At 35.3% G+C, this 144179-nt stretch overlaps 11 protein-coding genes and 2 pseudogenes across 13 annotated transcripts; 7 read left to right on the forward strand and 6 right to left on the reverse strand.

Annotated features, from left to right (window-relative positions):
* Positions 1 to 12636: 12636 nt before the first annotated feature.
* Positions 12637 to 22983, reverse strand: LOC145570391 (pectinesterase-like). Its single transcript, XM_081629450.1, has 2 exons — positions 21884 to 22983; positions 12637 to 13592 (listed from the first exon to the last, which is right to left on the reverse strand). The coding sequence occupies exons 1-2, from the start codon at positions 22905 to 22907 to the stop codon at positions 12892 to 12894; spliced, it is 1725 nt and encodes a 574-aa protein (XP_081485576.1). The 5' UTR covers positions 22908 to 22983; the 3' UTR covers positions 12637 to 12891.
* Positions 22984 to 44257: 21274 nt separating this feature from the next.
* LOC145572102 (putative pectinesterase/pectinesterase inhibitor 41) lies at positions 44258 to 48162 on the forward strand. The gene is made up of 2 exons (XM_081631127.1): positions 44258 to 45347; positions 47302 to 48162. The coding sequence occupies exons 1-2, from the start codon at positions 44264 to 44266 to the stop codon at positions 47991 to 47993; spliced, it is 1776 nt and encodes a 591-aa protein (XP_081487253.1). The 5' UTR covers positions 44258 to 44263; the 3' UTR covers positions 47994 to 48162.
* Positions 48163 to 49930: 1768 nt separating this feature from the next.
* LOC145570943 (putative invertase inhibitor) lies at positions 49931 to 50455 on the reverse strand. The gene has a single exon (XM_081630059.1). It carries the CDS (start codon positions 50453 to 50455, stop codon positions 49931 to 49933), a length of 525 nt encoding a protein of 174 aa, XP_081486185.1.
* A 16154-nt stretch (positions 50456 to 66609) lies between these two features.
* LOC145572103 (U3 small nucleolar RNA-associated protein 18 homolog pseudogene) lies at positions 66610 to 69919 on the reverse strand (annotated as a pseudogene). The gene is made up of 2 exons (XR_014096685.1): positions 69814 to 69919; positions 66610 to 68543 (listed from the first exon to the last, which is right to left on the reverse strand). The product of XR_014096685.1 is annotated as a U3 small nucleolar RNA-associated protein 18 homolog pseudogene (transcript).
* Positions 69920 to 73810: 3891 nt separating this feature from the next.
* On the forward strand, positions 73811 to 76991 carry LOC145572104 (epoxide hydrolase 1-like). Its single transcript, XM_081631128.1, has 3 exons — positions 73811 to 74419; positions 75516 to 75754; positions 76427 to 76991. The coding sequence occupies exons 1-3, from the start codon at positions 73949 to 73951 to the stop codon at positions 76671 to 76673; spliced, it is 957 nt and encodes a 318-aa protein (XP_081487254.1). The 5' UTR covers positions 73811 to 73948; the 3' UTR covers positions 76674 to 76991.
* Positions 76992 to 85288: 8297 nt separating this feature from the next.
* On the reverse strand, positions 85289 to 87499 carry LOC145572105 (large ribosomal subunit protein eL18x-like). The gene is made up of 5 exons (XM_081631129.1): positions 87391 to 87499; positions 87207 to 87296; positions 86964 to 87092; positions 86652 to 86834; positions 85289 to 85636 (listed from the first exon to the last, which is right to left on the reverse strand). The coding sequence occupies exons 1-5, from the start codon at positions 87391 to 87393 to the stop codon at positions 85478 to 85480; spliced, it is 564 nt and encodes a 187-aa protein (XP_081487255.1). The 5' UTR covers positions 87394 to 87499; the 3' UTR covers positions 85289 to 85477.
* Positions 87500 to 89369: 1870 nt separating this feature from the next.
* Positions 89370 to 91263, forward strand: LOC145570944 (protein MAINTENANCE OF MERISTEMS-like). Its single transcript, XM_081630060.1, has 4 exons — positions 89370 to 89699; positions 89782 to 90561; positions 90651 to 91016; positions 91141 to 91263. Exons 1-4 carry the CDS (start codon positions 89370 to 89372, stop codon positions 91261 to 91263), a joined length of 1599 nt encoding a protein of 532 aa, XP_081486186.1.
* A 2046-nt stretch (positions 91264 to 93309) lies between these two features.
* On the reverse strand, positions 93310 to 94512 carry LOC145570945 (uncharacterized). The gene is made up of 2 exons (XM_081630061.1): positions 94459 to 94512; positions 93310 to 93969 (listed from the first exon to the last, which is right to left on the reverse strand). Exons 1-2 carry the CDS (start codon positions 94510 to 94512, stop codon positions 93310 to 93312), a joined length of 714 nt encoding a protein of 237 aa, XP_081486187.1.
* Positions 94513 to 99138: 4626 nt separating this feature from the next.
* On the forward strand, positions 99139 to 101881 carry LOC145570392 (exocyst complex component SEC15B pseudogene; annotated as a pseudogene).
* Positions 101882 to 104232: 2351 nt separating this feature from the next.
* On the forward strand, positions 104233 to 104688 carry LOC145570946 (uncharacterized protein At5g01610-like). The gene has a single exon (XM_081630062.1). The coding sequence runs from the start codon at positions 104233 to 104235 to the stop codon at positions 104686 to 104688; it is 456 nt and encodes a 151-aa protein (XP_081486188.1).
* Positions 104689 to 106906: 2218 nt separating this feature from the next.
* Positions 106907 to 107413, forward strand: LOC145570947 (uncharacterized protein At5g01610-like). Its single transcript, XM_081630063.1, has one exon. It carries the CDS (start codon positions 106907 to 106909, stop codon positions 107411 to 107413), a length of 507 nt encoding a protein of 168 aa, XP_081486189.1.
* A 23775-nt stretch (positions 107414 to 131188) lies between these two features.
* LOC145570393 (late embryogenesis abundant protein Lea5-like) lies at positions 131189 to 132067 on the reverse strand. Its single transcript, XM_081629452.1, has 2 exons — positions 131821 to 132067; positions 131189 to 131661 (listed from the first exon to the last, which is right to left on the reverse strand). The coding sequence occupies exons 1-2, from the start codon at positions 131892 to 131894 to the stop codon at positions 131454 to 131456; spliced, it is 282 nt and encodes a 93-aa protein (XP_081485578.1). The 5' UTR covers positions 131895 to 132067; the 3' UTR covers positions 131189 to 131453.
* Positions 132068 to 136105: 4038 nt separating this feature from the next.
* Positions 136106 to 144014, forward strand: LOC145572106 (U1 small nuclear ribonucleoprotein A-like). 2 transcript variants are annotated; one of them, XM_081631130.1, is made up of 5 exons: positions 136106 to 136285; positions 136379 to 136551; positions 138233 to 138326; positions 141421 to 141506; positions 143468 to 144014. In XM_081631130.1, exons 1-5 carry the CDS (start codon positions 136198 to 136200, stop codon positions 143753 to 143755), a joined length of 729 nt encoding a protein of 242 aa, XP_081487256.1. In that variant the 5' UTR covers positions 136106 to 136197; the 3' UTR covers positions 143756 to 144014. The 2 variants fall into 2 exon arrangements, with proteins under 2 accessions (XP_081487256.1, XP_081487257.1); XM_081631131.1 differs by having other exon boundaries at positions 136107 to 136285; positions 141424 to 141506.
* The last annotated feature ends 165 nt before the right edge of the window (positions 144015 to 144179 follow it).

A 144179-nucleotide genomic window follows, 5' to 3' on the forward strand; every position in this document is an offset into this window, starting at 1 on the left:
CGGGCCGCGTGATGTGCTATGGGCCGTGCCATGGGCCAAGTGATCGTGCCACCCGCCGGGTTCGTGTCGTGCCTGTTTTTCAAAAATTTGTTCACGGCACGGCCCACGACCCACAAGTGGGCCACCGTGCTGGGCCGTGCCTTTGGCGGGCTCGTGCTGGGCCGTTTCGGTTTCGTGCTGGCACCGCCCATGCCCACCTCTAAGAGCAGAGCAGGGGTCAGCAAGTTAGAGCAGATCAATTTCAGTGTAGCATATCAATTTCAACATAGCAAAGCTTTGCAACACTGCAGAGCAAAGCAGATTTTAACAGAATAGAGTAGATCAAATTTTAGCAAAGCACAACGGGACTCTGCAGAATAGAACAACTCAAAGAACAAGGCCTATGTCATGTACATAATATTTTACTTTGTTCAATCAAATCAAATACTTTTGAGTAATTTAATTTGATTCATAACAAAGATGATGGAAAATGTAATAAATTGAACGAACTCATTAGTCTTTTCTTTCAATTGTATGATTTTAAATGACAACTGTTGCCAACTGCAGGTGATGCTTAAAAAATAATACAATACTTGGGAATGGATGACAAAATTACACGATCAGTATAATTAATATACCAATTATTTGATTAATAATTTTCTCTTTTAATAGGTTACCCTATTAAATTTTCATGTTTCGAATGCTAAACCTCAGGGATATAAGATCATATTTTTTTAGTATCTCAACCAATAGTAATTTAGGATTTTTATATACACTTAAAAAAATACGAAGTATATCTTTAACTAAGCATAGTTTGGAAAAATGATTAAAAATCGAGGAATAACCTCAACAATTCCAAGACAATACTGAATTATTTTCTTTAAATCCTTTTTTTTTTAACTAATGTCATGTCTCAAAATAGCAACCTAATATAATGCTCGGGTTATACACTACTTCAGTGATTAAAAAAATGTACAACTTTGCCATTAATAAGGAAAATTTTGACTTTTACCACTACAAAAAAATACAAAATTGTTTTTTACTACCAAAACTTCTAAAAGTTCTATTTTACTACCAATTAAAAATTTAAAAATTGTTTTTCACTACATTTCGTTAAAATAACAATTAAATCTAACGAAATTAAAAAAATTATTCGATTTTCATGCAAAAAACATGCTTTTAATGGTTTTAGAGGTCATTTTTGTTTTTCGAAACCGATTTATTAGTATAGAGTACTACAATATATGAATACGAATAACAGGTCACTATTAGTATAGAAATTATTGATTGAGATAATTTTTTTAGGCGTAATTTATTTCCTTATATAAAAGATCATGTGAGATAACATACCATAAATATTACATCAAATTTTAGCCTGTTAAATGATTTTATCCTATAAATTGTAAGTAAAACATACATTATTGATTATTCATATGCTCCTCCTCTAGCAATTACATTAGCATTTGGTCCCAATCAAATTCCTCCCCCCAAAAATGAGGTCACTCCTATTTTCAATTGCCTTATTTTTTACCATAACATTCTTATTCAAACATTGTTCATCCCAAATCAAACCTGGTGACAATAAAACCTTCCTAGATGGCCATAACGCTGCTCGTCGTGAAGTCGGGGTTGATCCATATACATGGGACAAAAAGCTTGAAGCCTATGCACAAGACTTTGCTAACAAGAGGAAATCAAGTTGTTCAACAGACTTGAGTTCAAAGATTCCATATGGTATAAACCTAGGTTTAGGTTATGGTTCCTTGAGTAGTTTTCAAACGATTGATAGATGGGTTAGTCAAAAGTCCGATTATAACTACACATCAAATTCTTGTGCCAAAGGTAAAGACTGTTCGGCTTATACACAAGTTGTTTGGCGTAAATCGGTTCGCCTCGGGTGTGGTAGTGTTGCTTGTGGCGTTGGATGGCCTTTCTTTGTATGTGTTTATGATCCTAACTTCCTAAGGGAAACATCCCTGGTGAAAAACCTTATTAATAAGCCATTATGTAGTTCTATATCATATTATCATGTACTCACGTACTATCTTGCTTCGTTAAATTAAATAAAATGCTTTTGAGTTCTTTAATTTGATTGATAACAAAGATGATAATAAATGTCAAAAAAAAAAAAATTATCAAAGATGATAAGAGGTGTAATATCTAAATATCATATCATATCATCACTAATAAATAAAGCCGATTTCGCAGCCAGGTCACGAGACAGCGACACTTGACATTCTAGTTTTTCGCTGAGTGTCGAGCTACCTAGGCGACAAATAGATATTATTGTGACACATATAATGCTAAATAAGCGAAGTTTGAATAGATTTTTGTAGATAAAAATGTTGTATATAGAATTTTATTATCGATATATTTCTAATATTTCATAAATACAAAATTATTAATAACTTTTTAATAAATTTCTTATAACTCTTACTTTTTCCATCATAAAATTAGTTTTAAAAAGTTCTTTAAAATAAAATTCATTTATAATATATTTAATTTATTTACAAAAATAATGGAGAATCAGTGAAAAATAAGTTTTAATCAAGAAAATTAATTTTAGTTTTGGTAAAAATACTTTTAATTTAGTAAAAATAATATCAGTTCAATAAAATATAATTTCCGTTCAATATGTCTAAATATTTATCATTATCAAAAGGGATTATATGTCTGTATTTAAAATTCAATCCAAAAAGTGTATTTTAAAATTTTATCAACCATTTGGGCATCGTCCGGGCACAAAACTAGTCTAATATATAAAGTGAGAAGGGATTTAGGATGATAAATTTCACTTTTCTAAATTACCCTTCTCAACTTGTTTTTTTTAATTTTTTTTAATTTTAATACTATGGAAAAATTAGTAAAAATAATCTCAAATTTCACGTATTCACTTTAAATAATCCCAACTAACGATGATTTTTAAATAATCCAAACTTTGGGGATCATTCGCTTTAGTTGGTCCCAACCTGTTTCCCAACATATTATAATAGGTTACCAGACACATGTCATCACGTGATTGAATAAAAAAATTTAAAAAGTAAAAATAAAAATAAATGCCAAATAACCAAATACCTAGCCCCTGTCACCTCCGGTAGGCGGCAACCCAACCCTTCGTACCCTCACCCATACCCCTAAAGTAGTCGAATTCAGTTGCTGCTTAATTTTCCCTAAGCCCAAATTGTCGGACCACCACCAACCCAGCGAACCCCACCCTAGCAAATGACCCTTTTCCCCCACTCTTGCCGGCGATCCTCACTCAACCGCCCAACCACTGAGTTTCACACAAAATTGACGACCCCGAACCTGCCCGATGAATCCGACCTAGCCCACCCCTGCCGGCGATCAACCCTTCTCCCTTTATTTCCGTCTCCCCATCCTCGCAAAATCCACGAAAACACAACCTGTTAGTTTTAGAGGGTGGGAAGGAAACGGGGGCGGAGGAGGGAGGGGGCCGGAAACATGACTGGGGAAAGGGAGCAGGGAGGGGGAAAGGGGATGGCGGTGGTTTTCGGGAGGTGAGGTTGGGGAGGGTGAGATTGCAGGAGATGGGGGTGGGGAAGTGGCGTACGTCACTGGAGTTTTAAATTTTTTTGACCATTCACATGCTAACACGTGTCTATTAAACTCTAGTTTTTCTTTTTACCTATTTAACAGGTTACCGATCACTTGTGACCAATTGAAGCGAATGACCCCCAAGTTTCGGTTTTTTGTAAAAATAATTGATAGTTGGGATTATTTAAAGTGAATATGTGAAAGTTGGGATTATTTTTACCAATTTTTCGTTATACATACTACTCTGTTCCATCGTAAAAAAAAAAAAAAAAAAAAAATCATCAACGGTTTTTTTTTTCAACAACAATTTTTTATTTTTATAATTTTTTTTACTAATAACAATTTTTTTTTATAGGTTTTTTTTACTAATAACACTTTTGATTTTTTTTATAACAACTTTTTTTATCACCATTTTTTAAATTTGGCTCACTAATATTTTTTTTTATTATAGATATTAAATAAAGAGAAGAATAGAGCATAATATTTTTTTTATATTGCACGCACTTACACGCATTGCGTGTATTTCTTAGCTTGTATTAATATAGCATGGACTTATAAGTTTTTTCGTTACATTTCATGACTTTTTATGAGTTTGATGTTGTCACATTCGGGTCAATTTTAAAGAGTATCAGTTATTTTCGTTCTTTTTGTTTGTCTTGTTTATCTTTTTGTACAATTTTTATTTTTTCTTTGCTAAATTCTACAACTTTTAGATGGACTTGGTTCACATTAATTTATTATGGACCACTACTATTATGCTCATTATGTTTAAATGTTGATATCTTAAAATAAATCCCTATATTAATAAAAATATTGGTATTTTAAAAAAATGTTGTTATTATGTTGAAATAAAGTTCATCATGTTATAATAAAGGACATAAGAAGTTGAATATTTAATAATGAGAGTTTTAATATATATCGGTTAATATGAATAATAAAGGCAAGTATGTTGAAATTAGGGATTTATAATATAACGTTAAGTTGCGTGTGAAACTAATATAAAGGTCTACAAAAATATTTTTGTGAATTAAGTCCACACGACCACACAAGTATTAATAAAGAGCATTATATTAAAATTAGAATTATTATGATAAAATTAGGGTCATTGTGTTCAAACATGCCACAGGTAGATCATAAGTCCACAATAATAATACAGGTGTGACACAAGTTTTTGGTTAACCCCTAGCGCATAGCTGCTGCTATTTGTTAGATAACTAAATATATAAGATGGAAAAATGCACCACTACATGCATAAAAGGTGACATGTAGTAAGTATTTTGGGGGAAAATATTTAACCTATAGGATGGTAAAAAGTACCATTACATGCAAAATAGTACACAAAAAGTAATATTAACACAACTTATACTTTAATGGTACATTATACATGTATAATGATACATTATAATGTACTATTATAGAGTTAGCTTTTTTCTAGAAGTGTGCCAAATTTACATTTTTGTCCTCTTATATGCTTGTAAATGCATAGCAACTATGCGCTAAGAGCCTGAGATGCCCTCCAAATTTTTTGCTGCAAAATTTGGTTTCAAAAATGTTTTGTTCCATAACTCAATCCCATTCCATGTTGCAATCAACCCTGTTGGTCCAAATCATCTCATTCAAACTATATTCATTTTAGCTTATTTTCACAAATGATGATATGATCAAATTGGACACAATTTTTTTAACTTCTTTTTATCCAAAAAAAAAAAAAAAGAAGAAACAGTCTTTGTTTCTGTATGTAAAATAATATGAAATTTTAATATTATTTTACATATTTTCAAGTGTGCAGCAGAAATTAACCCAAATCGAAGTTTATTCGTGGTTCAATTTAGCTCAAATTTTAATAGCTTGTCCGGGACATTCAAAGGCTTTATTATTTTCAACGGTGTTACTGTAATTTGCTACTACAGTGTGTGATTTGTATGGCTATTGGACTAACACTCTTTTTCTGATAATATTTCTCATTTTCATTCTTCATTGTTTAGCTTTTATGTTTGTTGTTAAATTGAGTACCCACTTTTGAGATCGACTTGGAATAGTTGTGTTTCTGTAACATTCCTTTATCATAACAAGAACAATTTGGGTGAACTCCCTAATTGTCATGTGGTTTTTACTCTTCTTTTTGAAGGGGTGTTCCACGTAAATAACATGTGTTCCTTGTTTGGTTGATTATGCTTGTTTATATGCTTTATGTTGCAGAATTATATGTGTTGATATTGCTGGATTGGAGTTGTGTTGACCTCCGAGAACATATTATATTGCTTTGGGTTAGTGTGACTTTGAACAAAGTAGTATGTATCTAGAACATACTTTATGGTTTGTTTAATCAGTTGGTTATTCCGCAGGAGGTTTGTTTACCTCAACAGATTGTCGTATATGGTTTATGTATAAAACATAATCATACATGAGATTTTGTTTTTGAAAGGTATTAAGCACATTAGATTTTATGTACTACTTTTGTTTTTTATTATGGTGCAACAAAGGGGTATCATTTGTGAGACATACGAAGTATAAAATTACTTTCTGTTAAAAGGCCAACTCATCCAAGCTTATGGTTGAGGCCCATAATATGTTTTATAATATACGTACTCTATCACGCCTCTCACATGAGAGCCCTTTAAGCTTGAAATGTGGATGCAGTATAAGCCCTCTGCATACTCTGTGTGAAATATTCCACTTTGAAAGGAGAGATGAATGAGATTCGAATCCACAACCTTTGTCATGTTGACTTTGATACCATTTTAAAGGATCACCTCAACTAAAAGCTTAAGTTTATGGTTAAGGCCCATTAATATGTTTTATTCTCTATCACTTTGTTGCACATAATTAAAAACGGAGGTATTAATTAAGACGGGCTAATTGTATTTGTGTATCTTTCTTTCCAACAAAAAAAAAAAAAAAAGGTGTAATTACTGACATTACAACGTAGCAAAAACAAGGTGTGTATCAATAATTACTCCATGGCCCTTTATATTTGATCTGGTACGTTGTAGCATATGAGCCTCTTAAGTCTTGAGTCTTGACTATAATAGTATAATGGATAGCTTTCGTCAAGTCATTTGGTTTAGCTTCGTTTCTATTAGTGCCTTGTGCGAATACACAATTCTTTGAGATAACATGCATAGCTCCAAAGAATAATTTTGGTAGCTAGCTATAATTTTGGTAGTGATAATGGCTTGCGATGCTACAAGGAGCTTGACTTAGATATCGAATTAAACAATTGATAATAGAGCTAATCATACTTTAATAACACCAATAACAATTATAATCAAGCTCAAATGGCTCAAAAAATAATAAAAATCATATACGGAGTATTAGTTAGTCAAATTGAGATAGAAGGGAATTCCAAAAGATGATGAAATTATGCAAATCACCTCTTTAACCTGGCCATGTAATTCTTACACAAGTATCAGCCTTTGGACCTCTAATATCATTGATACAAATTATATTTTGTAAAATAAAAAATATTTTACAAATGCTCCTAAAAGCTGTTAGAGATTCTTATATACATCGGGTGTGGCCAGTGTATGGTGTTCCTAAGAATATTATTCATTTTTTTTTAATATTATTGCTCATTTACTCATCAAATGAGCAAAATATACTCTTTGGATACAAACTACGCAGTTTTGGGATAGTACAAACTATTATGTATATTATAACATTAATTAATTTTGATCGTGATCTTTACTGTTTAACAATTACTCGTTTAAACAATAACGTTTAGTGGTTTATTCAATACCTCTCATGGGTTCAACCCTTTCTTACTCTTGCTAGTAGTACCGCATGTGGGCATTTCCATACTCTCCAAACTCCGTATCCCTTACCTTTTTTATAATTTGTATCTGAAAACTAAAATTACTCATAATTCAATACTCCGTAATGAAAAAAAAAGTACGATTTTCTCCAATTAAGTACTTCTTGCTTTGTTCAATCAATTAAAGTGCTTTTGAGTTCTTTAATTTGATTGATAACAAAGATATATATATATATATATATATATATATATATATATATATATATATATATATATATATATATATATATATATATATATATATATGTATGTATGAAATGAACTTATAATTAGTTGTCTTGTTTCTTTTTATTTGTCTCGTTTATCTATTTGTACAATTTCATTCTAATATTTCGTTGTAAAATTTGGGTTTGAATCTTTTGTTCCATAGTAACATTCAATGTTGCGCAGTCAATCATATTGGTCCAATTCATCACATTCAATAATTAAACTATTTTCATTTCAGCTTATTTTCAGAAATAAATGAAATGATATGATCAAATTTATTTACTTGTATTTTTAATTCCATTTTTAATAAAATATGAAATTTTCTAATTTGGGAAATAATACACATTAATACAAATCAAATGACATTCATATGATATTATTCATCAATTGATATACAACATAATGCATAAATAATGTCAAAGTCTAGTCATATATGGAGATTATATGAGAGTGAGGGATAGTTCAAGTGGTTAGAGCTTCCTTCCCGATTACAGAAGATCCTGGGATCAATTCTCACCCCCGCCCTTGTGGCTCTCTAAACACCAAAAATATATGGAGATTATATCAGATTAGAAATTCATATCTAATCATGTGAAATAAACATGTACAAGATGCCTAACAAAACAATTCAAATTATTTCTTTATTTTAATTTAGATGAAACATTTCAGTGCATATATTCAACTATTAACATCTTCAAATATCAGTATGTAAACATTATTTAAAAAGAAAGGGGAAAATTATTATTAATAATTCAACCTTTGAGCAGTTAAGCGAGATAATATTTTTATTATTCTTGAATATTACAACAACGTTTGGGGTGTCAATTTTAAATAATTCAAACCCAAATGTAACCTAGTAAACAAGTTAACAATGCCATGTGTTCTATTATTGGCTTAAAATTTTTTTTAACTTTTTTCTTATCTTTTTCCTCCCCTCAAACACCACCACTGCTCCACCTACATCAACCCCTTCTCTCGTCCCCATCCCCACCGCCACTGCACCACTTCGATAGCCCCCCTCTCCCAAATCTGGCCTTCTCGCCCACACCCCTACCCACCCCCACAATCAACCAACCAATAAATCCAGCACTACCCAATCACCAGCCCGGAACTCCCACCCAACCACCCTTCACCAGTCCCAAATCCCTCGCTACACCCCTTCACCCACCTTGAATCCCTCGCCCCAGTCTTTACCACTAGCCTTTGAAACCCCACCCGTCCATAAGCCATGAAACTCCATTGAAATAAGGTAAGTTTTATACCTTGCATTTACTAGTATACCCCTCACTTGCTTTATCATTCTCTCTCCTTTCTTTAATATATATTCTTAAATTGAATGCGTCAACTAAATAGAAACGAAGGAAGTATATATATTGGAGTTACTCTTATGGGCAAAACAAGGTTTCTACATGAAATGAAATGGATTACTGTGTAGAACTTTTTTGTACCTGTGAAATGAACTCTCTATCTTGATGACATGGGTGGCCTAAGCGGCTAAGCCCATATATAAAGAACACCAATCATAAATCATCAATAACTTTATGCTGAAAGACACACCAGCAATGACACGTGTCATCTCCTGGTGGTGTCGTTAATTTTTTTTTTCTTTTACTTTTTTTTTGGAGAAAAAATCTGCTTTTTTTTTTTAAAAATGTAATTTAAAGTTTTAATGAGGTAAAAGTAGTTGACTAAACTGTAAATAACCTTAATTATAGAAAATTTATTTTTACCTAATTAAATTTTTATTTTAGAAAGAATAAAAAAAAACAATCACGTCATTAGGATACTCCCTCCATCCGTCCCATAATACTTGACACATTTCCCATCTTTGGCCATCCTACAATACTTGATACATTACCAATTTTGAAAAGAGATCACTATTATAAAATTATATTTTTGTACACTCTATGGGCCCACTGCTTTTTAGGAAATGATAAAAAATTTAAATCCCCCCTTATCCCCTTCCTAACAGCTAGCCCTACTTAGTTTTTTTAGCAATAAAGTAATATAAAATAATATCTTTTCTACAATAAACAAATATATTAAAAGGACCCATTTACATTTTTATTACATGCTCCCTCCAACTTTTCAAGTATTATATAATGGAGGGAGTAGAATACACTACAAGTCTACAATCCATAATAATAATAAAATAATATATTTATTATTTTTTTTCCAGGCAAATTACTTTGATAATCAATAACCGCGTAATAAATATCAATCAATCAATTATCAATAACTACATAATTTATTGATTGATAACTATTGATTATTATATAAAAATATAATTTAAAATATATTATATTTAATTAGAGTGCATACATAACAGGAGAAAAGTTGAATAAAAAAAATACGTTGTCGAAAAGATATGGAATTTTAGGTTGCATGATCTGATTTTGGATAAAATAATAGAGTGATTTTAGTAGTGTGTGAATAAGAACTTATTCACGGGATTAGATACATAGCTTTAAAATTTTCATTTAATTAACTAGAAAAATAACACTATAACATACAGTACTACACAAAAAATATATGATCAAATACATAATTTTTCAGTACATTTGTAACTAATCGGCTTTTTCATGATTATGTTTCATTTTAGTATATTTTTGTAGTTTACTTCACATTATTTTAAGACAATTATTTTACACCAATTAAAAATAGTGTTAAATTGATAATAATACTAAAAATTATTGTGTGCTAATTAATCTAATTATTACTCCCTCCATTTTTAAATACTTGCTCCATTTCTAGCTCTATGCGGGGTGTTTCAGGAGAAATTAGAAAAAGTAATAAAATATAGAGGTGGTGGGGTAGGGGGAAGAATAAAAAATTATAAAAAGCAAAAGTAGTTGAGAGAATTAGTGGAGAAAGAATATAAAAATAATAAAATATGAGTTATAGTGGGTCTACTAGATGAGAGAAATGGAGCAAGTATTTAAAAACGGCCGGAAAAAAAAGTGGAGCAAGTATTTAAAAACGGAGGGAGTACTATATTTGTCACTATATAATTGACATAGTCAAACTTGATATGCATGTTAATGCACTACATTAACTTTACACAAAGCTTCATATGTGGTTAGCTACACAGTGTGGCCGAGGTTACTCGGTCAGTTAGGGGTTACTCGGTCGGTCATGGGTTACTCGATCAGTCAGGGGTTACTTGGTCGGTCAAGTTATACCCGTTCAGTGTTTTAGTGTATGTCAGCCGGCCACATAAAGAACGAGCTATTAACCTTATGTTTATATAATTAAATAATAGTAAAAAAAATCTTTAAAAAATTGATATTTCATGATAGAATTTATATTTAATACGTTTGTACGAAAACTATAGTCAAAATTAGTATATGAATAATGATTGAAGTCAAGTGTATCAAATAATCTGAGACGGATGGTGTATAGATAATTATTATAGAAAATATTGATTATGACTTTATTTAAATAGAATATCCTGTGAGATATTAAAAAAAAAAAAAAAAGTGAGATAAGTATAAAAAAAATATGAATATGAATTGAGATATAAGAAAAAAAAATAAAAAATCACGTGAGATACTAGTATAAAAATATTGAATATCAATTGAGATATTAAAAAAAAAAAAGATGTGAGACACTAGTATTAAAAAAATATATGAATATCAATTAAAATATATATATTCATTTACTGTGAGATACTAGAATTAAAAAATATGAATATCAGTTGAGATATTTAAAAGGAAAAAAAAATCATGTGAGATACTAGAATAAAAAAAGTATGAATATCAATTGAGATATTAAAAAAAAAAAAAAAAAAAAAAAAAAAAAAAAAAATTAAAATCATGTGAGATAGAGTAATATTCAAACTAGTACTTCAAAATATCAATCAAATATTACAAGCTCTAAATTGTGGCCTATATAAATAGATATTAGCTACTTAGCTTAGTCTATGTCATTATATTTTCATTGGCATTTGAATTTGTTAAAATCAAAATCCCAAAAAAAAAAAAAAAAAAAAAAATGAAATCACCCCTACTTTCAATTGCCTTACTCTTTACCATAACATTCTTATTCAAATGTCATCCATGCCAAGCAGACGACCAAGCTGGTGACATGAAAGTATTCCTAGATGGCCATAACTTGGCTCGAAGCCAAGTCGGTGTTGGTCCATTTACATGGGACCAAACGCTTGAAGCCTTTGCTCAAGACTATGCTAACAAGGCGAAATTAGGTGATTGTAACACATACAAGGGTTCAAAGGGTTCGTACGGGTTGAACCGTGGGATTGGCTATGATTCCTTGAGTAGTTCGCGAGCGATGAATACATGGGCTAACCAAAAGAAAAATTATAACTATACTTCAAATTCGTGTGCACAAGGTCAAGATTGCTCGGCTTATACCCAAGTTGTTTGGCGTAAGTCGGTCCGCCTTGGTTGTGCTAGTGTTATGTGTAGCGCTGAATGGCCTTTATGTGTTTGTGTTTATGATCCTGCAGGAAATATCCCAGGCGAACGACCGTATTGATCATGTAGTATTGTCGATCTCTTGCTTTGTTCAATCATTCAAATACGTTGAGTTATTTGATTGATAACAAATATGATGATCCATGCATGTAACAAATAATATACTTCGTAATAGCATTGATGTTTACTTTCAATTTAATGATGATTGTTAAACATATATTATTGCCACATTTATTTTATGTTTATGATGATTGTTAAACATATATAGTTATGCTTCAATATTCCCCCTAACAAGTAAAATCTCTTTTAATTCAAGGACATGTGATGTTTCACGAGGTTAGAGTGCATTTTTATGCACCTCCTCACATAATCCAATCCAATTTGGCCTGGATTAAATTAAAGGTATCAAATATGGGTCTAACTCTTATACCATATTAAACATGTGTTTGGGCCACACTTGTCATTGAGAAAGAAACTCCGCTTTACTATATATGTCCAAGAAGTTTTCATCTCAAAACCACATTACAATTGATGCAATAACCTGTTAATCTTATAAATTGGAGTAACCTTCTCTACCTTTATTAATGTAAACACTTACATATGCTGTTTGGAAAGGTTATGATTCAACATTACTACTTCCGGATCAAGTATGCACAACAAATATTATTTGAGGAGCTTAATCGATGTATATAATACAACATTATTCCCTTGCGTAGCTATAATTTGGTAGTACGTGCCAATGGCTTGCTACAAGGAACTAAACTTAGAACTCAAATTAAACAATTGATCATCTAGCTAATTATACTTTAATACCACCTATAGCAATTGTAATTAAGCTCAAATGGCTCAAACAATAATAACAATACCTTGGTTTGGCAATGTACCAACTCAATTATGCTATCAATTACCACTCAAACCGGAATAGTATGGAATTCCATAAGATGGAAGCCAATCACCACCTTCAATGAAATTTCCAACGGTAAAGTTGCTTGCATCATTGGTGCTGATCTCTCCTCTGTAACCCGGCCAAGTAACCCTTGAACTTATATCCGCCCCTGGTCCTCTATTTTTGTACTCGCCGTAATAGAGTGTGCTTAACGCAAAATCACCCGACCACTCCAACCAACCAGCAGGATCGACGACATCCTCAATATTCGAGAGCATAAAGACCGTCCTAGAGTATTCCTTCCATGGTCGTCCTAGGAATGTTCTGTAGGCTGACTTGTTAGCTGCCAAATCAGCTGCTGCCGCAACTTTGCAGTTTAAGATGGAAATACCGGTGTTTTGGTTAGGGTCCTCTCGGCCTTGTGCAGTGTAGATGTTCTTTTGATTTGGAAGTGGCTCTCGAGCATATAAGTTGCACTTTTGGAGTACAACAGCCGCGTTACCAAATATAAAGTCTACCGTGCCATATATGTCACACTCCCTGTAAAATTGTCGTAGAGAGTGGACGTATAGCGTGTCTTGGTAGCCTACAAAGCTGCATTGGTAAAATGCTGAGAGATCTGATCCACTTCGTAGAGCTACTGCTTGGTGTTTCTCCGGCCCTGCGTAGTTTTCTACCGTTATACCTTTGGCTATGAAGCCTTCTCCAACTACAGCTGCACATAAGAAAGATACATTATGTTAAGTAATGTATGAAAATCAATTTGGTCATGGAATATCTTCAATGGTAAAATTGAAATGGATTTTGATGCAAAAATTATTCAGATCCACAACTTGTACTGTTGTACACTTGTACTAATATTAAGGAGAAAACTAAACGTGTTATATCTTATCCCATCAAATAATACACGATTAATAGGATATTGTTCGAGCCACACACAAGCTTACTACGGAGTAACGGAGTACTGTACTTATTTAGTGAGAAAAAGAACATAAAGTGAAACTCCACATTTGTGGCTTGAATAGGGGTGTAAGTAGAGCTGTCAATTCGGATAAACGGGTCGGGTTTGAGTCGGGTAAGAGTGGGTCGGGTCAACTCGGGTCGGATCGGGTCAATTCGGGTTAATGCCGTAACCTATGCGGGTCGGGTTCGGGGTGGGTCACGCTTGATTCGGGTCATACGTCTTATCGGTTTGGGTCGGGTTTAGTTCGGGTTTTCATGGGTTAAAACGGTTTAGGGTAATTCTCGAGTTCGAGTCGGGTTCGGTTCAAGTCAATAATTTGCGGGTTAGAATCAGGTCGGGTAATTCTCGGGTTTGAGTCCGGTTCGGTTCAAGTCAAAAATTTGCGGGTTATAATCAGGTCGGGTAATTCTCGGGTTCAAGTCGGGTTCGATTCAAGTTAATAATTTGAGGGTTATAATCAGGTTAGGTCATTTTCAAGTCGAATCATTCTCGGGTTCAAGTTGGTTATGTTCAAGTTAATAATTTGCGGGTCACAATCAGGTCGAGTCATTTCCAAGTCGGGTCATATTCGGGTCAACTAACTATAAATAGATAATTATCATTTTTATCAAGCTAATTATTTCCTTTGACTATAATATATATGGCAACATACTAGGGAACTTTAGTCTATAATTTAGGAAGATAATTATCTCCTTTGACCATACAACAAATATATACTATATTTCACTCTTAAATTTGGGGATTGTGCTCCTTTCTTTTGCTAGCCTGGACCGACTTGGTCTCCCTAGACAAAATGCTTTGGTCAACAATAATAACGTGGTCTAAATTGAATTTAAGGTGATTTGAAATCGGGTCAGGAACACTTTGGGTTGAATTTAGGTCGGGTCATTAACAAGTCGTGTTGATTTTGAGTCGGGTTAGTAACAGATTGGGTTGAATTTTTGGATCGGGTTAGTAATAGGTCGGGTAAAATTCGGGTCGGGTCAATAACAAGTTGGGTTGATTTGGGTCAGGTCAATAACAAGTCGGGTTGATTTCGGGTCGGGTTTGTAATAGGTCGGGTTAAATTCGGGTTAGGTTAGAAACGGGTCGGGTTGAATTCAGCTCGGGTTAGTAACAAGTCGAGTTAAATTCGGGCTTTGACGGGTTAAAACGGGTTTGGGTCAATTTCGGTTCAAGTCGGATTCGGTTCAGATCAATAATTTACGGGTCACATTTGGGTCGAGTTATCTCCAGGTCGGTTCATGTTCGGGTTCGGGTCTCACATACTCGGGTCAGCTCGGGTCTAGGATTGATTTCAGGTCGGGTTTGGACCACCATTTTTTCAGGTTCAGATGGATCGATTAATAATCGGATTCAAGTCGGTATTTCAGATCGGGTCAGCTTTTAACAGCTCTAGGTGTAAGTGCTGATTCAATCTATTGCCGTTAGTCCACATCCCTTTTAAAAAAAATGATTCAGATTTTAATATAAAGGTCCAATCCAATAAAATTTAGTCTGAAACTACTTTATACATTGGGCTAAAGGCCCATAATCCCTCGGTTAAATATTATCATGCTTCAATAATACTACTCTTCAATGTTGATAAATTAAGTGTTGTCTGACTTGTCCTAAAACTCCTAATCTCTATATATAATACATGTATAATAGTATAACTAATCATAAGTAGTTATTAGTGCCAAGCTTTAATTAATTACACTTTAAATTGATCAAACAAGTAAAATGAGACAAACAGAATATAAGAGGACAACAATAAAATCATTCGCAAATCAAGCACTATACACATATTTACATAACTAACCTATAGTTCTACATTATTGAATAATGTTCTAAATAAAGTATATCTGTCACGTGGCACATTCTACCAAAGTGTTCACGTTTTATGTAATTCATTACACATATTAATATTAAAATTGTATATAGTGCACAATTTGAAAATTTGAACCCACGACTTCACTTCTAATCACTAAATTTTAATCCACTAATGATAAACGCGGGCCTGAGCCGCACCCGCAAACCAAGAGAGAGAGAGTCCACTTCACAATTCTAAGGAGGTTCCATCCCAAAACCATATGGCAATAGGAGGAGTAGCCCCTTAGCCTTATAAAGTGTTTAATTATCTCTTCTTCAACCAATGTGGAACACTTACATGTGGTGACACTTGAGAGGTTTATTTTTCAACAACTAATCTATGTTGTACTATTTCATGATTCCACTTCTAAACAAAATCTAATAGATGACAACTGTGATTGGAAAATGAGATGCACGTAATAACCCAAGGTATTGCGGTATTGCCCAAGTCCAAAACTAGTTACTCTATATATATATATATATATAATATTATATTTAACAACAAGACTTACATATAAACAAACAAACAAAAAAAAAGTAAAACTTCGTTTGACATTGTTGTGCTATTCTGTTTTTTGGTTTTTCAAAATCATATGAAATATGTAATATAATGGATCAAAAATTAGTCAAATTTATTAAGAACATGATAATTTTGAAAACTGACAACAGAAAAGTTGAAACACATTTTTCTTGTTTTCTATTTTTTGTTTTTTGTTTTAAAAAAAAAATTGAAAATTAAAAACAAAAAACGATGTCAAACAAGCCCTAAGATTTTGTTCTCTCTTCACCTTATTTTTACTACACTTTACTCAAATTATTTGTGCTAAATTGAAATTATATTTATTAAAATTAAATTATTTTTAGTGAACCTAATTGACTTTTACTGATTTGTTATTGTATTTATTTATTCTTTAGAGTTAGTGAATTTTACAAATTACTTTTAGTTGCTGAAATCAACTTATTTTCACTAAAAATCTATAATAGATATTAAAAGGCGCTCCTAAAGAAGTTTAAGTGGCACGTGGCGTTCTCCTCATTAAATCCGATTTTTACTCTATGTTCAAAAATATTGCTCTTACAAGATTTGATTCCACAACCTCAAGTTTAAACTCCAACGTGTTAACTACTAAGTTATTACCATATTACATGGTATTAATAAAATTTAAATGTTAATAAAGATTTGTATTATGAAAATAATGCAGCAAATCGGGACATCGCCCGTGTCTAAGACTAGTTATTAATTGAAAGTGAAGAAAACAAGAACTATAATTAAATTTAAAACTCAATTCATATAATGAGAATTAAGAAGATCGATCTAAACAGGAGGAAGAATAGTCATACTTGTCGGCAAAATAAACCTGGACTATAAGAATAAAAGTTGACACCGACAGCCAAAGAAGAAAAATAAGGACCTAACAAAATCAATCATATATTTGTGGCATCCAACCCTCGTAAGTAATTATAGCTTCACATGCATAATTATTCAATAACTTGCTAATGCGTTTTCTGCTATTAGTCACTCGCTCATGAGTATTATTTTGCTCAATTTTAGTCATAACGTCAAAACACCTTCATTATTCTTAAATAAGAATAATTTCGAAAGGGATGATGGTTTTGTTTGATGGGATTTGAGTGAACGAGTGCATGATTTAATGTTTGTATTAAGGATTTTTGAGGAATAAAGGTATATCATACTTGGTAACAATTGAGTGGCGGATAAACTTTAGTAAGAACGCTTTTTAGTATATTATAGATTTGTTTTCTATATCTAAATTCCTATAATAGGATTGAATGAGAGAGTTGGAGGCCAAGGATTTCATTTGGGATAACTTGGCTCGAGCAAATCTCTAAATTAAACCCTCTATTGGATTAGACTATATGATTTGGGAGCCAAACCTGGTCCATTATTTACATAGAGAGTCTACTTCACAAATCAAAAACAATTTCACCTTGATGCCTTAAAATCATGTAACCATTAAATATTTTAGAACAGGGGAAATAGTTGTTTGGCTCTATAAAGTGATGGCTTTGCTCTCCATCTCTAATACAAAGTATAAAATTGTAATTTTCTAGCTTGAGCTTTCTAAAGTCTCATCTTATCTAATTTAAAATTTTTAAATTCTGATCTATTTTAACTTAGATTGTTTGATTCGACTAAACTATGACCTTAGTAATATGTTGTTGTATAAGAAAATACATTGACAATACATACTTAATTAGATATTTGAAAATTCATATTAAAATCTTCAAACACAGTTTTAAAATTTTGAACTTTTATATACTACGAGTATATAACATTACAGTGTATAATATCGTACAAAAGTTTTAAATAAACTGGATTTAAAACTTTGCAAATCCCACATGAAAAATCGTGTACAAACCAATACCAAAACAAGTTGTGCCGCCTTGAATTTTAGTCGGTGATTTCAATTCTGTTTCAGTATGGTATTTCACTACTAAAATTCATTACACTACACTGGCGTTCTGTAGTTTTGTCAAGCATGCATGAAAAATGTATCATTGTATCTTTAGTCTTTATTCATACATAAACATCGATCCCTCTATTCATTGATTGGAATATTGGATTATGTGACTCCTGAGATGAGATGGAATACCTTGCTTAAAAGTAGAAATTAGAACTAACAATTGTGTCGTGTCATGTTCGTGTTATGTTAAAAACTAACTCAATATTTTCGTGTTCGGTCCATATTATGTTATCGTGTCATGTCAACTTTTATCAGTTTTACTTAAAATATTTATAAAAATCACGCACCCTTTTTTTTTTTATAAAATAGTGATAAATAATAAATAAATGAATCAATAACTCACACCCCCTTTTAAATACAGGACTCTTTGCATGATTAATTGATTTTATTGCTCAACTTACAAAATTTAAGGAATGTAATTGTAGATCTAGCTTGCAAGTTTGGGCATTCCAGAGCATTGGTTGTTACTTGTTAGTTGGTTCACTAGTTTTATTTGACCAATGACGATAGTTATTAATTAGTTATCATTCGTTGTTATTGTTAGCCGGTACAAGTATAAATATAAATATGGTCGCATTTAAGTTTAAAAAACTAAAAAAAAGGAGTATCCAGGTTTAATATTTATTCTTAAAAAAAATGTATTTAAGTATTGTTTTACAAGTATAAATATAAGTATTGTTTTTAAGATTATTTCAAAAAACATGTGTTAAACATAAACTTTTTTTTTTTTTTTTTTTTTAATTTTTTATTTTGGGTCACTAGATTACATCAGATTTTTTAGGCTAGACTATAAACTGGAATTGAGGTCTCTCAAATACAAATTAGAGCCGAATTTCTTAAGTCTAGTTGATTAAGGTCCTAGTTATAGGATTATACTTTCCTAAATGCGACAATCAACAATCTAGGTATATTTGGAAATTGGAATATACCAAATGCACAATGCCTAGTCATTTTAATCAACTATTGTATCAGATGACTATATGAACATGTAAGGCCCCTTATTTAAACTACATAGTCATGCATTTTGATCAACTATTGAGTTTTTTCTTTCAATTATTGAATTTTTTAAGAGATTTTGTACCCATTTTTTGTAATTTTCCTTCATGTGTTCAATTATAACTACTTTTTATTTAACTTATTGACTATTGATTGTTTGTAATATCTTTAATTAGTTGATGTATAATTAAATCTGCTACATAAGAATAAGATTTTAATAAGCATTATATATTTTCTAGTCCCCACTCACATGACCTTATAATTGTCTAAGTTGTTGCGTTGTTGGTAGGTAGATCCATGTATAAAGATGAAAAATAGCATGATAAACTTTAAGACATAGGTCACTCTCGCTTTTTGGACATTCTAACTCAACTTCTGTCCTCCATACAAATATGCAAGTTTATAAATTTTAATCCGTAATCTTATCTAAATGGTATACGGTTTTCTCCAATACAAATTTCAACAATATCCTTTTTTTTTTTTTTGGTACAAAAGGGGTGCCGACGTACTAACAATATTTGTGCGAAAAATGATAATGACAAAAGAAATTACTCGTGCAAAATTGACAAAAAAGAGTATATCCCAATATACTAGTACTTATGTCAATATATATATGTATATATATATATATATATATATATATATATATATATACTAGTACTTTATTTCTTCCCTTTGAATTGCTATAATTATCTTTTACGAGTAAGAAAGTTTAATATTATTACATTGCTTCCCTTTTTATTAAAAAAAAAAGTAAAAAATAAAAAAATCTAACATCTTAACTTCATACTAAAAAGAGCCAAGATATAATATTTTCATTTGATGGGCCAAATTGATAGCTGATTACTCCCTCCTTTTTTTTTTTAAATGCATTACTTTGATTTTTTGCATTATCACTTTGATTTTTGCACTATTCACATACCATGGTTGACTTAATTTTTTCACCTCTATAACATAAATAAATGTTATTACATCATTAGATTCGTATGTCTAGTTTCATAATATAATTTTGTTATAATTTTTACTAATTAACAATCAAAAATATTAATAGTCAAAGTTGCGTCTCAACAAATGTATCGGTCAAACTGATGCAAAAAAACGAAAAAAAAAATAAAAAAAAATTACATAAGTATCAAGTTTGGATGGTAAATAAGTTCGTTATAAGTAGGTCACAAGCTCACATTTGGAGGGGGGGTGTTTTGGTTTTGAAATTTGTAAGTTTATTTTGTTCATATTTTCTTTGCACGATTTTTTCTCTTAAAATAGACCCGTGTTAAGGACAAAGAGAATATTGTCATAACAAGGTCCAAGAAGGTTCCACACTAAAACTAATTGATGATAATAGGAGTAACTCTTTTCCCTTAAAAAGTGATACCACCGTACCATCTATCCTGTTTCTTTAATGTAGGACATTTACCAGGCGTAGGTTTACAATGAGTTTCAACAACCCGACTCAACTTCACCGAATCCAACTAGCACAGTTGAACTTTTTTTTTTTAAAGGTAAGATAAAGGACCATACTAAACCGGTACCTCTCACATACATGTTAAGGCAGCCTAGCTTCACAAGTCAACGCTTGAGAGTAGAGAGAGGAGGTAAAGGAATCCCCCTACTCCTAAGCAAATATAGCTGGTAGACTCAGATTCGTGACCTAAAAAATATAAGGTGAGTTCTTCAATCAACTCCACCAACCTTTACTTGATACTTACACACTCAAATTGACGCCTCTACTTATGAGTTATGACCTTATTTGAGCCATAATACCATATGACCTACGAAAACCAACTTAGCTATACATGCAGCTTTTGCTTTAACGTTATGAATATGTTTTTGTCACGGGCGGGATGTGGCCCGGGTACGTCTCCTTAGAAGTTAGAACTACCAGTAATATAATGCCTTTATTAACATTTCTCAAGTCATGTATTGTATTTGCTGGGTTCTTGAGGTTGACTCCTACCCTTTTTTTACCCAGTTTCTTATGTTTTTTTTTTTTTTTTTTTGCCTTCCGTCATTAAACAATGGATATATCTGAAACTATAGAATTATTATTGTACGTCTTCTGTAATCTTACAAGTAATTGTTGAATTACTCCGTATGTTATACTTACCCCTTTTTTTTTTTAATACATCAGTTGACTAGTATATTTGTCTAGACATAATATTGACCATTAATATATTTAATTGACTATTAGTAAAACTTATAATAAAAATATATTACGAGTATAAAACTAGACATTATGACTAATCTAATGATATATTATATAATAATATTTATTTATTTTATAGAAGTGAAAAAATTAAATCAACCATGATATGTAAATAATGTAAAAGTCAAAGTGATTCATTTAAAAATAACGGAGGTAGTAACAAACAATGATTGATAACATTACACATACGGAGTACATATAACTTCTCTACTTCACATGCATCATTTTGACATTTACTGTACTTTATTAACACACAACTTTGGTCATTAATTATTTTTTATACATTTATTAATTATAAAAATAAAAAAAAAAATTAAAATATAAATTAAAACTTATCCCTTCACAACATACAAATGATATAGAATTTTCTCTATTAGTAAAATATACTTGTTTAGTAGTATTAGTAAAGCTAATATGTGAATATTGCAACAAGTTAAATAAAATGTTGTATGTATTGTGAAAACGAATAAAGCATTTGCATTATTAATTAACTAAAAACTTACCAAGAGTAGCAGACCTGAAAGTTGTGTAACCATCAACAACGTTCCTTTTTGCCTTAATAAGAGTCTTTCCAATTCCATCTCCAAGGAACATTATATTTGTCTTCTTCTTATCAACCTCCACATTCTCAAAATAAGCTCCAGCCTTTATGTATATCACGAACCTTGTTGTACTCTTTTTCGGGGCGGCCGCCACCGCCTCGTTGATGGTTGTAAAATTACCAGAACCATCTTTTGCCACCACCAAATCCACCCGGGTGGTTGTGTTGCCGCTCCAGGGTGGAGCTGCTGTTTGCAATAGCCGACGATCCTTCCTTTTCATCCAGCCCGGGAACCCAGCCTTGTCAAGCCCGCTCACATCGTCGAGGTCATCGTAGGGCAATGGCATTGTCTTATGCTTGCAATGGCGGGGTCCATGGATCTTCTTTAGCATGACAAGGGAGTTACTGACATGGTGGGAGATGTTATACAGGCCTGCTTGGATGAACTGCCGTACGGTCCTATTGGACCCTACGGCAAACCCGTCCAAACAGGTGAATTGGTTGGTCATGGCCGCGCTCAAAAATGAGAGAATATTACTCAAATTTTGAGCGGGGCCACATTGGTCTGCCATTTCACTAAGAACTGTCTCGAGCTGGTCTGAGGTTTCACTCAGGAGCTCGAGACAGTCCTTCACCGCAATGTGCTGCAACCGACTCAAACTGTGTCGGTTGCCAGACTCAAGGCCTGAGACATTGACGGTGGAGGTGCGAACTATCACCTCAGTGACACTAATAGTGTAACGGAGGATCTCCGTTAATGACTTTTTATGAAGATGAGGGATGGTAGAGAGAGTAGAGATACAAAGGTCGGGGTAGAGGGTGCCATCACAATGAGATTGCGCGAGTTGGAGGTGGTTTTGGACGTGAAGATGATGAATGTGAGGTTTATGAGAGGTTTTAAAGGAGGGTTTAAGTACAAGTATAAAAATGGTGAGAATTGAGATTGGTATTATTAGTGTAAACTTAGTTTTTCTTGGTATGTTCATTTTTTAAGGTGTATGAGTGGGAGAAGTTGTGTGGAGTAGAGTTGGAGAGTGACTTGTAGTTGTGGAAATAAGCCGCTTGAATATATACACACAAAGATAAGGTGGTTAGCTAGCTTTAATTTATATTGGGCAGCCATAGGTCATGTTCTGATTGATTGAACTGAATTGAAGTGAACTGAATATTTTATGAGAAAAGAAAATTCAGAATTGAACTAAATTAAAAATAATCTGAAGAGAACAGGGCCTAAGATGGAATGAATTTTCATGTTAGTTGTATTAATCAAGGAGAATCTTTCTTCTTACAAGTTATAAAAATATTATTGAGAATTTTTCAAATTTTATTTGCTTGTTAAGACAAAAAATTATGAACTACCAGTAGTATAATATCAATAGTCACCACGTACACTATATTTTTAGTATCTAAAGGAATGTAATGAAAATTAAATAGATTTCAAATCACATCAATTGATAATACTAGAACAAAGTATTTTTAATCTACAAAGGTCTTTTTTGGCCGGCTTTAGCATCTATTATTTTTACTCCATATACGTGATTTGACCAGCAACTACACCATGTAAAAATATAATTATGAGGGTTATTGTTAAATTACCTCTATTATTAATACTTTTCAGATATTATATTGACAAATTAGAGAGAAGTAGAAAATAATTAGAGTAGAATTGCTTGCCTTCTCATTAATCATAGCCCCAAATATATAAGCATTACAAACTTTCCTTAACCTAGAAATATAAGATCTCCTAGAATAATAAGGAATACACAAGATAATATTAGGGAATAAATATCTTCCTAAAATATAATATATGATATATCTCAATATATATTTTTAAAATTTTAATGATAATTAATGATCATATTTGTTTTCAAATATGTTCATAAGAAAACATCAAATTTTAATTTTTGTACATATCAAAATAGAGAAATCATGTTGACAATGATGTGATTTAATAGTGGCCAAGTGCAAGTGTTTTTTGTCAAAAAGTAGCAAATATTACAAGTAGCTTTTTAAAGATAAAAAAACTTGTTAACATATTTTCCACATTATTTAGAAAAATATTTCGCTATCTATCTTCACATGAGTTAACAATCAAAAGATAATCCCACATTCCCACGACTAACACCTACGTTTTGCCAAACAACACCTAACTTAACTAATCGTAAATGTTGTTTAGAATATATATTATTAAAGTGGTTTTAAGTAGTTTTCTCAATGTTTGTGGTGTTGTACAACAATTTGTACTGAATAGTTTGGATCTTTTTATGAGATTTTTGTCTAGATCTGAAGATGAATAGAATGAATTATATATGTACATGAATAGAAATGTTACTGGAATAAAGTTGAGGGAACCAAGCTCCTAACGTTGAACTCTGGCTACACTGCTGCTATAGTCTCCTTAAATTCGACGAATAATGTCTTATTCATTTGTATAACATTAGGGCCCACCAAAATGATCCTAGTGAGGAAATTTCCAAAATGGTGGGCTAAACTCCAACGCATGTCAAATTGTCTATATGTGTCCCGTGATCCATTTTATTGTCAAATAAGCCCAAGGACTACCACTCCACAAGTACAGACACAGCCACGACGCCCACGAGTAACAAACGGGAGGACAAGGGAATCCCTACCGCCCAATAAGGGAAGAGCCGCCTTATCAAGTTTTTTTTTTTTTTTTTGACCCGCGCCTTACCAAGTTAGCCACCCCTTTCTTGATATGTAAGAAAAAGGTATTATTCCAAGCGGTTTTTTTTTTTTTTTTTAAGAAAAAAAACTTTTGATTTTAATTTAAACTCTTATTATACATAGTGATCATTTAATTATTGATCTTAATACTTCTTAATAGTGCCCCAAAATCATATGTTATGATCATATATATTAAGTTAATTGTTTTCCTTTAGCTAGCATTTCAAATTACATTACAATTGTTAAACTCTATGTTTAATTTTCTCTTTTGAATGAAATTGATGAAGCTTAATTCACAGCAATGTATGATGCATTTATATGGACTATTAAAGGGTGATAAGATACATAGAACTATGGAAGTGGGTTAGTGGCTTCATTTCTAATTCTTGTCACTTTATTATACTGGCTCGTGAAAACTAAATGTACTTGAGATTCTTTACGTTTGTACTCATATAGATGGATTGTCTTGTAAAGTTGTAATGCAAATGGAGAGGACCATATAACCAACACGCACATACACATACATTGATCGTTATTAGTTAGATTTGCACATGTGTTCTTGTTGGTATTTACTCCACTCAAAGATCTAAATTAACAACATAAAACAGTATGGAGTGTATTTTCTTGAGAAAAGATGTAGACATTTTTACTACATAGTAAATTAGATTAACTTCTGCCTAACTAAAAACACTTTAGGGAACAAGGCAATACAAGCAAATTCTGAAACCCTATCAAGGCTGGATACTAGGGGAGCTCATTGAGCGATCGCTCAGGGCCCCCTTTTCTAAGGGCCCACATTTTTTTTTAATATCTTTATTATTTTTCTAAAAAAAAACCTGTTCTTTGCTAAATTTATGTATTGTAGTATTAATTACAAGTGTCACTGCTTCTTCTTAGGGTATGTTCACATTTACTAAACTGAGTTGAACTGAATTAAAGTGAATTGAACTGATTGGAGCTAAACTGAATTGAACTAATAAACTGTATTGAATAGAGCTGAAATGAATATTTTATGAGAGAATGAAATTAGGAGCTGAATTGAACTGATTGGAGCTGAATTGAACTGGTTAGAGCTGAGCTGAACTAAACTGAAATTAAGTTAAAGTGAACAGGCCCTTAATCTGAAGATGAATCAAAAGATTAATTTAGTTAGCTTAAGTGATTTTTTTGGGGTTCAAATGGAGGAAATGAAGAAGCACTAAAGCAGGATTTTGGTTTATTTGCTTAATTTTCTTTTTGTTTTATATTTTTAGATTTTCATTTTTTCTTTTACTAGTTTTTTCCTTGTGCCATGCACGTGGTTACATTTTAATATGCTTGTAAATCATAAAATTAAAGTCAGTTAGTTTAAATGGAATGAGTTATATAACATTTTTAAAAAAATTGAATTCATTTAATGTCTACCTTAAATTTTTTTTAATATATATTTCTTTATATAAGTTTTTTTTTAAGGGAAAAAAATAAAAAATTTGTTGTTGTTAATGCGACACGTGTACTTATCAAAAGTTCATAGTAACAAACCTTTTATTTTTTTTTATCAAAAGTGTTTTACTTTTTTAATAATTTAAGTGATAATTACCAATTTAAAGCAATATTCAACCGTACTGTGACAAAATTTTTTAGAAGATAACAAAAAAAAATGTAAAAACAAAAAGTAATAACAATAATTTACGTAAGATTATCTCAAATAAACCTGTTTTAAACCTGTTTTTTTTTTAAAAAAAATCATCAAAAGTGTTTTATTTTTATTAATTATTTAAGAGATTATACCAATTTAAACCAATAACCAATCTTCATATTTAAATTCAAATATAATATAACAAACATTTTTAGAAGATAACCAACGAAAAAAAAAACTGCAAAAAAAAATTGGGCAGGAAATTTTTTAATGAGAACGCAACACGTGTATTAGGGATAATTACGGTGATTATTTTAGTATAGTAGTATTGATATTGATGTGTGTTGGAAAAAATACATGTTGATTCCATAAATAATAATAAACAAATCAAAAACTTCCCTGGAACAAATTCGATCGCCATTAAAGGCAGCCCAGGTGTGGGCCGTGGGCCATGCCGTGAACAAACTTTTTTAAAATAGACACGGGCACGGCACGAGCACAGCGGGCGACACGGTCAGTCAGCCCGTGGCACGGCTCGCCGGCACAGCACGCCACCAAGGCACGTGGCACGGCCCAACACTACACGGCCCGTGCAAGTAGCCGTTTAATAGCTGTTTTCCAACCGCTATAAACGGCTACTTTGCAACAGCCATTAACGGCTAGTTTTTGCAAATTGCTTCCCAAATTTTCCTACAAATACTTCACTTCTTCATCTAATTTTTTCTACATTTCATCAACTCATCTCTCTTATTCTCTAATTCCTACTCTCTTTTGTGCCAAAAAAAAAAAAAATCTCATATAATTCTTAAATTCTCTAATTCTCTCAATTATAAAAATTAATTACAAAAAAATTATAAGTTCGGGTAATTTATTAGTGGAAAGAAATTGAAGCGTCGTTGTAAGCTCTAACTCAACTTTATTTTGATTTGTTGTTATTATTATTGTTATTGTTGTTGTTGTTGTTGTTGTGGTTTTCTTGGAACTTAATTTATATAAAAAAAAAAAACTAGTTTCTATTTTTATTGTGGATTATTTGGATTGTTAGTGAGCTCTGTCTAAGGCGAGACTTGGGCTCGGAACAACGTCGTTCCTAACCTCTCCTACCTAGAATCTCACTGACCCAAGTAATCTATTATTGTTATAATTATTGTTATTATTATTATTGTTAAAAACTTAATTTATATAAAAACTACTTACTATTCTTATTGTTATTGTTATTGTTATTATTATTGTTGTTATTATTATTGTTATTGTTAATTTGTTATTATTATTTGTATTATTATTATTGTTGTTGTTATTTTATTGTTATTGTTATTATTATTTGTATTATTATTGTTGTTATAATTTGTATTATTTTGTTGTTGTTATTATTATTGTTATTGTTATTGTTATTATTATTAAATATTAATCATGGCATCAAACCCTAACGCTTCCTCCTCCTCTAGGATAGCCAAGTCAAAACGTAGGGAATCACCAAACCCAAACACTTCAATGCCCTCCCCTAACATGTATGCCCTTTCCCTCCCCTAACATGCCTTTTCCAAACACTTCAATGCCCTCCCCTAACATGCCCTTTCCAAACACTTCCACCCCTTTCTTTCATCCCCAAACCACGGGAGGATTCGAAAAAATGGATGATATGTCTCCTTAGACTATGTCTAGTTCGGGATTTCAACAAAACAAATTATCACCTCATTTATACGGATCACAACATGAATTTTCTATTCCTACTAGCCAAGGTAGCCAAACACAAGCCGCCGGGTCGAGTGAACAATCCACCCAAATGCTAAACACCCAAATTCCAAACCCATTAGACGAGTGGTGTACCGAAGAGGAATTTGTCGCTAACAACCGAAAGAGTAATGTTTGGGCACATTTTCAATTAAGTAGAGATGGAAACAAAGCCAAGTGTAAGACTTGTAGAAAAATTTTCTCGGCCGAAACCAAGGGAGGAACGGGAAACCTTAGTAGACATACAAAAAGATGTGGTGGACCCTCTAGTGATCTAACCCAACCCAAAATTTCTCAATTCCATCCACAAGGCTTCACTTACAGTTATGAGAGAGATAGGGATGAACTTGGGAGAATGATAGTACATGTCGAACAACCTTTTCTTTTTGCCAAAAATGATGCCTTTAACAATTACATTAACCGAGCACTACAACCCCAACACAAAAAAATCCCCCAAAAAACCGTTCATTCTGCTGCCATAAAAAACTTTCAAGAGTACAAATTGAAGTTAGGAATGAATTGAGTAATCTTCCTAGTAGAGTTTCTTTAACTGCTGATGCATGGGATAATGGTTACGAATATCACTATTTGTGTGTTACTTGTCATTAGTTGGATAATGATTAGTTGTTACAAAAACGCATTATTCATTTTAAAATGCTTGAATACCCCTATACCTGTCTTAACATTTCTCATCATTTAATGCAAGCTATTGATGCATATATATAGTCTTAGGGATAAAATCATGTCTATGACTTTTGATAATGCAACTTCTATGACATTTAGTGCAAATTTGATTAAACCACAATTGACCGATGTACTATTAGATGGAGATGCATTTCATATTAGATGCATTTGTCATGTTCTTAATTTGTGTGTGAAGGATGGAACACAAGAAATTGGTCCATTTTATCACAAAATTAGAAATGCTATTATATCTATTAATAGATCTAACTTGAGATTTCAAGAGTGGAAAGGTTTTTGCAGGCAACAAAAGATAAAGGCTATTAAAATAGCATCGGATTGTCCAACTAGGTGGAACTCCACCTATGAAATGTTGAGTAGGGCAATCGAGTACAAGGTTCATTTAACAATTTTTCATAATAAAAAATTTCCAACACACTACTAGAAATAGGCTGATTTTTGACGGATTGGTTCCGGCGGACACGAAATTCCGTCGGAAACATCGAAAATAACAATCCGTCGGAAATAACCGACGGAATATAAATCCGTCGGAATTAATGGGCTTTCCGATGGAATATTCCGTCGGAAACGTAATTTTCCGATGGAATATTCCGTCGGAAATGTAATTTTCCGACGGAATTAAAATGCATCCAAAATTTCCGTCGGAATATAATTATATATATATATATATATATATATATATATATATATATATAAAACCCCTTCTTTGTTAAAACCCTACCTCCTCATTCTCCCCATTTCATCCGCCCCTCTTCTCTCTCTCTCTCCTGCACCTTTTCTCTTTCTCTTCTTCTCTCTTTCTCCCCTTCTCTTTCTCTCTCTTCTGCCCTTTCAATTTCTCTTTCCCTTCGCTTCTTCTCTTCCTCTCTCCTCTCCATCTCTTCCTATCCACCATATTCTCCTTTTTTCTACTATTTCCTCATTTTTCTTCTCTTTGGTGTTTTCCATGGTCGAAATTAATGGTTTTTAGGTCAAATTTAACTATGAAAAATGTAGATCTAAAATTTTCATGGTCGAATTTGGCCAATTTATACCAAATTCAAGAATTCGAACCCAATTTCGGTTACTAAGGTATGTTTTTCGAGTACTTATTTGTTGTTTTTTTTTTAAACATTTTCGTTTGTTGGCTGGTTGGTGTGGATGTGGTGGCTTGGTGCTGTGGCTAGTGGTTTTGTGATGTGGTGGCTTTTTTTTAACATTTTTGGTTATGTTGTATTTTTTTCGTGGTGGGTGGGTCGGGTTTAAGGGGGTCGTGGTGGGTGGGTCGGGTTTAGGGGGGTCGTGGTGGGTGGTTGTAGATCTGGGTTTAGGTGGGGCGTGGTGGGTGGTTTTAGATCTAGGTTTAGTTTGGGAGGTTTAGGGTTAGGTGGGGTGGGTTTAGGTGGTGGCTGTGGTTAGGTTAGGGCTAGGAAGTGGGTTTGGTTCGGTTAGGATATGTGGTGTGGTGTTTCGATTAAGGTGGGTAGAGGGTGGTGTGGTTCGGTTAGTTAGGTGGGGATGGGGTTGACAGCGGCGTTTTGGGTGGTTGGAGGTGGTGATACGCTATGTCGGTAGTGGTGCGGCGTATTTTTTTTTAATTTCATGAAATGATTTTCCGACGGATTTTTGGTGTCGGAAAATCTCTTACGACGGAAAATTCCGTCGGAAGAGTGTTTCCGATGGAATTTCCGTCGCAAAAGGTCGTTTTTCCTGCAAACGCTTTTTCGACGACCAGTTCCAATGGAATTTCCGTCGGAGACGTGTTTTCTGACGGATTTCAGGGTGTTTCCGACGAATTTTTTCCGTCGAAAATGGCCAGTTTTCTAGTAGTGAACATTTGCTTTACTAGAAGATGATTGGTCTACTTGTGAAAAAAATATATGCAGTTTTTACAATTACTATATAGTATGACACATTTTTTTTCTTCTGTATATAATCCTTGTTCCCATTCTTTTCTTAGCAATGCATGTTTACTTGCACAACTTTTTGCCGAACACCGATCACAACACGATTATGATGGATATCTTCCATCTATGGAGGAAAAATGGCGTAAATATTACACTATTATTCCTATGATTTATATTTTTACTTCTATTTTAGATCCAAGACAAAAGTATGATGGCACATTTTTATTAATTGATATTTATTTTACTAACATGAATTTTGAAGATGATGTTGAAACTTATAAAACTAAGGTGACTAATGATTTCTTCTCTTTATATAGAGTTTATGAATCTAAATATGGAATCGTGTCTCGATTTGCCCCTTCTCAAACATCCAAAAACGTAAGTAAAAGGGCCAAAGGTTTATTTGCACAAGCTGCTAACATGATGTCTAAGTTTTCAGGTACTGATTCATCATCTAGGAGAACATAAAGCGATGTTTCGGAGTTGCAAATGTAGTTAAATTACGACTTCATGAAAGACATGGATGATGAAGAGAAGTACGGCCTCGACATCTTTGATTGGTGAAAAGCAAAAAGCACGAACACTACAAAATTAAGTCAATATAGCAACAACTAAAATTTGTTGTTAATCACCAAAAATCTGTTGCTAACTCTAGTTAGCAACGAGTTGGAAACGAAAATTTGTTGTTGCTAAAAGGCTTGTTGCCATGGGATTTTGGCTACCAGTTGCAAAACAATTTTGTTGCAATATTGCATGCATTTAAATATAGTTTCCATGATGGTTGTTGTTCTTAGTGCATTCGTTGCCAATTTTGGCAACAGATGACCATTGGTTGTTTCTAAAAGTAAAAATAAATTATTAATGTTGGTTCCTAAAAATATCAACAAATTATTCATGTTGGTTTCTAAAAATAGCAACAAATTATTAATGTTGGTTCCTAAAAATAGCAACAAATCATTAATATTGGTTGTTATGAACACTACAAGACATAAACATGATCTTTCTTAGCTATCCAAAACCTCACTTGGGTCAACTCGCAAGGCTTTGCATGTAAGGCTCTTTGAATCTCTAGTCTCAAGAATCGCAGTTGGTAGGAGTCGAACCTGTGACCTCAATGTCACATAGTGAGACTCTTACCAACTATACCAAGTACTATTTGTTTACTTCTATGCACAAAATTGATTGTAAGTGTACGAAAGATTAGAGACGGAATTGAAAAATTTGTCTCTAAATTAGGGAGAAATCAAAAATCTGTCTCTAAATTAGAGACGGAATTGAAATCCGTCTCTAAATTAGAGACGGAATTGAAATCCGTCTCTATTTGATGTTTTTATAGCAACAAATCATAAGAAGAGCATCTCTAATGGCAACAAATATAAAAGTGGCCTACATATTGATTGACAACAAACTGTAAAACAACTTGTTTCCAGTGGCAATAAACTAGAATTTGATGTCATTATAGCAACAAATAATAAGAATAGTATCTCCAATGGCAACAAATAACATTTCTTTGTCATTAACTGACATTAGTAAATGACAACAAATAAAAAATACGTTATCATCTAGCAACAATAGTTTAGACGACTTATTTCTAATGGCAACAATTCAAAAATTCATTGCCTTTGTTTGTTTCTAAATCAATACAAATAAAATATCAGTTGTCATAGTATGTTGCTATATGGCAACAAGACAAAAATATGATGCCATCTAGTAACAACTAGTAATACAAATTGATTTAAATAGCAACAAATCAAAAACACGTAGCCATTAATTATTAAAAAGTAAAGCATAAAATGTCATTTTTAATTAGGCAATGAAAAAAAATTACCGTCGTTGCAATTTAGCAACGTTTTAAAAATTTGTTGCCAAAATTAGTTGCTAAAAAGCTTTTATTTTTGTAGTGGAAACATCCAATATTGGCGGCAATGGCTCATGATATTTTTGCTATCCAAGTCTCCTCCGTTGTCTCTGAAAGAGCTTTTAGTGCGTCGGGAAGGATTTCAGACAATAGAAGAACAAGACTAAAACCCGAAACACTTGAAATGTGTATTTGCTTCAAGGATTGGTTGAATGCCGAAACTCGTTCCCAAGATTATACTTATGCAGAAAACGACGACGATGAAGGAACGTTGGGTTCTACTAGTTCTCAATCAATTCAATTGGCCGATGAACTGGAACAAGAAGAAGACGAAGAATAATAATTAGATTACATACTATTGTACAATTTTTGTATTATCGAACCCTGTATTCCGTATAATAAAATGAAGTTATTCACCAATTATTGTGCGATTTTAATTATCATTATAAATTATTGTATTATCGATTTATCGTACCGGCATATAATAAAATAAGTTATTCATCAATTTTTGTGCTATCGGCTCATTGCACTCGTAAATTTTTTTTAATTATATGCATTGTTACTTTTTGCTAAACAATACGGAGTAATAATATAATAATACAAAAACATAAACATAAATTAATAAAATTATTTATATAAAATCAATTTTAAAGTTGTTCAAAAAAAATATATATTGATTTATTTATTTATATATATTAAAAAAAAGGGGTGGGTCGTGCCTTGCCGTGGAATGGGGTGTACCAAAAATTGGCACGGCCTGCCAGGCGTGGGCTGTGCCTTGCCTTGGGCTGGGGTGTACCAAAAATTAGCACGGCCCGTCGGGAAGCAGGCACGGCCTGAGCCACCCCTAGGCACGGCCCGCATGCGGCCTGGCACGGCACGATGCCCACCTTTAATCGCCATACTTGAATCAAAGACTTGTCCTTCTTCGGTTGTGCCGTGGTTTGGTACCCACTGCCTTAGAAGCGAAATACGCCACCACCGGTATAGGTTTTCCGGTGATGTACGCCCCCCAAGTTTTACACAACGACCTCCGCAATCCGTGTACCCGAACTTGAAGGTCGGAATTACTCAAGAACTGTTCAGATCTCAAAGGGTAGGTTTGTGTTTAGGTTTTCTCAAAAGTTGTTTTTATTGAATAGGCTCTTGTTTGTATTTATAAATTTCCAATACAGGGAAACCAATAAATCCAAACAACTTATAAGTTTGTGATGTGCCCAACTAGGCCCAACTGATAGCCACTCCAAAAAATATTTGACACACGGTCATGTAGAAGAGGGTACATGACCGTATAGAAAGGTTCGTTTGCAAAACCACACAACCGTGTAGAGTAAGGTATACGACCATGTATGTCACACGGTCATGTAGTACAAGGTACACGACCATGTAGCGGATAATTGTACAATAATGAGTTTTCAACCAAGGAGTTACTCTCACCTGCACGGTCAGACAAACCAACCCAATTCAGACTGAGACAAAACCTTTCCGGTTGCATTACTAACTCCAACAATGTGAGCTTTCATTTTCCTTTTTTCTTTTCTACTTTCTCTTTTAGTTTATTTGTTGCTTTAATTACCTAATTTCTATTATGTTAGCTTTAATTGCTTAATTTCACTTCTTTATTAGTTTTTTTTTTAATAAGGTTTAAATTCTTGACTTTTTTTAAAATAAAAAAATGAGGTATTGGATGATATAGCTTGTGAGGGTTTGATTGATGAATTTGCTTAAAAAGAAAAAAAAAAAAAAAAAAAAAGCTCGTAGGAATGACTGTAATCAATAATTTAGGTGGACTTTATAATATGAAAATTTATGAAATACATTCTCATAATTTAGGGGCCTTTTTTAAGATTTCGCTTTGGGCCCCTAAAATGTGACGGCACTGAACCCTATTGGCATCCCAGGCCACCATGCCATTAGATGAGCGACAATATTACATGCCCAATTAACATGAAAAAAAAAGACAATGATCAAATTATATTCTATAATCTTTCCTAATGTCATCCTAGAATAACTGAATAAGGAGAGAACAAATCCATTTCTACTGCTACGAATGTCATGCATGTACTACATTACTCGTATCACATTCCACACAATAAGCCCATAAAGTTTTATGGTGAATGGATTTGTATTTGGCATCTTTCCATAATTTTTCAAGGATTCAATGTTACATTTTTGAATTTTTCCAAGCCTCGAAAAAGTCAAGGCCTCCCTAATTTTGCAAAGCTAATATGTTTACAAATTGGTATTATAGCTATTTGGTAGCCTATATAGGAGGGCTGCCAAAGTCCAAAGACCATAAGTTTTAACTTTTAAGGACAGTAGCCTAACGCTCTCATTTTGTATGCATGTATTTGGTATTATCCCATTTGTCCAATCTACCATCATATATATTTCAATGAAGTTTGACTTGATCTATTATATAATATAATAGTATCTTTGATTAATGTCAGCCAAATTCATTATCAAGAAGCATATTAGCGTAACAAGATTTGCTTATTTACGTTAGTTACTTTACCGAAGTACCATACTACTGTATTTCTAATCTGTTAGTTTACTACTTAAAAAAGAACCCTTTTTTTTTTTTTGGCAACATTGGACTAAAATAAAAAGAACTTTTTAGGTTGAAATTGTTTATTTATGAGGCTCAAGAAACCTTGTACTCCGTACATTATTTTCTATTCTTTGCATGACAGTTTTCTACGTGTGGGGCATTAATTTTTTGTTATCTTATTATCCGAAGAAATTCCGTAAACTTTGACCACAATGTACTACATAAGTCAAAGATTTTATAATTTCAATAAGGGTACTTATTTATATTAGTACTTAGATTTAGATATATATATATATATGTCATTAATTTATTATATTTTTGAAATATTTTTTAAAAAGGTAAGAGAAAGAAAAATAATAAATCGTCATTGCAGGAAAACTTTAATTAAAAGCCCTAGCAGGGCGTATCTGACCCAGGGCAGCTGGGGCGGCCGCCTTGGGCCCCAAAATTTGAAGCCCAGATTTTTTTAATGAAATCCCAAGAACAAAATAAATTATGTACAGTAACACCCTAATCACATAAATACATCATTAAACCTACTTGAAACTTCTGCCTACAGTAAATCTTCTCCTAGAAATAATCACCTTCAATTTTGGAAGTTTAATATTCCAACATTCCCCTTTATATCAATTTCATCCGTATAATCTTGAATTTCCAAAAAGAATAAAAAAAAATGTATAATCTTCCTTCTTCTATGAAATTATTTATCTCCAATTCTCCATCATTACCTTTATATTTCTAATTTTTCATCTTCCTTCCCAATTAATAATTGTCAAAAAAATGAATCCTATAAACGTTCTTCTCTAGCTTCAATTCTCAACGGGTTTCAACGGGAGCAATTATCCTAAATCATTGATAAACTCTTCAGTTTAATTTAATTTTTTGGTTTTCGAATGTTGTTCTTTGATTTTTCCCAAAATTAATACTCTGCATTGAATTATTTAATTTACATGAAAGTATCCTAAATATTTAGTTTTAGTCTTTAAATGAAATCATATGAATTATCTAATTGTTAGATATAGTTTGTCAATTAGTTTTAATATACTACTTTATTCAATCATTCAGAAGGTTTTTTTTTTTTTATTTTTTTTTAACTTCGTCAAATTTTCTGTTTTTACTAATGTGTAGTAACTCATTTTTTTAAATATAAAATTTGAAATTTTTTTTCTGAGATGAAGATAAATAGATTAAGTGATACTTGTATAAGATCGATAAATAGATTAACAATAATAAATTAATTAGTATTAGATTGTGATATTGTTGATTAAAAGAATGCTCTTTTTTTTGGTATAAATGTTTTAATTTACTTGTAAAATAATACTCTACTTTACAAAGTGTTGCGTAATACGAAGTATATGATTTGTATATACAAGTGTTATTGTATTAAAAAAAATAGTATTGTATCTAAAAATATATTGTGAAAATCTTATTGCATACCCGAATTATTTTTTTTCTAATTAATTAATGAATTTAAGCATTAATTTATTAGGGCCCCATTTTATTATTCGCCCTTAGGCCACCAAAATCTCAGAAACGGGCATGAGCCCTAGTAATGAAAATAGGAAATAAAATAGAGTTGTTTAAGTATATTGTCTAGACTACAAGAAATTAAGCATCCAACATGCGATTCAATCAACCGATTATTGATTATTTCCTAGTAGGTGATCAAATATGCCAATTATCGAAGAGAAGAGATTCGGATGTACGACGACAATTATATGATCAATATGACAAATACATTTTGGTACATATCGGGTCCTGAATTCTTCCCATCTTAAGTGTAGGAGACATGCATGATGTATTGCAAATTGCGATTCTATAACTGTCGACGCCAACTCCTTGATAAGCTACAATCTTGCATCACTGAAACATGTAAGTACATTTTTTTTTTCTTCTGTGTGTACAACACTTTGAAGTCTTACATTGCACAGTCAAATTGCTGTAATAAAGATGGAGTATAAACTTATGCCAACTTTACACTCTCTACAGTGTCAATCCCAATATTGTTTTGTGTATAAAGCTTGGACTGATCAAGGTTAAGCACCTAAATCTAGTGCTATAGATTCCATATGTTTTATTTCCAATGTCCACATTTGCTGCTATATATATATATATATATATATATATATATACCAATCACTCAAGCACAAAGTGCTAGGTTTCGATCTTCAAATGAAGAGTTACTTATCAAATACGGAGTACTCCATTTCTTAATCGAACTCACTTTGCCCCTACATTGATCTGAATTAAGCATTATTAAGCATTGTTAGCTATGCATACAACTAGTCAACTATACAAGTGATACAACAATAATACTTACCTCCGTTTTTTTTAGTTAACACATATTCGTTTTTAATAAGTTTATTTTTACTTGACACGTTTCCTTTTTGTGTAAGATTTTTCTCTTACAATTATTAGTGTAACTCATTTGCTTTATCATTTTCTATCATTCTCTCTCCTCTCCTTAATATGTGTGCCTAAATTGTGGGTGTCTAAAAGTCCCTGCCTAGGGTTAAAGTTTCTCTCGTCCCTACTTAGGGTTCTGTTCGTCTGTTCTAGTGTTTGCCGGCGTAAATTCGACTGCGCTTCTATCTGATTTTCATCCGCCTTCAATTGTTAACCATGGCCCTGATTCCTTAATTGAAGATTGGGAGAAATTGCGTCTCACAGAAGACGAAAACACCATAATTGGTGAAACCCCTGTTAATGGAGAAGATGAAGACACAAAGACTCGTATCTCTCTTACCCTGGTCGGGAAACTGTTAACGGTAAGACCTTTCAATATTGAAGCCATGAAACGAACTCTATTGAATGTGTGGAAAGGAAGTAATAATATTGCAATAAGAATGGTGGAAACGAATTTATTTGTGTTCCAATTTTTCTGTGAGGAAGATAAATTAAGGGTAATGGAGGGTAGCCCTTGGTTTTTTGATGAAAAATTGCTCTTATTGAAAGAAATTAATGGAGATGAACAACCCTCAGAAGTTTGTTTCACCTCGACACCTTTCTTGTTGCGAATTAAGGATGTCCCTTTCAATAAGCATAACGTCGATTTTGCTTACGAGATTGGTGATCATATTGGATAATTTCTTGAGTATGACGATTCAGACCCTCTTGGATGGAATGAATTTATGAGAATCAAAACTCTGATTGACATTAACAAACCCTTGCGCAGAGGAATTAAAATTATTGCTACAGGTTCCTCGGCTTCGAAGTAGTGTGGCATCCAATATGAACGTCTTTTTGAATTTTGCTACTATTGCGGGAGGATGGATCACACTGATAATAAGTGTCAGTTCTTTGAAGGTCATGACAACAGCAAGGAGATTGTGTATGAATATGGACCTTGGTTGGGAGCCTCCCCTATGAAACAAACTTGGTTATCTGTAGCTAATCGTGAAAAGAAAGGGCTTGACTATCAAACCTCAAAAAGCCTAGTGCTCCCAAGCTGCCAGGAAATTTTAATCCTCAGGTGATCAGGAGAGGTCCTCCAAGAGTAGCTCGTAAATTACAAGTTTCTTCCCCTACAGAGAAAGAGTGTGGTGAAAACCCTGCATCTTTGAGCATTCAGAACACAACCCAGGTTGCTAAGGAGACAGAAGGTGGTAGTACAAGACCTTCAGAAACTTCAAATTTGAACTCCCCAACTGTTGCTAAGCTGTTTCTGGAGCCTTATGGTACTACTGTTACGGAGATTTCACCTGCCAATGACCTCACTCCCTCACTGCCAATGCTTACCACCTCATCTGATACTCTCTTGAAAGCTCTCCACCCCCTTGCCAATCACACTACGGTGGAGAGAACATCATGGTAGGAGAACAAGTCAAGAATTAGCAGAACTTGGAAGAGACAGGACAGAGTTATAGATGTTTCTATGGAGGAATTTGTTCCGATTGCTAGTAAGAGGAAGGTTCATGACATTTTGACAGTGGAGGAAGAGGATGTATCAACTGGGAAGAGCAACAAGTCACTCCCTGAAGTCTTCCTGCAATCTACTAGCCCGGCGGAGGTTGGCTCGGACCAACCCCGCCCCTCGCAATGAGTACACTATGTTAGAACCGTCGAGGGATTGGCAACCTCCGGGCAGTTAGAGCACTTCAAAAATGGTGCTCGTCTCTTGCCCCTGATATTTTATTTTTATCTGAAACTATGGTCAATAAATCTATTGTAAAAAATAATAAATTTAGATTTGGCTTTCTGAATGCTTTTGGAGTTAGTAGTGTAGGGAAAGCTGGAGGTTTATGTATTTTTTGGAAGAATAATGTTAATTTCAGTCTTATTTCTTACTCTGGTAATCATATTTGTGGCGATATTAATCTTAATTCTGGTGCCTCTTGGAGATTTGTTGGAGTTTATGGTTGGCCGGAAGCTGGTAACAAATGCAAAACTTGGTCCCTAATCTGAACCTTATGTGATGGTGTGGATGGTCCGATTCTTTTAGGTGGTGACTTCAACGAAATTCTTTTCTATGAGGAGAAAGAAGGTGGAGTCGATAACGTACGATGAGCCATGATAGATTTTCGTGAGACTTTGCATGACTGTGGGCTTCAAAACTTGGGTTTTGAAGGTCAATGGTTCACATGGGAGAAAGGTCTTACTGTCAAAACTCACATCCGAGAAAGAATAGATTGTTTTTTAGAAAATGAGCAGTGGTTCAACCTTGATATGCATCTGGTGGTGGAAAATTTGGTGCGCTACAAGTCTGATTATTCCCCGATTTTCCTTAAATTTGGGAATCATAGAAAGAAGATGAGGAAAAAGAAAAAGGGCTTCCGTTTCGAGACGTGCTGGTTACTTAATGATTAGTGTGAGGAGATTGTACGTGGAGCTTGGTATGAACATGGGGGTGAGGTTGTGGACCGAATCAAGGGGGTAGAAAAATATCTGAAATAGTGGAGTGATCTTAAATTTCAGAATTTGGGCAAGCAGGTGGATGATCTTGAAAAAGCACTCAAGGAGGCTCAAGGTGATGAGGTTTTGGCAGCCTCTATTGCCAAATGTACTGAAATTGAGAAAAATCTTGATGATGTTCTCGAAAAGTAAGAAGCATACTGGAATCTTCACTCTCGGTCCTCTTAAGTAAAAGATAGAGATAGAAATACGAAGTACTTCCACCACAAAGCCTCCCAACGTAAGAAGAAAAATGAGATCATTAGTCTTCTTGATTCGAATGGTGTATGGCGGGAAGAGGAAGAAGAGCTCGAGCAAATTGTTCAAAATTTCTATCAGAATCTTTTTTCTGCTGGTACTCCATCTAGTGAAGCTTGTGAGGCGGTTCTTAGCTCCATTGACACACTCATCATCCCGGAAATAAATCAGGAACTCCTTCGCCCATTCAAAAGAGGAGATTTTTGACGCTCTCAATCAAATTCACCCTTGCAAGGCCCCGGGGCCTGATGGTATGCACATAATCTTCTATAAAAAAATTTTGGCATATTGTTGGGGACGATGTCTCTTTGCTAGTTAGTAATATTTTGTAGGGTAGTGCTTCCTTTAGTCCTGTTAATAATACTAAAATTGTTCTTATTCTAAAAGTTAAGTCTCCCACTTCCATGTCTGAATTTAGGCCAATTGCTCTTTGTAATGTTCTGTACAAAATTTCTTCAAAAGCCGTTGTTATGCGATTGAAATCTATTCTACCAAGGATTGTCTCAGAAAACCAGAGTGCTTTTGTGCTAGGCCGTTTAATAATAGACAATGCTTTAGTTGCTCTTGAATTATTTCATACTATAAAAATAAAAAGCAAGGGGAAGAAGGGTTTGGTTTCTATGAAGCTGGATATGAGAAAAGCATATGACAGAGTAGAATGGAATTTCCTCGAGAAATTGCTTCTGAAAATGGGGTTTGCAGACAGATATGTGGCAACAATTATGGATTGTGTTTCCTCGGTCAAGTACTCTTTCATTGTCAATGGATCCGTTTGTGGTTCGGTCGTTCCCTCCAGAGGGCTTCAACAAGGGGACCCTTTATCCACGTACTTGTTTATTTTAGTTGCAGATGCTTTTTCTGGTTTAATGCGGAAGGCTTCGAAAGATGGTCTCATTCATGGGGCCAAAGCCAGCCGTAATAGACCGGAAATTTCTCATCTTTTTTTTTGCGAATGACAATTTACTCTTTGCAAGAGCCAATCGAAGAGAATGCTCGAAGATAGTTGAAATTCTCAACATTTATGAAGTAGCTTCCGGTCAGAAAATTAACTATGAAAAATCGGAGGTCTCTTTTAGCAAAGGGGTTCGTGAAACAACGCGGGAGGAATTGTTAAGTATTCTTAATATGAGGCGGGTTGATAAACATGAAAAGTACTTGGGAATTCCAGCCATTATGGGGAGGTCAAAGCGAATGATTTTTATGGCACTCAAAGATCGAATTTGGAAGAAATTAATGGATTGGAAAGAGAATTATTATCTCGAGCCGGGAAGGAAATTCTTCTTAAGTCGGTTATACAAGCTACTCCGACTTATATCATGGGGGTCTATAAATTGTCGGTTGGAGTTATTGATGATATCCAAACCATGATGGCTCGGTTTTGGTGGGGCCAAAATGATGGGAAGCGAAAGGTTCACCGGAAGAGTTGGCGTGATCTTTGTAAGTCAAAGTTCTTGGGGGGTTTGGGGTTTAGGGATCTAAGTGTTTTTAATAACTCTTTGCTCGGTCGTCAAGCATGGAGGTTAACTACTAAGACAAACTCTTTGTTAAACAAGGTTTTTTCTACAAAATATTATGCGCACAAGAGCTTTATTGATTCAAGTTTGGGGTATGGAGGAAGCTGCTCGTGGCATAGCATATGGTCTTCCAAGGCTCTTCTCAAGGAGGGTATGATTTGGAGAATTGGTAGCGGCAGATCGGTGAGCATGTGGGACGATCCTTGGATTGATAATGGTGAAAGCCGCTTCATTTCTTCTCCGAGAACTGACAATCTCTTGCTAGTCAGTGACTTGATCGACCATGGAAGAAGGGAATGGGACGTGGAGCGTATATCAACCTTGTTTAATGATAGTGACATCCATAGCATCCTAGCAATCCCTCTAAGCTCGAGACCCAACCTGGATATCATCACTTGGGCTTTTTCAATGGATGGCAACTACTCGGTGAAGACGGCCTACATGTTAGGAAAGTCTTGTAATCTCGATGATTTTCACAAGACTTGGATCGATATCTGGCATCTCGAGGTCACTCCGAAGGTCCGCCATTTTTTATGGAGAATTTGCACAGGTACCCTCCTCGTGCATTCTTATCTTAAGCATCGTCATATGACTGATTTGGAGGATTGCCCTTGGTGTATTGGCTTCCCAGAAACGGTGAGACACGCACTCTTTGATTATTGTTCAGTTAGAGACCTCTATACTGAATATGAATGTTCTGAAATGTTTCTTTGGCCTCAAGACATGAGCTTCCTGGAATTATTTGACTCATGGCGTAATCTTGATTTGAAGAAGAAATGTAGAGGTGCTATCTTGTTATGGAATATTTGGGGAAAAAGAAATGATATGATATTTAATGGAAAGGATACTCTTCATCCCATCATCATTGATCGAGTGCACCATCTAGCTGCTGACTGTACCAAGTACTTGGGGAAGATTTATGGCGTTTCAAAGCTGAAGGTTCGGTCCAGCTCTAAGAAATGGAGTGCTCCCCATGAAGACATCATCAAACTGAATTGTGACGCCTCTCTCAGCGATGAAGGATGAGTGGGTCTTGGCATCGTTGCTCGTGATTGGAAGGGAGAGGTTCTCTTTGTTGCGACTAGACGTTCTAGAGCATATTGGTCCCCAATTATTGCCGAAAGCAAGGTTGTTGCCATGGCAGTGAGGCTTGCTCGTCCAATGGGTTTGCTTGATGTCATTATCGAGACCGATTGTGAAGTCCTCTCCAACAGATTATGCAAGACCTCTATCTTCCTTATTGACTTGGATGCTATTTTGGAAGATATTCTCTTTTCTAGCTCTTTCTTTAATTCTATTTCTTAGTATCATGTTAAACAGGATGGTAATTTTGTAGCTCATAATCTAGCCCGTATAGTGCCTTTCGATTTTTAACAGATTTGGGAAAACCATAGTCCTTGTGAGGTCTCTCCCTACATTTTGATGGACAAATTATCAACATAAGGCACCTTTTGCTTCGTCTCAAAAAAAAATAAAAAATAAAAAATAAAAGAAAAAAAAATAATAAAAATAAAAACTAAATAGAATCGGAGGAAGTATTATAGGTAAGCACAATTAGCGGGGTCAAGATACCTATCTCATTTCCCTTAGCTTGCCGGAACACAACGTAATGGACATGTGTCGGTGGCATATTGTACAAATCTATCTTGAGCATACACATAAATTTGCCATAGATATAATGTCATATCAATCGCTATTTATTTTTCTCTTGCATTTAATTTTCATGACTAGACTGTAATCCACTAACGTATATAGAAACTATCTTTTCCCCTACAATACCCCCACCTCCACTCCTAAGAAAGAACAAAAAAAGAAAGCTAGTTAACTTATCAAGTCAAATTTCATGCATTTTTTTTATTTATAATTTGACATCATAAACCATATATTTAGGGGCGTCTACTAATAGTTTTTTCATTAGCTTTTTAATTTTAACTTTATATCTTGCTTAAACCGTTAGAAAAATATACTACTCCGTAAATGTTTTTTTTTTTTTTTTACTAGCTGAAAAGCCAGATTTTTTGCCATAAATACAAAGCTAGTTTTATTAGCTTTTTGGCATTGGCTTTTGACTTTTCATCTTTATAATTACTTTTTATCCTTATTTTTCACTAATAATCAATAATAATTGATCATCAATAATTAATATTTTCTCAGTTCTTTTTCACTTGACTATACATATACATCAATATCTTAATTCTCAAAAAGATTAAAAATAAAAATTACTTTGTACAAAACTTAGATATTGTTATGGTATTTATAGCGACTCTACAAAATATCACATGACTATATTTTTTCTTATATATAAATCACAAATATGATGAAAGAAGATTATATAAGTAGTGCAAAATTCAAACAATGTCAAACAAAGGTAATTTTTTTTTAAAAAAAGTCATTAATAATTAGTAATCAATTAAGATAAACAATCATAAGCCAATTATCAAACAAAGCCTTATTCTTCTGGATGGACTGATGGACCAATGCAACCACTCTTCCATTAATTTGGCAATACCATTAGCCACGACTACGCGCTTTTGCTACAACTATCAAATCTTACCCCACTTTGACTTTTCATTTCCGTTCACTTGACTATAAAATCCACCCTTTGCAACCCCATCAAACTACTCACTTCTACACTCCCTTTCTAACACCATGACACTCTACCACCCCTCATTCCTTGCAACACTCTCATCCATCCTACTCGTCGTTCACCTCGTCGTAACTCATACAAATTCATTACCATTACCACCATCAGCACCTCCAAACCCCAACAATGCAACCACACCAGTACCTGCCTCGACCGTTTGCCAATCTACTCAATACCCGGCTTATTGCAAAAACATCCTACAATCCGGTGGTAATAATACATCTAGCAATGTCTATGAATACGGCCGCTTTTCCTTCAAGCGGTCCGTTTCACAAGCCTCAAAGTTTCTCAAGCTAATCAACAAATACCTCCACAAGAGCCGTAAACTTAAACTCACACCCTCCGCCATCGGTGCCTTACAAGACTGTCAGTTCCTAGCGGAACTCAACGTCGATTTCTTAGACACCTCCTACAACGCCGTCAAAACTAGGGAAAACAAAACACTCTCTTATACAACTGCCGACGATGTACAAACCTTCCTTAGTGGTATCCTCACTAACTTGCAAACTTGTCTCGACGGAGTCAAATCCGCCGAGTCAGCTTGGTCGTTTGACCATGGCATTACCTCTCCTTTGTCAAGTGACACTAAATTATACTCCATCTCTCTTACTTTATTCACCAAAGCGTGGATCCCGAAAAAGAAAAAAGGATCAAATCTAACCCCTCATGGTAAAACCCACAAGGGTTTCTTCGGTGGTGGTGGTGGCCGCATTCCCGGACTAAATATGTCCGAGAATGCTCGTGCCGTATTTAAAGCAAGCCTTAGCCGCCGTCACCACGATCGGTTACTCGCTAGTAACAGCGATGACGATGATCAAGTGAATATATATGATGTTGTTACCGTAAGCCAAGATGGTAGCGGGAATTTTAGTACGATAAATGATGCAATTGCAGCTGCACCAAATAAAACCGAAGAAAGTGATGGATATTATTTGATTTACGTTACAGCTGGTGTTTATGACGAGATTGTTTCCATTGATAAGAAGAAGAGGTATATTATGATGATTGGTGATGGTATTAATCAGACGATTATTACCGGAAATCGTAGTGTTGTGGACAATTTTACTACTTTCCAATCCGCTACTTTTGGTAAGTACACTTTCATTATTGGTTACGGACTTACCACGTCCATCTACTTATTTTTACTCCTACTCCATCCATTTATATTAATGGCATCTATAACAAAAACTAGCTAAACTAGTATATATGTTAGGTTATACTTTAGTTATTTATTTAATTTCATTGTTTGCTGTAATAATGCATGCACTTTTATTGTCTATATGGGGATATTATGACATTATCCTTAAATACGAAATTTTATCACGGGTGTACACGAAATAAATAAAGACATCTTATGCATGAATAATGAATTATAGGAAATGCACCACATGCAATAAACTAATAATCCAATATGATAAACTAATTACTAATTTGATTTATTAATTTGATTTTGTGTATAATATGAAAAATTATAATAAAGTATGTTCATATTGTTCAGCTTAGTAGGCAGTAGATAATGTGGTATAAATGATCCCTAAAAAAAATATGATTAAAAATAACAGATAAACATAAATTAAATGATATGCAGGGCACATTTAATAAGAAGGGATGGAGTTAAATTGGTCTGATATAAGAGTAGTGTTAATTGTCAGGTGTATGTTGAATTCTCGTACTTCTTCACCGTCACCAACTTGCAATAGCAAAGCGAGAAAACAATCCTGTCTCATTAAGTAACTTGTGCTTTGGTTTTGACTTTTGATCAACAAAGATATTTTTTGGAGTAATAACTGAATATAATTCACAGAATCTTAAAGAAAGTCTACCAATTACTTAATTTTATACTTGCTAAAACATTTTGACATGGAGTATATAATTCTTCCGTTTTCTTTTTTTTTTTTAATCGCATTAATTGGTATGGACACGAGTTTTTTTTTTTAAAAAAAAAAAGAGTAAAAGGTAATGAATACTCCGTATCAAATTTGTCCATGTAAAGTAAACGAAATAAAGAGAGAAATGTGGGGTTATAATAATTGTACGGTTAAATCGATGAATAAGGGTAGTAAAGTCATTTTGTGTGCGTACAAAAATAAAAGGTAAATAAAACATACGGAGTATCAAATAAGAAAATTGTGCAACCAGTATATTACAGAGTACGTACTCTGTAGTAAAAACTTTTTAGAAAAATAGTGTAATAAAAAATAATTGAAAAAATTGGAGAAAATATAATAATTGTACCCGACGCGAGTCTAAGATTTCAACCACGAGGGCATGAACCATATCATAGAGAGGAAATGATTTTTATTTAGGAAAAATTACTCAATACTCACTGTGGTTCACTATTTTCTACCAATTCAAAAGCTCATTTGAAATCTTTTAAATGGCAAAAATTAAAATCAAGGTCAAACATACCAAGAAGTAGAGGTGTTAATTCGAGTGTTCGGGTCAAGTTCGATGAAGTTGGACAGGGTCAAATTAATTTTTAAACTTGATAATTGCTACATTATTGTGTTTATGTAAGAAGATGTGACGCAAGAGAGTTAATTTTTTGAAAAAATTTTGGTGGGTGAGGTTGGATTAATTGCCATTAATGGTGAAGGAGAGAGAAGGGAGACGGGAGAGTGAAGTATCGAGTGAGAAATAAGAAATGGGAGGGAAAAAGGGAGTGAATGTATTATGTGGGGCCCACATGACGTCATAAGGTGGTTGAAAGCCAATTAGGTGGAAACTTTTAGTGTTTAAGAAAACAGTTGGTGGTAATTTTTAAAAAAAATAATAGTAGGTGGTAATAGTTAAAATGGAAACAATAGTAGGTGGTAATTGTCAAAATTTCCTTTTCATTCCATCACTTATTATAGGATGATAATGCACCATACTTGTATTATTGCATCGATTTTGTAATTTGTAAACAAGTTATTAAAAACAAAAAACAATATGAAAAATGTGTTATACTCCCTTAATTCAAATCGGTGATAGTTAAACCAGTTGATTGTATATGTATCAATGTATGTAAGCTAATTAAGGTACATTTTCATTTGTTATGCAGCTGTAACTGGAACAGGTTTTGTGGGCATGAATATGACAATAAGAAACACAGCTGGTGCAATCAAACACCAAGCCGTAGCTCTAAGAAGCGGCGCGGATTTATCCGCCTTTTATAGTTGCAGCTTTGAAGGTTACCAAGACACGTTATACGTACATTCCCTAAGACAATTCTATAGGGAATGTGACATATATGGTACAGTCGATTTTATATTTGGTAACGCAAATGTTGTGTTTCAAAATTGCAACATATACCCCCGATTGCCCTTGGATAAACAATTCAACGCCATCACTGCTCAAGGCAGAACAGACCCAAACCAAAACACCGGCATTGCTATAAATAATTGTGTGATACGTGCAGCTGATGATCTTGCTAGTAGTAATGGTACGACAAAGACGTATCTAGGGAGGCCGTGGAAGGAATACTCGAGGACGATTTATTTGGAGTCGTACATTGATAATGTGGTTGATCCTGCTGGTTGGAGAGAATGGGATGGTAATTTCGCCTTGGATACGTTATATTATGGCGAATTCAACAATTCAGGTCCAAGTTCTAATGTTACAAACAGAGTAAATTGGGCAGGGTACCATGTTATGAATGTTACAGATGCTGTTAATTTTACGGTTTCTACATTTGTTTTTGGAGATGAATGGTTACCTCAAACAGGGGTACCTTACATGAGTGGCTTGTTGTAAACATGATATTTAAGTGTCATTCAAAATTCTAATTTAGGTAGATTTTTATTCAATAATTACATTTAATTTTCTTTATCTATTGGTTATCTGTATTGACGAAGAAATAAGTTGTACTTTGTAAAATCGAATAGAAATTCGAGAATATACTATATACATATTGTTTTGTTGATACTCCATCGTACAAAAATATAAATAATTTTTACAATTGTACCAATGCATGCTAATAAATTTTATTTTGTAATTGTATTCATCTCAAAATTATGTAAATGTTTTGAGTTTGCTCTACCTTAAAAACGGATATTTGATTATTAAAATCATTATTAAAAATCTAACAAAATCTCAAGTGGCTATATAGTTCGTATTTTATACAAAGTACTTCATATTCATATTAATGTTGACCATAAAAAGTCAAAATCAAGAATACTATTTGGGATGAAAGATGAATTAAGAATTATTAGTAATTTTTTATTGTTGTTGAAGGGCTCATATGTTTGATATTGGTCGAAAATATTATCTAAAATAACTTTTCTGCCCAATTTTATCCTACAATCCAAATAGACTAGTGGGAAAAACTTTAAGACAATGGAGTATTGAAAACACATTTGTTAGTTAGATGTCGAATTAATTAGGTTTTTTATCTCACTAATTGACCAACTAAAGACAAATTTTAAAGTGCAATTAGATCTAATAAAAGGTATAATCTGCCTACTAGTTAAGAATAACTAAAAGATTAAAGAAAAATTAGGTAGATTTTACGAAGCTGGGAAAGAAAATCTAAGAAGCAGCCAAATAAATCGCCCGTCAAACAAGGACTCGTGAAATCTCTGAGCTGTTCCCAAGCTAGTGGCAGTATATAATGGACCTACAAATTCTTAAATGAACCTGGTTCACACTAATTTATTGTGGACCACTAACATTAGTGAAACTATGGTTGTTTTATTAATTAAAAAAACAGTCACTATAATAAAATGAAGGTTACTATGTTGAAAATAAAAGTCATTTTGGTAATATATAGGCTATAAGAGGTTAATTTTTTTAATGAAATATTTTATAAGGTCAATATTAATAATAAAGGTCACTATATTAAAATTAGGGTCATAACGTCGTACTTCAAATTCACAATAGTATTAAACGTTATACAACTTTTAATAAAGATTACTATGTTAAAAATAAGGTTACTATGTTAAAAATAAAGGTCACTATGTTCAATATAATGTCAGTTGCGTGTGTATAAACCTCGGGTCCACAATAATATTATTGTGAACCAGGTCCACGCAAGTATTTCTGATAATGGACCTAAGCAATTTATTTAGTCCGAATGTTCGATGTCCCTAAATGTAATAACCGTAACTACGTGGAGGATCCTCGAGTATTTTCACTTATTAACTATGCATTGCAGCACTGGTGATTTTCAAGCTAAATTAGTGCTAATTCGTACACTGTATTGATTGTTTCACATAAATTTTTTAATCAAGGTGATTGTTGATTAAATCTACGATGTAATTAGTTGTAAGATGTTATATATTTATATTGGTTTTTATTAGATTTTTTAAGGATGGTATAAGTATCGTTTGACTATCTTACTATAATGAAATCCTTTTTCTTTGTCTTAGTCATACATAGAGGCCGAGTATTACAATTCGACGATTGATTATCTGATTTAGCTTCATGCACACATAATGTATTCATTCAATCTTCTCATTTAGCGAATGAACGAGTATTTTATTTTAATTTATCAAGCATATCTTTTATCAATAATGTGAATTCAAATACGTAACAACAAATGAATGAAGAAATCAAATTTTGATATACAAACTAATGTTATTCAGTGACATATTTACCACATTACCAAAACATACACACGCAACACAACACGACACAACAAAGATGAAAAAAAAAATAAAAAAATTCTAACCATACAATATTCATGTACGTTTTTACTGTTTCTGAGCCAAAGCATTAACAACAGCCAAAGCATTAGAACAATGTTGCGCAAACACCTTATTCTTGTCACCCATTACATCAGCTGCATTTCCCTTTTGAAGGCTATCTTCACAACTATATGCGTTATTCATCGCGGTTGTCATCCAAGTGTTAACATCTTTATAAGCATTAGAGAAGAAGGCCACCAACGAGTCCTCGAGTTGAGCCATTGCATCGGTGTACTGATCGTTGCAGTCGGTCAAGGCTTGCTCGATCCCAGGCCCCATCGACTCTTGGTCCTCAAGCTTGTCACCAACCCATGTAGCAATTTCTGACCCTAGGGACTTAGTCTTGTTTAGGGACAAAAATGCCAATTTCTTCATGTCGGCTGTTTCACTCTCTGGTTGTGACTTTAGGGTTTGGGTGCATGAATCTTTGTATTGTGCGTTAGCACACGCCTTTTCGATGAGGGGGTTTGGTGTGCTGCCTTTGTTGGTTGGGCTAGCGGTAGGAACACCGCCTCTTACTTTTAAGGCCATGGCTACTTTTTGTTGTAGGATCAAACCAATTGTAATAAGAGGCAATAACATTAAGAAAATGCGCTTCATTATGTGTTCTTTTTGTTTGGTGTTATGATTTGGTTTAAATGTTTTCAAAGATGTTGTATGTTTATGCTTAGCTATAATATAAGGGTAACAATTTAGTTTAGGCAAGTTGTTTATTAGCTGGTTGTTTTGATTGAAGAGAAGAAATTTGGTGTATCTTGTAAAATTGTATATAAAAGGAATGGTGAGGAGAAATATAAGGGTCATCGCTATGGAAGAATTTGCTATTATAAGAATGGGTTTATTTTAGGTTGTTTGCTTGTCTTGCACCAATACCACCTTATTTAGGGACACAATATGTGTTTAAAGTCTTTGGTCTATAATTATTGTAAACTTGTATGTTTGTGTCCTTCAAACTAAAAATGCATAAAGCTTATTGTGGAAGATAGTAGGTAGAATTACATTTCTATCCTTAATGGTTGTTATAACAACCTTGTGCTGAGCTGTTACAAGTTGTTAGAAGTAGTTATTACTGCTGTCAGAGTATATAAATACTCTTGACTTCTCGTATTTTCATTCATTCAGACAATTATATTTTCTTTTTCATTTTCCTTTCTTCTTCCTATAATAATGAGAGAACTTCTCTGCCATTAATAAAGTTTCTTAGTTTTAGTGCTTGAGCTCAGATTCTACGGATAGAGCTGGGATAGCAAGTAAATCCTGTGTGTTCTTCTATGTTTCTACTTCTGTTTTCTGCTGCGTAACACTTATACAATTAGTCAATTACTTCATCCATTTCTAATTAAAGCGTCATTTTCCTAAATTGAAATGGCGTAATAGACATTTCATTTTTAATTTTTTTATAAATGGTGGGTTTTTTTAATATAGATATTAATGACCTATATATTCGTGCTATACAAGTGGAGACCGATTTCTATTTGACTTGGCCATCGCTTCGGCAATTTTTAGTTCAACTTAGGGCCTAATCTCATACGATTATTTTCAATTCAATTCAGTTCAGTTTAGTTCTAATAAGTTCAATTCAGTTCTAATAAGTTCAGTTCAGTTTAGTTCAGTTCAGCTCCTAATTTCCTTCTCTTATAAAATATTCATTTCAGTTCAGTTCAGTTTAACTCTAATAAGTTCAGTTCAGTTTAGTTCAGCTCTAATAAGTTCAATTCAGCTCATTTCAGTCAATGAGAACAGGACCTTAGTGTGTATGTTTTTTTTTTAGATCAGTTCACCTTAGTTTGACTTATTTGATCTAATTATACTTATTTTTTTCTAATCACAATTTATTTTGATTTCTTTTGATCTAATCTGAATGCCTAGTTTGATTGAACTTTGACCTTATATGTACGCTATTTCAATTCATAAGAAAAACGTACGAAGTACATCAAATGGTGTTTTATTAGATTTGTATTAATGTGTGTTTTTCAAATATGTGATTTTCATAATTTTTACTATGGAATTATAGATATTTGACAGTGAAAAATCGCACATAAAACAATATGGTATGTTTGAACTTATTTATTTCTAATCTGAACTTTTTTTTTATATGAACTGAAATAAGTAATAATATAATAAGATACGAAGTATTTAAGAAAAGTTGAACTAAACATAGCCCTTATTAATGTAATTTATTTATTTTTTTTTTTTACTTACAATGCCTTTCTCATGCCCCTTCTTTTTCACTAAATTATTATACGGAGTGCTAAATTGAAACGATAAGTATTAAAGATCAACTAGTTAATTAATTCATGAAATTTTGTGCAATATTAATTTTTGTTATGTGACTTTTTTTTTTTTTTTTTTTTAATATAGAGGATCTTGAGTTATTGACCAATCAAACCTTAACCATTACATTTTTCTTGGCCCAATATTTGCAACGGGTTAGCTAGGCACTTGGGAGTAGTGTGGAAGGTAAGCAAGTTCCCTCCCCCAAGTACCTAAACTTGGCAGGATTTGAACCTAATCTTCAAGGATTTAAGGTAGGAATTTTAAATTACCAAGTTAGCCTACATGTTGTTGGTTGATGTTAGATAGAGATGACTTTGTGATGAACTACACTTTGTAATGTTGCAAGGAACTGCATGCTACTATTTGCATCGCTTCCTTGTGATACTACTCTCTTTGTTTGATCAGACATGTTTGTCAATAACTTTTGTTGGGTATGGCCCAAATTTTATGGGCCCATTATTTTTGTGGAGTATTGTGCATATTATAGAAGCTTACGGAATTATCAAGCAGAGTCTGTACTTGCTTAATTGCTCATGATTTCTCTAGAACAATAACATACTTGAATGTTCTAGAGCATTATACATTGGATGCTATTAGAGTATAATACATGGTTTGTGAATTTTCTAGAACATGGTGGATACAAGAATGATGGAGGAATTTTTGGAATATTCCGGCCATTTCATCCAAGCTCCATCCACACCTATAAATATAGGTCATGGGCATTCAATCATTCAATATACACTCATAATTAGCCATACCATACACAAGTCTTCCTACTTTTAATATTAACCCTTTTAAGGGTTCTTGTACTCTCCTATTTTTCATATAGTGGATTATTTTTTGGTGCTCGCCATTCGTGGTTTTTTTTTGGCCTGAGGATTTTTCCCACGTTAAATATCATGTGTCCAATTCTCTACTACTTACTTGTCTTTATCTTTCTTCTAATCATTTTATTAATCCCTACATCTTTAATTTGCTTCCGGTGTGCACTCACCAACCCTAACAACTTTACCAGGCCATTTATATCCTTAATTGTCTATTATTGTAGATTTTAAGGCTAACATTGTGAAACTTGTAACTAACCTAACAAATTATTGCATGATAAAAATTATGAGTCAAAGCCACTAAATGACTAATCCAAATACTCACTTTAAAAACATAAGAAATACTATCTCAACTCAAATTTTGAGGCAATAAGTAAACAATGGTTTTGTGCTCAAGTGATCCTATATATTAGTTATTTATTAGAATTTGGAATAATAATTTTGCAAATTATTTTAATGATGGTTGTTTTAAACAATTTATTGATAGTGATTTATTGATTGTTATTTGATTAATTTATAATATTTTTCAGAATTAAAGTTCTCTAAGACCAGTACATCAAATCAAAATAAAGTAGATTAGAAAATGAAAACCAAACCAAATTAGATCTTATTGAACTAGTTGATTTGGGTGAAGGCGTGAAGAGAATTGAATTAATTCCTTTGGTAGAATTTGTACGTTGTTAATGTTGTGATGAATTAATTTGATTGTGATAATGACCGATGTAATTAAACGAGAGGGACATGTGCAGGATTAAAATGTTGCCATTAATGTGGGGTTTTTCATTTGATTTTATTGGAAACAGATCAATTTACGTGCGTGGTTTTAACATAAATAGATGTGTCAAGGAAGTTCTCTCTAGAGGAGCTAAATTGTAGGGATACCTACTTCTAGACCGAGTAACCATGCTAGCAAAATCTTTCAAACGTCATTTTATAAAACCCACATATTTAGACAAAAAAAAAAACATATTTATCCCACCAACGTGGAACAAAGATCTTTAGTTGTAAATAAAATACATCTACGTGATTTCGAATTATGAAGTATAAATACTCAGAAATAATTATTATACATTTAATGTGTACAAAACCTTACCTAATTCTCTTAAAAATATGTCTATAAACGATTTAAGTCTTAATTTCTTAAACATTGCAAACTACAATCCCCTCCTTCCCCCTCCCAAATGAAATAATAGACTTAACGAGATTGATCGAGAATTTAAAGAAAACAAGACTTTGGTATTTCACAAGATAATTAAGCTAAACAAATAACTACTCATCCAATTTGTTATATCAATAACCATTATATCATTAACCATTGATTCAATTTTTTGTACCACCGCCAACAGCCTTCTGCTTAGAATTGGCTGAAACGTAACAAGTAACAACATCAACAATGTTGCCAAGTTCCTCAATATCCTTGTAATTTTCGTATAAACCAAGCTTTTCGCCACTAGTCCCTGCCTTAGCCAATTCATCTTCACAATGCTTAGGGTAAAATTGAGCCATGTGAGTAAACTTCTCAGCGGTCGTGCCATAGTTGCTAGATTTAAGCCCTACGGCGTACAACCCTCTTAACTCATCGTTCATGTCTAGGTACAATTTCACGCAATGTGACAACGCCTTTTTAACTTCGATTTTAGCATCATCTTCACGCATTTCTTTGCGTGCCTTTGTAGAGGCATGCCCAAACTCGCTTTGGGCATGCTTTACTACTTTGTCCGAGAATTTGCTAGGCTTCACATCTTTCTTGTCGCCTCCTAGGGACTTAAGGACGGAGGTGCACTTATCACTCGCGGTACTAGCCTTGCAAGCTTCATCAATGTTAAATACCTCGTCCTTGCCATCTGCGGCGCTAGGTGGGGTGAGCTTTGGGACGTTCGTTTGGGTTTCGTCGACGTTATAATTAAGTTTTACATGCTTAGCTATGCAAATGGTGAAGAGGGTTAGAAGAAAGAATGAAAGAGCTTGGAGCTTCATGTTGTGTTTTATGGATATGTTTTCCTAAGGAATTATTTGGTTCTTTTTATTGAGAATTTATTGAATGAGTTTTTCAAATTTGAAGGTTGCCTATCTAATTATTATTGGATATGTAATATATGAAGTATGCTAACTTGAGAAATTTAGAGAGAAGTCCAAGGCTTGCCATCAATGATTTTCCATAATTAGGATGTTAGTTTTAAAAATGGATGTTAATGCAATTGGTGAGAAAAATAGTCTATTTTGTCAGAAAATTATTGAATCTAACATTGGTTTGAAGCTTATAATTTCACCTTATTATTAGGGATATGTATAAACCAATTATTAGTAAGTTTTACCAAACTAAAACAACTTTCTAATTCTATGAATAATCAAGTTTCAAATAAGGGTTATATATAGCCCTAAGGGCTGCATATAAGCATTTAATATAATTCATGTTTTAGTATTAAGTTGGAAATTTATCAACAATTCACGAGTAAATCGATATAATAAATGTTTATTTATCGTCAATTCTTTCCATTTTTAGCTTCTTATATGTAGCCCTTAAGGCTACATATATCTTTTTCCTTCAATTAAAACCAAATTTTAAATGAGAACATAGAACAAACCCATTTGGACCCTTTTTTTTTAAATCAAACCCATATGGACCCTTAGATTAACATAACCAAACAACACACATACTTCTCAGGTCATTAATGATATTTTTGAAACTTTTTGTATTCATAAAATGGATTTCTGTACCAATTAAACGAAAACTAGTAAAAGTAAACAGAGTTAGGAAAATTTTAAAGTTACAAAATCATGAAATTGTCATTAATGACACAATAAGCATGTATTAGGTTGACCAACTATCATGATCTCTACCATATATTGGGTTATAATATTGTTCATGAGGCAATTATATACTTGTATTGCATGGCCGGTATGAAGGGAATTGAATATCCATAACAATAATTCAATAAATTAGGAAAATAATGAGATTTTTTTTATATGCATACTCTCCTAATCTCCTCTATAGCTAAAGCTTTTGTAGGAAGAGGCTCTAAGCTCGCGTCTCACAGTCATGCCTGTCTTCCCTGCACCCTTGATGTCTCGGGAAAATTGCTGCTATACCTGCAGATTAGGAATTCTTTAATGGGATACACAACATACATGTATTTCACAAAAGCTTAGTACTAGCTCCACTGTCTTCACCTTGCTCTCTTCTTTTTCTAACTTATTTGAGATACATTTAAATCCATATGAAACAATGACTTTACTTTGTTAAGGTACCCATTAAAATGTCACGATAGGTTGGTTGGGACAATCAACTAGCTCCATTGTCTTCGCCTTGCTCTCTTCTTTTTCTAGTTGTGGAGGTGAAGCAACACCACTAGGCTCGTATTCAACTAGCTCCTCTGTCTTTACATCCTGAACCTCTTGCTGGGGTGGTGATACAAGACTAGGCTCGCGATCATACTTAACTAGCTCTTTTGTCCCTATCTCTTGCATCTCTAGCCTTAGTGGTAATACAAGACTAGGCTCGCAATCATACCAAACTAACTCCTCTGTCTTTACAACTTGATTCTCTGGCTGTGGTGGTGATACAAAACTAGGCTCGCAATCATACCAAACTAGCTCTATTTCTTGCATCTCTGGCTCTGGTGGTGAAACAACACTAGGTTCATAAGCAGTTACAAAGGCATAGGAAATATCTCTACGGGATAAAAATTCCACCTCCTCTTGCCATAACACGCGTTCAAGAGGATGATAAACCCCCATTGCCTCAAACATTTCCTCATCATCAAAATCATAATAGTATAATTTGACAATAGCAGTCATCAAAAGTTCCCTAGTAGGCATGATTCCTAAAAGGTGTACAAAAATCGGAGGCTCTACAAATTCAGTGACAGAGATTGTAAACATCATAGTCCACGACTTCAATTTTCCATACTCTGTCATAACCCAGAGATCTAAATCACTATACTGGCTGTCTCGGAGCACAATTCCAAGCTGATGTTGGCCATTCAACGCACCTAAACCAATTAATTTTTTCTCCTCAGCACCAACATGATCTGGTCGCTTTATCTACCTAAACACTCCATCAGCCACATCAAAGTAAATGATCTCCTTCTGTATTCCCTCCTGACTCTCAAATTCGCTAATAAACGCTAACCAATGAGGTACCCCGCACACAACTGTTCCTACTTCTTGTTGCACATGACATACTTGAAAGCACAAGCTTTCCCCAACCTCTTTACCTCTACCTGTCCTGAAATTCACCAAGGAAACACTTACCTTAAAATAATCATCGTCTTCATCAAACGATTCAGTAGCTAAAACTACACTGTATTCATTACAGGATGCATTATAGCAGAGCCCTGACAGCAGACGACTGTCATAATAATAATAATAATCCTCCGGATAAATACTGATGTGCTTTTTCGTTACAGGATTCCACAATATGAATTCATTATAACAATCACGTAAACTCAAGGCTACTAACCCATTGCAAGAACCAAGAATTTCAGGTTTTGCTGAACAGCTTTTACCTCGATGACACTTGTGAGGATTTTCCAAAGCTGCAGAGGCAGCTGCTTCTTTCGGGTTGAAAAGATTATTATAACTTCCAAGGTATAGTTGGTCACTTTCTAAGAAGATTAGGTGATCCTCCGCCACTCGGCGAATTGAGCTTTGGTGAGAACAATGTGTGTGCATAAACTGCGCGTTGGATAATATTGAATTCCATTCTTTGTTAACAGCCTTGAAACGAAAAATAGATTTAGCTGGCAATCTGTAGAATATTTCTTGTATGATATCGTTTGGAAGAAAAACAGATTTCGGTATATTTGCAAACACTTGTTTTTTGGGGTTGCTCTTGTTCATGGTTGGAGAAGATTTTTGTGGGTTAGGGTTTTCGAAAGGATATTCTATGTTTGTAATTTGTATACTACGTATCAAATAAAATGTGATAAGTAATAGTTTAAATGTTTAATACAAGTATATAAAGTCATAGACAGGATATGATAATTTTTCTTTTAGGTAAAATATATGGTAAAGTACAAATTTTTTATTAAGGCAGATTTGCATGAACTTATTGTGAGCAGATTAAAATTACCCTTAAATATTACAAAATTTACCTATTTTCAAACATTAATTTTACCCTTGAATATCACTTATAGTATACGGAGTATTAGATTAATACATATATTACATTAGCTTTAAGATATGATAACTATATCATATCAAATAAGATATGATAACTAGTATATAAAAGTCTTTTTGGAAAAAGATATGAGAATTGCGGGCTTGTTCATTTCTTCTCAATGGTTTATGAAATCAATTTGAGGGTTTTTGAATTGAAATTAATTAGGGTTTATATATGAAATAAATTTGGGGATTTGATTGTGGTGATAGTTTGTTGCAAAATTCATTCTTATTTTGTGAATTACTGCTAATTAGGAACAAAATTAAAGGTTGCAATTTGTGTTTTTTTTTTTTTTTTTTTTACCATTTACCTAAAATTTTGATTGTTTCTTATTGAATTTTAGAACAATATTCAAAGCTTAATCTCCCTCCAATGTTTTAGTTGTGGTTTCGTTATGCCCCCCGCCTCGCTCCTTTTTAGACAACAATGATGAGTACGCAATTTTGAGGAAAGTTAAGGAGAGAGAAAAAACAGGGAAGAATCTATCCATTTGGAGGAATACTTTTGGTGGGTGAGCATAGTAATGAAGGTTCAAAAAGAGAAGAAAATAGATACTAAGGCTGAAAATCGAGAGAAGAGATAGAGAAATCGAGGGTAATTGAAGAGAGTGACAACACCATAGAGGCCGGTTTGGACAAAAAGGTGGTGATTTTTATGTTTTTAAGAATTGTTAGTGGTAAAAGAAAAAAAATAGGAAAAAAAAAAAAAAAAAAAAAACCTCATTGGCGGTTGTATTTTTCAAATTTTCCTAAACCAAAAGCCAAACATTCATGTATTTCGCAAAAGCTTAGTACTAAATGACTTATTTGTGAGACATGTAAATGCATATGAAACAATGAATTTTGTTAAGGCACCCATTAAAATGTCACGATGGGATGGTTTGGGACAATAAACTAACTCCATTGTCTTCGCCTTGCTCTCATCTTAACATCTTTTTCTAATGGTGAAGTAACACCACTGGCCTTGTATTCAACTAGCTCATCTGTCTTTACATCTTGAATCTTTATCTTGCCTTGGCGGTGATACAAGACTAGGCTCGCGATCATACTCAACTAGCTCTTTTGTCAGTATATCTTGCATCTCTCACCGTGGTGGTGATCCAAGACTAGGCTCGCGATCATACCAAACTAGCTCTTTTGTCCTATATCTTGCATCTCTGGCTTTGATGGTGACACAAGACTTTCCTCATGATCATACTCAACTAGCTCCTTTTTCTACTATAGTAACTCTGGCTGTGGTGGTGAAACTGGTGATACAAGACAATGCTGATACTTAACTTGAATTTCTGGCTCTGGTGGTGATACAAGACTAGGTTCATAAGCAGTTGCAAAGGCATAGAATCTCCTTCTACAAGATAAAAATTCCACCTCATTTTGCCAAAACACGCGTTTGACAGGATGATAAACCCCCATTACCGTAATTACTGCCTTATCATCAAACCTGCCAAGAGCAGTCATCAAAAGTTCCCTGGTGGGCATGATTCCGAAAAGTCGTACTAAAATCGGACGCTCTACAAACTCAGTGAGAGATCGAGATATGGTGAACATCATAGTCCAAGACTTTGATTTTCCATACTCTCTCATAACCCAGAGGTCTAAATCACCATAACAGCTGTCTCAGAGTACGATTCCAAGTTGATGTTGGCCATTCAAAGCCCCGAAACCAACTATTTCTCTCTCTTTAGCACCAGCATGATCTGGCCGTGCCATCTGCCTGAACACTCCATCAGCCAAATCAAAGTAAAGAATCCCCTCCCGTAATCTAGACAACCAATGAGGCACCCCGAACACAACTGTTCCTACTTCAGGTTGCACATGATATAGTACTTTATATGAAGAGCCTTCCTCAACCTGTTTACTTCTACCTGTCCTGAAATTCACTACAAAAACGTTTGCCTTACCATCAAAACTAGCATAATTAGCATAATCATAAATAGTTAAAACTGCACTGTATTCATTACAAGATGCATCATAGCAAAGCCCTGACAGCAGACGGTAGTCATAAACTCATAACAATCCTCCGGATAAATACTGATGCTTTTTCGTTACAGGATTCCACAATATGAATTCATTATAACACTCACGTAAACTCAAGGATAAAATGCTGCTTTCAGATTGAAAAGATTATTATAACTTCCAAGGTATAGTTGGTCACTTTCTAAGAAGATTAGGTGATCATCCGCTACCCGGTGAATACGGCGTTGATGAGAACAATGTGTCTGCATAAACTGGTCGCTGGATAATATTGAATTCCATTCTTTGTTAACAGCCTTGAAACGAAAATACAGATTTAGCTGGTAATCTGTAAAATATTTCTTGTGTGATTTCGTTTGGAAGAAAAACAGATTTCAGTATCTTTGCAAACACTTGTTTTTTGGGAATGTTCTTGTTCATGGTTTTACTGATGTAAAACGCTACGGTTGGTAGGGGAAGATTTTCGTGGGTTAGGGTTTTCGAAAGAATCTTATATGTTTGTATATTGAAACAACTAATTATATCTTATCATATAAGATAGGTTTAAAAAAAAATTATATAAGATATGATAACTAATATATAAAAGTCTTAGGATTAGTCGGGCCACAAGATATGATTTTTTTTTAGGAAAAATATACTACCTCCGATTTTTTTTAGTTGCAACTTTGAATTATTATTTGAGAGATATAAAATATTCCAAAGTTGCAACTAAAAAAATCGGAGGTAGTATTTCTTTTGAGGAAAAATATATGATAACTGCGGGCTTGTTCGTTTTCATTTTTTAATTTTTTTTTTTTTTTTTTTACAAAAAAAAAGCAGGAAAGGTGTCCCAAGTGACGCATGACTGGTAACGTTTTCATTTTTGACGTAGGGAAAAGTAGGTCGTTTTCTACCCTTTCCTAGAGCCAAACAAAATTTATAAACACTCGACCAACCTAATACGAGTATATGGTAAGTCAAGGGTCGAACCCAAAGGAATAAGTAGGTGCGAGCTATAGCCTAGGTCAAGTTACTTCGAAGATTGTAGAAAGATATGGCTGGTAATTAAGGTATCGAGAAAGCTAGATAAATCGAGTAATTCAATATGCTAAACACTAGGGATATAAGTTCCATATGCAAGCTCAATGATTATGCTAATTGACGGGTCATTCAATCAATTCAAACATTACAAAGGACAAACAATAGTTGCAACCAAAGGAATACAAAAGCTATCTCCTATAAGCAAGCTTGGGTTCACTATGAATGGCTAACTAGGAAAATCACAATCAAATTCAATCAATTAAAGCAATTTTCAAATCAAGGGTTCATGTCATTGAAATTTGCAATGCAATCTAGATTAATCTTATAGGTTGATCACTCCTAGTCTAATTAATCACATGCACAACTATGTCAACCAATTTAATTGCAACAATTCAATCAATCAAGGATCATCAACTAGCAAAAATCATCAATCAAGCATGCTTCCCCATCTCCCTAACAACTAATCTACTCACTAATCATGGTGAAATTGAAAAACAAAACAAATTGAATCACAAACATATTCATTTCAAGCTTAATCAAGAAGAAAATCAATCATTCAACAATTTCTCAAACAAAGATTGAAATTCAAATCAAACATTCAAGAATAAAAGGAAATTGCAATAAAAGTAAATTTAAAGGAAAGAAATCTCACAAACTTTCATTGATTTGAAGAAGAAATCCAAGATCAAGTTGAAATCAAAGATCAAATTCAAGTACAATCAAGTAATTCTAAGCTTCTCTCTCTACTTTCTCTCTCTTCTAATTCTGGAAAATAAGTGTCAAGTACAAAATAAGTCGTCCCCCCCCCCCCCCCCCGAAAAAGGAAAAGTCTAAAGCTATAAATAAAAAAATCGAGTGAAGGGGAACGGGGCACCTGGTGCGACATAAAAGACTAAAAACGAGTATAAAACTACAAGGAAATCCTAGCCTAAGAGTGCCATAAATGACACTCATCAAATTCCCCCAAGCCAAACCTTTGCTCGTCCTCGAGCAAAACAAAATCAAGCTTAAAGGAAAATGATGACATTATTTAGGCAAGCAAGAAATGAGAAAGACTAGAGAATAAAAGAATATACACTAACTCACTTTCGTAGGAATCACGGTCAATTTTAGCAACAATTGACAAGCCATTTAAACCTCTAGATCGCTCTAGAGGACGAGTGATGCTCTCGTAAGGGTTTCCTAAGAGATTAACCCATAACTCTTAAGTAAAAGGGAGGCAAAGCAATAAAAGGGAAAAGAAAAACTTAAAACTTAAAAGGAAAAGAGGTGCTTATACAATGGACTTTTGCACATGGTCAAAACACGAGAGGATATCAAACTTTCTAAAACAACAAAGGTAAGCACGTTCCAAAATATCGAGGGTTGATCGAAACATAGGACATGCTAAGTATAGAGAACTATCAAAACGCAATTCACTTTCATCTAAAAACAATTTTAGCACATTTTCCCAATTGGCTTCAAATCTTCTTTTAGCAAGCATCTCTATAGTTCCTCGAAGGAACCGGAAAAACAATAGATTTGAGGTTTTCTCGACATCTTGACTTTGCATCCCCTCTCCTTAGTCTTTAACTCATAATGCCCTCCCTTGGAATGTGACTCAACCACTAGGTCAAAAGGGTTTTCCCAAAAGTTGTAACGTAAGGGCAAAAGGTTGAGGGTAGACTTAAAATTTAGAATTTGGTGATACACCTAAGTTGTGAAGCAAAGATTGGCCAAATCTCAACACCAAAACCAAGTAGTCATCAAACAAAAACAAACTAACACCCCTAAGCTTATTCAAAGCTATAACCACAATCATATATACAAAAAGCGTAAAACTCTTCTCCCCAAACTTGAATAAAGCATTGTCCTCAATGCGTAAGATAGGAAGAAGCATTTACATCAAAATGTTTTTGAACTTTTTCATTTTTCACCTTTTTTTTTTTATCAATTTTTTGCCAAAGCTATTTGAATTTGCTTTGCTTTTTTCAATTTTTCATTTTTCACTTTATTCATTGTCCTCGCCTCTTTTGACTATGGACGGCTTTTTCATTTATTCACTTGCCATTATTTCACAAGATATACAAAACACAAGCTTGCTTACAAATAAGAACCAATATCCAAACTCATATACCACAATCTCCAAGAACAAGATCATTTGCTTTACAAAAATCAAAAATGAAACAAAAAGAAACAAAAGGCTCAAAGTTCTAAACATGTGGCTTGAAAAGAAGGGAAAAGGCTCAAATGGTTGGCAAGAAGGCAAATGGAAACCCAAGAACTAAAAATAAAGAAGGTTATCCTAGAAAAGAAAAATTACCACCCCAAAAAGATGCCTTTGTCCTCCCTAGATGGTTCAGTCTCGTGTTTGAGAATTATGAATCAAGATTCAAGATTAGGTCCGCAATAGTCAATGCCGCTCATGCAAGTAATTGTAGAAGGCTTGAAAACAATGAAACCTCACAAGGATTAGGCAAAAACTCACTAAAAGCTTCAAATTCACCAAAGGGGAACGATTGCGAGTTTTGAAAAACAAAAGAATCCGGCTTCAAGGTCCCAATAGTTCTGAACGACTATCTTAGCATGTTCTATACTAGAGTCAACCAAAGATACTCTCAAACCATGCAAACCATTGTTTTTAGGAAGAATGATAGTCAATGTGCAAGTCCAAGTGGTACCAAGTCCAAAGCAAAAGCAAAATTATTAAGAAAGAAAAGCAATGCTTCAAAAACATGTTATTTTTATTTACAAAAATTTTTGTGATATTTGTTTTTGCTTTTTTTTTTTTTTAAAGGGAAGAAAAGGAAAGTTTAAAATCAAAACGTATGAAAGCAAAATTGAAAAAGGAATGTAGAAGAAAAGGGAAAAAGGAGAAAAAAAAAAAAAAAAAGGAAAACCATAAGAAAATAAAAAAGGAGAAAAAAAGAAATAAAATGAAAAATAGAAAAGCAAAGAAGAAATAGAAATGCATCGAGGAAGTAAGCCAACATATAAATCCCAATCGAGGACACCTTCTCATTTCCTCAATGTTTATGCCAATGTAAACCAAAAATTCATTGATCGTACCAAGAGGCATAATATTTTCATATGGAAGGTGTCCCGAGTGAAGGATTGGTTCTTGATTCCGAGCAAGGAGGTTACAAACCGTAAGACGAAAACGGATTCATTGACTTGGAGACCTCGAAGGTGCAACATCGACCCCTCTATTCAGAAGAAGACTAATCATACAAGACCCGCCTCCAATGATGCTCTCTCGACGGACTTCCAAGCTTTACCCCCGGTTGAACGGGGAGGTACTCCTATCCCTCCTTCTACTTCTTCTTCTACATTTGATTTATCTACTATTCATGCCAAGTTAGATTCCATCACTAATGTCTTGTTTTCCATGCCTTCGGGGCGGGATTTGTCTCTTGGCTATGATTTCCAAGCCAATCAAGTGTATGACTATTATGTGAGGAGGGGGGAGATTGACCCTTACTTGAACTATCCATACCTCCCAATCCAACAAGGACCTATCCCTCAATGGGAACCCTTTGACCCATCCATTGGACCTACACCTTGTTACCCCTATTGGGAGGGTCCTCATATCCATCCTAGTGCTATTGTTGACACCACCCCAGCCACTTACGACTATAAGCGGCCCGGTGGTTGCGATTATACTTATGATCCCGCGAACCCTATGCCTTTCCCCGAACCCCGAGACTTTTGGTAGGTGGGGATTACGGGCGAGCCGGTTTTGGATGATTGGTCTCATTTCTTCGCGATAGATCATGCTAGGAGGGAGGGGAGGTTAAAGGGAAAAGCTCCTATAGAGGTGGGTGAAATGGCTAGCTCGTGTCATGTTTTAGAGACCGGTGAGGGGAGTTCACACTCTACCCCTTACCATAGTACGGAGTGAGACTATCGTGGCTATCCCCCTTTTTTACGTGCTTTATATGATGTTCTCTTTTGCCTATATGTTATTAGGTTTAGAGTTTGGGGGGTAGTTCATTTCGAGCTTGGAGGTGATTTTTGTTGTTTCTGTGCTTCACCGTTTTCCTCCTCGCTTTTGTAGTTCACTCTTGGTCTCTTTTGCTTTTGGTATTGATCATTGTGTATCTCTTGCTTCTCTGATGATGATGATGATGTACTTCTGATGATTTCTCTGTCCTGTTCTTCATATTGCTGTTTGTTTCACCGATTGTTGTGTGCTGTGTATCTCTGCTTCTTTATGATTATGCTTTTTGATGATGATTGTTTGATGTCTTGTTTCCTGCTTCTATCTGATGATTCTGTTTCCTGATTTCGTTACTTGACCCTATTCCTGGTGCTATCATATATTACTTTTTCCTTAGTTACCCTAATATGAATAAAAGTTACGGTAACATAGTGACATAAATAAAAGTTACGAAGTATTTATGCTTTATTGATAAAAGTTGCCCAATAAATTGTAAAGGTGACCCTAAATTTGATAAAAGTAACCCTCTATGTACAATAAATTACAAGACTAGCTTTTTATTCTTTTTATCAATATATCATAAAAAAATACAAAAACAAATAAAGAACACAAATTCTTATATGTGGCTGACTACACGGTGTGAGTAGCCATCATAAGGGTTACTTCGTTAGTTTAATAGGGGTTACTTAGTCAGTGTTAAGGGGGTTACTCGGTCAGTGTTATAGACATCACTTGATCATTATTACAAGGGTTACTTGGTCAGTGTTCTAGGGATTGCTTTGTTTTTTTATAAGTGGCCACACGGTGGGGCCAGCCACACACAAGATGAGCGGAAGAAAGAATCAAACGAGCCCTAAAACAGATAAATACGGAGTATGTTGATAGAGTTGAATGTATGCAAATTAGATATGGTATATACTATGTATTACGTATATGAATAAAGAAGAATAGTTTAAAAAAAAAAAAAAAAGTTTATCTTCATTACCTTTCCTTTCCATTTCAAAAATTGTTTTTTTTAATCATGGAATATCAATTTCACAATGGTTTACCTATAATTTAAGACAACGGGAATACATGGATATGTTGCTATTGGCGTATACTTGTGCTCTGTTTACAGGTATAGTAATTACAGTACAGTGAAGAACACATGATTCCTTATGGTAAAACAGAATCGTTGGCAGGAATGGCAGCATATTATCTCATACGTTATGCAATTATCTGAATAATAGATTGGATTAAATAACTAAAAATTAGAACTATGTCCTTGGTAAAGCTTCCATCAAATTACACTGAAATAAAAAATAAATAAATACTTCGTGTATATATATATATATATATATATATATATATATATATATATATATATATATATATATTCAAGTTTCAGCATAATTCATTACCAGCATGCTACAGAATGTGATGTGTGTCAGACTGATAATCATGCACCTTAATATATAGATATGATTTAACAAATAAAATTGTTAGAAATACCTTTGATTGATGAATTTGTTTGAGCTCATGATTAAATTGATAGGCGAAGGAAGTTCTAAAACAGCAGCTCAAAAGTCTCGAAGACTAAACTTACAAAATCTCACTAGCTTAACTCCATTTTGTTGATCTCATAACCAGAGAGAAGCTATTCCTTTGAGCAAAATTGGAAAAATAGGATAGTAGTACATCCAAACAGTCCTGAACTGATAAATTATGCTTGCTGATAATGATGCAACTTATACAGCAAAACCTTTCCTGCTGCATTCCCCGCAGCCATGAAACCACCAGCAGGACTAAAATCCAAACATCTTGGATAATGTAGCGTTTTGTTTGCAGGAGGCCAGTTAGAAAAGACGGTAAATGAAGGGATGTGAACCAGCTTTAGGCTGCTCTTCTGCATAGTTGAACAGATGGCTAATATCTGGGCATCATGGTTGAATTTCATGAAACTTGCTTCAGTTCTGAGATGCTCAAGTGTTTTGATTGGTTTCCTCTTACCACCCAAAAATTCCTCCCTGTTGTACACATTAACTATTCCACTCGATGAGCCGGCTGCAAATAGGTTCCCTACTGGTGCAGTACAAAGAGCAGTGCCATTAATGGAGCCCTCGTCCACACCCTTATGGAGACAAGTTCTTGTTCTTAAATCCCAGTGGTAGACATGCCCATCACCACCAGAACTCAACAATTGCAGCCCATCATCATTAAATGCTAGTGAGCGAGCTGTTCCGTTCATTTTAAGGGTGCCAATCAATTCCTTTGTTTTAGCAGATACCAATAAGATGTAACCTTCATTTCCCAAAAAGGCTATAGTACGAGAATCCGGTGAAACCTCAAATACTTCTAAGCTTTTTTCCTCTCTTCCAGTCAGTGGCCCAATCTTATCAACATTTCCCTTGGATATGTCGACGATGTTAAAAAACTTTCTTCTCCCTGAAACAATAACTTGAGAGCCATCAGGTAAGAATGATGCATTTCTAATAGGACAATCTTCAATGAAGATAGAATCCATCATTTTATTCCTCTTGCCATCAATCTGAAAAAACCTCAACTTTCGGTCTAACCCGGCAGAAAGGAGTAATTGATGATTTCTGTGAAACTGGACAGAGTTTATTGGGCCATTAGAAGGGTCTTCTGCATTTGCATCTACTAATCTAGAGTACTCAAGAGTTCCAGGCAAAAGTTTTCCCCCCCTCTTGACCACAAGCTCTTCATTAGTTTTAAGAATATCATCAACACTTTTATACCCTGAAGCAACCACTGCCCCATTTTCTACCTCAGAATCCTCATCAGAATCATATGTTCTGACCTTCAAATCAAGATTGGCCCAATCTGTGCCAGGGTTCAGTTTCGCATGGTGAGCCCTCAACCTTGACACATACGCAGAACCAGATATAACGGTCTCATCTTCTTCCTTCCTCAGCTTCCTCAGCCTATTAACTTTTGAAATATTAACAACAGTCTCCTCCTCATCATCCATCCAAGCAGGCTTCCTTTGCTTATCACCATCTTCATCAGCAGATCCCACTTGATAACCCCCATCTTCTTCATTAATCAACACATCTTTATTACCAGAGCGGTCCAAGACAAACAATGCAGAGTCATCCACATCCAACGCAGCTTTTTCATCTTCATCTTCATCTTCCTTTCCAAATTCAACAGGGGAATGAAGAGAACCAAACAAAAAAATTCCCCAACTTCTGCATTTCCAATTCTTCCTCAGCAAGAATTTTCTTTTCCTCCGCATCATTCCTCTTCTTTCTTTTCTTATGACTTACAGCAGCTTCAACATCAGAACCCTCATTCTCTAAAATCTCCTCCCTGTCTTCCATCAAGGAAGGCTCCTCACCCTCATCACCACTCCGCTTACCCTTTTTCTTCTCTTTAATCTTAACAACAGCATTTTGAGAGATTAAACTCATCTCTACTGCACAAAAACATACAATCCTGGCTGCAAATCAAATTAAATTACTTTTAAAAAAATCAATCACTTGAAATTTGATCTAAAAAACTCCAAAAAAGCTTACAAAAATCCCACCAGTAAAATTACACAAACTAAACCAAAGAATTACAAAAATAACATAACCTCACATAAATTCATGTAAACAAATAAAAACTACAATTTTTTTTCAGGAAAATAACACAACTCGACTATACAAAATTTGCAACTTCCTAACTTCAAATCAGCCCAAAAGACAAAAATTTTAACAACATTTCTTATTAAAATCAAGCATACAAACATCAAATAACTGAATGATTCAGAGAGAGAGAGAGAGAGAATCCCAATCAGACAGTAGCAATTGACAACTTTACCAAGCCCGCCCTAAACCAGGACATGAGTCACAGGACTGGCCACCCTAGGCAACCTAGGCTATTAGCAAGGAACACACACTTCAACTAAATACATCTAAATCCCAATTAGCAAGGACAGAATTAAACGTAGGTCACACCGTCACACTCAACCTTGTTAATTAGTAGAAGTCCAAAACAAATATGCTACATCTCAATATCAACAAACAGGGTTAACTAGACTATCAATTTCCACATCAAAGCGACTACCAACCTAGTAACGTCCCTAATTCAAATCTTAATTGATACCTTAACAGCCTAAGTGCTTAATCACTAATCTTTCATCTTAGTATTTACCAGTTAGCTTCCTGTTTTCAGCAGCATCATTTCCTTTTATTTCCCCTTGTTATAACAATTACAGTATCACAAACCTTATTCTCCTCTTATGTTAAGTTCTAGCTTGGCATTACCCGAATTCACACGATTTCGTACATTAATAAGCAAGCATTGTACTGTCTCATACTACTTTTTGTAACACCATTACTAAGAATTTTATCAACTCAGCCCGTATCGAAACGACGGCAACGAGGGGCAGTCACCCAGGCACAGAGAATCGATTTTCATAGTTCCATCTTGACATTAAAGGGTTATATAAACAAAAGCTTGCATTTTATCAGCAATCTAATTTGACTCAAATATCAAGGTAAGCTCAAAAAATCAAGATAAATTCTTCTCGCTTAACAAAAAATATAGAAAAGTTCTAGCAACAAAATTGCTCGTTAAATATAACATAACTTGAATAATTATATTTCAATAGTTCAATGGTCTACCTTAGAAGAACCCTAAATTGAGTATACTGACAATTAAATTTTGATAAGCCCTAGAATGTGAAGTTGATATTCGATGATTAAAAAGAAGAAAGAAAATCATACCTCAAAAGATGTTTCAATGGAGGAAAGAAAGCTCAGAAGCCGCTTCAATGGAGGTTTTAGAGTGTGCTTCAATTGAGGGGGGAGGGGATGGTGTAAAAGTGAAAACTCCAGTGGGAAAAAATTAAAAACATAAGAGAAATACTCATGACAAGCATATAATAACGATTAACTCTATTCACTCCATCTTAAAATTAATTTTAATTCAGTAAAAATATTTTAAATTTGATAAAAATAATTTCAATTTAGTAAAAATATTTAAATTCAACTATAAGGGTTCTAAGTAACAATCCAAGGCATTGCCCGAGCGGCCGAGTCACACTAGTTTTCTTTTTAAAACATGAACTACAAATATAATTATGCAAAATATATAAGAGATATATATATGCATGAAATATATTCCCTAAAATTGCAGTGTTCTATACTAATTTGTGTAATTTCATGTTATTCAGATATGAACTTTTTTATTATTTCAATTTATTTATATAATATTTTTAAATAATTACTCGTATATGTTATTCCATATAGGTATGCTCTTTAAAATTTTCTACATCATTTTACTGCATAAAGTTTTTATGTTACTCCGAACAATATTTTTCATGTGATTAAGTTTTAAACAAAATAATATAAGTTTTCGGCAAAAATAACATAATTTTTTTGCCAAAATAATTAATGTTTAAACAATATAACAAAAGCGTTAATAAAACAAATTATAAAAAGTTTAAGAAAAATAATAATATACGAGTAATATTTTAGTAAAAGGACATAAGGTACATAACTTAAATTAACACCATGTTTAATCAAAATAAAAAGGGATAAATTTTTTAAAAAAATTACAATATTTTTAAGCATAATAACATTAAATTATTGAAAGAATAACATTAGGTTAAATACAAAATATATAAATAAATTTTTTTAAAAAAAAAAACACAATTTTAGTAACATAAAACAAGGTTTTATCAAAATAACTCAAGGTTTTTGTATAATAACATATGATTTTAACAAAATAACACAAGAACAAAAATACAAGCTTAATTCAAAATAGTAGTGCAAGTTCAACTCGATTATACAAGTCCAGAAAACAATCATTTTAATTCAAATAAACATTTTCAAAATAGCATAGACGCAATTTAAAATAACAAATTTCAAATAAAACACCTTCAACTTAAAATTAATAACACATTGCGTTTTACTTCAATTCGTTTAATGTTAAATTTTTGTGGAAATATAATGTGGAAATATAAATATCACGATTGTAATTGAATAATTTTTGTAAAACAATAACATAGTAATTGAATTTAAATTCAAATTTACTTACCTATTTTGTTTCAATCTTTGATACTGTGTTGATTTGTTCATTTTTCTATGAATTCATGAATATCAAACCCATTTTGATGTTGTGAAGTTAAAAAATTCACATTCAATAGAACAATTTGTGCTTGTTTGTGGTAGTCAATGCATATTTTGGATGAATTTTAATAGTTTTTGTTGAATGAAAAAAGGTTTAATAAAGTAAAATGGAGGTATGAGAATTTGGAAAGAGAGAAAGTGGAGTGAGAATGCATTTGAAATTCTGACTTTTTTTTTTTTTTTTGCTCGATTTATGAGCCCAGACAATATAAACCTCTTCTTTGAGCCTAGAATTAAATGTATGGCAGGACTCAATGAATCCAGATAAGAAGACAAGCTTGAATGTCTACATATAAGGCTGTATCGGGAATAAGTACTTACTATAGGTCTTGGTTTCGAAGTGAATGAAAGATTTTTATTAGCAGCACGAGTCCACGAATGAGGCTATTCTTTCAATCGTTAAATAGTAACCAATCTCACCTTCGCCACGCTCCTTTGACCTTATTTATATAGTCTCACATGTATATGTTATTTTGTTTTAAACATATGTTATTTCGGTTTATTTTGTTATAATTTGTTTCCAAAGAATATGTTGCCCTTGATGTTTTGATGATCACACAAGTAAAACATATTTTGGAATCTAATGTTTTGATGTTTTGTAGTGGTGATATAAGTTACAGGACAAGAAGAGTTGTTCACGCTGAGGAACTTGAAGTCAATAAGAAAAGACATTCTATAATAGTTCCTTTGCAGGAATTGAAGCTTCGGAGTAGGAGCTGAAGAATGAGAAGATCTTTAGAAGACTCAAAGTAAAGACTTCAGCAGAGAATCCACTAAAGAATAAAGTGTTTTTATACTTTAGGATTTATGTAAGTGAAAATGAATAGAAGTTTGTTGCCTTAGTGGAATGCATTAGTTGGCTTAAAAAGGATAGAATTTGATTTGCTTGAATTCAGGAAAACTGTTGTTCAAAGAAAATTTTTTCTCTTAAAATTATCTTGTTTAAGAGAATATCTTTTTAACAGTTTTACTAAACTTGCGCTTCTAGTGTTGATTAAGTCTTTCTCTACTAAATTAAGAAAACTCTTCTTATTGCTTCAACGTGCCCTGAATTTTATGACATGATTGAACAATTGGAGGGTGTGGGAGATAGTGGTGTAGGCTTGCAGCAAGTAGTAGTGTTTTAATAAAGCTATGATTTTTCTACAAATAGGGAAGTTGTTTAATTCTATGGAAAAACTATCTTGCTCAAATATATTGTCTATCGTTCTTGCTTTTAAAGTGCAAACTCTTATATAAACTTGGTTCACATTAATTTATTGTGGACCACTAATAGTAGAGATATTATGGTCGGTTTATTAATATATATAAAAGGTCACTATATTAGAATATAGGTTATTATGTTAAAATAAAACCGATTGTCGTAAAATTAACTTTTTTTTTTATACAATTTAAAAACATTGGTCAATATGAATAACAATGGTCACTAGGTTAAAATTTCAATAATTTCAACATAACGTCATACTTCAAGTTTGCAATAATGTTAAAAATCCACAAGTTTTAATAAAGGTTACTATGTTAAGATTAAGATTATTATATTTAATATTAGGGTCATCATGTTTAATATAAAGCCAGTTCGCGTACGTATAGATCAAATTCACACAAGTTTTTCTACTTTCAAAGAGTTAAGAGTTGTATTCCACTTTAGCTAATAACTTTCTTATTTCTTAAAAGTTGTAATTGGATGTTGGGAAGTTTGAGTGAACTTGTAGTAAAGTTGAGAGAAAGAGAAAAGCAGCAAGTTGAGGGACTTAATGTTGGGAACTCTAAGTTCGTTGAGGAATTTAGAGATTGAGTATTTGAGTCTTTAGCTTGTAATATGTTGTTTGCCTTATTCTAGTAGTGGTCGTAGTTTATTCTTCTTGTTAGGATCAAGAAGTTTTTCACGCTAAAATTCTTTCTATGTCTTTGAGTTCCCTTATCTTTATATTCTTTATTCCGTAAAAAGTTGTCTAAATTTCTCTATATTACAATTCACCCCTCCCTCTTGTAACATTCTTATAGAGTAACAGATTCCTCATTGATCATCTTGATAAATGATTAATGCAATGGGAAGTTTTATAATTTTTTTTTAATAAAACCGGTAACATCATTAGCAAATCTATACTAATCGATTAAAAGGCGTTTCTAACAATGTCCACGTGTACGTAAGCTCTTCTCACTACGCCACGTCATCCATTTAATGTAATATTTTGAATACAAAATATTAATATGTAGCAAATGACACTATAAATAACAAATTTAATTACAAGAAAATTAAATCATAAATTACAATGTATATTAATGATCAGTTAGTTTCATGTAATAACCCGAGTCACGTTCGGACCCAAAAACTAGTTTAAATGTAAAGTGCTACATTTTCTTAACACATTTAAAAAATGTCAAATAGCCTTAATTACAATTTTGTTGCTTGTTTTGCATTCCAAAATTTATCAAGGTGACGACAAACTTGGCTTTTCTTCTTTCCTACGATTTTCCATTAAAATACACATGCAAGACCCCACGTGGCATAAATCTATACATCAAAGTCAAAGGTCCCAAAAAATTCCAACGTGAAACTTGAATTGAATCGTCCTCTTTCTCGTGTTCTTCCTTTCCTTTCCCCCCGAAAGTGAAGGAACAAATTCACTGCACCTCTAAAAAAAAACCCACAAATAAAAATCTTCACCAACCAAAAACAACCCCAGAAATTCTCCTTCAAAAACAAAAAAAACCCAGAAAAAAAAAAATGGAAAAAATCTCTCACAGAAAAATCCCAGTAAATGGCATAAACATGCACATAGCAGAAATCGGTGACCCCACAAAACCAACAATCCTCTTCCTCCATGGATTCCCTGAGCTCTGGTATTCATGGCGGCACCAGCTTCTCTCCGCCGCCGCCGCCGGTTACCGCGCCGTCGCACCGGACCTTCGTGGGTACGGTGACACCGACGCGCCGCCGTGTTCTTCGAGCTACACCTCGTTTCATGTCGTCGGAGATTTAATCTCTCTTCTCGATTTTCTCGAAATTGACCAAGTTTTGTTGGTGGGTCATGATTGGGGTGCGATGATTGCTTGGCATTTCTCTCTGCTTCGGCCTGATAGAATTAAGGCGTTGGTTAATTTGAGTGTTCCGTTTTCGCCCAGGAACCCTAATCGGAAACCTGTTGATGGGTTGCGTAAATCTCTTGGTGATGATTTTTATATCTGTAGATTTCAGGTAGTTTTTTGGGTTTTTTTTTTTTTTTTTTTTTAATTTTCAAGTGTGTTTTTGATGAATGTTTTGTGTAATTTTTGGTTGGTGTTCATGATTTTTTTGATGTTGACTTGTTTAGTTCATTTAATTCTTCTATTTTGTGGTTTGTTGAATACTGTTTGATCATTTATTGTATTTTTTGTTTAGAATTGTGAACAAAAGAGGCAAATCAGTTAATTTCTTTTTGGTGGTTTGTGTAATTAATGTTTTTTTTTTTTTTTAATCTGATTTTTGAGTGAAAATGAAGTCAACCCTAGGTCCCAGTATCTGATTTTCAGTGGATAAATGGATATTGAGTGAAAATAAAGAACCAGTTGAGAATTTCCTTAATTTATATTCTCTGTACATTAATTGGGTATTTGGGTATATACCCAATTTCACATTTGGTTGCTGCATTTAGGATGTTTATAGCAAATGAATATGTAGAATTATAAAGTTAGATGCTGGCTTTTTACTCTTTTAAATCAGAACTGTAATTTTTTTATTTTTTTTTTTACTGATAAATAGATTGGTGGGTGATTATGGTGAATTATTTGATGGCTTGTAACTTTGTAAGTCTTCTTTTTGCTGTATGATGACAAATTCGACCCGGTACGCTACTCAAATTTAGTTCTGCCCAATAACTATTTCCAGTAATTTATTTACTTAACCCCAAATTTGATTGATGCTTCATGCTTAACATGTTTGGTTTTTTTTTTTTCTTGGCTGATGATGATTTTGACCCGTATAGTCAATAGTCTGCCCAATTATCGAATACCCAGTATTATGGAGTAGCAATAATTCTCTTTCTTATTGAAACACATTTCTTTCTATGAAGTGCACTATTGTGTATTCTGCTCAGAAGCTATTTTACTGAAGTTTATTGCATTGGTCGTTCAGTTGCCCCCTCTGGCAACATTGTTTGGACAAATATCAGGCGAATGCTCATTTCCTCTTTGATAAGTATGGACACGAATCGTATCTTCATTGCACTTACCTTCTGGGGCAGTCCCCGAGGTTTCATGAATTTAATAGTATCCTCATTACAGTGCATCCTTGACTGATTGCTGTCATACTGTAGGAACCTGGAGAGATGGAGGAAGAATTTAACAGTATCGATACTGCTAGATTAATGAAGCAATTTCTTGTATCCCGTGATCCAAAGCCTCCTTGCATACCTAAAGGGAAAATGGCAGCAAGTGCACAAAAGGCTATTACTTTGCCTCCATGGCTTTCAGAGGACGACATCAACTATTTTGCTGAAAAGTTCAAACAGACAGGCTTTACTGGTGGTCTGAACTACTATCGAGCCATGAACCTGTATGTTTCTCCTTAGTCTTGGAATTGTTAATAGACTTATTGTGTGATCATTGTCCTGACATTTTCCCAACATTTCACATACATCACTTAAAGACTAGAAAGAACTTGATATGGTGTGATGAGGCATAAGCCAATATGCAGAAGTATTTGTATTTGTAGTGCTTTTGTGTACAGTGTCAGGGATACACATACACTCATTGCTAGAATTCACAGTGTCAGATGTATGCTTACTTAAGTGAATTTTTGGCAATTGACTATGTATTTTCACCGAGAATCATTCAATAAGGTTCCAAGTGGTTGCTCTAGAGACATGGAATTGAGGCTTGTATGAACCATATCCATTTGCATTCATGACTCTTTCTGAACATTGTAGAACAAAAGAAAGGGCATTTATAAACATTGTCTTCTTTTATTTGGTAGACCATTATAGGCCTTTGAAACAGTTAGTTTTTGCCTAAATCGATATATATAGATTTGGCATGTTAGTGCTGACTCATTGTCACAGCAATTAGGATTTGAATTACTGGGAATCCATTACTTATTTCTTAGGACTAACAATGTTGCCAATGCAAATGTCTTGAATTTATGCTTTTGTGGCATTTCAATTTCAATAGGCCACTGAATAATGAACCATTTATTAATGCTGTTACACTTTTTTTCTTTTATTGGTAGGACGTGGGAGCTCATGGCACCATGGACAGGAGTGCAAGTTAAAGTACCTGTTAAGTTCATTTTGGGGGAGCTGGACATAACCTATAGTTTTCCATACATGAAGGATTACTTACACAAGGGTGGATTCAAGAGAGATGTACCACTTTTGGCTGAGCTTGTTGTAATGGAAGGAGCTGCTCACTTCATCAATCAAGAAAAGCCGGAAGAAATAAGCAATCATATTTTGGAATTCTTTGAAAAGTTTTAATCCTCTGGTATTTCTCAAGATGCTCTTTGGCTTGCTTGATGCATTCAAGATAAAACTTTAGTCGTTTTAGAAAGAGCATAACGTGCTCTAATTAGCTGTATACATGATTTACAAAGGTGTTGATATGGTGTGTCCCATATACGGTGTTCTTTGGGATCTTCACCGTTTCCATTGTATAGTGTTTAAGTATCCCCCTTTGTCCCAATTGTTGAGATTCAAATAAGTTGTAGTGATTACCCTTGGATACATCTTTTTCTTGCCACAATGTCTGAATTATCTTGTGTTATTTGAAGTTAAGTTGAATGGTTTTGTTTCTAATGCTATCATTGTAATTTTAGGGGCATGCATATTAGTTCTATACTTCCTCTTGTTGTACCCATTTTAAAAGAGATAGGAGGCTAGCTAGAGTAGCTGGCTAGTTCTCCGACTTATAGGCATGGAGCCGGAGGTCGAATCTCACCATTTCACTAAGCTTATTCTAGGAGGGATTTTCCTAAATCCCCCCTCCTACAATGGGCCTTCTCCTTACCCTAAAAAAAAAACATAATGTATATACTATTGTGTTCGAGACCCACTACCAACACTAGTAGGATAGCTTATAGAATAAGACAAGCAATTGTTAATGTGTGGAATAAGTCAAGCAAGGTAGTGTGTAGAATAAGCCAAGTGTTGACTTGGTTGCTTTTGTGGTAGTGTGCTTTGTACACTTTGTAGTTGGCTTGTAGAATAAGCGAAGTTTGGTAGAGTGATATATAAGCTATAGCATGTGTCTTGTTGTAGTATCACTAATCATAAGAAGAGTGGTCACACAAGTAGTGTAGTTGTGAGGAAAACACAACACTTGCTCTAAGATTTTGAGAGAAACAAAGAGGGTGAGTGCTTGTAGTAGCTTAGAAGTGCATGCAGTTTTGTAGCTCAAATTCAATAGTAGTGAAATTGTCTTTGAGAGGGTAACAAAGTTACCCATTATTTGCTTGTGTTGTGGTTTGTTATTCTTTGGCATTGTTGTTTATCTTTGCTTTGCTTTCGATCCCGAATTCTTAACAAATTGGTATCAGAGCGAAGGTTGTTTCGGGGGCGATTTGAAGGCCTAAGATTAACTAAGTTGAGGTAGAAGAGGTGCGGGAAAGTTGAGGTTAGTGTGCTAAGTGAAAGAGCACCAAAAGTAGTTTCACTAAAAGAGCACAAAGAAGTAGGGGTGTGCTAGAGTGAGGGAGGAAAAATGTAGACCTGAAAGTGAGTTGTGAGAGTGTTTGTACAAGTTTTGCTTTGTACGGCGCCAAGTAGTTAAGGGTGGTGCAAGCAGCGGTACAAAATGTGATCTTGTATCGAAAGGCCATTTGACATTGTGGTGGTCATTTGGCGTGTTTCGTGGCGCGGCGGTAATAATAGTAGAGGTGGTTGGTAGATTTGTGGTGATGTCGTGCTAGTAGCTCCACCATGAGATGGTGTTGGAGGATGAGAGCACAAACACACAAGAGGGAGTGTAGAGGTATGAGCGGCTTGTAGCGGAGGTCTATGAAGAAGGGTCTTGAAGATGATGAAGACCACGAAGGAGGGGGACGCATCTTATGCCTAAATCGAGGAGGAAGATGATGATCACATCTTTCCATTGGAAGTAGCGGGGAAGTATTAATCACAACAAGTAGTGGCATGGATGCCATGATGAGAAGATGAAGCTCAAAGAGGCTGAAGCTTGTGAGGATGTTTTGGTGCTTCCAAAAAGAAGTTGAAGGTTGAGGATGAAGGTTCATGGAGTTTATGTAACGTCATTCAGGCAGCTTTTAGGGCCCGGGTCACCCACCTTGACGGGTCGCAAGCACACTCCACTCCATATTAGTATGATATTGTCCACTTTGGCTTAGCGTGCACGTATTTTTTTTTTTTTTTTTGGACACCTTCCCAAAAGGCCTCATACTATTGGAGTGCGCACTCACTTGTAAGGAGCTCTTCACCTCCTTACTCCTTCCATGAGGGACTTGAGCTGAACTACCCCAACAAACCACCCCTCGGACCAAGGACCACATAACTCTTGGCCTCCCCTCCAGCGAAACTATCTTGCAACGTCGCAATTACCACGGGACACACCGCCTGAGCCACAATATCAAGAGGACTTTCGACGCAATGCACCACAATCGCGAGGCCACACATTTTAGGAAACCGTCCCACACACATAACGCCCGTGTCTGTCTCGCCGAGCTACGGGCTCTTATACCACTTGTAGGGCCATCCACCTTGACGGGTCGCACGCACACTCCACTCCACATTAGTATGATATTGTCCGCTTTGGGCCTGACCCGCACAGATTTGTTTTTAGACACCTTGCTAAAAGACCTCATACTATTGGAGTTTGCACTCACTTATAAGGAGCTATTCATTTCCTTACTCCTTCCACGTGGGACTTGGGATGAACTACACCAATATATACTTCTATTTACATTATTATCGCTATAGCTGCAATTATTTACACTATCTTTTTGTGTGTTAGGATTGCAAGCCTAACAAGTATAATTTGGTAGATTGACAGCCGGTGTTGAGCAAAGGTTGTGATCTTGAGGAACTTGCTGTGAGAACAAGCTTGCTATAATGCTATGGGGTCCTTTATAAAAAGACCTGTTGGCCTTGGTATTAGCAACGCATTAGGCCAATAAGTAGGAAATGTGTTGACATTCTTGTCATTCTAAAAGATCTTGGCTTTTGGAGAAGAAGTCTTTATTGATAATTTTCCTGATTATTACACCATAAATAATAATTAGGAATGTAATATATTATTTTTATAAGTGTTGCAATGAATTTGGCAGTATTAAGGGAACCATTAACAAAGTTATAATTAAATCCTAGTTCTATTGGTGAATGCTACCTTACATATATGGGTTTCGTGTATGATCTATTGTTTCTGCTCGCTTGAGGGTGCACAAGACGTAAACTATAATGTCATTTTGCGAAGGTGTTAGTAAAGGTGGTTACTCTACTTAATACTTCGTATTGATTTGCATATATGACGGTTCTTGCACCATTTAACTTACAATGTCACTGTTATAATTTGTTATCTCAATTTTTTTTATTTATCGTTTGATGTCAGATGGTGTGGTTGGTTTCCAATTAGTAAAGCATTTGACAGAGTTTTTGATCGAATTATTAGCTCATAGTTCTTGCTCAATTCTTCGTCTAGGTTGAAAATTTTAGCATTTACCTGTGAAATAGACTTATGGGCTGCAATGCAATAGTCAAGGTCCTATTCAGTCTTTAAACGAATAACATAGTTTAAAGAATTGAACCATATATAGTTTAATTGATTTTTAAGAATGAAAGTTACATTTAGATATATCGTATCACTTTTTCTTTTAATTAATAAACAAGTGTTAGGCCCGGGCGATGCCCCGAGTTATTGCATTATTTTCATGCCTAAAATCTTTATTAATATTTATTTTTTATTGGATGACATGTAATATGGTAATAGTTTAGTGGCTAACACGAGGTTGTGGGTTTAATTTTGTAAGTACCATATTTTTAGATATGGAGTGAAAATCAGATTAAATGAGGAGAGCGTCATGTGGCACCTAAACTTCTTTAAGAACGTCTTTTAATATATGGTATAGATTTTCTTCACTATCATATGAACTTTCTTTATTTTCTCTCTCAAAAATTGTATAAGAGTCCACAATTACAAAAGTGATGCTATCACTCCACTTCAACAAAAGACTCATTCGAACATGTGTATCCTCCACTTGAGGGGTAGGTTGCCCCCTTGCTCATGAACCTCTTCATCATGAATATGTTCCTCATGAAACTCTCCTAGCCAAAGCCCGATTCACCACGTGAAAGTTCATCACTATCAATAGCTCCTTACTTAGAAGTTAGAACCTTCCTTCAGCCACTGGCTCACGAACCTTTCGACTCTCACTAAAGAAGAGAAATTTACCTTGTTATTTGATTTGTTAAAGTTAGAAATGTTGGCGAATTCAATCAGGTTAAAGTAAAAGATGAAAAGTGAGGGATTCGAGTCCTCTGTAAACAAAAGCCTACATAACAGTTCCAATGCTACGCCTTGAACTGCTCGTCGATCTCTCCTACACTACGATTATGACTCATAAACCGAAGAATTAAAAGTGGGATAGAAAAAAAATGGAGTTGTAAAAAAAAAAAAAAAAAAAATGTTCTTCGAAGCTGTGCTAATGGTGGTCAAGGATAAGGTACTACCTTCAATGGGAGACATTGTGTCTGCATGATAAATCTGGGAGACTCCACAACCATACGAAGGAAATAAAAATATTTGCACTTATTTGGATAGCAAGATTAAAGGAAACTAAGGAAAATTTGTCCCAAAAAAAAAACTTTTAAATGCACCATTTTTCGGGGAAAAAAAAAATCTAAAGTTCAAAATTTTTTGTTTAAAGAAACCTAGTACCACCAATTCACCTACTTAATCTCTAATCTTTTCTAATTACTCTCTAATTCTCAATTAACTATGTAATAATGAAATTAATTTATAAATTTTTTTTTTTTTGAAAAAAAAAATAAAAAACCCACCATTTCCACCCACCAGCCTAGTCACCCTTTTCCCTATCCCCCTCCCCTAGCAGCAACTCCCACCACCGGCCACCCAACTCCATCGCAATCCCTACCCACCACCTCAGCTACAATAATCATCTCAGCCACACCTACTCGACTGGAATTCCCGAAATACCACCGCCCACAGACATCCCCTCGACCTCGACGGAGGGAGGGACAATGTTTTCTTTCTCCCTCTTCTACTTCACTTTTTCGGTTTTCCCCTTCTTCAACCACCATCAACATTCAACTATTTACAATAAGAATTTATTTAATTTTGAAAAAGATAAATGAGTGAGGAAACTAAGCTAGCAAGAGAAGTAGAAAGCATGGCGCCAAAGATCTGCCATTAACGGGGTTGATTTGCTTAATTTATGAAATTTATTGTTGGCTTTCTCATTTTTTGCTTTAAGTTTTGGTAATCTTAAGGTGGGTTGTCGGGTTTAGGGTTTCAGAAGGGGGGTTGGCCGGACATGAAGGTGGGCCATAGGGGTTGGAGGGGTTTAAGGTGGCAGCTGAGTTGGGGGAAGGGAAAAGGAAGGTGGCTGGTGACAAAATAGCAAGGGCGGAGCTAGAGGGGGACATGGGGGGACAGCTGTCCCCCCCCCCCCCCACTTTTTTTTTTTTAAAAAAAAGCGCTTATAATATGTAGTAGATAAATATAATTGCATGCATAAATTAGAAACAACAATTTAGATGACGTAATGATTAAGCAATTTTCATAGAGGTTGTTCACTTTAGGACGCGCGATCAAACCCATACTAGTTCATGTTTTACTAAAGATGGGCAACGGGCCATGTCGTGCCGTGCCGCGGTGGTGGGCGTGCCGTGCCAAAATGTGGCACACCCCAGCCCATGGCACGGCATGGCCTGCGGCCCGGCACGGCCCGCCAGGCACGTGGGCCAACCCGTGCCACTTTTTTTTTTAATAATAAATGTAAATAAAAAAACGATACATATATATATATATATATATATATATATATATATATATATATATATATATATATATATATATATATATATTAGTACAACTAAATTTTATATAAATAATGTTATTAATTTATGTTTATGTTAATGTTAATATATTTTGTTTTGAACAACTTTATTTTAATTAAGGTTATATAAATTATTAATTTCTCTAATTATGTTTAAGTTTATGTAAATAATTTTATTAATTTGGCAAAAAACAACAATGCATATAATTAAAAAAAAAAATTACGAGTGCAATAAGCCGAAAACACAAAAAAAATTTGAATAAAACACGTGACGTGCCCGGCCGTGCCGCGTGCCGTGCCGCGGGTCGGCCACCGTGCCCCGTGCCGATTCCCAAATTTGTGTTCACGGCACGGCCCACGGCTCACAAGTGGGCCGCCGTGCCGGAGTCGTGCCAGGCCCGTGCCACCCGCGTGCCGGCATGGCCCGTGCCCATCTTTATGTTTTACCCTTTTTGCATGCAGCTTTTGTCGGTTACTTTTCTTTTATTTTTATTTTTTTTGACAGTTTTTCTTTAATTTTTAATACTAGTATAATTATTATGTATGTATAAGACAACTTGCCTTTTTTTTTTTTGTTACCAATAAATTATGGTTGTAAATTTGTAATTGGGAATCGTACATTTAATTATTTATATTATGTAGGAATTTGTCAAAATTCGAAATTTGCCATAAGTTTTTCTAGATTAGTCATTGTTCAGGTACTAGTTTGTAATTTTGTATCATCGAAAGAGGAAAAATTAGTATATAAAGTAGGATTTTTGTAGTAAGTGTTTTGGATTCTGAGTTGTAAACTTTAATTATTTGGGTTTTTCACCATATATGTCTGAGTATTTTGTTTATTCACCATATACCCATAAACTTTTTAAAAATCATTATATACCCCTGAGTTTTAACAAAAATACACCATAACATGCAGATACTCTTGATGACTAATGATTTTTAACTTTGTGAATCATTAGGGTTAATTATGACCCGAAACCACCCTAAATATATTCCCCTACCTCCGAAACCACTCACATTTCTTTTTCTCACCCCCAAAACCACCCCATATTTCTGTTTTTCATCCCAAAATCAATCATACGGATATGATTACGGAGATTTTGAGTGGTTTCAGGGATTAGACCAAGGATAAAAGTGGTTTTGGGGATGGGGGAAGAGATGTAAGGTGGTTTCGATGTATAATTAATCAAATTCCATTTATCTTGTTGTTATTAGGGGTATATGATGAATAATTGTAACAACTCATGAGTTTTTGGTGAATTTGAAAATTTTCATGGGTATATGGTGAATAAACAAAAAAACTCAGGGATATATGGTGAAAAAACTGTTAATTATTTAACAAACTACTTGTTCAATTATTTATTTTTATTTTTTTCCAAAATTTTTTGTCAAACTATAAGATGTTCATTTGTCCCCTCATTTCAAAATTCCTGGCTCCGCCACTACCAAATAGAGAGAAAGAGAAATGAATGGTTTCGCCTTCTTATTGATCATCAATAGGCTATTTATATAATAGCAACATAACATTCGTAAATACTCTAAAACCTAAACTTCCTTATAAGATAATATTTCAATATCAATACTTAACCTAAATCTATCTTAACATATCACAAATACATATTATTTTCTCCTAAATAATATCATAAGATCTATGGAAAATATATCACAATAATATATTTTCCTATAATCCTAATACCCTCCCGCAATCGTAACGGCAGTAACACGAAGGTTGCGATTGGAAATCTTCACTTTGTTGAAGCCGATATGCACTACTCTAGTGGTGAAGCCTTCAAAAAAAATTTCTTAAAAAAAAAAAAAAAACTTTTGCAGCTACGTCCCTTTGCTAGTGTTCGTGGTCTTCTACAACCACGTCCATTCTTATCTTTATATGTTTGCCCTGTCGTCTCAAGGTATAATGTCATGTCGTCTCAAGGTACAAGAAAAATAATATGTTTGTCCTGTCGTTTCAAGGTACAAAATCATGTCGTTTCAAGGTACAAGTAAATCAATACCCTGTCTCACGGCACAAGGAGAACCAATATATAAAACCTTGTTTTCTTATTGATCATCAATAGGCCATTTATATACTACCTCCGTTTCATATTTTTTGCAACGATTTGAAATAAAATAGAGAAAAAAAATGTCTAATCGTTGCAAATAATATGAAACGGAGGTAGTGATAGCAACATAATATTCATAAATACTCTAAACCCTAAACTCCTTTATAAGATAATATTTCAATATCAATACTTAACCTAATTCTATCTTAACATATCACAGATATATATCAGCTGGGATGGTGGTTAGAGTGGTGTTGATGGTTCATTTTTTCATTTAATTATTAAATAATCAAATGAGAGTTATAAATTCCTATCAAAAATAAATAAAAAAGAAAAACAAAAGCGAGAGTTATAAATTAATTAGTAGAGACTAAAGGTTAATTAAGTGAATTAGTAGTACTAGATTTCTTTGAAAAAAAAATATAAACTTCAGATTTTTTTTTTTTTAACAATAAAGCTTTTAAATGGATTTTTTTCGCAAAATGATGTATTTAAAAAGTTTTTTGGACAAATTTTCCAGAATAGTAAGAGAAATCCAATGGAGCTCTATCGACAACATTAATTCTATCAGACGTCTCCGAAGAGATAGACAACATTAATTAAAAAAGTTTGGAATACATGATAAAGAAATTGAGAAAGTTATTGGAGTTGGAGTTTTGGGTATATAAATACAAGTTATGGATTATACTTGTTCTACATTTGTGTAATCGTTTTTTCTTTTTTTTGAGGATTGATTACTTGTTTAAATAATCAAAGATAAGGAAACCATCTAAGATGACATTAGATTATTTACAAATAATATTTCTCAACCAATTTTTTGGCAATTTATTTCTCTACTCATTCACTCATTTTACCACAGGTTTCATACTCCGTGGTTTTTTAGACTAGATACTTGCTTAGTGATGGATTCAACATTTAGAAAGATAAATTCAAAACGTAACATTCAAGTAAAAACATCCCTAAAGGCAACACTCGGGAGAAAGCAGGCAAAAGTTAGGGCAATCTCTTCAACAAAATTTACCTTCAAAACTGACGATAACAACATTTAAGTCGGGGCAAAATCTGCTATAACTAATAATTTGCTTTGCTAACCCAGCATAAAAAGGAAAAATGAAGCTCAAACCCAAATTGTAACACATGGATTGACAGTCTTTGATAATAAAAACCAACAAACTCTTCTATCTTGATATTTGACTTAGTTTCTGTAACCACGGCTGTTACGTCTACCTCTGGCCTTCTCGAATTTCCGGCCAGTAGATCGCACATAAGGCTTGGTGTGACTGTGGGGAACACCAGGAGCCTTGCCAAAGTGCTTGACAGCCTCTCTAGCATTCTTAGGACCCCTAAGAAGGACCTGCAGCATTTAATAGTAAAGATTAAAATTACCCCAAGTAAGAACTACTCCTTAAAAAAATTAAATATTTCCTCAGTATAATCAAATGAGTAAACAAACTCCTAATCTAAATTTAGGAAACACCCAACATAACACTTGCAAAAAAAGACGCAACAAACTAAAGTAAAGTTCAGAACCAAGTGTTACATATATCAATATATGCAACTCAACCATGCAAACAATAATGATAAGTGAACTTCAACACTCATTTGTTTTACAGGCGACGAATAGAGGTTAAACATGAAGGACAATTGGGTCGATTCAAAGTACAAAGTACATTGTGGTATCACACCAGTAGGAAAACATCAAATGGACTTCATAGAAGCAACACTAATGAATAAAGGAACTGCATCAAATTGCCTTTACGCAATAATGCTCTCAAATTGGAGAAATCGCAAGACTAAATATGTGTTTTACCGGCAACATGTCACCATAAGTCAATAGCCGTTGTAACATACGAGGCAGAGGTTAAGTAAATTGTTTAAAGATTAGGGTATCACTTCTCATAGCATTTAGAATTTCGTACTTTCAATTTTAGCATGCAAAATAACAAATACTCCATAGCTCATAAGCTCATTCGAAGGATTAGCTAGATTTTGCATTACCCAGTTTCAAGTAATTTCTCAACACATTCAATTCTAAAACTTAAAAAGTCCAATTATGAACCCAACAACATTTCTTCAAAGATAATAAAGAAATACACAATTTTGTTCCATGACTCAACCTAGCAAATGTAGCCAATCTAATCCAAACAATAACCACCTATTACCAGAATATATCATCCTATTTAATCAACACCTACACACTCCTAATAAACATTAATGAATAAAATGCTGCATTAACAAAATGCTCAAACAATTAATTTTCCAATTTTGTCAAATTCACATAATTTGCGAAGTAACATGAAATGTAAGTACTTTAATCACAAACATATACACAATAAAGAACACAATAGACCGGATCAAAGCAATTATACCGTGTTCTGGCCAAGAGGAGCTCTTAGAGCCAACTGATCAAAAGTAAGGCACTCGCCACCGGCCTTCTCGATACGAGCCCTAGCAGTTTCAGTGAACCTCAGAGCACAAACCTTGATGGCAGGCACTTCATACACCCTAATATCATCAGTAATAGTTCCCACCAAAACAGCAATTTTGCCATCCTATATTATCACAAAAATATTGCATTTCAATAATACACCCAATAATAAATCATCCACCAAATCAAATTAAATCATTCTAATATAAATTAAATTAAATCATACAAAAACAAATTCAAAAAAATTAAGTACCTTTCCAGCCATATACTTAACAAGCCTAGAGAGGGAAAGAGGGGCTTTGTTAGTCTTGCTCATAAAAAGCCTCTTCAAAACAACAGCATTGAAATCGCTACCAGTTCTTCTAACCAAAAATCGGTAAAGCTGGAAAAAAAATAACATAAACCCAGATTAACCCACCATTTAATTTCACAAATTAAACCAAAAAAAACAAAATTTATCAATAAAATTCAACTGGGTATTGATAAAAAATGATACCTTAACAAGGAGCTTGAGGTAAACATCGTTAGATTTAGGCGCAGTGCGCTTGGTCTTCTTGCTTTTGCCTCCTGCCTTCAAATCGATACCCTAAAAAGAAAAGCAAAAAACGATGATTGGGAGGAGATAGAATGAAAATTGAAGGTGTAAAAATGGAGGAGAGAGAAAGAGAGAGAGTTGTTACCATGGTTTCGCAGTAGGAAAGTGATGATCTGATGCGGTATCGGCTGAAGCTATAGCAAGAGAGGAAATGAAAACTAGGGTTTTTGGCCTTTTATATTTGTAATTGGGGCTTTAGTTGGGTGTTGTAGGTTGAAGATGAATGGGTTTTTATTTGGGTTTGGGTTGGATCCGTTTGAGTAGATTGTTTGGAGGGTTTGTGGATTTGTATTGTAGGCCTTTAGCCAAAAAAACTGTGGGTTTGGCAAAGGCTAAAAACGCATTTCTAGTTCAAAACTGGGCCCGATCTAAAAAAAAATAAAAACCCACTTTGATCAGATTTCACGGGTTTGGACACAAGATTTTATACACTGACCTTACTCAGTTTGATTTAGATTACATCTACATGTGAAAACAGAAAAAACAGGAATTATTGTTGTCGAAAAGATTTGAAAACTTAGGGGGCGTTTGGTTCGCGGAATATAGGTATGAGCTGTGGGGTTTAGAAACATTGGGGAGAGGTGGGTTTGGCTCATTCCATTCCCTTAGGTATCAAATAAAAGGAGAGAATGGTGAGATATATTCCATTCCAAAATAAAACCAAACACATGGTATTAAATATCAAGTTTCAACCCGATATCACCTTAACCTTATTCCTGATTCCAACTACTAACGCCCCCTTAAATGTAATGGGTCCAAAATTCAACCCCATGTCAAGTTGTCAACTAGCTAGATATTCAAATCTGGAATCTATTCTACTGATTACTCAAGGGAGTTGTTAAATAACGCCCACATTCTTATCAAAATCGCCCACAAATTAGGAATGAATTTACGTTCTTACCCATACTTAAAATCCTAAACTCTTTTTCTCTTTCACTCTCTAACATCACCTCTTTCTCTCTCCTCACTTAAAACCTCTCAAGAAAACTTAAAATCACCACCACCACCAACCAACACCACCATTGCCGCCACTACCGCCGCAAAACAACATTCACCACCTTAAATCACCACCACCACCGCACATTGCAACCACCACCACAAGGTCCACCACTTCAATATCACCACCACCACCGCCCATAACTGTCGAGAATGCCACGGTCGAGGAACGCAACACGCGCGAGGGAGGAGGACGCAGCCCAGGCGGAGCGGGTATATTTTTTTCGCCGGAAAAGTACTAAAACCGCCCTGTCTGTGTGATTCAACTGTGGTACAACCGCCCAAGTTAGACGATTTGACCATGGTCAAAACGCCCAGGATATACGGTTTGACCATGGTTCAATCGTATAGTTTGGGCGGTTTGACCACGGTCAAACCGTATTTTCTGGGCGGTTTGTCTACGGTAAAACCGTATTGCCTGGGCGGTTTGACCGTGGTTAAACCGTCTTACTTGGGCGGTTTACGTAATTAAAAAAAAATAATTTAATTATATATTTATTTTGCATATTAATAAAATTATATATTTGTTTATTTTAAGTGCATATTAATTAGAAATATGTTTAGGAAATAAAATTATGTAATTGTTTATTTTAAGTGAATGTTAATTAGAAATATGTTTAAGAAATTAAGTAATATAATTGTTTATTTTAAGTGAATATTAATTAGATTTATGTGTAGGAAATAAAATTACGTAATTGTTTATTATTAGTGAATATTAATTAGATTTATGTTTAGGAAAATAAAATAATGTAATTGTTTATTGATAGTGAATATTAATTAGATTTATGTTTAGGAAAATAAAATAATATAATTGTTTATTTTAAGTGATTATAAATTAGATTTATGTTTAGGAAAATAAAATAATGTAATTTTTTATTATTAGTGAATATTAATTAGATTTATAGAATTGAGTATTAATTATTTGTATTACATTTTTTTATTAAATAATAGCCACAAACCGTTAGAAGGCTAAATATCGAATTCACACGTGTCGAAGGATCGGGTCCTCGACATACTTGATCTCGTGGTGTTGATGCTTCTGTTAAGAGGGAGAGGGCAGCTTCTCGCATGGCGGATGATGTCCTGGGTTGGCCTTCAGATGCTCAGCACGAGCTAGATCAGGTCATGGATGATTATGATTCTGATCATCATGACACGGAGGATGCCACGACTTCCGAGAGTGGGCGAGGAGGATTCGAGCACGGGGAGTCGTCGTCTGGGATTTTCGTGAGGAAAGGTAGAGGAGGGAGGTTTGTGGGTTCTACGACTACGACTTCGAGCACCGGCCGTACTCGTAGGTCTCGTGGTTCTCGAGACTCAGATACGTCTTGGCTTGTTCATGAGGCGATGCCAGGTGGTCCAGTTGATGGCAGTCTTATCCCTAGCTATGCAGCTCACGTTGCTTCTCGTGTTTGGGTCGGGGGATGATCGTGATCCGTTAAGGTGCCACAGTAGGATTCAGTGGTGTAGGTCGTTGCAGGAATGGGAGACAGAGCTGAGTGCGGATTTACGTGCACGCCTTAGTGTCACTGGACTACAACACTTGCCGTCTATCAAGCATTTCCACATTGATTGGCCTCTGATCTCTGCGTTCGTTGAACGGTGGCAGCCGGATACGAACACTTTTCATCTCCCCTTTGGTGAGATGACGATCATGCTACACGACGTCGCTTATATTCTAGGGATCCCCGTTGAGGGTGACTTGGTTGACATGGTTAGCGACAGTGCATCTCTCCAGGTTGACTTTCAGGAGTTGTTGGGGCTGAGTAGGGATGAGCTTTTGGTGAAGCCGAAAGCTATTTGGGAGAACGGTGCTGTAGCGGTGACTAGCATCTATGAACGGTGCAAGTTGTTGGATCGGGTCCCAGACGTTGAGTTCATGGGTTTCTTTGTCACACTACTTGGTAGCACCTTGTTCGTTGACAAGAGTGGTCACCGCCTTCTTCCCTCCTGCATTTTAGAGGTGAAGAAGTCTTATGACGATCTTCACCGATATTCTTGGGGGTCAGCTACACTTGCTTTCCTGTATCAGCAGTTGGGTATCGCCTCCCGTATTGAGTGTAAAGCTATCGGAGGTTGTCTCACGCTTCTGCAGGCGTGGATATACGAGTACTTCCCATGTTTTCGGCCTTGTCAGGGAGCTTTAGTGGTACATCCAGGTGAGGCACGGGCCTCAATGTGGGATCCACGCTCAGAGTCGAGGGATCACCAGCGACTTATATCTTTCCATACCCGACTTGATCAGATGACTGATGCTAAGGTAGTATGTGAACTTAGCTTGCGTATATTATATTATTATTTAACGTCTTCACAACTAATGTAACATTCTTCTTATGATTGCGTGTGCAGGTTAACTGGCGGCCCTATACACTTACCCCCGCACAGGACGTCCTGAGAACCACGTACATGGGATGTATACAGTTTCGGGACATCGTTGAGTCGTATAACCCAGACAGGGTTTTACGGCAACTTGGTCATGTGCAGGGGATACCGCGGCCCGGTTTTAGGCCTGACAGCGCGTACAGACCTGCTAATGTCCGGTCGTATAGCGTTACTTTTCGAGGTCAGGGGTTATGGGATAAGTTTGGTCCCGGGAGCTGCTGTTTCGGCCTGTCGTTCCATCCACCTCTATTGGATGGACAGCCCACATGCACACCTGACTACTTGGCCTGGTTTTACACGTACTCCCATCCTCGGCTTATCAGTGATATCGTGGTACTTGCCCCCCCACCAATTCCAGGGAGGACGAACACTGATTACGTAAGTATTTGTTACTTGTTTTCCATAGATTACTGTGCAACTTAATATTGGTACTGATTATTTTTTGTATTTTTTACAGTGGATGGGTCGCTCCATGCATGTTATACGACGATTCATTGTTGATAGCGACGGTGAGATTACCCAGACAGTGGTTGAGGCCCAGGAGCTTATTGCGGCGTGGGACGCAATGATGAGGATGTAGTTGATTTCATTTTCTTATTTAGAAACTAACTTAATTGTTTTAGGTTATGTTGTAAAATTTTTTAAATTTATTATTTGAATTTAAATTTGCATAATACATTGCTTAATTCTACAACTATGCAAAGTTCTACAACTAAACATTGCAAAGTTCTATCACTAATTTGTAGCTAAAGTATGCCATGTTGCTATCCGACCTACATATCGTTGATCCCAGTCTTGCACACTAAAATCGCGCACGTCGTACCAAAAACCTGCTACAGGAGGGACTGGAAAATTAGGTGACATGTCCAATCAAACATAGTGATAGTTTGCCACTGTGAGGAGTGCAAACTCCCTATATGGGCCCGTGGCAGTGGACGGGGAACTCCATGGTAGCACAGTGATGCATGGATACACACCTATTCCATCTACGCCAGCACCGAAAAGCATAATGGCAGTTTTGAATAGGTTAGCGATCGGAAACAAGTCCTGAAACACTACCATCCAATGTTCACTTGTGCATCTCCCACCAGTCCATCTGATACAACGAACCTCGTTCTCCAATTGATCAGCATAAATTTGAGAGTAAAGGTTAGGATGCGTGGTAACCTAGTTTGCAACCATAGTCCTGGCCAACATCCACTGCTCCTGGTCACCCAAAAAGAAATCTGCAACACATCGAAATCCACAATTTCCGTCACCTATCGGGTCAAGCCAACCTTCCAAAAACGGCAACATGAATTTCGAAAAATGATCGACGTATAAAAAATCATCGATGTTCATCTGACTACCTGTAATAATCACCAGGAAAGTATTTTAGCATTATAAAAACCCGACCAACATCCGCACTAATTAAATCCCAAAAGAATTAATTAAATGTAAAACATATTAACAACAACAACAACAACAACAACAATAATAATAGCAAGTAACAATAATAATAATAATAATAATAATAATAATAACAAGTAACAACAACAACAACAACAACAATAATAATAATAATAATAATAAAGCATATACCAGAAGGCGTTTCCATGTTTACTGATGATTGTGATCGACCACGTCCGGAGCTAGATGTAGAAGTAGCACGACCCCTACTTCGGTCGCGACCTCGCCCACGACCACGACTACGACCGCCCGGAATATGCTCGAAGCCACTTGGATCACGCCTGGTAGATGAGGACCACTGTTGGCCTTGTGGTCGACCCCTGGTTGTCTCATTTATCTCGGGCTCTTCATAATCTACATCTTCAGGGTAAAGCTCCGCAAACAACACTCGGTTCACACTTCGCACAAAACTGGCATCACGAAGTAGTACCTCATCAACCAGGGATCTAAACTGCGTCGTGTCCTGTTCCAACTCATCCTCAAAGATAGGAATGTCAACACCGTCTCCAATGACTAGGGTTTTCCAAAAAGGATGGACCTGATCCAAATACAACCCCGTACCACCCTGAATCGAGGTGTGTATAGTACAAGCGCATGGGAGTCCGTGTGTCATCAACATCGCACAACCACAACTCTCGTACACATCATCAGATAACTCTCTCATCCTGTTCACCTCCTGCTTAAGAATTTTGAGAGCATGGAAGGAAACATAGCCACTGAGATTGTGCAAGGGCATTCCCCTGTACTCCACTCCAATTCGTCGTCTGGAGTCCTCCAAATGATGACGAATTTGAATAGCAAACCCTTAGTGGCGCGGTGTACACGGTTGAAGATAGAATCCATTGACCCTTTGGAGCTTCCGAGCCACTGTTTAAGCACAGAATGTTGACTCTCCACTCTACACGTGTTCACATTGCCAAAGTGCAGCACCTTATTTGTCCAAGCCGGAATAAACTTGTTCTTGTGCACAAGCCAAGTTTTTTTCACATAATCCACAATGGTATGCCTTGACCTTCCCCAAGTATCCTTCATTTGTTGCAACTCAAATTCATATTCATCCTCAGTTGTCGCATTCATGATTTTTGACCACCTCCCATTCCTAAATTTCTCGGCAGTCACCATGTCTTTCTTACACAAATGGTATACCTTGGCCAACACATCTTTGTTGATGTGCCACCTACATAGCAAGTGAGCTGTGTTTGGGGTCAGCAGCTACCCAACTAACGTATTTGCGCTCATTGGCCAAGTGAAGGAACTGGTTGACGACATCTCTCCCTTCACTAGCATCAACCCTAACACGACTTCTGAAATTGTAGATGTGTCTCATGTTAGGGTTCTCAGTGGGAAACGCATCTTTCACTGCCGCCATTATGTGACTAGGTTTAGCACATGCTGAACTCATTTGACCAACCAATTGCTTCGCAGCCGGACTTAGACCACTCACTTGTCGATGACCCTCTCGATATACCATCATTGGGTGGTTATGCAAGCCATGAAAACCTGATGAAGGAATGATTTTCCACCCTTGATCGTCCACCATACATGTGACCTTGATACAAAATGGACACTTAACACCCTTTCTTTTCGTGTTTTTCCGTACAGCATTCTCCATATCTCTATCTTCGGCTATGTTTCTATGGCCACGATCGCACTTAAGATACTTGACCGGTCGACCATCTCGTTGTTTCTTATACGAAGACTTTGTAAGGAAAAAGCCATAACGTGTGGAAATGTTTTGTGCCCATTCAAATGCTTCTTCAAAAGTCGGGAAGATCATTGACATTTTAAAATATGAATTGTAGTCGATGCCATCGCCACCATAATCCGGTAGTGATGCCTATTAACAAAATATTTTTAAAATAATAATCAAAATAATAATAATCATAATCATAACAACAATAATAATCATAATCATAGTTATAGTAATAATAATAACAACAAGAACAACAACAATAATAATAATAATAATAATAATAATAATAATAATAATAATAATAATAATAATAATAATAATAATAATAATAATAATAATAATATCAATGAAATAATAATAATAATTATTATTATTATTATTATTATTAAATAATAATAATAAAAACAATATTAATAAAAAAAAACAAACCGGGCAAACTGGGCGGTTAAACCGTGGTAAAACCGTGCAATCCGGGCGGTCCAACTAGGTCAAACCGTGTAGTCCAGGCGGTTTGACCGTGGTTGGACCGCCCGGATTGCACGGTTTTACCACGGTTTAACCGCCCAGTTTGCCCGGTTTGACCACGGTGGACCGTTTTTTTGGGCGGTTTGAGTTCCGACGAAAATAAATTACCTCGCGAAGTGGATCCGGCGGAGTACACGGTCTGCCGCTATCACTTTCCGTCATGTTGGCGCTGATGGCGACGGTGCAATGGTGGTGACGGGCGGTGGTGGTTGTGTTAGGAGAGAGAGGAAGAAAAGGGTAATGTTGGAAGTTTACATAAAAATGTGGGCGATTTCGATAAAAATGTGGGTGTTGTTTAGCAGTTCACTTACTCAATGGGTATTGGATTAAAAAAACTAGTTCAGAAACCGGAACTAGTAAACACTGATTCCTTGTTTTTGTAATTGGACCAAGACAATGTGCTACTGGTTACCCGAGAATGCACCACAATGAATCATCTATGCATCTTAAAATCAATAAATTTCTGCAATCAAAGTTCAACTAATTTCACTAGCTAAATTCTTATTACACAGTTAGAAACTTACAATAAAATTAATTGTTGGTTTATCAATCTTTAGTTTCATTCGTGTGTAGGAAAACTTCAATGATTATAGTATGTTACTTTTAATTAGCATTTTAAATGCGTTAAATATAACTTTTGACTCTCATATTAGGGATCCACCTTAATACTTTTATCATATATAACAATTACAGGTTCACGAGTCAACAAAATGATTTATAAGTTAAAAGCGAAATGCGAAAAGGGATGTTTTATACATTCCTCTTATTTTATTATTTGTTCAATTTCTCTGTGCAAGGAGTGTTATGGGTATTACTATATTAGTATAATGTAGTAATAAAATACGAAGAAAGCGAGGTTAGTGGAAGAATAAAGTATGATAATTGGGAGGAGAAAGAATCTAGAAATATTTAAAATATGATAGTTGGAGGATCCACTAGGAGATCAAAAAAAAAATAGTAGAATATTGTGAAATTTCAAAAAAAAAAATAAAAAAAATGGAACAAGTAATAAAATACGGCCGCAATAAAAAGTGGGCAAGTAGTAAAATACGGAGGGAGTATGGAGGAAGGAAGTGTACATTAATATTTATTGAGTAACTAGGTACCCGATCGGTACTGATTCCGAGAAATTGGAAACCGAAATTGGAATCAACTATAACTAATTATTGGAATTTTGGCTCACCCTTTAACTCTTGTACCCCAATGAGACATTGCACCAATCTTTCATGGTTATAGATTATGCATAGAGATGTTCAACAATAGCTCCAGAATGCATAGAACGAACAAGTCTGTTCTCCAACTCGAGAAATTTAATTTTTGGTCTTTAGTCTAATATGGTCCAAAACCCTTTAAAATCGATCTATTGTATTAAACATGGTTTTTTTTTTTATTTTTTTTTATTTTTTTTATCTAAACCTATAAAACAACCTCTATGATGTTTAATTTTTACCTTTAGTACGCAAGTAATATACTTATGGTATGAGCTATTTTATATATGACGTTCAAAATATGCATTAAACAATAAAAGAATTTATTTAATTCCGAGACTAATCTTCCAAACAAGATCGATCTGGTTTGGGGTCTTAGCGCATCTCCTATGGTTTTATTATAAGGATCTGCTTGCAATATAGATAATATATATAGCTACATGCTTACCATTGGAGAACACAAAAAAAAAAAAAAACAAAAAAAAAAAAAAAAAAGAGCAATATGCAAGCTATTGTAGGCTTGTAGCCCAAACAAGCTACGTTGATGATTAGAAAAAAGATAAGCAAATTCCACTCATATTGTGATATAATGTGTGCAACAATTAATTTGTTTTAAGAAAATTTGTTATTATTAATCCCAACTTTGGGCCATTTACTTTCATTAATCCCAACCATCGATTATTTTTTAATAATCCCAACTTTGAGGGTCATTTTCTTTCACCAGGCCGAAACCAGTCAATGACCTGTTATACCAAGTTATTGGACACATGCCAACACATGATTTGTCAAAATAATAAAAAATATTTAAATCAAAGTTTTACAAAAATAAATTCAAAAAAAAAAAGAAAAAAAAACCTAGGGAGCCCAACCCCACCGCCAATGCCACCCTAACCAGCTCCTCACCCGAAACCACCTTCTTTCTACCCCTGCCAGAAAACAACATCCTCTCCTAGTACCACCAAGAACCCAATTTCAGCCACTTGAAAGCTAGAACCCACCCAAATATCAAGGATATGGTGATTTCGGCACTCGAAACCACCTTGAAAACAAACGAGTGAGGTGGTTTGGAAGGACTGGGAATGGGGATCTGGTGTTTTTGGCGAAGGGGAGTGGAGTTGTGGTGGCTTGGGGGTTGTTTTCGGCAGAGGGGGGTGAAAATGGTGGCTTGGGGGTTGTTTTGGAGGACAAAGGGGTGGGGCTGTCAGTGGTTTTGGAGGAAGTAGGTGAGGTTGCGAGTGGTTTTGGAGGAAGAGAGTGAGGCACCGAGTGGTTTCGGGGAAATTCGGTGGTTTTCGGTGGGGTTTAGGTGGGAGATGGTGGTTTCCGGCGGGTGCTAGGGAGGGAGGCGGTGGGCTGTGGTGGGATGAAGGTGGCAGGGTTTGTTTTTTTTTTTTAAAAAAAAAAAATTTAGTTTGTTTTGTTTTTTTTTTTTATATTTTTTTGACTAATGAAATTGCGATATGTGGTATTTAAGAAAAAAAATATAAAAAAAAAGTTACCTTTTAAACAGGTCATCGGTCATTTGACCTAATAAGAGAAAATGCCCTCCATTGGGATTATTCAAAAATAATCGATAGTTGGGATTAATGAAAGCAAACGGCCCAAAATTAGGATTAATAATAACAAATTTTCCTTTATTTTATATTTTATTTGTTGCAAAGTACAAGGCCCTTATTAGGGGTGTCCACTAATCGGATTAAAACCGTACAATCTAATCTAAACCGAATTATTAATTCGGATCGGATCCGATCTATAAATCGGATCGGATCAGATTGTTTTTTTTTTTAAAAAAAAAAAAATTCGGATGTTCGGATTGGAACGGATTGACCTTGTTCGAATCCAAAAAAATCAAACTAGCCAAAATATGAAACCGCTGTATTATAAATAAGGCCCCGTTCACTTCACCTTGCTGAACTGAAATTATTTTTACCGAACTAAAATTATTTCACTGAACTGAAATTAATTTTACTGAATTTAAATTATTTTTACTGATTCTCTTTTATATTTCTTTTTTAAAATTACTGATTTTACAGAATTGGAATTAATTTTACTGAACTGAAATTATTTTACTAAACTGAAATTAATTTTATTGAACTGAACTTATTTTTACTGAAATTAAATTATTTTTACTGAATTTTATTTTTTTAGGGTGAAGTGAACAGGGCCTGAGTATTGTTAATATCAATCATGTTAAGCTATGTTTATAATTATATTACATATTAATATTAATCATGTAAACCTATGCTTTCAATACTTGTATTAATCATGTACAACTATACATTAAAAAATTGAATTTTTTTTATTGCATTTCAATTTTTATAATCGCAATAGGCCCATAAAATTTGCAAGGTATTATCCAAATAATCGAATATTAATTCATATTGGATTGGATTGGATTTAGTGAGGAATTCAGATCGAATTGGATTTGGTGAGGAATTCGGATCGGATTGGATTTGATAATTGAAAACCATAATTTATTTCAGATCGAATTGGATTTGGGGTAAATCCAAATCGAATGGACACCCCTAGGCCCTAGCCCTTATAGCTTACCATTGGAACACTTTGTAACCAAAAAGTGTTATAGCTTAAAAATTGATGTGGCAAAACAAGATATAAACCCTTTGTAACTTACCATTGGAGATGATCTTAAATCTTAAAGTTATAATATTAGATTATGGGTAAATTCATTCAATTCAATATTAAGGCCCCGTTCACTTCACCTTCTTTATGCTGAACTGAAATTATTTTTAATGAAACAAAATCATATTATTATTTTTACTGAACTTAAATTAATTTTACTGAACTGAAATTATTTTTGCTAAACTGAAATCATTTTTACAGATTTTCTATTATAATTCTTCTTTAAGAAAACTAAATTTTACTGAACTGAACTTATTATTACTAAACTGAACTTATTTTTATTGAATTGAATTTATTTTTACTTAATATTATTTTTTTAAGGTGAACTTAATAGGGCCTAAATCGATGAATAACATAGTTGCGAAGTTCTCCTACATTTATTTTCCCCAAATTATTCCACAACCTTCCACTTCAGATGTACGAGTAGTAGATTTTTTTGTTGAAACAACAAGATACAAATCATTTTAATCATTAACATTATCAACTACTCCGTGTATTATTACAACAAAACCTTTGAATCAAACAAGCAATTACAAGGTTGATAATAAAGAAAACGGTCCAACAAAACCGCAACACGTGAATATAACGCCTAATCCTTAACGTCAACGCTCTCTCTCCATCATCTCACACCACATTCCCCAACTTTCCACCTTGTCAAAATCCATCACCTCCAAAATCCCCAAACTACCCCTAAGCTCACCTTGCCCCCTCCCCTCCCAACTGGATCGGGTTCATGAAGTCGGATTAGATCGGCTCAAATTTTAAAGTTGAGTCATATTCCATACTAAATTACTGTACTTAGCGAGTTAAAAGCTGAAACAAATATTTTTTCGGATCGGTTCGAGTCGTGTGTGTTTTTACACCTCTACGGCTGTACAGTTCTCAGGGGCATTTCCGTCATTTCATACTACTCACCCTCTGTCCAAATCACCCACTTTCTCTCTCCTCCCTCCTAAATCTCCGCCATCTCCACTTTCTCTCTCCTCATTCAACCCACTTTCCCTCTCCTCATCCTCTCTCTCTAATGCAGTCAACCAAAAGTCGCCGGAGAATATCTCCGGCAGACGGCGGCGACAACTCCTCCGGCGCCGATAAACAAGACCAACTCCTCCTCTCCTCCGCCATCTGCAACGGCGAAGACCTCTCTCCCTTCGTCAGAAAAGCTTTCGCCGCCGGAAAACCCGACTTCCTCCTCCACAACCTGAAAGCTTTCACTCGTTCCAAGGAATCGGAGATCGAAGAAGTTTGCAAAGCTCACTACCAAGACTTCATCTTAGCAGTCGATGATCTTCGCTCACTTCTCTCCGATGTCGATGATCTGAAATCGTCACTTTCATTGTCGAACGCGCATCTTCAGTCAGTTGCGCAGCCATTGTTGAGCTCTCTCGATGCTTTTATCGAAGCTCGGAATGTTAACAATAATCTGTTGATGTGTTTGGGTTCGGTGAAGATCTGCGTTGAGATTGTCGAGCTTTGTGCAAGGAGTAACGCGCATATTGAGAATGATCAGTTGTATTTGGCGCTACGATGTGTTGATCAGATTGAGAGGAATTTGTTGAAGATTGCGCCATCTTCGACATTGAAGAGGATGTTGGAGAAGCATATTCCGGCGGTTAGGGTTTATGTTGAGAAGAAAGCGAATAAGGAATTTGGGGATTGGCTTGTTGAGATTCGAGCTGTGAGTAGGAATTTAGGGCAGTTTGCGATTGGACAAGCGTCTTCGGCTCGGCAAAGGGAGGAGGAGTTGAGGATGAAGCAGCGACAGGCGGAGGAGCAGTCGAGGTTGAGTGTTAGAGATTGTGTTTATGCGTTGGAGGAAGAAGATGATGGATTGGATCTTGAGTTAGAGAGAGAAAATGGTGGTGGGAATGTCAATGGAGGGAGTCTAGGGTTTGATCTTACGCCGTTGTATAGGGCGTTTCATATTCATCAATCGTTGGGAGCTGAAGATCGGTTTAAGCATTATTATTTCGAAACTCGAAAGTTGCAATTGACTTCTGATTTTCAGGTATCTTCTATGACACCGTTTTTAGAGTCACATCAAACTTTTTTTGCGCAAATTGCTGGGTTTTTCATTGTTGAGGATAGGGTATTGAGGACTGGTGGGGGGTTGATTACGAAATGGGAGGTTGAGAATTTGTGGGAATTGGCTATTAGTAAGATGTGTTCTGTGTTGGAGGATCAGTTTTCACGAATGCAGACCGCGAATCATTTGTTGTTGATCAAGGATTATGTGAGTTTGCTTGGGGTTTCGTTGAGGAGGTTTGGGTATCCGGTTGATGCTTTGCTTGATGTGTTGAGTAAGCATAGGGATAAGTATCATGAGCTGTTGTTATTGGATTGTCGTAAGCAGATTACTGATGCGGTTAATGCTGATAAGTTTGAGCAAATGTTGATGAAGAAAGAGTATGAGTATTCTATGAATGTGTTAGCTTTTCAATTGCAGACTTCGGATATTACCCCGGCTTTTCCTTATGTGGCTCCTTTTTCGACTACTGTGCCTGATTGTTGTCGAATTGTGAGGTCGTTTATTGAGGATTCTGTGAGTTTTATGTCATATGGTGGGCAGTTGGATTCTTATGATGTGGTTAAGAAGTATTTGGATAGATTGTTGAGTGAGGTCCTTGACGAGGCTCTAGTTAAGTTAATTAAGACTTCTGTGTTTGGTGTTTCGCAAGCTATGCAAGTTGCTGCGAATATGGCAGTGTTTGAGCGAGCCTGTGATTTCTTCTTTAAGCATGCGGCTCAGCTCTCGGGCATACCTTTGAGAATGGCAGATAGGGGAAAGAGGCTGTTCCCGTTAAAGAAGTCTCGTGATGCAGCAGAAGAAATGCTTGCTGGGATGATTAAGGTTAAGATAGATGGTTTTATGTCACTGATGGAGAATGTTAATTGGCTGGGTGACGAGCCTCTTCAGGGCGGTAATGAGTATGTGAATGAGGTTATAATATTCCTGGAGACTCTGGTTTCGACTGCTCAGCAGATATTACCCCCACAAGTTCTTAAGAGGGTTCTGCAGGATGTAATGTCTCATATATCTGGAAAGATTATCGGTGCTTTGATGGGAGATTTAGTGAAGAGGTTTAATGTGAACGCAATTACAGGGCTCGACATTGATATTCAGTTATTAGAGTCATTTGCAGAAAGTCAGGGATCTATTCTCTCCGAAGCTGAAGCAAATGAGCTAAAATTAGGCCTAGCTGAGTCGAGGCAGCTGGTTAATTTGCTTTTAAGCAATAACCCGGAGAACTTCCTAAATCCTGTTATCAGGGAAAAAACTTACAATGCTTTGGACTACAGGAAAGTTGTAACCATTTCTGAGAAACTAAGGGATCCATCAGATAGGAGCTTCTTTGCCACCAGGGGAGCTAAGCCGAATCCCAAAAGGAAGTCTCTGGACGCATTGATAAAAAGGCTAAGGGAGGTTAGCTGATTTGACGTAGACCTGTAAGTAGCCAATTGCTTTATTTTGAGGAGGTGTTTATTGTTCTTGTTTCTTGATAGTTGTTCATTGCTAACTATATATGCAGATCCAATAAACATATTATTGTTTGTAAAATCATGTTTGATATTTTATCCTGTATGTAGTTTTCGATACCTACATTTTGATGTTGTATCTTATTCATTGAAAGAATAGTGAGATTTATTTATGATCTTCAACTTCAAAAGGTACTTCTTTTTCATTTGACAGTTGTTTGTTCCCTGATTTTTTGCCTCCTTTTAAGGTGTGCTCATCATTAGTTTTCTAAATTTGGCTCATCATCCTTCTCATTTCCAACCCCATGAGTCATATTGTTTAAAGAATGCTAGCTTCATGCTCCAAGATCTAGTACTTATCTCATTGATCTTGTCGTCTAATTTTTCCCTGGTTAACTACAATTTAGCGTTATGATCATTCTTTGTCAAATTTTAATTTTGGTTATGATGAACACATTATTTAAAGCATAAATCAGAAATAGTTGTTCTTACTTAGTTTGATCTTCTATCTTTTGCAACCAATTTTATTGTTACGCATAGTTGGCACTTGGCAGTCTTGGCACTATGAAGCTAGTCAGCTAGATTATGCTAAGTTATTTAACATCAGTGCAGCAATGTCTTGATTTTTTAGAGGGAAGTCTTTGTTTTTGGTTGTTTTTGGTTCATGTCATTTTTTTGTTGTTGTTAGTTCTTTGGTAAACTCCTTGAACCTTTTGTTATCTCCTTATATACAGAGCAAATGGGAATTTTTGCTAACAAGGTTAGGGTTTGACTATATATTAGATGGGATAATGCAAGAGGGAAGGAGGAATGGCCGGTTAAGTTAATGGAATGCCATGCTGTAAAATTGGTCAACGTAAACTAGTAAAGGGGCATCATAAATATAAATGGAAGAGGATTACCCTGTTAAAATTCAGGCTAGCTGAGAGCTTTTTGGAGCATGAATGCTTTTTCATGGTGAGAAAGTCACTAATATGCTCAAATTGAAGGTGATATGCATCAACGATCCCTTCAAAGTCTTCAATTAGTGAACAAGCCATGAAAGTGTATATACAGAGTCCCTTTTTTTTTGCTAGATATGAGCAATACATGACTGTACATCATAAGCTTAATTAGTAGAAGGTTGTTCATAATGGTTAATGAAAGCTTACTTATCCATGTATATGACTTTGTTAGAAATGGAGACACGTAGAATATTAAATTGGTGGTGTATTTAGAAGTTTGGGAGAATTTGGTGTAATGTCTATTTGAAACTTAAACCCTTCATGAATGTACAGTTATTTCTTTGCCTAAGCTGAACATAAAAGTGCTAGAATGGGACATTTTACGAATAAACATGTTAACAATGCTGCCATTGATGGTCCTTGTCTTTAGACCATGACATCATGTTATCATTTCTAATCAGGATCATTGAATAGTTGACAATAGAATACAGAACAAATTGGAGAGAATGCTCCTTTTTTTTTTTTTTTTTTTTTTTTTTTTTTGATAAAGTGTATGAATGAATGTACACTGAAAGTCTGAAACGAAGACGAAAGCTACTTAAATACTTGCTTATTACAAAAACTTCTTGCTATAACTAACTTCCTGGAATCTAGGTAAGTTTGTTATTACATAATTTTGTATTATTACAAACTATCTTCTCATATATTCTAGAATTGCTGGTAGCTCTGTCATCAACTTCTAGCTCTTCTTTTTGTTTGAGAGTGCTGTAGTATCATCGACTGCCATGTCTAATGTATTATGATCCAACATGGTTTGATCACCTATATCTTGCAAATGATCATTAATAGATCACCCAAGGTAAGTAGATGCTAGGGAGGACTCACGTCATATTTGCGCTTTTATTAAAAACTATTTCATCGGCAGTGAAATGTTGTTGCTGGAGTGATGGCCAGGACATAATCGGTTGAGCTTCACCTTGGTATTGAGACTAATGGCTTTTTTTTTTATTAGTGACTCAGACTTGAGCTCATACACAAAGCTAGTTGGCTTTGGTGGTGGCTATTAGTAAGTGGCGTGTTTATATGTGGTGGCGTGGCGCCAACATGCCAAGTAGTTACCGATATGGGTTCCATTTTTGTGCATCGTTGAACAATGACATGTAATCATGTCTTGGCTAACCACTCGATCAACATCTGATTGGTCTTGCGTGAGTGGTTCACTCTAACTATCAGCCTTTATTGGACGGACTCCGCCTTGGTTGTGGCGCCGATGACTTGTGTTGTCATCCACCAAGCCAAGCAGTCAATTTTACCCTTGTGCAATGGTGAATACTTTGAACTCTGTAATAGGGTATGACTATTCTACAAGGGTAAATTAATCAAAGACATTGACTAACCCTCCACGAATAGTAAGCTGGGTAATTCAGTCATTTTATCCCTGATAACTCCCCTCGTGGAGCTCGAGAGAAATTCACTTATGTCCACGTTAATCAACTACCTATTCATAAATAATCAGACACGTGTCAAATATCCCTTATCCCACCAAATATAAATACTCCAATCCATCCAAACTTTCATTTTGTCAAACAAACTCAACTCACCCATCCTTAGCAATGTCTTCATCAACCACCACAACACTCCTTCTCTTCCTCATCTCACTCTCCGTCGTCGCCACCGCCAAACCAACCGCCTACGAAGTCTTAAAAAGCTACGACTTCCCGGTCGGTCTACTCCCTAATGGAGTAACCGGCTACGAGCTCAACCCCGAAACGGGGGAGTTCAAGGTCTATTTGCCTCAAACGTGTAAGTTCACCATCGAGGGATATGATCTAGAATACAAATCAACCATCACTGGAGTTATCTCGAAAGACCGTCTTACACACCTCAAGGGTATTAGTGTTAAGGTGTTGCTTCTATGGCTGAGTATTGTTGAAGTCGATAAAAAAAACGGTGAGCTTCAGTTCTCCGTCGGTATCGCCTCCGCGAACTTCCCCCTCGAAGGTTTCGAGGAGTCGCCGTCTTGTGGATGCGGGTTTGATTGTGATGATGCTAATCTTGCTGTTTTGTAGGGTAAGTTAGTTTATTTTATGTACTAGTATTAGATTAAAAATGTAAGGAGAATAATAAGAAATGTATTGGATATTTGGATTAACTTTCCACTTATTCTAGTTATAAGGAACATTTTTAATAATCATAATTATATATAATGAATGATTCCCTAATTTCTTTTTTGATAAGTAAGTTAGACTTTCTTGTTCATTGTGTATACTATTTGATGATGCAAAAAGTTCTTTTTTTAGGATTTGTAATAACAAATGATATGTAAAGGGATGAGGCATTGTTTTCCTTTATGAGATACGTTTACATGTTTGGTATTTACTTTATTTTATCTTTCAAAAAGTTGATAAATGAAATGGTAAATGAACACGATTATTTGAAGCACTATTAGAAAAGTTCCAAGTCATATAGTATAATAGCATTATTAATACAACCACACAACTTCTTGATCGAGAATGTCGGTATGTTACAATTAGGAAATTTTTTGTATAATTATATAGTGTCACAATAACTTATTGTGAGATAAATGTGATGACCTTTCGATTTAAGCTCTTATTACGGAGTATTCAGAAGAATTACTATGAACTTATTTGATCGACTTGCTCTATTATTGTTTAGTATTCCGTCATCTAGTATGCCCGTGAGTACGATCTAGTTTTAAAGTTGGTGTTAACTTTAATGCGAAGGCGTGTTTCACGTGGGAGTTTCCGCAAGTTCTACAACATGTGAATTCATGGCATGAATCATGAGGTTCAAGATATTTGTTATGTTATCCATTTATCCTTATACGTAGTATGTGGGACAATAGTTCAGATCACTGGATTGAAATAAACATAATTATGTAGATTTAAGTTCTACACTTCTACCCTTCCCTTCAATCAAGTTTTTAGTTTGTGAGATTAGTGGTTCAATGTTGAATACTAAGTATTATATATTTGAACTTGTGCTATACACGAGTCATTTGAGTGTGACGGAGATGGAGGAATGATGGAATAAATTGATCTAGTTACTTGAGTACAAGGGAAAAAAAAAAAAGCTTTGAGAATAAATGTTGATTCTCCTTTACTTTGTGGTCTTTAAACCTTGGGTGTGAGACAATTGTGAGATACCATGAGAATTGGTTTATCAAAGATATATATGTTAAAATCATATGAAAAGTATTATAAAGCAAGTAATAAAAGAAGAATAGAGTATAAGAGCATCTCTAATTGCAGGTTAAATTGTTAATTATCTTGTCATGTCACATAAGATTTAAGCTACTTTTCATTATTAGGGCCTGTTCTCATTGACTGAACTCAGCTGAACTGAACTGAACTGAACTGAACTCAGCTGAACTGAACTGAACTGAACTCAGCTGAACTGAAGTGAACTGAACTGAAATGAATATTTTATAAGAGAAGGAAATTAGGAGCTGAACTGAACTGAACTGAACTGAACTGAACTGAACTGAGCTGAACTGAACTGAACTGAACTGAATTTCAACGTAAGAGAACAGGCCCTTAGTTTGAATCCCAATAGTTAGCTAATAAGGAGTAGCTTGTTATATAAATGGTTGATTACCATGTTTCCTCCTTTTGCCAACTTATTGTCAGCCATAATAGCTCACCAAGCAAATTTGTCATTTTCACTGCATTATTCAAACTCAAAAGTGGAAACTTCTAAAAATTGCAAGCATGTCTCCTTCCAATAATACCATGTATAAAATATATATTGAGATGAAGATTTCACATGAGTATGTTTTATCATAGTAATAAACACAAAACAAAGTCAAAAGTGTACTTTGTAAATAATGCAAACGTCAAACGGTGTCAACTAAAAAAATGAAGGAAGAATCTCTCAAGTAACCCGTTACCATTAGAGATGGCGACATGCTCTTATAGCTAAACGATATTTTAGATTCGAAATAATTCTTATTAATATTTTACCAATATGGCAACAAGATCATTTATCATCTTTCATAATTGATAATTTCAACCTAATTTCAAACCCATAATTAATTAGGAGAGACTAGAACTTTGCTTAGCTGTTAGTACCCCTTCTAATAACATCCCTCAAGTAAACACGTCAATTATCACAATTTCCACCAATATTATTGCATCTTTTGGCACATCAATTTAGCCATATGTTGCATCAAATTTCCAACTAAAGACAAAATTAACACCCCAAAATACTAAAACTTCTGTAGTACCAAATCTAAATTCACAACTTCTTCCACATTTCACAATAACAATGGCATCTTCTTCTTCAATCCTCCTCTTCCTTGTCTCACTCATCACCGCCGTTGCCGCCATAGATGACAATCTATCAGCCTACGAAGCCTTGGAAACCTTCAATTTTCCAATGGGTATTCTTCCAAAAGGTGCTTTAGGGTATGAATTGAACGAGAAAACTGGAAGTTTCAAGGCATTTTTAAATGGGAGTTGTAGTTTTTCATTAGAAGGGTCTTATCAGCTGAAATACAAGCCTACAATTAGCGGGTTTATCTCAAAAAACAAGCTTACTAAACTTACTGGGGTTAGTGTTAAGGTTTTCTTCGTTTGGTTGAATATTGTTGAAGTTAGAAGGGCTGATGATGAACTTGAGTTTTCTGTTGGAATTGCTTCTGCTAATTTCCCTATTGATAATTTCGAGGAGTGCCCGCAATGTGGGTGTGGATTAGATTGCGTCAATCATGTTCATAATGATCAGGTTAGGGTGATTAATGATGATATTAGGTCTTCTGTTTCTTCGATTTGAGGGGTTTTGATTTGTGGGTTTGTTTCGTTTTGGGGTTAATTTTAATGGGTTTTTTTTTGCCTTTTGTTGTTGGATCTTGCTGTGATTAAGCTAGAAAGATTTAAATTAACCCTTGTTGTACGTAAATTTGGATAACGAGAAATTATGATCATAAATCTGTTTTGCTTTAATTTTTTGTGCAGTTTTTAATGGTTGGTTGACTTCATACTTTGTGAATGTGTTTATCGATTGCTACTTTGTTAGTACTGAATTACCAATAGGTACTTGGATCAGTTGGTAAGCGGCTGTTTGGTGAGCTTCCCCCGGTTCATTTCCGAATTAGTCGGAGTCTAGTAGGCTTATGTAGTACGTTCCTACAAATAATCCTTTTGTTAATAAAGAAACAGGAATGATGTCAAACCTTTTATCAAAATATGTTGTGATGCTGTTTCTGATGTTATTTAATCATGAAACTTATTAAAATATGATTGGGTTTGATTGAATTGTTGAGTAATCACTCTGCTATTGAGGAAGAGGAGTAGGAAACTATTTCTGTTCAGCTACAAATTCACTTTTTTGTAGATTAAGGAACAAGATTGATACTGTTTAAATCTTGAATGAAAGATTATTTTGTGCTGTTTTTGATGTTCTTGATGGTTGTAGACTTGGAGGTGGAGCGGGATAAGGGTTACTGCTTTCACCTTGTAAGAAATTGTAATTAGCTATCAATTGCGCAAGTTTGCTGGGAAAATTAGACATTTGTGAGAGTATGTTTTTCTCCTAGAGGATCAGATTGTTGATAAATCTGATAATAAGTTCTTAACCCTGCTGTCACTTCTTTGGGTTTGGAGGATGTTCTTTGGTTGGAAGTACAGATTCTTTGGAAGCAAGACTTCTAATCCTTGTAATCTTGCATAGTTAGTAAGTACTCGCTGTAGAAAAGATGGAGATGATGCTAGGCATTTGGAAAAAGTCTGATTCCTCAAAACGGAGGACGTAGCTTACTTAGTCTTTCTTATGTTTGAAAAGGAAATTTTCAAAGTTTTTAGAGTGTTCTTAGATTACAAATAAATATTATTATAGACCTGTACACTACTTATAGATAGAAAATTAAGTATGGAGGAGAAGTATGTTTTATGGAGAAAGGGCTACAGCAAGCAAGCTGTCCCCCTTCCTTTGTTGTAGGCCGCACCTTGCCTTACCGCAGCACTGAATGAAATGAGTGGAGGATGGGATTTCTCAGTCATATGAGACCAAAGTCACTACACTTCATACAAGTCTACATCCATTATTTTGGAGTTTGTAAAGGGATAATCAAGAATGATAGGCTTAAAGATTTGTAGTGGCGAATGAAAGGCTTGTTACTTGATGTTTCTTCTTCATCTTGCGGCTTACTTCATGAGGTCAAATAATTTTTCCAATCAAAATATGCAGTTGGCAAGGGGTTTAAATATGTTTTATGGAGTTAGTTGGTGCTATTGCTTATAAGCTTGCTTTCACTTCCCCACCCAATTCCTTTCCATCCTTGAAGCAGTTAAGAGTTCTTAGGCTGTATTGGGTGGAGAAACAAGGTTTATGTGTTTCATTTTTGGTGGTTAAGGCGTATCTTTAGTCAGGATCTCATTTGATATCCCTCATTCATTTTCTTCCTTGTTTAGCTTGTTCATCCAATAAGATTATCTTCGTCTAAAGATAGGTCGGTGCTTAATTTTGTTGAGATCACTTGCTTTTACGCTTTATTAGTTTCTGTAGACAAGTTGGGCATTGCATCTAAGTTTTGCATCTTCACCTCTCCCCTTCTTGATTTACTGTAATGTGTGGTGGGTCTGCTTGTTTGAGGATGTTTGCTATCGTTGGGAGTATCAGGTGGCTCTTTGGATTTAGCTTCCTTTAGATGTGGTAGATTTAGTTCTAATGTAATGAACCTTGCTTTGAGTTAATGGAGCTACTAGTATTATTATGTTTGAATTAGGGGAATAAAGTGAGGAAATCAATTTTCTTTGTTTGGAGATCCATACTCCATCACCTTTTTCCGTTGTTAGAAAGATTTGGAAGGAAAGTGCAAGATCATTCCCTTCAATTCCCTCACCTTCCTTTTTCCTTTCTCTCGCTTTCCCCAACCTTGCCCCTCTTCTCTCCCTTTTCTTCCATGATAGCCATCTAAACACACTTAAGCTACTATATTTCCTTCTTTGCCCTTGCATCAATGATTTTGTTCTTGGGATAGTATCTCAGTTACTATAAGAGCTTATGGAGCTACAGGTTGTTTAGCTGGCGCTTAATAATTAATGCTTCCAATTTTCCATGGTCTCATTGCCAAGGTTTAAGTGGTCAATCTAAAGGTGTTTATCCTAGATGATGAAGCTGTGTTAAGCTAGTTAATCTCAATTGTATACAGGAGCTTTAGATTTTGGCTAAAACATCACATGGACCTGTAGCACTTTTGCTACTACTACCTGTTTAGTTCTTCAATGTTGGTGTTTCAATTTTTCTTTCATAAGATGCTTCAACCATTTAGCTTTTCAGTCTTCAATCCTATAGAGGTTTCAGACTCAAAACTTTAAGCATTTGGGGTGTCAATCCAATTGGTGTATCACCGTATCAGGGTTAGGTCGACTCAGCCTGTGTTTTCCTTGTAACATTTTTTAATTCTGCTCTTTAGTTGCCTCAATCCAAGGCGTTTGAAGTTGTTGGCTTTGCCCATCCTTAAATAATGGACTCTTAATTATCCAGGAATTACTTCCTGTTAAATGTAGAATGCATAGAGCATACATTATAGTCTGTGAGCAATGGATTATTCCCAGTTTAAGTTGCAGGTGAATTTGGTTGGCCTAACATTCTAGGAAAACACAGCAGGGAGTTGAACATTTGTTTCAATTAATCGTGTTTGTTGTATGAAGTACTTTTGTGATTCTTGCTAGTTGCAAAAATCCCATGTCTTTCCACAACTGAAGTTACTTTGAAAAATCGCTGCTACTTTGTTCTGCTTCTCCTCCTTTATGTTCCAAAACTATTCCGCGTGTGTTGTCTGTTGCTAAGGACTCAGATTTTGACGCCCTTATAGAAGGTCTGATTCTGCTGTTCCAGAATATGAATACTAATTAGATTTGTCAAATGTATGAGGTGTTACTTGTACTCTGGTTGTAGTTTACGAGCTACATATAGTGATATACATGCTGATCTTGTTGCGAACCCGAGTTTTCATCTTATTCTACTCTCTTGGCTGTGAGGATAGAGATTGGGAACTTGGGGCATAGATATATACTTCCCAATGTGATTGAATGGTTGGAAAAACATAAGCCTGAATACATAAGATTGGCTAGTGGCTAATTAACGTCCCAGCAGGTTCCATGTGTTGCTGCTGCTGCTGTAATTACATTGTCAGCAGCTAGAATGATGAACCGTGCATGAAATTGTTTTAGGGATACAGTATATGGTTATTAGCACAATCAGTCTTGAAATGAGTTTCAACTACAAAAGGTAAATGATGTAAACTAGATTTGATTTAATGTCTTATGTACTATGGAGTACTCATCAATAAGCCTTTAATCAAGTTAGCTAGTTAGCATCGGCAGGTTGGGTCAATTGTGAATTAGATTATGATTCGGGGTGAAAGTTAGTTGGATAAATTTAAAGTCCTATCCAATTCCAGCCAAATTATTTTTTTAAATCCGTTTTCAAAGATTAAATTTTTAACATAAATCGGATTGAGGATACAGGGAAAAAATTGGAAATATAATTGATAGGTCAATGTTGGGCATGTAAAGGTTATCGAATAGATACAAACTACTTAGGGTTGTTTGACAATCGGCGATTGGCTGTTGGCTGTTGACTTATTTGCTTGGCTTGTTTGACTAGCTGGAAGTATTAGGTGTATGAATTGGCTTTTAAAATTAATTGTTTAACCCAACTGTTTAAAAAAGTGATTGGCAAAATAATTTGTGGTTATTAGTGATAAAGTGGGCCAACAAGCTAAAAGCCAATAGAAAAGCTACTCATATTAGCTTTTGATTTTTGGCGGAAAAACTAGCTTAAAAACCAACAAAAAAACCAATTGTCAATTTGTCATACACCCCCTTAGGGCTTGTTCTGATTGATTGATCTAATCTGAACTTATTGGAGCTGAATTGAACTAAACTGAATATTTTATGAGAGAAGGAAATTAAGAACTGAAAATAATGTGAAGAGAACACACCCTTAGTCTTAGAAATGGATTGAACTTGGTGAAATGTCGAATTGGATTCGACTTTATCCAAAATTTGGAAGGTCAATTTCGATATTTTGACATTGTATATCGGATCTTGTAATTAAGGGTGCAATCTGTATATCAACTTTGGGTCGGGCAATTCATTTGAAGTAGGTGACTACGATCAGTTTTAGTTTAGTACCTAGTTATAAATGTTGAAGAAATAATTGAACACAATTAAGCTAATCTTCTTGTCAAGTGTCAACGGTTTAATATGAGATGCATCTTTTGAGGTTGCTTTTAAAAATTATGGCAATCTAAGTACAGTAGTAATCTTTGCGTGAGACAAAATAATTGTAGTCCCTAAAAAAGGAAATAAAGACAAGATAATTGTAGTGTGATGTTTGGAGTTTGGGAAAGACAAAATAATGGAGATAGTATTAATTCAACCTAGAAAAGCATAAGCCATGTTACTATGTTAGCCACTGTGCTGTAATGTTGTGTTTCCTGGCTGCTAAGAAAGAACAGGGCAAATACAAGTATCTAATTATTGATTACACCAAGTTTTTGAACAAATATCTAGCGTAAATAATTAGGATACTGTTAGATACATAGAAGTACTAAAATAGTCACTACTTTCATACTTTTTCCCAGACTACCAGCCAGGGGCACTCTCCGGGTATTTGATACTACAAATCTACAATACTTGACTAATAAGAGTTGGCTCAAGTGGTAAGCAACTTGATGTCGCTTAAGGGAGGTCTCGGGTTCAAGCCTCACCGTATGCAGAAACTCTTGTTGGGAGACTCACCCACCATAAACCAGGTGTGCTACCCGAGTTGGATCCGGATGTAGTCAGAACTAAGCTCCGGTGAACCAGGTGGGCATCCTAAAAAAAATAAAAATACTACAATACTTGGTTGTTTTTACCTGTTTAATTTGACTAATTACTAAATTGACGCACTTTTATTCCTGACTATTTAATCAAATAAGAAGTGGTCGTTGTAACTTGTACTCGTAATGTTAAATTCTAGAACAATTGGAGAAAACGGCTTAAGCCTTGTGTTGATATTCACGACAACATATATAGGGCAATACAAAGGAGACCAGACTTGCCTAAAACTCCTAAAAGATATACATGCAAAAAATACATATTAACATAAAACCAACCGACTTATATTACTCCTCCTCAAGTTGGTGCATACAAATCATGATTGCCCAACTTACGTAACAAAAATCCAAACTTTTATTGTCCAAGAGCCTTTGTAAGAATATCTGCCTACTCATGATGCATCGAAACATATGAAGTAGAAATATTACCCTTCAACAACTCATCACGAATTAAATGACAATCTACCTCAATATGCTTCGTACAATCATGAAACACCAGATTCTTAGCAATATGCCAAGGCCGACTGACTATCACAAACAACTGCATAGACTTCGTACGACCAACTCCAAGAAAAAACAACAATGCCTTCAACCATTTCAACTCGCAAGTAGCAGCTGCCATGGAACGATATTCGGCTTTGGCCGAGGAACGAGAGACAATATGTTGTTTCTTAGTCTTCCAAGAAATAGGCGAGCGACCTAAAAACACAAGATAACCTGTCAAAGAACGCCGAGTCAAAGGACATGCCGCCCAATCACTATCACAAAACATCGTCAACCGTAAATCCTTCATAAGTAGCAACAAGATGCCTTGTCCTAGACTACCCTTAAGGTAGCACAAGACACGAATAACCGCGTCCCAATGAGAAACCTGCGGATCACTTAAAACCTGAGCCAAAGCATGCACCGAATAACTCAACTCTAGTAGAGTAACTAACAAATAAACCAATCGTCCAACCAATCGACGATACTGATCCGGATGAGCAAATGACTCACCCGAAGTATGTGCAAGATGACGATTTTGATCCATTGGAGTATCAATGAGTTTGCAACCCAACATACTTGCCTCAGTCAAGATATCCAAAGCGTACTTTCGTTGAGAATTCGTTGAGAAAGATACCCTCCTGACTATTAGCAACCACAATGCCTAAAAAATATTTAAGCACCCACAAATCCTTCATATAAAAGCATTTGCACAAATAGACTTTAAACCTCACAATGGCATCATGAGAGGACCCTGCAATGATCAAATCATCGACATAGACAACATGTAAAGATACACTGTTTTGTACATAGCTAAATAGAGAGTAATCAGAATATGAGTTTTTAAACCAAAATTTCGCAGAGCATTAGACAGCTTTGACAACCACTGCCTCGGGGCTTGTTTCAAGCCATATAAAGACTTCCGCAACCTGCAAACTTTGCAGGTATCAGAATATTGTACCCTGAAGGAAATTGCATATATACCACTTTATCCAAATCATCATGAAGAAATGCATTATGAACATCCATTTGATGTAACTCCCAATTTAAAGACACAACAACAATTAGAAAGAGACGTATTGTATCCATTTTTGCAACAGGAGCTAGCAAATGTCTCATTAAATTAACCCCAACAACCTGTCGATTGCCACGAACAACCAAACGAGCCTTGAGACGTTCCACTTTCGACTTGTCTGTGTACTTGATTTTATACACCTAGCCACTACCAATTGTCTTTTTACCGGGAGGAATATCCTCAATGGTCTATGTGCCATTACGCCAACCGATGTCTTTAACCACATCTTTGAACGAAGACGATTCTTTTCCCTTAGCGATCGTCGCCCAAAAACACCCGTGTCTCATAGAAAAACAACTATATTCAAAATGACAAGCTACACAGGAAAAAGGTTTACCAGAAGAATGAGATTGAGGACGAACAATAGTTGATGTAGCAGGGTCTATATTTTCAGTGATTACAACGTTCGTAACACAGTGATGATGCGACGAAGGAAGACGTTTCTCTCATTGACCTCTACCCAAATTATGGTGGTGGCGAATTTCACTTTTAAGGCAGTGGGTACCAAACCACAGCACAACCGAAGGACGGGTCTTTGATTTGAATATGACGAATTTGTTTAAGGGAAGTTCTTGATTTGTCTATTATTAATCCTGGAATCAGCATGTATTTTTTTCTAACATCTTTTAAGGTATAAGTACATTATAAAATTTCGCTCTTCCAACCTTTAGCATTGACCAAAGTTCAACCAAGGGGATGCTCCCAACCCCAAGAGTATGTTGCGATGTTGCCCCCTCCAAAAGTCAACATTAGCTAATGAGCTGGTGAGTAAGGTCCCAAGACAATTTCTTCATACATATACAAGGATTTGTTTGACTTTTTTTCTTCTCGGTTTTATGATATTTTGAAGATAGAAAATCAAAAATAGGAAATAAGAAAAATATGTTTTTACTTTTAATTGTCAAGTTATAAAATTATCATGATTTTAATATGTTTGACCAATTTTAAATTCATACTATGACATATATCATTCCTACTTCAAATTTAATTGTTACATATACTCTCTTAATCTAGAATACAATACAAATTTAATACGTAGTATGTTTTTTATAACGAGGGAGTATTTTTTTTTTCGAGCTACTCCATTTATTCTTCATTTTTTATAACATGTAAACTTTTACATTCTTGTTCATCAATCATCTTTAACCAATTCAAATTCTTCTTTGGTGTATTAAATTTTTTACGCGTATATTTTTTTTACAGAATAATTAAATTTTATATTGGCAAATATAAAATAAAAAACATATTAATAAATTAAAACAGATGAAGTAAACATATACAAGTAATACATAATGTTTGCATAGTCGCGGCATGTTAAGCTGTCAATTGTCAACTACTCGTATGAAGGGAAAATTGGTACACGTCTACTCTATAGCTATTATTTTATTCCTGCCACATTATTAGATGAGTAATTAAAATAGATTATCTATGATTGATTCACTTAATTTGGCCTAATTTAAAATAGTACTACGTCGTATATTGATTTATTGAGAGGTGAGATGAACGGTGTTGTAATGATTCATGAATCATTATCCATAATTTATGAAATTCTTGGACATCAGGAATATTTTTAGGCAATTGTTGCATTATATGATAAGAATATGCTACATAAAACATAATTGTATGATACGTTTCGTCATTGATTTGAACATTATAAGAAAGGAAATAACTAATTGAGTGGGTTTTATTCTGTTATGTAGATATATGGTATTAGTTCCTTCAATTATACCCCCTAATATTCCCGCCCTTTATATAACTGTACTATTTTTTTTTTTGGTTCCACTCGATTCACCCTTTGGGCTAATTCGGATTCGGAGATCAGTTCTTGGTGGTTAGTTTCCAATCTCCTCCCAAATGCTGTTGTGGGGGATCGAACACACAGTCCTTCCTATTAAGTGTAGTCCTAATCACCACTACACCAACAGCCAATTAGTATTTTATATGTTGTTGATTCGGTGCATTTTGTAATGTTATTTTATACGTTGTTGAATGTTTATTGCGTAACTATAAAGTCCTTATACTTTAATAGCTATGAAATAAATTATGCGGAGTATAATATATTCGGTTTCCTGAATTCTATTCAATTACCGTAGCTATGGAAATTAAGAACGTAAAAGGAGACCATTCATATGATTATTACGGAGTATTTCTTTATAGTTTATTTGCACCATTTGAATTATTTAAACGTACTCAGCAACTAAAATTGAAGTTCGTTGTCTAAATTCGAAACTCAAATTCATGGATTCATTGTCCAAAATCTAAAACTCAATGATCAGAATACGAGACTCATTACTGAAAGTCTAAGAATTTAATCGCAAAATCTGAAACTGGACACCAATGTGTGCTACTCATTGTTCAATATATGAGTTCATTGTCCAAATTTTGAGATCTATTGTAAAATAATGCATTAGATTCATTGTTCAATACGGAGTATATGAGACAAATGACCGAAAGCAAGTTTCTTAAAAGATATTTCGTATGTTAATACGAAGTATGTTATACTAGCTCTGGTTCAAGTCACATGGCATAAGAATGGGCAACTTGCACATATAGATTTAAATGAGATTATATTTTAAAATCGGTATGACAATTGAAAGATTAATCCACTAATTTTCATATTTAGTATTAGTCATGTTGTTACCAATATTTTGAAATAAGACAAAAACTTCAACATATTCAACCATCTTCAGACAATAAAATACCCTCAAACACTGATCAGAAAACAAAAACTATGTTTTCCTTTTAGTTTTTGTATAATACCCTTTTACAATTATGAATTAGTTGTTTTCTTCTAGTCCTACTTCCACATACCTTCACTGAAGAGAAATTATAAACTTATACGGAGTTTTTGAAATTCTATTTTTACTGGAAAATATAGTTAGGTCATGTTCTATAGAGCTGTCTTGCTTTATTAAAATCTGTTATGCTAAATTTTGCTCTTCAGACTCAATCTACTCTACTGACTCCTACTTTGCTCTGCTGAAAAGAATAGAACTTTTTTTTTTTTTTTTTTTTTCGTATCTAGAGTTAACGTTACTTTACAACTTTAAAAAGGATGAAATATTATGCCCACTTAAGCTAGCTAGGTTGAATTTTTTCAAAGCATTACAATAAGAGTTTACTTTATCCAATTGTCAAGTCAAAGCATAATTAAAAGAGGAAAATTCTATGAGTACATCCAAAGTTGACAATTCCTATTTATGTACTCTTTCAATACACAAACTTCGTTAGGCGGCAAAGACCTAGTCAAAGTAAATGTGAATTTTGCAAGTGCGCTTGTCTATATATTCGCTCTAAAACTTACCAAGTCTAGCTTTTTTTTTTTTTTTTTTTTTTTTTTTTTTTTTTTTTTTTTGGTGCAAATGAGGGGACAAACCCCGGGAATAAAAACAAATAAAACAAACTAGGCAGAAATTAAACGTGGCAAAGCCACCCCTACACTATCCTCATGTAAAATGCGTCCTAACTCGATAGAAGGGAATTGAATCAACTCAATTTGGTTGTTCTGTACAACTCCATGATTAGCAAGCCAATCCGCCGCCCTATTAGCTTCTCGATACACATGTATGATTTGCACTTGCCAAGAGTTATCTTCTATTAGCTGCTTACACTTCTGAATGATATGGAATCCCTGTCCTCGATTAACATTCTGGTTACTTAGAGCAGCAACAACACTCTGACTATCAATTTGGACTTGTAACATTTCCACTTTCATTCTTAGTGCTAGTTCCAATCCATACTCAATGGCTTTGAGCTCAGCTATAAAAGCATCACATACTCCAATTTTCAGGGAAAAAGCATGTATCATTCTGCCAGTATCATCCCTCACAAGACCTCCCCCTCATGCTAGATCAGGTGAACCCTTGGCTGCCCCATCAGTGTTCAGGGCAAGCCAACCCAAAGCAGGAGCCATCCACTTGATAAGAGCTTCCTGTCTAGCTCTTGTTCTATGCTGATTGTTTGCCTGATCTTCACCAAACACCTTCCAGACTTCCTCAAACTTGGTTAAAAGAAATTGACCCACATCAATAGGATTTTCATTTGCTTTATCAAAGGCCACATTGTTTCTCCATCTCCAAATCCACCAAATTGCAATAGAGAAATATGTAGGCCATATCTCAGGGGAGAGATCATTTCTCACTTGGACTTTAATATTGTTGTACAATCCACTGCTGAAGATTACCTGTGAAGAAATTAGGAGCTGCTGCAGGGCCACCTACTTGCCTCCAGATATCTCTTGCTGTCCTGCAGTTACGCAAAGCATGCAGGGTTGTTTCTTCACTGGTATTACAGTTCACACACCAAGGACTACTAGAAATGCTTCTCTTGACTCGATTTGCATTAGTCATTATTCTATCATGCATAACTAGCCATAGGAACACTCTTGCTCTTTGCTGAACTTTTAATTTCCAAATTAAATTCCAAGCACAGTTAGTTCCAATATCCTCTTCTTTGCGAATAATCTGCATTGCAGATTTTATTGTGAATTTACCTTGAGCAGACCCACCCCAATAAAGCAAGTCTCCAGTGGTTGGATCCTTCCTCAAGGCATGGGCTTCAATAAGTCGTAGCACATCCCCTGGCAGCAACTCAGCAAACAAATCCCACTTCCAGCCAATCTTAGCATCCCACATTTCCTCTACTGTCGCACCATCTAATTGTTCAGGAATCCCAGCAATTGCTACTGCTCTCAGAGGCTTTTTAAATGCCCAATTGTGATCCCAGAACAAAGTTGTAGACCCATTGCTCAACTGCCACTCTCGAACCTTCATTAATGAGCTTAGCATTTTCTGAAATACCCCTCCACACATTTGACATATTCGATTTGGATTCAAACATGTCTATGTCACAACGCCCTTTACAATATTTTGCTCTTAGCACTCTACACCATAATGCATTGGGTTCTGTAAGAACACGCTACCCCAACTTGGTTAAAAAAGCAGCATTAGTCTGTCTGGTAGAACGTATGCCCAGTCCCCCCTTCTCTTTAGGTTGTTGCAGGCAGTCCCACGAGAGCAAGTGTATGCGTCTTTTCTCATCATCCCCTCCCCAAATAAACCGTCTTGTACGCTTGTTAATTTCATCACAAATTGAACGAGGGATTGTAGCTGTTTGCATAGCATATGAACTCATTGTAGTAAGAGTTGTTTTTGCTAGTGTGATTCTTCCAGCTAAGGATATATACTTTAACTTCCAACCCGCAAGTCTACGATCAATCTTCTCATAAAGATAAGCAAATGTATCACGCGTCACTCTACTTGTGAGCGTTGGCATACCAAGATACGTGCCCAAATCCTCTGTTTCATCAATTCCTAGAGCATGGCAAATCCCAGCAGTATCGACAGAACACATATTGCTTGAAAAATACACACGTGACTTCGAATAGCTGACCTTCTGACCAGAATGTGAGCAGAAACGAGCTAAACATTCTTGAATAACCATAGCTTGTTCCACCGTGGCTTCGACAAATAATATAATGTCATCAGCAAAACATAAATTAGATAGCTTAGGACCATTCCTACTCGCATAGATAGGCTTCCATAAATTCTGAATAATAGTTTCCTCAATAAGCTGATTTAGCCGCTCCATACAGAGAACAAAAATATATGGTGATAAGGGATCACCTTGTCTAATACCACGCCCAGGTTTAAAAGAATGAGTTGGCTCACCATTCCATAGGACTTGCATAGAAGAGGTCGTGATGCATTCCATAATTAATTCCGTAATTAGAGGTGGAAAACGGATCTCATATAAAGTGTCACGGATAAAATCCCACTTGAGCCGATCATAAGCTTTTTCAAAATCAATTTTAATAGCCATTAATCCTTTCCCTCCTTTCTTGTTTCTCATAGTATGAATGACCTCCTGGACTATAACAATGTTATCAGTAATTTGTCTTCCGGGAACAAAGCTTGTTTGAGTAAAAGAAGTCAAGTGCGGCATCATAGGCTTAATTCGATTCACTATAGTCTTTGTAATTATTTTATATGTCACGTTACAAAGACTAATTGGACGGAATTGAGTGGCTAACTCCGGATTATCAACTTTTGGAATTAACACAATAAATGTATCATTCAAATTCTCCGGGAGACCCTTGCCATTGAGAGCGTCGAGGGCAACCTTATACACATTATCCGCTACAAGATCCCAATGTTTTTGGAAAAACAGAGCTTGGAAGCCATCCGGACCCGGGGCTTTCATAGCACCCATCTCAAAAACAACTTTTTCCACTTCACACTTAGCAAATGGTCTCGAAAGTAGATCCCAATCCCTTGAAGTGAACTCGGGAAATATATCAGATGGGAGATGTCCTACTAGATCCTGGTCCTCATCCTCAAATAGAGTCTTAAAATAAGAAACAATATTTTCCTGTATTAGTTGCTTGTCATAAATCCAACTTCCATTTGGTTGATCTTTGATGGCATTAATATTGTTCCTCCACCTTCTAGCAATAGTACTAAGGTGGAAAAAAGAAGTATTTCGATCCCCTTCACGAATCCACTCCACTCTTGATTTTTGATACCAAAGTAATTCTTCTTGCTCAAGGACTTCATCTAATTCTTTTTGTAATTTGGATTCAAGTTTTATCAAATCCCTCGACTTTTGCTCATGAAGACACCGTTGAACTCCAGCAATACGAGCAGTAAGGTTTCTTTTCTTCTTGAAAATGTTATGAAAGACCTCTTTATTCCACTCTTGAAGGTCAGCAGCAACTTTTTTCAATTGAGGAACAAGTGGATCAGACCTACTCCATTTATTTTCTATAAATTCACGAAAATGCTCATGCGTAAGCCATGCAGCTTGAAACTTAAATGGCTTATTTATAGAATTTATAGGAGAAAAACCATTAGGAGATATTAGAATAGGACAATGGTCGGATTGAATAGCTGGAAGATTCTTAGCGGCAGCATTAGCAAAACGCAAACTCCACTCCCCATTGCACAAGGCTCTATCAAGTCGTGCACTTGTATAAGTTTGAACCGAGTTACCCCTAGACCACGTGTGATTAGGGCCACTAAACTCAATTTCCAAAAGCTCCATATCCTCCACCCACTCATTAAACCGAGCCGCACGTCTCGAAGTTTCAGGAGAGCTAGTACTTCTCTCATGTGCGAATCTAGTATCATTAAAGTCACCCCCTATCATCCACGGTTTGTTGTGACTCGAAGCAAAATCCTTTAATTCGTCCATAAATCTTGTCTTTTCATAGGATCAGGGCTCGCATAAATGGCAGTAAAATACCAAGGCTCCTCCCCTATACGCTTAATGTCCATAGTGATGAACTGGTTATGCTTATAAATTGGTTCAACGGTCACAAGATCCGACTTCCAATATATCCAAATTCCACCACTAAAGCCTTGAGCATCGACTCTAGTGTGTCCATTATAATTACAAATATTAGCAATTTTTTCCGCTTGTTGACCCCCCATATGAGTTTCAACTAAAGCAAATACAGTCGGTTTATGAATTCTTATAACTTCTTTCAAAGAGCTAATAAAAGCACGACTACCCGCCCCTTGAGTATTCCATATCATGAATGAAATAGGCAGAGAATGTGGAGCTAAATTTGGCATGGTTTCTTCCATTAAAACAGGGATAGAAGATAATGAACTTACATAAGCACTTGAGATTAATCTCAATAGGCGACTAGTTTCATTGGGAATCTGCAGATATACCACCAATTCCATCGGCTCCGGGATCGGTTCCTCCCATGATTCGAACCTCACCTCCAACACGTTCGTCAGGGGGTCGGCAATGGCCAAATATGGTCTCTCCATTGACTGTCTAACGAAGAGTGTCTTGTCCGTCGGGATCATTAACTGGATTACATCCAAGTGTGGGGGAAATATGTGTGAGTTCCTTTGGTGAGTCATCGTTTGAAGCAATTTCTACAACCTCTCGAAAGTCCTCTGTATTCCTCTGTAAAGTATCTTCTGGGATATCAGTTTGTGAGTTTTCTTTTCCTTCCGAAAATATGCTTTGAGGGACTATACTTGGTTCCTTCGAGACTATTGTGTTCGTGATAGGGGTCAAAGGTTGGTTCAATCTTGGGCTTTCCAAATTTCCTTTAGCAGAATCTTTTTTCTTGTAAGTGAATTTACCACTCCTACGACCATCCTGATCCTTTTTACCAAAATTAAAGGTGGGATTGGATATAATTTTGGTAGCAAATTGTGATTGGTCACCAAGGTTAATGGTTGGGATATTATTCCCACTAATTGAGGGGGATAAAATCAAATCTTTATTAGTTTGATCACTTCCCAAGTTTACAGCATATACTTGATTTTCTTTCCCTGCAGCCTCTTCCAAAGAATTATCCTCACCCGCATTTAGCGTAGCCAATACTTTGAAATTCGATTTTTTTCCATCTAATTGGTTAGATGTTCTAGCAGCATTTTTAGCAATAGTTTGACTTTGATTCTTATCCGGATTTGGAACTTCCTTTCCTTGACCCGACCCTATTTTCTCTGTTCTCGGGTTACGCTTACGACCCGGTTTCTTGACTAACATCCAATCACCATAATCATCCACCTCCTCTGGTCTAGCTTTCACCCCCATTCGAGGCTCTTCCATACCTTCTAACTGACCATTTACGTGATCAATTACCATAGTATCTGTAGGATGTTTCGAAGCACACTGATCCTCAACGTGCCCAAGCATGCCACACTTGTAACATAACATTTTAATGCCCTCATATTGAATTCTCCATACTTTCCCTTTCAACCAGAACTTTGACAAGAGAGGTTTCGAGAGGTCAATTTCCACACTAAGCCTAGTGAATTGACCTCTTTCAGCATAAGCAGTAGACCTGTCCACCCTAATCACCTTGCCTATTTTTGTTCCAATTTTTTTAAGGAACTCTTTGTCAAAATATTCAACTGATAGGTTCGGGATACGAACCCACGCATTAAGGACATTAATGGAAGCTTCCTCTGGGATGAAATTTGGAGTCCATTTCCGAATGGTGAGGTACTTGTCATCAATTAACCATGGCCCCTGAGTTAACACATAGTTATAATCATCAATATTATTGAACCTTGCAATAAAGTATTTTGAACCAATATCAGTAAGAATTAGTTCACCCTTCAATTGCCATTTGCGTTTCAATCTTTTCATAAGACCCATATAGCCTAAACTTCCATCAAACATACGAATAATGAGGGTGTTTCTCCATGGTCTGCGCATGGCTCTCTTCTCCTCTTTGGTGAGGAGAATGATAGGGCACCTATCATTGTCCTCTAGTCCCTCTGGAGCTTCATCATCATCTGAGACATCATCCTCTTCACCATCCAATTGTAATCCAATTTCAGCCTGGGAAGCAATCTGAGTGTCTCTCAACAGATCCCTGAACGATTTAGCCGTAGTACCAGCCAGGGGAGGAGGAGGAGGTTGGACCATTCCAACCCTATTAGTTTGTTTTTCACCATTAAAATTAGGGAATCCTCCCACTTGCTCAATATCCATCTCAGCCTCAGAATTATTATCTTTATTGAAAATGTATTGCGTGATTTTTCTTTTTGGTTTCTTGTTCGATCTGATCAGTTGATCAGCCAATTCGGGGGGGTTTGGGGGATGGTGAGAATCGCCCATTCTAGAGAGAAAAACAATTTGGGTTCAGCGTGATACTTGGTTGTTTTTTTTTACCAAGTCTAGCTATGGGAGTATCATGTATCATCATCCTTGAATCAATCGTATGCTTTAACAGCCTAGAGCATGAATTAATGTGTACATTCTTTGTCGCTTTTAATCATTGTATTTGGGACGGAAAAAAAAATTCTGACAGACAAAAAGCTCAAAGTGTAAAAATTAAAAAGTAACGAATGGAGTTACTATTTAGAAAATTCCCTCGATTTCAATTATTAATATTCCTAATTATAAAACTAGGTATGTGTTTTCTTCACATGAGTTTATTTAAAATTTTATCCTAATTTATTTTTTTTTTTATTTTTTGGTAGTTAGAGAGCCACAAGGACGGGTGATGAGAATCAATTCCAAAATCTCTTAAAATTGAGAGAAGAGCTCTAACCACTTGAGCTATCCCTCACTCTCATCCTAATTTAATTTATGTCATCACTTTATGTTTATATATTCTTACCTCTCGATCTTAAGTATATATAAATAACGTATACGTAGTACAATACTATTGAGGTTAAGCAACTTACCTAATCACATAATTTAATAATTTCCTCATTTTGAACTGTTCCTCCCAAATAATTTGGTATGCAATAATGCAAGAACGTGATATAAAGTGGCAATATAGGGCAAGAGAAATGTCGAGAGAAAATGAGGGCGAAAGAGAAAAAAGTCTCACGAGCGAGGAAAATGATCTCCTCCAGAGATCCAATAAAAAATTCAAAAGAACGCAACCTTGTTCTACAAGGAGTGGAATCCCTAATGAAGTTCTGTAGGTGGAAGATGAAACTATGGAAGATTTGTCTTTCGTAGAGGAAACAATTGGAATTGGTCATCAAAACCACAAGCCAATTTCTTATAGCCAAATGGCTAGAGGATTCGATAGGAGTGTGAACCCTCTCTATGAGGGTATTATTCATGATGAAGATCTGGCTTCAGATGATGATGTCCCTCTTGATTGCGATTCGGATGATGAGGATTGCCCTGTGATTTACTTAACCAAGGAAGAAAAAATGAGGCTTCGACGCCCTTGGAGAGATGCAATCATAATCAAGCTGTTCGATAAGAGACTGAGTTATGAAGTTTTAGTCAAGAGAAAAGCAAAATGGAGTTTGAAAGGAGAAATTGCCCTAACTGATGTTGGACATGCTTACTATGTTGTTAGATTTAATAACATGGAAGATTATGAGTTTGTTATGACAGAAGGTCCATGGATGATAGGGGATAGTTACCTAACTATTCGAAAATGGGTTCCAAACTTTGTATCGGATGAGGAACCTATTAGGAAACTCACTACGTGGGTGCGCATTCCACAATTGTCAGTCGAATATTTCGATAGAGAATTCTTGTTCATCATTGGATCGAAGATTGGCAAGGTCATCAAAATTGACCGAAATACTGAATCAAAGGATAGGGGTCAATATGTGCGTTTTTGCATTGAAGTTGACCTTACCAAGCCGTTACTATCGAGGTTCAAATTAAATGGTCGAATTTGGAGGGTTCAATATGAAGGATTAAGAATGATTTGTTTCAAATGTGGTTGTCTGGGACACAATGAGGATTGCTGCCCAAAGTTTGGTCGAGGAAATGTTCAAGAGGCTAACAATGGGGAAGTGCTCAGGAGTGACAGAGGAATTTTTGACAAGAGTCAAGTTCAAGGAGTGAGACCCGAAGTTAAAGACAAGTATGGTGCTTGGATGTTAGTCCAGAAGCCAGCTAGGAAGCAGAATTACAAAGGTAAAGGTGAGGGTAACAAGAAGAACATTGAGTCAAGCAAGTCGAAGCAGAGTGAGCAAGGGCAACTCAATGGAAATAATGTCTCGAAAGGGAAAAATGTGCCAACTGCTAAGCAGGGTTCGAAACAGAACCACAAGGGTGAGGTTGGGGGTTCGAGATTCAGTGTCTTGGGTGAAGGTGAGGACTTGGAGCTGGGTGCGGACAAGGCTGCCCTGGGTGAGGGGTCTAAGGAAGGCAATAATTTGCATTGGAGGAAAGTGTCGATGGGCAAGGAAAGTAGGTCGATTGAAAAGGAAAAGTCTAAGGAAAGTGCTGATGTGGCTATGGATTCGAACCAAATGGAAGAAGATTTTGCGGAAGGGATAGATTCGGATTTGAATTTGGAAGCGAATAATAAGGAGAATGATATGGTTGAGGATGTAAATCTTGATGATTTGGAAGAAAATATCTCGAATAAGGAAAATCACATTGATTTGGTCAATGATAAGATATTAAATAATAACAATATCTTAGGAGAGCCTAAAAAAGATAACCAAGGAAATATTATCTTACCAAATTTAATTAACCAAAAATTTGGAAAAGATAGTAGAGCTCCTTTGAGTAATAAAAATAGAATTCTTTCTTCTAATAAAACTTCTTTCAAGAAGTCAGAGGCAGCATCTCCTTATTCGAAGCTTATTGGCAGCAAAGGCAAGGAGAATCGTAGCAGCACTAGTGTTGGTATCCCTCACAATGAATCCAAGACAAGTGCCGGTGATAATGGAGTTGAGAATTCCTCCCAGCTTCGAGATGTTTGTGGACTACCAAACGGAGGGCCCGTACCTGATTGTAGTTCACCCATTGGCAAACAAGACATCGATCCAGTTCGACACTTACATTCAACCGGAGCACGATCCACCGAGTATGATGGCGATCTTTACCCTGCCAATAGAGACGGAGGGGCCAATGAGGGCTCTTCGACAAGCATTCCTAAGCTTGATGCCTGACGTTCCTCTGAACGTTTGTGATAGGTTCCCTAATTTCCCGCAGTTTAATATGTCAATAAAAATTCTTAGTTGGAATGTTCAGGGTGTCGGAAATAAGTTGTCAATTATTAAGGAACTTGTTAGAATTAATGATCCGACAATTCTAGCTAGTACTTGTTGAAACTCATATGAGTGGTGAGAATGCTCAACAAATTTACAATAAAATTGGCTTTTCTGGCCAACGAAGAGTAGAGGCGCAAGGGTTTAGTGGTGGAATTTGGCTTTTTTGGAGGATGGATAAAATCTCTGTGTCAGTTTATGGTGAACATACCCAACACTTGACTGTCGAACTGAAGAAGGAAGGTGAAGATCCTTGGCTATTCTCGGCTATTTATGCAAGTCCGGGTAGTAGCTTGAGAAACGATTTGTGGAGAGAATTGGATAGAATAAAAGATTCTTATAATGGTCCTTGGTTGTTGGCAGGTGACTTCAATGAGACTATGAGATTAGATGAAAGAAATGGTTCGAACAATCAAGAGATCCAAAGGAGGTGTAGGGAGTTCTCAAATTGGGTCGAAAATAATGGTTTAATTGATCTTGGGTGCTCTGGACCAGCCCATACATGGTTTCGAGGATTGTCCCCTGCTACTTTCAAGAGTGCGAGGCTTGATAGAGGTCTTGCGAATGATGCATGGAGGTTAAGGTTCGAGGAGGGTGCGGTCCACAACCTACCAAAGCTGACTTCCGATCACTGTCCTATATTGATAAGCACTTCGGGATTTGCCCCAATCCCAAGGAGTTTGAAACCATTCCGATTCCAAGCTGCGTGGCTAACTCACCAGAAATTTAGTGAGTTTGTCTATAATAACTGGAATAATGATATTCCAGTTGTTTCCTTCTTAAGTGAGTTTGCTGCAAATCTAGATCGTTGGAATAAAGAGGAATTTTATAATATCTTTCGAAAGAAATCCGAACTTTGGGCGAGGTTAGAAGGAATTCAGATTGATCTATCGAAGGGTAGACAAACCCACTTGCTTAATCTTGAAGCTGAGTTGAAAAATCAGATGGAAGAAGTCTTGAATGCCGAGGAACTCTTGTGGTTTCAAAAGTCAAGAGTAGATGCTATATGTGATGGTGATAGAAATACTAGATATTTTCACCTATCGACAGTCATCAGAAGGAAGAAAAATAGAATTGAAATGCTCAAGAATGACCAAGGTGATTGGTTGACTGATTCGAACCAAGTCCAGCAATTGGTTCTATCTTACTGGAAAAATTTATTTCAAGAAGAAGTCCAGGGGCATGTGAATACTCAACTGTTATGGGACTATTTTCCAGAAATTTCGAGCTCTGACTTGGAGACCTTATCTCGTCCGTTTAGTGGCAGTGAAGTTCAGTTGGCCCTTAAGAGTATGAAGCCCTATAAAGCGCCTGGACCTGACGGCTTTCAACCCATCTTTTATCAAACTTTCTGGGACTTGGTTAGCCCAAGTCTTATTCGAATGGTGAAAGATGTCCTCGATGGCAGGGATTTCCCCAAAGGCTTGAATGATGCATTTTTGGTGTTAATTCCCAAGGTCGAAACTCCTGAGTCGGCTAAGCAATTTCGACCTATAGGTTTATGCAATATAACCTACAAGATTGTGACTAAGGTGATTGTGAATAGGCTCAAGCCGGTGCTCCCTACTCTCATTTCCCCGACACAATGTAGCTTTGTTCCCAAGCGCCAAATCACAGACAATGTGATTATCGTTCAAGAGATGCTTCATAGTATGAGGGCTAAGCAAGGAAAGATTGGGTATATGGCTGTCAAAATTGACTTCGAAAAGGCTTATGATAGACTTTGTTGGAAGTTTATTAGAGAATCGCTTATGGAGCTTCGACTTCCTCAAAATATGGTGGAGCTTACAATGCATTGTATTACTTCGGCCGAGCTAAAAATTCTGTGGAATGGGGAACCGATGGAAGCCTTTTCTCCAACTCGAGGAATTCGACAGGGAGATCCTTTGTCTCCGTATATTTATGTAATTTGTATGGAACGCTTGGCTCATTTAATTGACAGGGAGGTGAAATTAGGGAGTTGGAAACCAGTGAAGGCTAGTAGAAACGGGCATGCTATTTCGAATTTAGCCTTTGCGGACGACCTAATTTTATTTTGTGAAGCTTCTGAAGAGCAAGCCCAAGTCATGAAATTGTGCCTTGATCAATTTTGTGAAGCGTCTGGCAGTAAGGTTAGTATTGATAAATCGAAAATTTATTTTTCGAATAATACTAATCTTGATGTGAGAGATAAGGTGTGTGCTTGTCTTGAGATGGATGCAACGGATGATTTTGGCAAGTATTTGGGGGTTCCTACAATTAATGGGAGGACTTCTAAGCGTGAATATCAGTATCTTGTGGATAAGGTGAATGGCAAGTTAGCAGGTTGGAAAACAAAGACTCTTTCTATTGCGGGTCGAGCAACTTTGGTTCAATCTACCCTGGCTACGATACCTTCCTATGCTATGCAATCAGTCAAGCTTCCGAGATCTACTTGTGATGAAATTGACAGGATTAATAGAAGTTTTCTTTGGGGTGAGTTAGAAGGTAAACGCAAAGTTCACTTGGTTTCTTGGGGAAGTATTACTAAACCAAAAGAGTTGGGTGGATTGGGGTTTAACTCAATGCGAGATTCTAACAAGGCCTTCCTAGCCAAACTTGGCTGGCGTCTCTTAGCTGAGCCAAATGCTTTATGGTCGCGTATTTTGAGAGCAAAATATTGTGACAATAGATGTGATCTCGATATGTTTCTATCGAAGGTGAATTCCTCAAGCACTTGGAAGGGGATTTTAAGTAGCATTGACATTGTGAGGAAGGGAGTGAATATGGCGGTTGGGAATGGGTCTCGAACTTTCTTTTGGCATCATAGATGGGCAACTGATCAACCTCTCCTTGAATTAGCTAATCGTGAGCCGCCTATTGAGGTGCAAGATATGACAGTGAAGGAGATGTGGGATACGAACACTGGGTGGAAATTGGAGCACTTTGCTGATTATTTCTCGGAGCAAATTTTGGGTGAGATCGCTGCTCATTGTGTGATCAATGATGAGGAGTATGTTGATGAAATATATTGGAGAGGTACTCCATCAGGAGGCTTTTCAATCAAGTCAGCTATTGCAATTTGTCGAGAGGATGTGGTAGCTGATCCGTATGATTTTAAGGGGTGGGATTTAATCTGGAAAATGCCAGTTCCTCAGAGAATACGCTTTTTCTTGTGGCTGGCTACTCAGGATCGACTAATGACAAATAAAAACAGGTTTATTCGTTCTTTGACTGATGACCCTAGGTGTATGGCTTGTGGAGCGAGAGAAGAAACTACTGAGCATATTTTGCGCGAATGTCCTATAGCGCAAAATATTTGGTGGAAACTTGGAGATCGAAGTGATATTGATGGAGATGCTCCTCTGTTTACGAATTAGTTGCTGGAAAATATTGCGTGTGGGGACTTAATTAGAGGAGAGGAATGGCCAAAGGTGTTTGCAGTCACTTGTTGGTGGCTTTGGAGATGGAGAAATGAGAGATCCTTCAATGCAACTCCAAATATCCCTATTGATCCGATTGTGTTCATTTTTGCTAGAGTCGGGATAATTAAGCAAGCTTTGGAGAGCAGAGTTCTTTTGGGAAAGCAAGGGGGTAAGCGCAAGAGAGAATTGATTTATATCCGATGGCAAACTCCCAATGTGGGATGGGTAAAACTCAACACAGACGGGGCTTCGAAAGGGAACCCAGGAGCAGCAGGAGCTGGAGGTATAATCAGAGGCTGTGGTGGTGAAGTTTTTGAGTGCTTTACCTTGAATTGTGGCATTTGTTCATGTACAAAGGCTGAGCTTATGGCGGTGATGAAGGGTCTGCAAGTTGCTTGGGAAGGTGGTCATCGCAAGATTGAACTCTCCTTGGATTCGGAAGTAGTAGCTCGTATGTTGGTTGAGGATGTTCCTGCCAATTTCCCTTTTATTCATATCTTGCGCAAGTGCAAAGCCCTGATCTCTAATAGAGATTGGGAGGTTGACATATCACATTGTTTTCGGGAGGCTAATCGTGCAGCGGATTGGCTAGCGAATTACAGTGTGAATGCAACACCCTCTTTCTTTCTTCTTGAGGCGGTCCCGAGGGATCTTCAGACCGTTTTATTGGAGGACTTGGGAGGAGTAGCGTTGGGTCGGATGGTGCCGCAACAGAATAATGTGTAACTGTGCCCTTATGGCATCTTGTTAGTTTAGCTTTGGCTAGGCGGCTTTTGTTTTGTTTGTTTTTGTTCTATTCTGTTTTTGTTTTGTTTGTCCTGTTTTATATATATATATATATATATATATATAAAGTGGCAACTTAATATAACAAGTCGTATTATAAATAGACTCCTTTGCTACTTTCACTTGCCTACTAAAGCGAATTTCAACATGATAACGTTCAATTCAGCCAACATTTTCAACAAATTACGGAAAGCACAATTCCCAACTTTTTTTCTTTTGCGGTTTATACTTTTATGTCTGAGGCAAGGATAATATTCATTTTACTCCGTACAACATTCAACTTAACAAACATAGGTTATTTATTACTCGACTATTACTTAAAAAAACTACTGTCCACATATTGTTATCTTAATAAAAAAATTTCCGTCTAAAAACAATGATATACTTAACAGTTCAGCTCAATAAATCAGAATAGGCTTAGTCTATCGGCCAAAACCACACTGTAATTACAGTACATAAACATTTGCAATTGCAATTGCAACACATAATTGGCACACTCGCAACAGACGTACAACGAAGAATTGAAGACCATCCAAATTCTAATTGTAAAATGTAAATCATATAAGTATTCTCATTAAATTTTCTTTGAAGAAACAAACCCCATAACTTCATAGTCACTCAAAGAATTGAGGACATAATAGTCATGAATTACATACTGCATAACAAAAACACACAATTTCTCGCTCTTTTTTTGTTTTTTTAAAATCTTCAATTTGATAATCTCACCGACGGTCACACACGAAACCGTAAACGGTATCATTGATCATTTCCTCTTTTTTTTTTAGGGTCAAATATTAAAAATCTACTGAGATCTAATCTTCTGCTTGAGAAAAATCTCACGAAGTTCGGCAACATCAATCTCAGCCGCACGATTAGCCGGCCTGTAGTACCCAGTTACGGGATCTGGGACCCACGAGTTCTCTGCTGACCGTCCGATCTCTTCTTTCGATGGTTTCTTCCCACTTCCTCCTACTCCTGATACCCTTTGTGCTGCCGCAGCGTATCCTCGTCTGTTCATTTCCAATATTTAAATTAAACGTTAATCACTTTTGTTATTACTTTTCTCCGTCCTAAAATAATTGATACGATTTTAAAAAAATTACATCGGAGTGAAACGATGTGTTTAAAAGAAAAGATTAGTAAAAACGACGAGTTAGACATGGGCGTACCTTTGAGAAGCAATGGAGACGTTGTCAGCAACAAGGGACAAGAAAACCTTAGCGTTGGATAGAGAGCGAGCCATTGGTACTTTCTTTTCGTTTAAATCTTTTTATCAGAAAACTACAACAAGCGAGAATCGAATGTAAAAAAACAAAAACGCCGCCGTAGAAGGAAGTTCTAGTCCACCAAAACCTCCGTCAACGACGGCGGAAGAAGAGAATATGTAAGCTCTTTGTGTTGGCCTCTGTTTTTTTCACTATTGAAAGAGGCTGTTGATTGTTGAGGTGGGTTTTAGGAGGGGAGTGAATGGGGTATATATAGAAGAGGGTTGAGGAATGAAGAGTGCAAGTGTAATAATATAATATGGAGATATTTTATTTAATTTAAAATTAAAGAAATTGGGTGCGGTAATTGGCAAGTGGTGAAAAATGAGAAACGAAGGTGTCCCAGTAGGGTTAGTAAAGGACTGGGTCAAATTTGGGCGGCCTTTTTGGGGTTTTTCATCGCCTTCTAAGGTACTATAAGGTCGTTTTTACGATGACTTTTATTTCTGTGCCACTAGTTACTTCTCTACTAGTCTACGTATTTGTCCCTCGTACGGAGTAATCGCCATCTCTGATCTCGGATACTAATCCGTAGTAATTTAATTTATTCTCCTACTTTATGTTGCATCCGTATTATTTTTTTATCAATATGTCTTATTGAGTTTGTCTCATACTTCATAATACAAATAATATGAGGCTGAGACTACTATTATGAAATATGATCCTTCCAATTTTAATCAAACCATAAATTAAAATATACCTGTAACAATTTTGAATTTCATAATGAAGGAAATATATTAGATGGAGAAGGCAATAGAAGTTAATTAGAACTACAAATTGTTCTATAGGTATAACGTACAAGTAGTAAAATAAGGGGATAATACTTGAAAGGAAGTTCGATTTTCATAATCCTTCCCTTGGCGAGCAACTGGACATCACTACTTGATCTGCTCTAATTCAATAATACATAGTTTGAATCAAGAATCAAGATAATTATAATATCCTATAATACTTTTGTTATATGGATTAAAGTGTGTTTTAAATTGCCTAACATTTTTATTAATTGAATGTTATCATCGTCACAGTCATACAATATACTAACAAAGATGGAGAATATCTGAATATGCAATTTGATTTCACATCCCAATTTCTAAGAATTCTTTTGTCAGTGTAGTATGACTAGTCCTCGGTATCATCTTTATATAAACCTTTGTTGGTATAAGATCTTTTTAGAAAAACAAACCAAGCAAATTGTTTTGATCATTGTGGTACTACTACAAAAGACTACAAGGTCCTTCTAAATAACTCCAAGACAAAATGTACTGTGTAATCATACTTAATAAACTTGAACATTTAATTTTCCCTGTTAGTATTTGATTTTGTTTTTTTCTAAATGGAAAGCTTAAACCCCAATAATTAAGTTGCCATTTCAATTGAAATATTGTGAATCAGCATGTTGCCACGTTCATATTGAACCAAACATATTACCTCATCAACTTTTCTTTTTATGGGAATCACATTTAATTTTAGTTGATAGCTAGGGAATAATAAACAAAAAAAATTAATAATCTATCTCTAGTATGATTTAATTTTAATCAGTCCGTCCTGCATGTAGCTAATTACACCATATGACCCTTATAAAAAAAAAATAAAGTAACCTTTATAATTAGGAGTGTAAATGAGTCGAGCCGAGCCGAAACTACCTTGTTCATATTCAAGTTCATTAACTTAGACGAGTTCGAGCACGATCCCGAGCTTTTAAATCAGCACAAAAATCTGTTCAACCCCGGCTCATTGAGTATACTATATGTTCGCGAACGGTTCTTAAACGACTCGTTTATTAAATGAGCGTTTCATGAACGACCTTAGTAATAAATGAGCTAAGTACTTTTGACATTTGAAAATCTCGAATTTAGCATAATAATTAAATCCTGACTATAAACCTAAGAATTAAATTAACAATTGTGAATAAATCAGAAATTCATAAATATAAATAAACGAGTGGTTCGCAAACATAAATAAACGAATTGTTCATGAACTTATCTGAACGAGCATATTTATATTTGTGTTCAAGCTCATTTATTAAATGAGTTTTAACTTTTGTTCAAGCTCGCCTCATTTATCAAATAAACAAACATGAACGAGTTTCAATCGAACCCAAATAATTTATTAATCAACTCGGTTCATTTACACCCCTATTTATATTGGCCAAGTAATCAATGTAATATTCACCGAGCAAGCCCTATAACAAATTAGCCCAATTACACTAATGAATCATATAATGGTCAGCCATATATAGAAATTTGTTTTAATCCATAGAATTAAATAATGAGAGGCTGAAAAAACAGTAACAGCAAAATCACTTTCGTTACTTTGTAATGAGAGGCAGCAAAATAACAGGATACAAGTAAATAAAATAAAATACTACGTAGTAAAGTCACTTATTATGGTTGGAAACAGCAGAAGGCAAGTTGACCACACTTATCATATCAGAGGTGAGAACAAAGGTAGAAGTTTCAAGAAGCAAACAATGAAAAATAAAAAAAAAGATGTTGGTGATCCACCATACACGTGTAGTAAAAGTATAAGGTAATAATAAGAAGCGGCGTAGGTTCTGTTTTCGTTTTCGAATCTCCTAAATTTAAATCAAAGCCTCAAAGGTTATTGTTATCCCGTAGGACCACTCTGCCTTTATCGTCGACCTCTGTTCTACTCATTATTATTTTAGACAGATACCACTAATTTAGTTGCTTCTAATCTATCACTCTCACTTGTTTGTTTTTATATTTCTATAAACTTGTCATTTTTTGCCCTTGTAGTGTGATTTATTGTGGTGTTCGTCCGTTGGGGTCGTCATGCAACTACATAACTTCAAATATCTTATATTGTGTAGAAACTATTCGTTTATAATACAAGAAACCCCTAGTAAAATCCTAAATTGTTCTCCAATTATATCTCAACTAGTCCTTATATGGAGAAATTAGATTTTAAAGAAAGACTTCACACGGACTACATGATCTTGTGTTGAGAATCACACAGCCATTGAATTGCTAAATAGTAGTGTAAACTACATGGTCATGTATCATGAACTACATGGCCGTATACCTACTTAATCACCGATTCAAAGCATATTCCAACAATACCGTTACCAACTACTGAATACAAGTTAATAACTATCCTGTTGTTTAATAGCTATTATTCATGTACTAAAAAATCTAAAAGTCTATAAGTACTGCTATTTTTCCCAAATATGGCCTTAGAGAAATTGGAACATGATTGTATTTGTTTCACGATATTATATCATGAACTAATAACTAATTTCAACTAGGAGATTATAGGTTCATCCCCCACTAAGGTTATAGGTTCGTCCCACACTTTTCTCCCCACTCTTCCAAGTTGTCTACCCATAACCCCGAGCCAAAGGTCAATACAATGTACTCATTCTATTCCTAAACACTTGTAACATTTGCCTTTTTAAAAATAAAACCATTTATTACACTTGCACGTTAAAATATCACTTTTCATGTATTGACCACTTGTTCTCCTAAAACTACGCACAAAAATAAGTGTTGTAAGTACTCCTAAACAAGGAGATTACTTATCAAATTCCTTAAGGTTGGTTCAAACAATGACTTACATACGAGTATTAAAAAAAAAAAATCTACTTTGTCAAACATTTTTATATAAAATAAGTGTTTTGACTTGTCTAAAACTTTAAAACCTCATTCAAAAACTACTGTCAAACACACCAAATTTCAACTACATCATAAATCAATATAATTTACATTACAAAGTACCTTGTATATTAAATTTTTTATTTTATTTTATTTTTTTTAATCTGAACTTATCTGATTAGACTTGATTACATCTAATTACCTTTGATATTCATGTCATATGTAAACCTAATTAACCTTGATTAGACAAGTTCATTCGTTTTCTATCTTTCTATCTCAGACATGAGCCCCTATCTTTATCCCCCTTTATCTATCTCCTCTTTTGAAAACTCATTTCCTCTCCTCATGTTACAATGTTTGTGGGACAAGGGAGTATTTTGTTAAAGTTGCACAAAAGTACAAAAAACACCGTAAAAAAGGGCTGACTTTAAAGATGTTGAAAACTCACTCTACCCTTTAGACCCAACACAGCCCAATAACACACACTGCTCATTTACGGCCCAACCTTTCCATTCCCTAAAACCCAAAAGAAGCCCAAATTCTCGCTCCATCTTCTCAAACTTCAACTCAACTCAATTCAATTCAATTCAATTTTGCGCAGAAAGCCATAGCAGCATCTCACAACACCACCATTACACAGAAATTACGAGCTCAAACAACTACATCAATGGCGGAAGTTGCTAACCCTGGAAGTGACGTTCCTCCTAATCAAACTATCTACATCAACAATCTCAATGAAAAAATCAAGCTCGATGGTACTTCAATTTTGCCCTAATCTCTTCAATTTGTATTTCTTTCTTCTTTTGATTGATTACGGTTTTAATTTTTCTGTAATTTGATTGTTTCAGAGTTGAAAAAGTCGCTAAATGCAGTTTTTTCTCAATTTGGGAAGATTGTTGAGGTATTAGCATTCAAAACGTTGAAGCATAAAGGTCAAGCTTGGGTTGTTTTTGAGGAGGTTTCTTCTGCTACTAATGCGCTTCGTCAAATGCAAGGTTTTCCTTTCTATGATAAACCTATGGTATGTAGTGGATATTGTTATAATTTTGGGTTTTGATTTTGTGATTTTGATTAGTGTTGGCGTTTAGGGTTCGACATGTTACTTTCTTTATTTGAAATTAATAGTTGCGTTGATAGTGTAATTTGAACTGGTTGTGCGATGATTAAATTTAGGTGGAGGGAGTAGCATTGTAGGAGTTGCAAATTTAGGACTTGGGCTTGTCATTAATATTGGTTGCAGTGATAGTGGTGTTGATAGTGTAATGTGAACTATTTATGTGATAGTTAAACCCGGGCGAAGAGAGTAGTAGTTGCAAATAGGATTTTGGGTTTGTCATTTATATCTGGTTGCATTATTGTTAAGCTAACCTAAAGAAGATCATTAGTAAAGATTGATCAATTAAGATAGGGTTCTGTTCAACTTTACCTCAAAATCCTTGTGTCAATGCCAAGAACTAATTTGTTCAGTTTGGAGTAAAGATGTTTTTGTATAGTTGGCATTTTATATTTTTATGTTACATTAATATGAAGGCTAGCGGGAGAGAGTGAGGTCTTTGTTTCAGTGTTCCTTGTTATTTAGTATTGGAAGTTTGATTTTGGAACAAATTTTTGTTGCACCTTCAGTTTTTGTTAGAGATGCTTTGTAATGTCACTAATGTGTTGGGCAACAGATAAGTTAAAATTTAATTTGGGATCTTTATAATAGAGTTTAGGGTTTTGTTGGCGGTCATGATTATATTTATACAGCAGTAGTTGCCAGTTTGGGACTTTAGCTTGTTTTTTTTGGTTGCATTATAGAGTAATACATTATGCCATCACAAAAGAGAAATTAGTAAAGACAAATGAAGTAGGGGAGAGTGCTTCAAATTCTGGTGTCAAATACTTGTAATTAAATAGCTCTGCACTTGTTAGTTTAAGAAACTTTTCAAGTTTTCAATTTGAATTAATAATTCCTGCTGACTTCAGCTATTCAGTATAATTCAGACAGACTTGTCGTGATAATTAGTACTTACCATTGCTGCACCCTGATCATTTCAAGCTAGTTACAGGAACTGGCCACAAACTTTTAGCTATTTATTTGTTGGGAACCAAAATATTTTTAATCCTAGAGACCTAGAGTACAGTCAATTTAGTATTGCAAACACACATGCACAAAAACAGAAATGCATTGGTAGAACTTTTTAACCTCAAACGTTCAAAAGAAAATTTCCAATTATTTCATAATCTGCTCTTCAAATATTCTGAGGTATCCCTAAACTAAACAAGGATGTTACGTTTATAAATAATGAGAGCACAATGATGAGCCGTCAAGTACACGTGTATAACTGAAATGGGGGAGGGTAATAATTGGAGGTTTTATATATTTGAGGGGAACAAATTAAAACGAATATGGGAAGTAGTTTTCTGCTGAACCCATTTAGGTAGGAATGAAGTACTATTGTAATCACTGAGAAAGTGGAGATTTGAGAGTGTTATTGGTGTCCTTGGTGATGGGGAAATAAGGCCATGTGACTAGTTCGTGCAAAAGGCAATGTGATCCTCGTTTTTTGCTAGGGTTTGGCTTAGGTTTTAGAGGTGCTCACCATCTCAGTTTTGTGTTGCTTCTATAAAGCATACTCTCTATGTGTATTTGTTGATTTCAGTGGCCATTTATTGTCTCCTCTAGTCAGATAGTAGTGATGTATATTTTTTGGTTGATGCAGAGAATACAATATGCAAAGACCAAGTCAGATATAATTGCAAAAGCTGATGGTACTTTTGTTCCCCGAGAAAAACGAAAGAGGCATGAGGAGAGAGGTATGCACTTTCATCTCTTTATGTGTTCAGTGCTACACTAAGTTTCCATTTTAAAATGCCGTTGCTGGTTATTTTTAAAGCAAATTAGGTGACAAGCAATTTGCCCAACAATGGATTTCTTCTCATAGAATTGGTTAGAATAGAATTCCCATCCTAGATTTACTAATTTTTGACCAAAAAAAAAATGATTGAGAAATCTTTTCCTGCTGCTGAAGGATAAGTTATATACTTATATCACGTATATGTTGCTGAAGGGTGGGAGCAATGTCACCACATATGTGCGTTATTATAGAATCTGATGTTATCCCTGCTGCTAGAAAGTTTAATTAGAATGAAAAAAAGGTGAGTTGTGATGTGACTAATGTCTAGGTGCACCATGATAGTTACTAATTCAATAAAGTTATGTTGTATTTCCCTAATTAAATCAAAATTATTAAATATAGTTTCTGGCCTTGCTACATCTTACATGCCATCCACATCAAGCTACTAGTCTTAAATGGAGTTGGAAAGATTCTTCTAGGATTTTTGGGAAGTTGCATTAAAAAAAGGATGACACCACCTCTTACTTTTATAAATAGGTATTTAGATGCAAGAACAATGAATGTATGCACATCGATAACCTTACAGTCACCGTAGGAGTAGCACAACGATAGCCTTTCCCATTTTCCTTCCCCATCTGAGCCAATACATTTGTTACATTTGTTGCATGCTTATAAATTTTATGATGGTGATGTCTAGGTCTATTTACTTCTTATTGAGCTGTGTGGCTATTGGCTAAATAAAAATCCCACCTCCATGGAATGTCCCACCGAATAGGAAAAGAAAAACTCATTGTCGTAGTATCAGGGAATATCAAAGACTGATGACATATTATTTGCTGCTGTTGGTAGTCAACCATGAGGGTTCTTGTGAACATATCTTTTGGGAAGAAATTAGCGGGATCATAATTTCAAAATTCCAAATACTAAACATCCAGGGTGTTCCTTTTCTATCTTTAGTTCTTTTGAATATTGTTTTTGTCCTTCCTTTTCTCAAAGTCACTCATAATTGTATGCGTTCGTGCATGCTTGTGTTGCACATCCGTCCACATTTATATCAAATTTAGTTGCTTCTAGTTCTAACACTAGGATGATCTGTATAGCTCTGCTAAGGTATATTGATTAAGATATACAGTAAGAATGGAGAAAGATAAAACTGGTCTTGTCTAATCTTCTCCCTCCCCCCTTCTCATTTCTTTGATATCTTACTGACAGCCTTAGTCATGGCATGCGTCTCTTAATTTTTTTTAGCTATTTGCTATTGGCTTTTGAAAGATTCAGTACATGTATATGATTAATAATCAAGCTTGCTTTACCTTCTCATGCGATGAATCGCACTTAATCATAGGTAGGCTTAAGCAATTCTATAGCTAGCGAAATTGGAAAATCGCAATCGTGTAACTAAGGTCATCTTAGGTTAGACGTAAGTAGAGCAATGCATATTAAAGCTTAAAAGCATTCAAAACTAATAGGGGTCCTGTTGCGCCTAGGCATTCTTTGCTCTTGTCCAACATATTTTACTCTTAATTCCCTACCTTTTCCTTTAGAGTGTAGATTAGTTGTCTTCTCTCGTAGGAAATTGAATGTGATTTGCCATAGAAGAAGGTATAGATACCTCCTTAAACAGTGCGTTTGTGGTGCGGCAGGGGGCCAAGTTAGCAAACAATGACAAAGTAACCCCACCGACTTAGTAACCCTAACCAAGTAACCCCTCCGACCCGGTAACCCCTCCGACCCGGTAAACCCTGACCCACCTAGTAACCCCTAACCAGACTAAGTAACCCATGACCGACCTAGTAACCCCTAACCGAACCTACTAACCCCTAACATAGTAACCCCTAACCTAACCACCTATTTCACCGCTAAAGTAGCCACTAAACCACCAATTCCAACCGCCACAACAATCAACAATCAACCATCAACCACAACAATGGCGGCCACAACACCACCATCATCTAACCTTCGACCGTTGTACTGACCGAACCCACAACACCACCAACTACAGCACCCACACCACCACTCCAGCCCCAAACGCCTTGCCACTAGCCCCTAACCCACAAACATACCCCGATCCAACTAAACTATTAAAAAAAAAAATTTAAATCGAACAAATACCTTTTTAAAAGTTAACAATGGCTTCGAATTTCACTTCAAATATGGCTATAAAGGCCAAATTCGACCATGAAAACTCTAGATCTAGAGTTTTCATGGCTCTATTTGGCCTTAAAAATCTTAAACTTGTTTTCCGGCGACGGAGTCACCAAACCACCACTACCTACCCACTGAAACCACCATCTCCAACGAACGAACCACGAAGACGACTATTGACTATGGTTGCGAATTTTGTGTTCTTTGAGAAAGTGAGATGAAGGTTCTGGACTTGGAGAAGAAGAAAAGAGGAGAGAGAAAGAGGAAAGAGAAGAGTGAGAAAAAGAATTTTTTTTAAAAAAAAAAATTGTGGCTGGCTGCACGGTGTGGCCAGCTACATATGAAACTTTGTGCTCCTTAGAAAGATTTAACTGAAGTCTGTCGTTGGGAAATGCTTTGTATGTGGCAGTCATAAATTTGTGGAATGTGGGAATAACTTTATCGATGAAGCTTATTCCTTAATCCCTATCATCTTCTACTCTCCAGTAGATTAGTTTTTAGTTGAGGACAAGGCATAAATGAATGTAATATCATTGGGAAGAGTAGATAATAATTTCATCCAAATTTTGCAGATGCTCATTCATATTGATTGTTGAACTTGAAGGACATGCGAGTCTGACATGATTACTGATTAGTTATAATTAGGCCACAGCAAAAAGTCCTTTCTGACGTTGTTTGATGTGTTCGAAATGGTATTGAATGCCGAAGAAAACCAAACTGATAGCAAAGTTTGAGAGCAATTAAAAACCCATGGAACAAAAAGGGAAAGAGAAACTTTGTCAGTTGTGTTTAAGAACTTATGCTTTTAATTGATTGCAAACTGGTATTCTCTACTGAGAGTGTTCAACAGCTGCTCCATGTTCGATGTTTCATGTTAGTTACTGAGCTTTTGTCTGTAATTCTCTTAGCAGGTAAGAAAAAGAAGGAACAACAGGATGCTAATCAAGCAGCTGTGGGCATGAATTATCCGGGAGCATATGGTGTAGCTCCTCCTGTAAGTTATTTTATTTGTATATATTTTTCCATCTTGATGATTTTATACCTATACTTGCATTAGTTTTTGTCTCTTTGGAATTTAAGTAAGTTATGTTGTTTTTTCTTTGTAAGTAAGAGCATTTTGTAAAATGGAAAATTACCTTAGAAAACTTGCTCAGTGAGGTTACAGGTAGAGGTGTCAATTCGGATAACCGGATGGAGTTTGGGTCGGCTCTATTAGGGTCGGGTCTGTTTGGGTCGGATATGTTCGGGTCAAAATTATTCTTATAATTCGGATCGGGTCAGGTCGGGTCAAATTCGGGTCGGATCAAATTTGGGTCATGGTCTATCGAGTCCGGGTCGGATATGGGTCGAATCAACTCCAGATCAGTTCATGTTGGTTCGGATAAATTCGGATCGGGTTCAAAACGGGTTTAACTGGGTTAATTTCGGGTCGGATGAATTTGGGTCGAGTTGATTTCGGTTCGGATGATTTCGGTTCGGTCAAGTTTTGTTTGATTAAGATAAGGTTGATCCGTTGATTCATTAAATTGGTCAATTTCAATTCAATTCCTTTTTGTGTTTGGCTGGATTTTAATCGAGTTGACCCAATTCATATTTAAATAAGGTTATTTTTAAACTAGAGTTATTATTGAGTTTTTACCTTATTATTGAGTCAATATCAAGTCATTCATGTATCATGCGGAGTATATTTTATCGAGTTAAAAGAAGAGGTTTTAATGTTCAAGTATTACAAACTATTTGTAGCAAATTTTAGATGACATGAATATAAAGCTTAGAAAATAATTTTATATAATTGGTAAATACATGAAGTAAACTTGTTACTCCGGATTATTTCTTTGTAGTAAAAAACGTAAACTTATTAATAATAACGGAGTAGTATAAGAACTTGAATAAGAAGGTCAAAAATTAATTATGGCCTGGTTAAATTCGAATCGGGTAAAAATCAAATCGAGTATCAGTTCGGGTCAAAACAGATCGGATTAGATCGGTTATTTTCCGGGTCAATTTCGGATCGGGTTGAGCTCGGGTCGGATCAAATCGGTTCGGTTAGATTTAAAATCGGGTCAAATCGGATTCGGGTTGAGTTCAGGTCGGATCAAATCGGTGGCGGGTTAAGTTCAGATCGGGTCGAATTCGGATTCGGGTTGAGTTCAGTTCGGTTACAGATCGGGTTTGGGTCTTGAATTTTTCGGATCAAATCAGATCGGTTACAGTTCGAAACGGATAGTTTTTTTCGGGTCGGTTCGGTTTTGATACCTCTAGTTACAGGCACTAGAGGTTCTAGGGTAAACCCGTGATCATTGATTAATCTGGAGTTTATTGTTGATTATTAAAAATAGGAAGGAAATGAAAAAAAAGAAATAAAAAAGGGTGAAAGAAATGCCTCACTAAGCATTGAGGAACTTTTTTTGTTTCACGTGCAGATAATATTTAGAAATAATGTCTTTCTGTATTTAAGTCTGTTCCTATAAGGCTATAATGTGCTGTGTAGTGTTCTTTCATTTGCACAGAGTGAACTGGACTTTTGCCTTTTTTTTTAATTCTTGGAGGACTATATTGGAGGAGACCGTATTTGAGAACTACATGATTGAATTAAATCTTTTTTACAAATTTTAGAAGGGTGAGAAATGACATGTACTAAATCATCAACTGTAGCTTAATTGAGGGAAATGACTGTCGTACCAAAAATTGATTTGGGCACTCATTATGAGACAATTTTCTATATACTTTTCACACAGAGGTGTGCCAATATCAATCAAAGGTGTAACAAAATTAGTTTCCTTCAGTTGAACTAGGGAAGAATGAGTGGGCTAGCAAGCTAGCAACTACCAACTACCAATATTGTACATTGGCAGCTGTTATTTCCTGTTTCCTAAACTTTACCAAAGAATTCATGCAATAATTCAACAAGGTCTTTTTTTCCCCAATCTAATTCAATTTTGTTGAGTATTGCAGCTTTCACAGATCCCGTATATGGGTGCCATACCAATTGTTCCAGAGGTCCCAGCTGCACCAAACAACATTCTTTTCGTTCAGAATCTTCCACACGAGGCAACTACATTGATGCTGTCGTTGCTTTTTAGACAATATCCTGGCTTTAAGGAAGTGCGTATGGTGGAAGCTAAGCCTGGCATTGCATTCGTGGAGTATGAAAATGAAATGCAATCAACAGTTGCAATGAACGCGCTTCAGAATTTCAAGATGGTTGATAACGCTATGTTAATCACGTATGCAAAGAAATAGATGAACAGAACATCTGTGTTTAACATTGAATACTTTTAGATGGCTTCTGGTCTGGGAACTTTTAGTTGTAATGTTGTTTCTGCGCTGCCATGTGTTCTTCATGGTATTTTTAAGGCACGTTGATTATATATAGTTCAGGATGTAAAATTTTAGCTGGATATATATTTCTGCAACTGCAATCAAATCCAAATAGTATTGATACTGGTTCTTGTGTTTCCTCACTTTTTGAAAATGCATGCACCATGAATTTTGCCTTTCATCTTATCCATCTACAGCTTTAACAAATATTAGCCATTTAATTATAATTTATGCATATTGGATTTCTATCTCTGTTTTATATTGCCTCTATAAATTTGGGCACTGAAGTCTGAAGATGTGGTTGTAGCTTCTCCTGCAAACCTCAACTACATATACCGAATGGATT

This window comes from Chenopodium album, chromosome 12 (genome assembly GCF_948465745.1).
Source record: "Chenopodium album chromosome 12, dcCheAlbu1.1, whole genome shotgun sequence".
In the NCBI taxonomy this organism is placed as follows: Eukaryota; Viridiplantae; Streptophyta; class Magnoliopsida; order Caryophyllales; family Amaranthaceae; genus Chenopodium; species Chenopodium album.

Bases quoted from the DNA above. Each gene is read 5' to 3' on its own strand.
- LOC145570391 (XM_081629450.1), bottom strand. From the start codon at position 22,907: ATGAACATACCAAGAAAAACTAAGTTTACACTAATAATACCAATCTCA. The intron at 13,593-21,883 runs GTAAGTTTTTAG...TCTTATGTGCAG, and splicing joins TTTCAGGTCTGCTACTCTTG to CTGTAGTTGGAGAAGGCTTC.
- LOC145572102 (XM_081631127.1), top strand. From the start codon at position 44,264: ATGACACTCTACCACCCCTCATTCCTTGCAACACTCTCATCCATCCTA. The intron at 45,348-47,301 runs GTAAGTACACTT...TTTGTTATGCAG, and splicing joins TTTCCAATCCGCTACTTTTG to CTGTAACTGGAACAGGTTTT.
- LOC145570943 (XM_081630059.1), bottom strand. From the start codon at position 50,455: ATGGCCTTAAAAGTAAGAGGCGGTGTTCCTACCGCTAGCCCAACCAAC.
- LOC145572104 (XM_081631128.1), top strand. From the start codon at position 73,949: ATGGAAAAAATCTCTCACAGAAAAATCCCAGTAAATGGCATAAACATG. The intron at 74,420-75,515 runs GTAGTTTTTTGG...GTCATACTGTAG, and splicing joins TTTATATCTGTAGATTTCAG to GAACCTGGAGAGATGGAGGA. The intron at 75,755-76,426 runs GTATGTTTCTCC...TTTTATTGGTAG, and splicing joins TACTATCGAGCCATGAACCT to GACGTGGGAGCTCATGGCAC.
- LOC145572105 (XM_081631129.1), bottom strand. The intron at 87,093-87,206 runs GTATCATTTTTT...TTTTTTTTCCAG, and splicing joins ACCTCAAGCTCCTTGTTAAG to CTTTACCGATTTTTGGTTAG. The intron at 85,637-86,651 runs GTATAATTGCTT...TAAATGCTGCAG, and splicing joins CTCCTCTTGGCCAGAACACG to GTCCTTCTTAGGGGTCCTAA.
- LOC145570944 (XM_081630060.1), top strand. From the start codon at position 89,370: ATGGCGGATGATGTCCTGGGTTGGCCTTCAGATGCTCAGCACGAGCTA. The intron at 90,562-90,650 runs GTAGTATGTGAA...TTGCGTGTGCAG, and splicing joins ATCAGATGACTGATGCTAAG to GTTAACTGGCGGCCCTATAC. The intron at 91,017-91,140 runs GTACTTGCCCCC...TATTTTTTACAG, and splicing joins GGCTTATCAGTGATATCGTG to TGGATGGGTCGCTCCATGCA.
- LOC145570945 (XM_081630061.1), bottom strand. From the start codon at position 94,512: ATGACGGAAAGTGATAGCGGCAGACCGTGTACTCCGCCGGATCCACTT. The intron at 93,970-94,458 runs GTAATTTATTTT...TTTTGTTAATAG, and splicing joins CGCCGGATCCACTTCGCGAG to GCATCACTACCGGATTATGG.
- LOC145570946 (XM_081630062.1), top strand. From the start codon at position 104,233: ATGTCTTCATCAACCACCACAACACTCCTTCTCTTCCTCATCTCACTC.
- LOC145570947 (XM_081630063.1), top strand. From the start codon at position 106,907: ATGGCATCTTCTTCTTCAATCCTCCTCTTCCTTGTCTCACTCATCACC.
- LOC145570393 (XM_081629452.1), bottom strand. From the start codon at position 131,894: ATGGCTCGCTCTCTATCCAACGCTAAGGTTTTCTTGTCCCTTGTTGCT. The intron at 131,662-131,820 runs GTACGCCCATGT...GGAAATGAACAG, and splicing joins GTCTCCATTGCTTCTCAAAG to ACGAGGATACGCTGCGGCAG.
- LOC145572106 (XM_081631130.1), top strand. From the start codon at position 136,198: ATGGCGGAAGTTGCTAACCCTGGAAGTGACGTTCCTCCTAATCAAACT. The intron at 138,327-141,420 runs GTATGCACTTTC...TAATTCTCTTAG, and splicing joins AAAGAGGCATGAGGAGAGAG to CAGGTAAGAAAAAGAAGGAA. The intron at 141,507-143,467 runs GTAAGTTATTTT...TGAGTATTGCAG, and splicing joins CATATGGTGTAGCTCCTCCT to CTTTCACAGATCCCGTATAT.